General features: G+C 43.4%; 1 protein-coding gene, 1 non-coding gene and 1 pseudogene across 6 annotated transcripts; 1 reads left to right on the forward strand and 2 right to left on the reverse strand.

Annotated features, from left to right (window-relative positions):
* Positions 1-8583: 8583 nt before the first annotated feature.
* Positions 8584-100830, reverse strand: PPFIA1 (PTPRF interacting protein alpha 1). Of its 5 annotated transcripts, XM_045558221.1 has the most exons (29): positions 100611-100824; positions 99049-99312; positions 64917-65018; positions 63153-63317; positions 62170-62244; positions 61701-61802; positions 61258-61479; positions 59551-59697; positions 57073-57207; positions 56059-56133; positions 55598-55681; positions 52586-52717; positions 51156-51218; positions 50066-50145; positions 46796-46931; positions 44457-44680; positions 41651-41882; positions 35979-36130; positions 34625-34797; positions 34192-34285; positions 29431-29512; positions 29124-29324; positions 20043-20218; positions 19859-19956; positions 17603-17778; positions 16770-16838; positions 14456-14621; positions 11693-11763; positions 9969-9997 (listed from the first exon to the last, which is right to left on the reverse strand). In XM_045558221.1, the coding sequence occupies exons 2-28, from the start codon at positions 99310-99312 to the stop codon at positions 11705-11707; spliced, it is 3684 nt and encodes a 1227-aa protein (XP_045414177.1). In that variant the 5' UTR covers positions 100611-100824; the 3' UTR covers positions 9969-9997; positions 11693-11704. The 5 variants fall into 5 exon arrangements, with proteins under 5 accessions (XP_045414178.1, XP_045414180.1, XP_045414177.1 ...); XM_045558222.1 differs by lacking the exon at positions 11693-11763 and having other exon boundaries at positions 8584-9997; XM_045558223.1 differs by lacking the exon at positions 56059-56133 and having other exon boundaries at positions 100611-100830.
* Positions 33397-33503, reverse strand: LOC123643074. Its single transcript, XR_006736647.1, has one exon. It is a non-coding gene; the product is annotated as a U6 spliceosomal RNA (small nuclear RNA).
* A 7703-nt stretch (positions 100831-108533) lies between the features above and the next one.
* Positions 108534-108687, forward strand: LOC123643018 (annotated as a pseudogene).
* The last annotated feature ends 1441 nt before the right edge of the window (positions 108688-110128 follow it).

Below are 110128 nucleotides of genomic sequence, written 5' to 3' on the forward strand. Positions count from 1 at the left end.
AAGACATCATAAAGATTGAATGGTGGTCTGGTGGCTCACGCCTGTAATCCTAGCACTCTGGGAGGCCAAGGCAGGAGGATGACTTGAGCTCGGGAGCTCTAGACCAGCCTGAGCAAGAGGAAGACCCCATCTCTACTAAAAATAGAAAAAATTAGCTAGGCGTGGCGGCATGCACCTGTAGTCCCAGCTGCTTGGGAGGCCAAGGTGGGAGAATCGCTTGAGCCCAGGAGTTTGAGACTGCAGTGAGCTATGATGATGCCACTGCACTTTACCTGGGGTGACAGAGTGAGACTCAGTCTCTAAAAAAAAAAAAAAAGATTGACTGGTAAGGAGATTACTTTGGCTGCTGTGTGGAGAATGGTTGGGAAGAGGACCAGGTAGGAGCCTAATGCAGCCAATTCAGGCAAACTGGTGGTGACAGGTAAAATGGAGAGAAGTGGGTAGAGAACTTTAGAAAGTTAAATTGTCAGATTTGAGGATGGATTACCGGTGGGGGCTGGGAAAGGAAATGTCAGGTGTCAAGGATAATTTTTGTAAAGGTAAAATCATATTTTTACACATACATAAAATGAAAACATGTCAAAGATCTTATTTAACTCAATAAGGAATAAACCAGTAAGGTGTTAGAACTGATTCAAAGGCAAAGTAAAAGGAATGCTAAAATGAATTTGCAAAAACTAGTCCATCCCTGGGGCATTTCACTGCACACGGCTAGTTTGTATTTCTATGGACAAGGATCATTTATGTTGCCCCCTGTTTTCTGGAGGTTAACTTCTACCTCCATAGAGTATGAAACGGGCTAGTCAAAAACAAAGGCCTATGTCCCATACGATAACCTGATCATCAGAGGCCCCGGCATTCTATTGAATAACCAAATTTTTTTGCCCATTCGAAAGTCTGAAATTTTTTCTGACAACAGGATGCCTCCTAGCACCTGGGGAGGTGCTCTCGGACTGGGAAAATGAGGGTGGGTGGGGACCTCAGGAGGAGATGCACTGAGACTGAGGAGAGAGAGTATAGTCCCAGACTGGTGCATTTGAGTGACCTGTGACAATCAAGTGGAGAAACCAACCTGCCAACACTTTGATCCTGACTCCTAGCCTCCAGAACTGTGAAAAAATAAATATTTCGTGTTGTTGTTTGAGCCCCCTAGTCTATGGTACTTTGTTACAGCAGCCTTACTGGATTAACAGGCCTCAACAAAGCTTGTTTCCTGTGCCCACCCCCTTTGCCATGTGACATCGCTCATGTTCCCGTCAAGAGATGCTGTCTGTTTCTCCATCCTCTTGAATCTGGGCTGGCCTTGTGACTTGCTTTGCTCGACAGAATGCACAGAAATGAATTGTGTGAGTTTCGGGGTCCAGCCCTTAAGAGACCTTGCAGCTTCTAATCTTGCATCTTGAACATCGAGGCTATGATGCTCTGGAGCCCAGCCTAGCCATTGGAAGATGAGAAGCCACTAGAAAGAGAGATGAGGCACCCCAGGCAGTGGCCAGTGCCAGCTGCCAAGCATTTGGCTGAGGCCATGTTGGACCTTCCAACCCCACTCAGATGACTGCAGTCACGAGATCCCAGGACAGACCAGCAGAAAAAAATCACCCAGATTGCCAAACCACTGAATCAAGAGAAACAATAAAACATGGTTATTTTTTCCCACTAAGTTTTGGGGTGGATTTTAACACAGCAACAGATAGAAGACATACCAGATGGTGGGGGAGAAAACAGCATAAAAAATAGAAGACAGTAGAAAACATAAGTGCATTCACACATAAGATTGTTGCAATTATCTACTGCTGTAATAAACCACCCCAAAAGTCTGTGGTGGAAAACAACCACAATTGTATCATGCACACAATTTCATGGATCCAGAAATTCAGACAGGGCACATTGGGGATGGCTCATCTCTCCTTCCAATGGGACCTTGGTTCTGACTGATCCAACAGACAGAACCAATCATGTCTTCATGGACTGGCATAGTCCAAGTTGGCTTCTTTACTTACATGTTTGGCATCTAGAATAGGATGGCAGAAACAGCTGGGGACAGCCACCAGCCATATCTTGTTTTCCACAGTCTTTCCTTGTGGCTGGTTGGGCTTCCTTACAGCATGGTGGTCTTGGGGGTAATGGGACTTCCTACTGGGTGGCTTGTTTCTTTCAGAGCAAGAGTTCCACAAAGGCCAGGTGGAAGCTGCCAGGCTTCTTATGACCTAGCTTCAGAGGTCCCTAAACATCCTATCTGCTACATTCTTTTGGTCAAGCAAGTCAGTAAGGCCATCCCAGCTTTAAAGAGTGGGGAATTAGACTCCACCTCTCAATGAGAAGAGTAGCAGAGAATTGTCAGCCTACCTAAATGTGATGTTTTGTCTAAGATGTCATTGCTTGTAAGAATGCACCCTAATTCCACATACCAAAATGTGAAAAAAAAAAAATGGTCATATAGAACTGATGGAACGTAGTGTGTATATGTTGGGTTGTGATATAAAATGTTTCCTCTGTGGGTTGCAGTCCAAGTTTGAGATTGAGCAAAATCATCATTCCAAAGTGAGGGTCAAGAAGTAATCATTTCCAGGCTGGGCGTGGTGGCTCACGCCTGTAATCCTAACACTTTGGGAGGCCGAGGTGGGTGGATTGTTTGAGCTCAGGAGTTCAAAACCAGCCTGAGCAAGAGGGAGACCCCGTCTCTACTAAAAATAGAAAGAAATTATCTGGCCAACTAAAAATATATATAGAAAAAATTAGCCGGGCATGGTGGCGCATGCCTGTAGTCCCAGCTACTTGGGAGGCTGAGGCAGGAGGATCGCTTGAGCCCAGGAGTTTGAGGTTGCCGTGAGCTAGGCTGACCCCACGGCACTCTAGCCCAGGCAACAGAGTGAGACTCTGTCTCAAAAAAAATTAAAGTAAAAAAAAATTAAAAAAAAGAAGTAATCATTTCCAGACATCTAAAGATGGAGAGAGAGTTTATCACATAGAGGGTCTCCCTGAGATAGCTATTCAATTTTTTTTCTTTTAATTTTTTTCCCTCATTTGCATGGGAGTATATTCAATTTTTTTATTATGGAAAATTTCACACAAATGTGAAACTAGAATAATATAATAAACCCTCATGAATCCATCACCCCCCTTCAACAATCATCAAGCCACATGGTCAGTGTTGTTTGATCCACACCCTGAACTATCCCGTCCCCCAAGATTATTTGAAAGCAGATCCCAGACATCACATTATCTCATCTGTGAATATTGGGGATACAGTCTTGCCATGTGCCCTTTTTGTTGTAATCAAAGTACCCCACTTGGCTCAATAATAATATTTGTAGTCTTAATAATGGAAATGGTGAACGTCGATTTAACCAATGTTAATGGGAAAAACCCCAAACTCTGTAAAATGATTGAAAGAAGTTTATTCTGAGCCTAATGTGTGTGACTGGCCCAGAGCACATGGCCTCAAGATGTCCTGAGAAAATGTGCCCGCAGTAGCTGGGTTAGAGATTGGTTTTGTACATTCCTGGGGACGGGAATCACACTTAAGATCCTTTGTCGCCGTGTGGAGGGCATACATACACTGGATTGGCGTGAAAAGGCGGGACATCTGCAAGGGAGGGTGTGGGAAGGCGCTTACAGGTTATAGGTGAGTTTAATGATTCTTTGATTTGTAATTGATTAAAGAAATGAAGCTTTGTCTAATGGCTTGGAGTGTTTCAACTTAACGAAGTCTATTAATCAGACACAAGTCACCCAACATTTACCAAAACTCAAGAGACAGGTCCAGTAAACTGATGGCCTGCAGGTGTGCTTTAGGCTTTGTCTTGCATGGCCTTAGGCCTGTTAATGATTTAGTATCTTATGGTTGCAAAGACTAAATCCAAAAGGGACAGGACAGAACTACGTGTGTGTGACCTCTCTTCTCATGGCTGGCAACTCAGCTTTAAGGTTTTTTTGGGTCCCCTTGGCCAAGAGGGGTCCATTCAGTCAGCTGAGGGGAGCCTAAAATTTTATTTTAGTTCACACCAATAGCCTTGGCTTACCTCTGTTGGGGGATTGGGAGAGGGAAAGGGAGTTGCCAGGTATAGTGGCACGCATCTGTAGTTCCAGCCACTCGGGAGGCTGAGTTGGGAGGATGACTTGAGCCCAGGAGTTCGAGGCTGCAGTGAGCTCTGATCACACCACTGCATTCATTCCAGTCTGGGCGACAGAGTGAGACTGTAACCGGCTCTATGAACAAATTTCAGTGACCTCTATGTATTTTTTATAATCTCCTCCCTTAACTGACTACTTGAAGTTTTTGAGTTGTTTGCCAGAAATGGCAGAATTTTTACAAGACAAAGGAGTTGAGATTCTGAAGGCCTCTGAACAAGATTCCTGATGCCAAGAATTACCACCCCCTAGGACCTGCCCCAGTGCATGTGCCCCTCCTTAAAAAGCCCATGATTTCTGCCGGTCCGCGGTCCGCGAGAGGAGTTTGATACTATTACTCCTGTTCTCCCAACGTCACTCTCATTAAAATTCCTTTCTTCCTTGGCAATCCTCATTCTCTAATAATTGGATCTTCCCCACCCCCACCCCCCAAATAATTGGATCTTTGAGAGGCAAGCAACTAGATGTAGGCTGAAACTCTCTTGCAGTTTTGATAGGTCCTCATCTCAAAAGAACACACAAACACACAAACAAAAAATTCTCATTAACCACAAAGAGAAGCCAAAAGACAAGGCCAAAAATGGATGGATCAGGAGACCACACTGAGCACACTTTACTTAGGAGTATCGACCCAAAAAGTGACTGAGGCAAAAATCTCAATCAATGGAGGTTTACTAAGCCAAAATTGAGGATGCCTCGGCAAAACAAAAACCAGACAGAACTGTCGTTTTTCTCAAGGGGAATTTGGAAGCTTCAACATTTAAAGCCATACAGAAAGAAAAAGGCAGGCGGCCCAGTGCTAAGGCAAGTGGTTACATTCCTTCTTTTCTTTTTCCTTTTTCTATTGTTTTTAAAAAAAGCCTACAGCACCCCGTATTCCCAGGTGGTCTCCCATCCAAGTGCCAACCAGGCCTGAGCCTGCTTAGCTTTAAGGACATCAGACAACATCAGAGCATTTAGGGTGATATGGCCACAGACCCAATGGTCACATCCTTATGAGGCCCAGGACGTCTACCTTTTACATAAGCTAAAGGGAGTATCTGAAGAGAGAAAGGGAGCGAAGGAAGCATTAGTTATGTAGGGGCCACTGGGTAGGTGAAAGAACGTCTGATCCTGTCCTGTCTCCCCTTGTTACCTGGCGACATAAGCAGGTATTCATTATTAGTGTGGAATCCAACAGACTTTAGTTTTAGGTGCCAGACATAGGTACAGTGTGCATGTCCTTGCTTATGGGAGGGCAGCAAGGAGTTTCCTTAATGAACCATCTGTGGGGCCAGCTCTTCACAGGGGCTGGAGGCCTTTACCTTCCCTTTTCCATATGGAGTTGGTGTGGGGGTGGCCCTGAGATTTTGATTTTCTTTTTATAGGTGGAAGGAAGCAAATAGAAGAAACAGCCAGAACAGGGGGGAGGAAAAGAGGAGGGACAAGGAATGCTGGGGGTTTTTTGGTTTTGTTCTTGTTTTACTTTAAATGATGGGCATCGGCCAGGCACGGTGGCTCACGCCTGTAATCCTAGCACTCTGGGAGGCCAAGGCAGGAGGATAGCTTGAGGTCAGGAGTTCGAGACCAGCCTGAGCAAGAGCGAGACCCCGTCTCTACTAAAAAATAGAGAGAAATTATCTGGCCAACTAAAAATATATATAGAAAAAATTAGCCGGGCATGGTGGTGCACGCCTGTAGTCCCAGCTACTCGGGAGGCTGAGGCAGGAAGATGGCTTGAGCCCAGGAGTTTGAGGTTGCTGTGAGCTAGGCTGACCCCACAGCACTCTAGCCCGGACAACGGAGTGAGACTCTGTCTCTAAATAAATAAATAAATAAATAATGGGCATGTAGTACTTGGATTCAAACAAAAAATTACAAACGAAAATAGGGTGTTGGAGAATTGGTGATTAAAACCTCTTCAGCCCTATAGGTTCTATAACACTACAATTCCTAGGTTATATTGCTTTTATTTAATTTTATGAGCGCATTCTAGTCTCCTTGAAGACAAGAACTGTGCAGTATCAGGCAGTGGTGGTTGTCGCCTGCCCTCAGGAGGGGAGAACTGTATCCTGTCTGCTCCTTCTGAAGTTGATTGGCAGGACCTACGTCACATATTCAGAAAGAGTCAAATCACAAGGATTGTTGCCTGAGAGCCCACACGGGAAAAGTTAGCACATTATCTATTATAACGCAGGTCTGTTCGCACTGGTGTTCCCTGGAACCCTGTCTGGGGAAGAGTGTGCGTGCATTACTCACCAGGCAGGGTGTTGACTAGACATGAAGAGATTGTGGAGGTTCGATGTTGTGGGGTGCCGTCTGACGCTGTCTCCCCAAAGGCACCTCTCCATCCCTCCGCTCCCATGCCACAGTGTGATTCGAACTCCTGGGCTGCACCCTAGATGCACAGGATTAGAAATGTTTCTGTCTTATCATGGTCTCTCTAGCTCCTAGAAGTGCCTGGTACAGAGTGTGTACTCAGTAAGTGAATGTTGAATTGCTTTTAACGCAGTAAGGCCTCCCTGCCCCCCCCTACCTTTTCAGCTAGGTGATGTACACTCAAGTTTGAAGATGAACTGTCCCATTTGCATGCCAAGTGGCCTTGTGGCCTTTTTTTTTTTTTTTTTTTTGGAGACAGAGTCTTGCTCTGTCACCTGGGCTAGAGTGCAGTGGCACCAGCCTACCATACAGCAACCTCAAACTCCTCGGCTCCTGAGTAGCTGGGACTACAGGTGCGCGCCACCATGCCTGGCTAATTCTTTCTATTTTTAGTAGAGATGCGGGTCTCACTCTTGCTCAGGCTGGTCTGGAACTCCTGACCTCAAGCTATCCTCCTGCCTTGGCCTCCGAGAGTGCTAGGATTACAGGTGTGAGTCACCACGCCTGGCTGTCCTTGTGACTTAAAACTCTCGTTTTTTTCTCTTTGGTTCCTCTGCCCCCAACCCATGGTGGGACTTCAAATGGGTCTGGAACACTCCTGCTTCCTCCCATACCCAAGCACAGGCCCTTGTTCCCCGGGTGTCACCGCCAGGCTGTTGACAGCTCCCCCCTCTCTACTCATATTGCCCTTCCTGCAATCTTAGGAGTCTGTTCCCACCAGACAGTGGGTGCCTTGGGGACAGTGATCTGCTTGACCCGTGCATCTATCTCCAGGACAGGAGCGTAGTGGGTTCAGTGATGGCCCTCAGAAGATGTGTCTATGGGCTGGGCGAGGTGACGCACACCTATTAATATAATCCTAGCACTTTGGGAGGCTGTGGTGGGAGGATCCTTTGAGCCCAGGAATTCGACGTTGCAGTGAACTATTATCACACCACTGCATTCTGGCCTGGGCTACAGAGACCCTATCTCTATAAAGAGAGAAAAAAACAACTGCAACTTATAATCAGTGATGACTTTTGTTTCATTTTGTTTTTCCAGAAGCTTTTAAGATACTTGAGGGCCTGCCTAGCTTTACTCAGCCAAAAAGAACTATTAGGTAGAAAAGGCAGGGAGGCATTACATTAACATTTCAAATCTCACACTTAACACCACCAACTAGGAAATGCAGAAAATAAGGCTGCCCCCACATTAAAGGGAAGATCAGCAAGCGCAGTTTTAAACAGGAAAGCACAACATGCCTTGGTAGCTCTGCTGAGATAGAAACCAGCTGGAATGCATTGATCCACAAAACAAACGTGTCTTTCAGGAGTTCCTCAGCCAGGGAGAGGCAGAGAGAACAGAAAGTGAAAACCCCAGCGAATGTCAGCAGTGGCATCCAAACACCCCAAGGTGAGGTGGGCTGGGCTGCTGGGCTCTGTGCATCCCCAGGCCCGGTGACAATACCGCCTCTGCGGTGGGAAGGCAGGGGAATGGCTCTCTTTTCCTAGGGCTGGTGGCCACTCACTAGTGCCTGGCTTTCCTGTCTGGGCAATCAACTTCCTGCCCTGTAGTGCTGGGGTGGGGGACTGAACTCATGCTCACCTCCAAGGGTGGGCCCTGCATGACCAGCCAGGCAGCTTGTCCCCTCCCCTCTGCCCTGCTTCCTGATTCCTGGCGGACCTGGGACCCGGCATGGAGAACAAGCAGGAGAGTATAGGCAACATGGAGAAATCGGGCGGAGCTAAGAGACCGTTGCAGGGACATGCACTCATGCTGGCACACAAGCCACCTCCTCGGCTCCTCATGTGCCTAGACAAGGGCTGCCTCAGGCCAGCCTACCCAGGGCCGTGCGTGGGAGCCCCCACACTCCCTTCCTGGGTGAGACCACCCACCCATCTCCAGTGTTCCCCTCAGGTGTGGATGGGACACAGTCTCAGGGCTTCGGAGCAGCGGGCAGGTGGGCGACACCCCGAAACCTACACTTCATCTTCCAGCTTCTTTATCCTATCGATTGATTCTAAAACGTAGTTTCCCTATGGTGACTTCAGTGAGATGAGAGAGCAGCTGCAGCCAGCTGTCAATATCGTTACAGCTTATTCTCAGTATTTTTCATTGGCAGTGGAAAATGCTTCAGTACTTTATTGAAAGAAAGCAATAAATAATACTGTGATAAAAATAGTTCAAAAGTAGACTGTACATACTTTGTTACATGATCAGGAAGTTCACAAAAGATTAATAGAAAAACAGAACAGTAACAATGAATTGTACAAGTAAATTAGAAGCAGAAACCGAATGTAAAAAGACATGCCATCTCTGTCTGTATCAGCTGCATAATAAATAACGCACCGTGCTCTGACACATCGCTTGCTGGCTTTTTAATATGCCGCTTAAAAAGGAAAAGTTACATTTGCTACTTATACAATCCAAAATGGCTATATCATCAAAGTCTAAAAATGTACGACTAGGTTCATTCTTTAAACATGTTTACAAACAAATGTAAAAAGATGATTTACATAAGAAACATAAGGCCTTTATTAGAGTTGCACAACACAGTTCTCAGGATCTCCTGCCTTCATCTGTTATATGCACCGAGACGTCCGTGAGATGAGAGCGCAGAGCTTGGTGATTGGTCCTCGAAGAGTAGGTGTACGGCGCCGTTCCCCCTGCTCCGGGGAGGAAAGCGGGGAAGGAGGCTCGGAGGGCTGGGGCCGGTCCCAGGTTACCTGTCTTTCTTTCCCACTGAGAAAACTTTTCCCAGCTCCCAGCTTCTGTCAGGCACTGAAGACGAGCTGCCCAAGTCCAGAGACTAGGCTAGGAAAGAGTTAACCAGCGCTAAGATTTCATAGTGTTCTGATAATCCTTTTCAGTCCAAATTTTATTAGAAGCTGATATTTAATACCAGATATTTTAAATCTGTTCACGCTGCAGAAAAAAAGCATTTCTTGCTAGAAAAAGTATTAAGGTCAGTCATTAAAATACGACAATAATTGCTTGAAATTAAGTATGCATATTTCCCAATGATTGTTGTAGAGCTAGGCTGCATTTGTAAAGGACAATGCACATTGCTTGTGTCATGATAATTTTATAAACATAGTAAAATCCTTTGTCATGGTTTATCATTAAAAAATTAAACAATGATAATTACAATAAATGCATAATTTACAAAAGCCCTATATTTATTCATAGCATTTATACATACAAGCATTACAGTACATTCTTTTGAAAGACTAAAATTAGGTATAAGAACTTGATTTGAAAGGATATTTATAGCCTGGATATACATGAAAAAGTAAGTAACTATATAAATGAAGAGTCATAAGTTTACATAAATATAAGAAACATTAAATTCTAAAATATTTTCTCTATGGTATTCATGAATTTTTTACTAATTAAAAACTCTGTAATAAAATATCTTAGGGTCCATATAACAATTATTAACAGATTAAAGATTCCACTGAATTCTAAAATGTAGTCTTTGTTGGATTCAAAATGCTGCATAATCATCTGTAGAAGTAGTGTGGGTAAACTGGAAAATAAAAACAAACAAAAAGCCACCCTTAATACAAGCCACACAGAGGAAGACCCGTATGTACCCTCAGGTGCTAGGGCCGGAGCACCCACCCACACTGACTCCCCAACCTATGCTTTTAGCTGCTTTGAGAATCACTAGAGAGAATATTAAGGACTATGCATATCAACGAAAGACTTTCTTGATTGACTTCATTTTGGCATATGTCTAAGTTACCAATTAAAAAAACCAGCCAAATCTCCCAGCTGAGACATTAAAACCAAGTGGAAGCCAGGCGCCATAGCTCACACCTGTAATCCTAGCACTCTGGGAGGCCGTGGTGGGAGGATCGCTTGAGCTCAGGAGTTTGAGACCAGCCTCATCAAGAGTGAGACCCCATCTCTACTAAAAATTGAAAAACTTAGCCGGGCAACTAAAAATAGAAACCAAAAATTAGTCGGGCATGGTGGTACACGCCTGTAGTCCCAGCTACTCGGGAGGCTGAGGCAGTAGGATCGCTTAAGCCGAGGAGTCTGAGGTTGCTGTGAGCTGGGCTGATGTCATGGCACTCACTCTAGCCCAGGCAACAGAGTGAGACTCTGTCAAAAAACAAACAAACAAAAAAAAACCCAAGTGGAGCAGACACAGCTCCATTGCAGAAGCAGTGACAGAAGAGGGCAAAGCCAGTAGCTCCCTGCTGGGGTGAGCAGAGGCTCCCAGGCTGAGGCCCCAAAGCAGCACGACAGGGAACAGGCTGGGCTCTCAGCAACTAGTGCTTGTAATGGCAACACAGGAGTTTGTTTTAAAAATCAATCTCCCAGACCAGGCACCATGGCCCACAGCTGTAATCCCAGCACTTTGGAAGGTGGAGGCAAGGAGGATCACTTGTGAGGCCAAGGGTTTAAAACCAGCCTGGGCAATGTAGTGAGATCCTGTCTCTACAAAAAATAATTTAAAAAAAAAGCCAGGCCTGGTGGTGTGCACCTGTCGTTTCAGCTACTCAGGAGGCTGAGGCAAGAGGATCACTTGAGCCCGGGAATTTGAGGTTACAGTGAGCTAAGATTGTCCACTGTACTCCAGCTTGGGACACAGAGTGAGAAGTCATCTTTAAAACAAAAAACAAACAAACAAAAAAACCAATCTCTCCAAATTGGAAGGCTGTTAAGTGTCACACAATCATATAGCCTCATAAAACTTAATACATGATTAACCACAAAACTTTGGGGCTTGTTTCATTCAAGAATGTGTATTTGTAACAAAGTAAGCTTAGGAACTATATCAGTGTGCATGAAAATGTCAAGGTGGCAGAGATGTCCCCCATGCCCTTGGCTACTGGTGCAGTCCATGAGAGCTGTGTTATGCTCCCCTCTGTCCTGTCCCGCTCTCCTGCCCACCCCCTCATGACATCAACAGACACTTAACACGAGCCAGCATTTTCAAGTGTAAGGAAAGTGTAAGGAAAAAGTGAAAATACAAAAATACATTTTTTCCTTAAAAAACAAGGACACACTAACATCTTTATGGGCAATTGTAACACCAAAATCATCTTAATGGGTGCAGAGAGCTTGCATGTCTACAGTTTTAAAACTCCCCAATGAACTGAAGTTGGCTCACGGGCCAAAGCCAACAGTCCTAGCTTGACACCGTGGCTTCGTGCTTACTGATGGCTGCACCTCTGAACAATCTCCAGGGATTAAGTTGCTCTCTACTCACCAACAGGAGGCTTTAGCAGGAGTAAGTCCTGACTGTAGCAGAATCCAACCTCTGTGTTCCTGATACATTGCCTGTTTTGACAACCACGAGAGGAGGCGTGCAAACACAGCGTGCAGTTAGTCTTAAAACGTCACATGAAGGCACAAGCACAGACACATCTTCACATTACAATAGCACCTACTGAGGGATCTGAGGGGAGTCTGCTAGAGGGGTGGGACAGAGCCAGAGAAAGAGAATCAAAGTGTCACCCAGTGGTGGGCTCCCCCAAATCCCAAGGGGCCCTGGGAGTCACTGGGAGGTAACTCTGAAATAGCAGTGGAGCACCAAATGGTATAAAAACAACTTCAAAATGTACGTCTGCACTAGTGACAACTATTTAGCACTTGTTTTGTTTCTCCTTAACTCTACATTCACAGACCAACCGGGCTTTTCTTTCTGCCCTGAGGACTGTGTCTCTAAGCGTGGCAGCAGGGAAGGGACTGAGTGCTGCTGTAAGGTGTCCCACAGCCCCAGCGAGGGTGGAGGGAGACGGGGTCGCATACGTTGTTGGGTGGCGGCAGAGCAGGTGACAGGCCTGGCTGCAGGCCTGGGGCCTGGCGGGCAGTGGGGTGAGGACAATGACTGATGGAAGAAACCTGAACCCCAGTCTCAGTTTCTACCAGAAATAATACAGACCACTGATTTTTTGCTTCCCGTTCAAGAAACACACTGCATGGCCACAGGTAAGCCTGATTCCCACTCACAAACTGGGCGAGAAACTTTCAAAATCTGTAGCAGATATTTGTTGTTTCCAGTTTTTGTTTTCCCATAGGCACACCAGGAATACTTTTTTTAATCAACATCTTGCTGTGGTTCCAGAAAACACGTAAGACGGCTGGGACTGCCGGTGAATGGATAATCTTTATAGGTCCTTCCAAGAGCCCAGGGCACCTGCTGGAATTTACCTTACATTCCCTTATTTACGAAGCCATTACAGTAATCCATTTTACCTGGTTTGTGCCTTAGTAAAAAGTCTTCTTCTGTATAATACATTCCCTACACTTTTTCATAGGTTTATTTTTAATCTATCCAAACTGTCATACTTAATATTGCTGTTAATTAACAGGGGAAATGTGACTTACAATAACGAAAACTGAAATTGAAGCTACAAGGAAATCAAGGTGCTCATTGGACTGCCCAACAGGCTGGCGGAGAGTAAGCTGAAGGCCAAGTTACCCTTAAAATTCCTAAGGATTATCTGCATGTTCCTTGGAAGAGAAATGCTAATTTTTCAAAAGTTAATAGTTAAAAGACATTCTTAATTTCCCCCCTCAAGTATATTACTAAATTCTGGCAAAAAAAAAATTTACAGCTTTTTATTATAAGTTAAAAATGTTGCCCTGTAATGCATTCTCACCAAGTGTCCAGCTTAACTAAGGTTTTATATAAAGGTATTTTTCTCCTCATTTTTACGTATGTGAGAGAGGGTAAACCTACTATGGGAGAAGCTAACAAAAAAAACCTGTGAAAATCCCATCAGTACAGTTCTTAAACTCGCTCCCTTCCCGAGCCCACCATCCACGGCAGAAGTGAGAATAAACCGTCTCCGTGTAACATGGGGGCTGCCGACACACCTGGACGGCCAACACCGACACAACGCTCGTGACTCCCAGCTCCATGAAGGACTCATTCAATCATCATAACCCCCCCATGAGGAGGATACTACTGTGATGACCATTTCACAGAGGGGGAGACTGAGGCACAGTGCAGGCAGTCTGGTTCTTGATTGTGTGTACTGCCCTTCATTGATGAGTACAAGGCCAGAGCTGAGAGAGCTGTCAGGAAACCATGGTCAACTCTTAACCAGCTACATCCTCAAATCAAAGTGGCTGTCAGCCTGAGCAAGCGCAAGGCCCGGTCAGTCTCTACAAAAAATGCAAAAAATTACATGGGTGGTGGCGGCTCACGGCTGCGGTCCCAGCTACTTGGGAGGCTGAGGCAGGAAGATCGCTTGAGCCCAGGAGATTGAGGTTGCTGTGAGCTATGATGCCACAGCACTCTAGCCTGGGCGACAGAGTAGGACATTGTATCAAAAAAAAAAAAAAAGAAAAAAAGTGGCCGTCAAAGGGAAAAAGTGGCCGTCAAAGGGAAAACCTCAAGCGTCCTACGAGCTAACACCTGTGGTGCCCTCTCGATGGCACATTCCCAAAGGCTGACCTTGTCCCCCTGCTGACTTCCCCCAGGATCACCTCCTTTTCCCCTGTCCTTCTCTAATGGATACAAGGGTGATTATATGAAAAAATAACAGCAGGGAGGGAAGGAACATAGGAAAAGCGGAGCTCAAAGAGGTTGGAAATTGTGTACCTAAAGTTTACTTAGTCATTTTCACAGTGTGGACAGCAGTCCTGAGAGTGAATTACGTGGTCTGGAAGCTACGACTGCTATTTCATGACAGAGCTGTCCAGCGTGGCCTGTCACGCACACGTGTGTGCAAGGGTAGATGTCAATCTCACACCGAGAACACAGACGAATACTTAGCTGTATTAGTTAGAAGAATATGCTAAGATTTAACCAGACAATAATTTTTTAAAAATTCTATTATTATTGTTAAACTTTTAAAAACAAATGTTAGAGTTAAATTTTAAAACATTTATACTGGGGCATGCAATCATACTCAAATGCCTTGTAACGTAGTAAACAGCCATTCTAGGTCATTATTCACGTCCCACACAAGAAGCTGCTCAGGCTCCCAGAAAGTGGCAGTTAGCATGGCTCATCACATACCGTCCATCTGCATCTTCTTTGGCTGCATAGAGGGTGAAGACATAGAAGAAGTAACTCGGAAGTTTGCAGGCAGAGTCTCTGCTGACCCAGCAGCTAAGCCACGAATGTCCTTTGGTCTAAATTTTTTTCTCCATGAAGGTGCTCTCCTAAAGCTTTTATCATCATCCTGGTAAATTAAAGAACAGAAAATAAGATTCATTTAAATATAAAAGACATCAGCTGAGCCCAAGGGGATGTGCCTGTAGTCCCAGCTACTCAGGAGGCTGAGGCAGGAGGACTGCTTGAGACCAGGAGTTTGAGTCCAGCCTGGGCAACATGGTGAGACTCTACATCTTTACAAAAATAAAAAATAAAAATAAAGGACAGAGATGTAAAGTTAACTGTCCTTTAAAATAACTGCTAAAGTCAGGAATGTATTCTTAATCACGTCTTTTTTTTTTTTTTGAGACAAGAGTCTTGCTTTGTTGCCCGTGCTAGAGTGCCGTGGCATCAGCCTAGCTCATAGCAACCTCAAACTCCTGGGCTTAAGCAATCCTCCTGCCTCAGCCTCCCGAGTAGCTGGGACTACAGGCATGTGCCACCATGCCTGGCTAATTTTTTTTCTATATATATTTTTAGATGTCCAGATAATTTCTTTCGATTTTTAGTAGAGACAGGGTCTTGCTCTTGCTCAGGCTGGTCTCGAACTCCTGACCTCAAGCAATCCTCCCGCCTCGGCCTCCCAGAGTGCTAGGATTATAGGCTTGAGCCACCGTGCCCAGCCAATCACATGTCTTCAATCCCTTCTTGATACCATGCAATTTACTGCCCAAACTGGAACTTCATGGAACTTTAGGAGGCATGGTGACACTCCTTCTGGGCCCCAGGGGCATAAATGAGGACACCCTGGGCCACCCAGGGGTGTGTTACGTCTGTCTATCATCACGTTTCACTTCTTATCTTGCAGGAATCACTTTCTTGCTATATAATACATTTTTATTTGTCTTAAAAAGTAGTTTTGAAGCTGTAAACATTTCTGTCTTATGCCAGGACATGGCCAAAAAGTGCTTCATCTTTAGAGATGCCCTCCTACTCTCTTTGTCAAATTCCAGTTTTCTTGAGGTGCACTGAAGACAATAGTAACAGTGTGGAAATAAATGAGTCATGGTTTTGTATAAGGGGAAGTTAACATTCTGTGTCTTTTGTTTTTTGAGACAGAGTCTTGCTCTGTTGCCCAGGCTCACAGCTCACTGCAACCTTAAACTCCTGGGCTCAACTGATCCTCCCACGTCAGGCCTCCTGAGTAGCTGGGACTACAGGCACACATCGCCACATCCAGCTAATTTTTCTGTTTTTTGTAGACATGGGGTCTTGCTGTTGCCCAGGCTGGTCTTGAACTCTTGGCCAGCCTACCAAAGTGCTAAGGCTATAGACGTGAACCACAGTGCCAAGCCAATATTTGGTGTTTTTTAATACTTCTGAAACATTTCCCCATCAAAGTAAAAGGGCTCTGCATTGGAGTAGGACATCCAGTGGTCCCCAAAACACCATTTACAGACTCCATTCTTAACCTGCAACCAATGTTTTATGACATAAAAACCATTTTTGAAGAAGGGTTTGACACAGTGGGAGGCTAAGGTGGGAGGATCGCTTGAGCTCAGGTCAGGAGTTCGAGACCAGCCTGAGCAAGAGTGAGACTCTGTCTCTACTAACAAAAAAAAAAAACAAAAACAACAACAACAACAACAAAAAAAAAAAACAGAAGAATTAGCCAGGTGTGGTGGCATGCACTTATAGTCCCAGCCACTCAGGAGACAGAGGCAGGAGGATCGCTGGAGCCCAGGAGTTTGAGGTTGCTGTGAGCTATGATCACACCACTATACTCTAGCCCAGGGAGACAGTGAGACCCTGTCTCCACCCCCCAAAAAAAACCTAACAACAAGAAAAAACAAACTATTTTTGGGGAGTGTCAAAAATTAAATCACAAAAATGAAAACAAAACTGTCTTATTGATGATATTAGTCTCCCTCTCCCCCCAAGAGAAGGCCTCACTCTGTCACCCAGGCTGGAATGTAGTGGCACAATCACAGCTCACTGAAGCCTCAAATTCCTGGGCTCAAGTGATCCTCCCACCTCAGCCTCCCCAAATGCGCCACTGTACCCAGCCCAATACTTTCTTACCAGCTGATTTGTTAATAACTATGTAAGAGCAAAGCTTAACTTGTAAGGTAAAAGTATCTCCACATTTTGAAGAGATAGCCTAGCTACATGGTTGTCCTGAGTATAATAGATTATATTGAACATAAACGTAAAGAACATTAGGCCAAAAACTTACTTCATCAAACCTTCTGTCAGTCCCCATGACCAAAAGGTTGTTAAACTCTCTTTCCAAGACAGCACGAGCCTGAAATAACAAAACAACCACCAAAACTTTCATTAATTTAACTAGGAGGATGTTAGCTTACATACATACATTTATTTATTTATGAGACAGAGTCTCACTCTGTCACCCAGGCTAGAGTGCCATGGCATCATCCTAGCTCAATGCAACCTCAAACTCTGCGGCTCAAGTGATCCTCCTGCCTCAACCTCCCAAGTAGCTGGGACTACAGGTGTACGCCACCACACTCGGCTAATTTTTTCTATTTTTAGTTACCCAGCTAATTTCTTTCTATTTTTAGTAGAGACAGAGTCTCGCTCTTGCTGAGGCTGGTCTCAAACTCTTGAGCTCAAGTGATCCTCCAGCCTCCCAGAGTGCTAGGATTATAGGCATGAATCACCTCGCTGGGCCTCATAACTGTTTTTTAAACTAACACTTTAAAATAGAAGAAAATTAATAAAACCTCAATGCGGCATATCTAAAATGTTTCTTTCCCTGAGAACTAAATATATGTCACTCTTAAAAGCATATGGACTGGAAGAAAGACTCCCTTGATTTACTGCAAGACTCTCATGCTTGTAACAGAAAGGGAAAGATGAGACACAAAATAATAAAAAAGAATGTTTAATTTTAAAGCATTGTTTTACAGATTAGTTATGAAAAGAGATTACTAGTTGTCTGAGGTTCTTCTGTTTTCTCTCCATTCACGTGGACAACTAAATGGCTACAATCAGGAGAGCCGACTGAACACTGCGGCTGAGTGCAGACGCGGACAGACTCAGTATCACCTGTGTGTTCTGAGTCGGGATCTGTAACAGCAGCGCCAGTGCGTTGAAATCGAAGGTTTCATCTAAGGCCAGAAGCGCACCGTGAACGCCACTCTCTATGAGATTGTTTGCATATTCTTTAAGACCAATAGACAGGATCCAGCGAATCACTCGATCATTGCTCCAAACAAGCACGTCTGAAAAAGAATAAAAACAATTATAAAAGTGGCTTCAGAAAGCCATCTTTATCACACACACCCTATAACGCAGGAGAAAGATCCCTACCGTTGTTCCTAATCCTTTGGCTCCTGACAAAGGGCATGATCCCCACAAGTGCTGGGAGGAACTGCTAAACGGACAACCTTTGCCGCACTTAGACACTGGTGTCCTGGCCCTGCTCCATTCTAATGGAAGCTCTCCCATTAGAACTTGGTCTTCAGTGAACACAAGAGGAATGAAGGTATCATGTACACTGTATTTCTAGAGAACAGAAAACGAGGAGGATCCAGGGATCAGAAACCAAAAGGACCATAAGGACTTTAAAACCTAACATGTATGAACATGTTTTATAGCAGGAGAGCCTCTGCAAATACTTGTTCCCATCATAGGAGTTGGCACCGTAACAATCTAGACACCTTGTTCAATTCAACATACATCACTTATGTCTAATTTTTAACCCTTGTTTATGTTGTGGCATTTTAAAAAGAGAGACCTACAGATATTCTCCAACATATTAGAAACCTCCGGGGAAGATGTTATGCAAATTAATAAATTATTAAATTTGCTCTACTAGATCTAAAAATAGCCACTCTGTAAAAATACATTCAGATGATCACCAATCACTGCCAAAGACAGTTTTTGTTAACTGTAAAAAGATATAAAATGGATACAGAAAACAAATGAAACAGATTGACATATTTCATTTCCAATACCCTTTTCTGGATAAAAGCCCACACTTCCATATATACTGTATAAATGTGAATTTAAGATATTTCTCATGATTCACCATTAACTCTATCATAAGTAAACTACTCTTCAAATGCGCCATCTCCCAACATATTTTCTTCTTCCTTTAGTTTCTTTCTTTCTTTTTTTTTTTTAAGGGACAGGGTCTCTTTCTGTTGCCCAGCGAAGTTCAGTGGAGAGATCAAAGTTTACTGTAACCTCAAACTCCTGGGCTCAAGTGATGATACTCCTGCCTCAGCCTCCTGAGGAGCAGGAGCTAATTTTGTAGCCACTTGTACACCACCACACCTGGCTAATGTTAACATTTTTTATAGGGATGGGGTCCTCCTATGTTGCCCAGACTGGTTTTGAACTCGTGGGCTCAAGTGCTCCTCCTGCCTTGGCCTCCCAGAGTGCTGGGATTGCAGGTGTGAGCCACCATGCCTGGCCCTCTTTAGTTTCTTTCTTAGTAAAAACTGGGGATGAAAACACCATTTACAGGGCTGTGGAAAGGATTAAATAAATCAACCTATGAAAGTGCTTGGAACATTTCCCATCACCTACTCACTATTCAATAAGCCTTGCTTCTCATCATTATTATTGTTATTATTGATCTTCTTGCATTCCAAAAATTCTTGGAGATTTGACTTTGAGCTTCATGTTTAGAGTCTTACTTTAAAAGCAAATTACTATCTTTGGTCACTCAGAGGGGCACTGAAAGGCTCGCCGAGAGAGAGGAGAGAAGCCCATGTCTTCCGGCTGAACGTCCCATATACTCTTAGACCCCCCTGGCCTCTGTTTTCTAACTGAAATGCCTTTTCCTTACCCCACCCCACCAAGAAGCACCTGCTCCTCCTTCAAGGACCAGCTGCCATTCAAACTCTATGCCTCTTTCCCTCCAAGCTGGGAGCAGAACTGCATGGTGCTCTTTTGTGCTCTGGAAGCCCTTGGACGAACCCCCAGAACCACATTTCTCACACTTAAATCAAGTGAGCACACTTTGCTCTGTTGCTATCTAACAGTATAGAACAGCATCTCTGAGCAAAAGAGTACATAGATCGTAACAAAAGAAAAACTCTAAAGTCATAGGAAAAATGCCAGCCCTGAGACATTCAGCCTGCAGACTGATGTAAGGCGTAACAGGCACAAGTTCTCTGGCCACAGAACAGATCTCAAAAGCATTCACTTTCATCTTTCCCTCCTCTGCAATAATGCCAGACTAGTTTTTTCCACTTAAAGCTTTTCCCGATTTTTTTAAAAACAGGAAATCACTGATGCTGCTACCACCCCAGCCAGCAGGAGTATGCTAAATCAATTAAACAATGTACTAGCCTTTTATTTCATTCTGACTTTCTTCTCTTTTTCTTTCCAGTTCTTTTCGGTCATAATTTAACCTTCGCAGGCACATAATTCCACACTGGAAACTGTTTCTAATACAAAAAAAGAGAGATTATTTGAGATGGCAACAGTGAAAAATTTCTTAGTCCGGTAGTAAGAACTATTTGCACAGAGTTACCTGTGGAAACTGTCAACCATTTTCAGCTGCCCGCGCAGGTCCTTCTTTGTCAAGTGGTCCAGCATGCGGGCATCAACAAGGCACTCCATGAAATAGCTGCGGTACTGCGGGAGGCCCAGGCTGGGGAGCCACTCGTTGCCAATCCACTCGTGGTTCATGTCCCCGTATGCAAGTGTCTGGTTTCAATGAGTGAGTAAGATGAGTTACAGGAGTTACAAGAGCAGTTGAAATAATTTTTAAATAGATTTTTTAATCTACTATTAATACAGATATTCTCAAAGGTTAAACTAATGACAACTTTATAATTTCAAAATAATTAGATTTTCTTTTCCCTCCTTTTAAATTTGTTAGCAAAATTTTATACAAAAGGAATCATAACATTAAAAAATCTATGACTCACTTGTGATAAATTTAACTTATTTAACAAACTACCATAAACCTGGAACTGGCTATAAATTTCCTTTCTGAAACGGTTTTTAATATAGTAACAATGATGAATGATCACGACTCATGAACAAGTTTGAAGTTTCAATTCAACTCATTAAAATTATTTCAGGCTGGTTTTGATTAATTAATTATTATTATTTTTTTAGAGACGGGTCTTCATCACCCAGGCTGGAATACAGTGGCATGATCATAGCTCACATAGCAGTTTCAAACTCCTGGGCTCAAGTGATCTTCCTGCCTCAGTCTCCCAAGCAGCTGGGACTACGGGCACGCGCCACCATTCCTGGCTAATTTGAAGTTTTTTATAGAGATAGAGCCTTGCTATGTTGCCCAGAGTGGTCTCCAACTCCTGGGCTCAAGAGATCCTCCCACCTCAGCCTCCCAAAGTGCTAGGATTATGTGAGCCACTGTGGCCAGCTTGGTTTTAATTTTATTTGTAATACTTTGTTTTCCTAAACAAAACATCTGTATATTTCAAAATCAGTAAAAGTGCCTTAAAAATAGTTTTTAAAAAGAGATATAGAAAAAGCAATAACCAATAGTACTGAATGGAGAAATATACAAATCCACAATTATACTTGAAAGAATTCAATACTTGTCTCTCATAGTAACTGTTTGAACAAGGCAAAAAAAAAAAAAAAATTCAGTAAGGATATAGAAAAGACCTAAACAACACTTAACCAATTGGACCTAATTGACATTTTTTAGACTACTATACCAAATAACAGAATATACATTCTTTAAAAGTATATACAAAATATTCTCCAAGACAGACAAATCTCAACATATTTAAAGAGACTGAAATCATACAAAGTATGTTCTCATATCTGAACAGAATTAAATTAGAAGTCAGTAACAGAAAGATGTCTAGAACCCCTACCCCAAATATCTGGAAATTAGCATACTTCTAAATAACTCATGTGTCATGAAATCACTAGGGAATTGGAAAATACTTTTTAATTTAATGGAAATGAAAACATATTCAAGAACTGTGGGAAACAGATAAAGGAGTTCCTTGAGGGAAATTTATAGTATTAAGTGATTATAAATGCAGAAAGATCTCAAATCACTGATCTAAGATTCTACTTTTGAAAACCTGAAATAGAAGAACAAATGAAATCCAAAGCAAGCAGAAAGAAGAAAGTAGGACAGCAGAAATCAATGAAATATAAAAAAGAAAAATAACAGAAAATAAACCTATGGAACTAAAATCTGGTTCTTCATAAGTATCAATAAAATTAACAAACCCCGCCACATTAAAGAAAGAAAAGACATGAATTACCAACATCAAGAATGAAAGAGGAGACATCAGTACAGATCCAACAGACACTGAAAGAATCAGGGAATACTGTGAATAATTTTAAGCAACTTAGACAAAATGGACAAATTTCTTTCTTTCTTTCTTTTTTTTTTGAGACAGAGTCTGGCTCTGTTGCCCAGGCTAGAGTGCTGTGGCATCAGCCTACCTCACAGCAACCTCAAACTCCTGGGCTCAAGTGATCCTCCTGCCTCAGTCTCCCGAGTAGCTGGGACTACGAGCATGTGCCACCATGCCCAGCTAATTTTTTCTATATATTTTTAGTTGGCCCACTAATTTCTTTCTATTTTTAGTAGAGACGGGATCTCGCTCTTGCTCAGGCTGGTCTCGAACTCCTGACCTCGAGCGATCCTCCCCCCTCAGCCTCCCAGAGTGCTAGGAGTACAGGCGTGAGCCACCGTGCCCGGCCTCAAATTTCTTAAAAGATAAACTACCGAAGCAGCCCAGTATGAAGCAGATAACATGGATCTATCAGAATCTGAACTTGTAGTTATAAATCTTCTCTCACACACACAGATATACACAAATCTACCCCACATAGCTTCGCTGGTGAATTCTACCAAATCCCCACAATTTTATATATATATATTTTTTTTTCCTTTAAAAAGAAAGATATATATTTCTTTTCTTTACATATATATTTTATATGTATATATTTTATAGATATATAAAATATATAACCCCACAACTCTACAAAAGCTATTACAAAAAAGTGAATAAGAAATGTCTTAACTCATTCTATGAGGCTGGGATTACCCTGAGTGCAAAACCAAAGATATTATAAGGAAAGAAAATACAGATGCAAAAATACTTAACAAAATTTTGGCAAATCAAACCAACAATATATCGTTATTTTTATTTATTTATATTTTTAGAGAGAGGGTCTTGCTCTGTTGCCCAGGTTGGTATGCAATGGTGCAATCACAGCTCACCACGGCCTTGAACTCCTGAGCTCAAGTGATTCTCCTGCCTCAGCCTTCCGAGTAGCTGGGACTAAAGGCACGTACCACCACACCTGGCAATTTTTTAAATTTTTGTAGAGAGGGTGGGTCTTGCCATGTTGCCCAACTTGGTCCTAAACTCCTGACCTCAAGTGATCCTCTAGCCTCAGCCTCTCAAAGTGTTGGGATTACAGGCATGAGCCACAGAGCCTGGCCCAAATTAGCAATATAGTAAGAGAATAAGACATCAAGACAAGTATAGTTTAGTATTCCAGGAACCTAGGTTGATTCAACATTTGAAAAATCAATGAAATTAACCATATCAAGAGATTGAAAAAGAAAAACCATAATATCATCTCAAAAGATGCAGAAAAAGCACTTGACAAGATTCATCATTCATTTATCGAATGAATACAATGGAAGAAAAGTGCCTCAACCTTATAAAGGGTATCTACAAAAAACGTAAACCCAACATCATACTTAGTAGTAAAATATTGACTGCTTTCCCCCTAAGACAAGAACAAAGTAAGAATGAACACTCTTACCACTTTTATTCAACACTGTACTCAACATTCTAGCCACTGTAATAGGGCAAGAAAAAGAAAGGCACATGAATTGGATAAGTCTAGCAGAATACGTGCAAGATTTGCACAATGAAAAAAACTAAATACATTATATACACACACAGATGCCAGAGAAAGGCCCCTGATGCTCTCCCATGGAGGAAGACTGAGTTGTGTTCACAGGAATCCTGTAGTTGCATTCTGAGATCCCCGGAAATAGCAACTTGCAACTACCACCACTTTTTTTCCTGACGCTATGGCCTCCAATCTCATTTGTTATTTGTTCCAATCAACCTGGAAGTAATGACTCAAATTCTAACAAAGAATGTTGAAATTCTAACAGAAAAAAACGTTTCACTACTTTCTCTAAATAACCACAAATGAGAAATACACTAAATATTTTGGGGCCACTATCAGGATATCTCATAATATCACCATGTTTTTTCATTCTTCCAAACTTTACTCTCATAGGCCTGATATTTATAGCATTAATATCTGGTATTGTTTTCTTGCTTGCTGATTATGTATTCTTAAATGGGTAGAAGTAGCAAAGGAATTGTCTAAATAGAAAACTGCATAAAAGCAGAACCTTGCTTACTTCTGTTCACTCAGTATATACTCTATTCATATGTTTGAAGTGGCCGGCAACGTACACTCCCGGGAGAAGCAGGCTCAATCCCAAGGAGACCCCCCTCTTCTCCTGGGCTGCCTTACCAGCCTTCTGAAGACACACGCAAAGTGATCTCTTGGTCAGAGACCATTTGGGCCAGAGGAGACACCCATCGCACAGCGTTTACTTCCATTGTTAAGATGATCACAAATGCAACCCAGTTTTGTAAACTCCACAAAATGTGAGCTCCATGACGGGAGGGACTGTGGCTGTCCTGCTCATGGGGGGGTTCCTGGCAGCCAGCACTCTCTTACCACTTGCTGAATGAAGGTATACACTGCATATATTTTCACCGTAAACAGCAAAGGTTAAGCTTATTGAATTTATACTTCATGCCTCTGATGCACGCAATTTCACACTAAGGTAGTGACAAAGTTATATTTCTTAGTATAAAATACACTGAAATTTAAGTATTTATGAAATGAACCCTATTTAATTTACTGATGGTTATTATTGCTCCTGTAAAGAGATATCTAACTAGGTTAAATAATTAATAAGGGCCTGGCGCGGTGGCTCACGCCTGTAATCCTAGCACTCTGGGAGGCCGAGGCGGGTGGATTGCTTGAGGTCAGGAGTTCGAGACCAGCCTCAGCAAGAGCAAGACCTCATCTCTACTAAAAAATAGAAAGAAATTATCTGGCCAACTAAAATATATATACAGAAAAAAATTAGCCGGGCATGGTGGTGCATGCCTGTAGTCGCAGCTACTGGGGAGGCTGAAGCAGTAGGATCGCTTAAGCCCAGGAGTTTGAGGTTGCTGTGAGCTAGCCTGACGCCACGGCACTCACTCTAGCCTGGGCAACACAGTGAGACTCTGTCTCAAAAAAAAAAAAAAAAAAAAAATTAATAAGGTTATTTATCTGGAGAAGCAAAGAATGCCTAAATCAAGGGAGGGAAAAACCCATAGACTCATTCATACTATAGCTACTCTCCTTTTTTGTCTAAAAAAAAAAAAAAAAAAGGCAATAGACCTGACTATACTTTAGGAGTACAAATAGAAGGAAACAGTTGTTTCAACTATCACCTTGTAATCAGGAAAATTCTGATTTAAAATGATTTTGATTCTTTTCAGATACATAATGATTCTTCCCAAGTCCTTGAACACCATTAGTGAGAGTCTCCAGAACTGTCCATGCCTCGTAGCCAAGACGTGCCACTGAGACCTACAGCCTGGCACACAGCAATACTGGCGGAACTGCACCTAAGGAGCCACTGTTACTTAGTCAAGCTGTCTGAACGTAAAGGCCACAAAAGGCCACAAAATAATTGGAGCAGAGCTTTTGGTGAGTTTGGGAGTTGAAAATTCAAATGTACATTACTTGAGAAGAGGCTTAATTTCTGAAAATTCCATTAGTAAGAAAATCTTTAAATGGACACAATATTAGGGTAGTATTCAGTAAAATACTGACACAAAGACACAGAGGAAAAGTCACTATGCAATTATTATTATTATTTCTATAAAAGACACAGGGTCTTGCTCTGTCACCCAGGCTGGAATGCAGTGGCCTCATCATAGCTCACTACAGCCTACAACTCCTGGGCCCAAGTGATCCTCCTGCCTCAGCCTCCCAAGCAGCTGGGACTACAGGTACGTGCCACCATGCCTGGCTAATATTTAAATTTTTCGTAGAGTTGAGGCCTCGCTGCGTGTTGCCCAGGCTGATCTTGAACTCCTGGGCTCAAGGGATCCTCCTGCCTTGGCTTCCCAAAGTGCTGGGATTATAGGCGTGAGGCACTGCGTCCAGCCCACTTCACAATTTTGGTGTTTGGAAATTTATTAGAATACAAGTCTCCCATCAGTAGATCTTGCAACTGAAATTACCCCAGCAGGGCATTACGTATATAATCTTAGAAGCTGCCTAAGCCACAGGACTTTGTATAAAAAAGATCATATGTTAAACGAAGTGATCTACGTCAATTAAAAATAACTACCATGGCTCCATACGAGTCATGTTCAAAATTGTCCATGAGACGTACTCTTTAATCCTATGATTTGCCTAATGCTTTCAAATCATTTTTAAATCATTAAATCATTTATTACTCTGAATAAGATGCAAAAAAACATCAAAAAAGCAAATTATACAAGTTTTCATATCCAATTGCTTTTTGCTGCTGTACATGTAGTGAAGAATATATTATAGAAAGACTCCAACCTGAGCCCAGCTTCCCTCCTCATCTTCCTGACGTTACGTGTTAGGAATGCAAAAGAACATAACCATTAGTATTGGTGAGCTTAGTAACACAAGCAAATTCACTCTGTAGGGAAAGTGCAGCTTAAATGAGTGAAAAGTTCAAAATATCAAAGCATCATGCAAAACTCATGCAAAACAAAAAATTTTTCTCATGCAAGGAGCAGACTCTTTCCAAGCCAAAAACATCCATAAAAGGAGAAAGTTAGACAGTCACAACAGGGGAAAAAAATTGAGGTCTTTCCAAAAGTAGAGATGAATTTAATCTATTCTAAAAAGTCTACCCACTTTAAATTCCTTAAAAAAATCTAAAATAAAATATAATACAAATTCCATTTACATATTAAACCAATAACTAAAGGAAATACTTATCTGGAACAACTGAAATGGAAAATAACATTTTTGTTTTCAACAAAAGGGCAAAGAACCCAGGCGGTCTTAAGTGGAAAATGCACCGCGAGGGGTGTAGCCTGCGGCGCGTGACTAACCGTTTGTGGCGTGGCTGCGAGCGTTTCCATCTCTTCGTGTGTTAACCAGACATTTCCTGTGGTCTAAGGTGACCCCAGTGCACCAACCACATCCAGGTCAAGGGAAGCAGTGACAAAGAGGAGAGGGGCACACACATGAGCCACACGTACAGAGAAGGAGCCACGGAGACAAAAGTCGCTCTTCTCACTTTTTCAATTCAGATGCCCGCACAGAAAATGATAGACATGAACACAACCACATTCCCTTTGAAAGAATAAACGCGCCCTGTTATCGCTGTGTCATCAATAACCAGGGAGAATGGCCCACAATTTCCAGAGACTTAGATGCCATGCTTACCCCTGGGGGTACATGAAATATAAGGAGAAGAAAACACATTTCGTTCTTCTGGAAATTCTGAATAATTCTCAAGTAACTACTGATTCAATATATTTAAAACAGCCTTACCCAAAGATTAACAACAAAGAACACAGCATGAAACTCTCGCTTTGGTTCTTTTAAGACTATCTGCAGCAGGCGCTCTACAGTGACAGGGCCCCTCTGCCTGGACAGCCGAAGGCAGGGAAACTGGGAGGTAGGAGCAGGGCAGGGTGAATCACAAGAGTGCCACATGCCAAACAAAAAGGCCCCGCGGAACCATCTGAACCAGACATGACACAGAGGGCCACCCCACTTGTCTGCTATAAGCTCCTGGAAGGAGCAGATTTAATCTTTGCGCCCGACACAGCACAGAGTGAGGCCCATTCTTCATCACTACTGAAGAAGACAGTTCATAAAAACGCTGGAAAAACCACACAGCCCCTTCGTTTCTAGAAAGGCCACTCTAATGTGAAACAGCCGGGGAAGAGATCAGATACTGCTACAAAGCATTCCTGGGGAAAAGAGCTCTCTGAGTAATAGTTAAGAACAAACGCTTATTGTTCATTACCTAATTTTTTTCACTAAGAAAAAAATAAAACAAACAAACAAACCTCAAAACTTTTTATGTAAAGTAACCATAAGCCCTGAATCTGGCCTTGCCCTGCTCCTTGGAGTAATGTCTCCAAGGTTCTTAATATCTTAACAAGAGCTAGTTTTCTCTCCAGAGTAGACTAAAAGCAGAGACTGGGAATCCAGCCCATGTAAAAAGCCTGATTTCAGAAATTAGGAGTTGGCCTGCCCTCACCTCCCAATAACCACTAGTTTTATTAGAATAGTTTTAAACTTTTTCAACCAGGAGAACCCTTTTCAAGGACTTCCCACGTGGAGAAACATTGTACTAGTACAGATAATGCTTGCTGAACATTTGTAGATTTGGGAACTGCTTAAAATCCTGAGCTCCCAGGGTCTACAGCCTCCAAAATGGAAAGCTCCTACAGGCCAAACAGGTCAAATACAGTAAAATACTGGTTACAATGCAACCAAAGGGCTAATTTTTTCCCCCTTTAGTTTTTGGAAAAAAAAATATTGCCCACAAACTGGAATTATGGAAAAGGGAGAATTCTTTAGGGACCAGTTTTGATGGGTGGTGACAACCACCTCTTACTAGTATATCAGCTAGTAACAACCACCTCTTGCTAGCATGTTAGCTAGCATGTCAGCCATCTCTTACTCGTATGTCACCACGTACCAGTGTGCTTAAATGAATGCTACTAAGGTACCTGGAAGAGCCAGTACTCTGCAACAGACAAAAAAATTTTACTCCTTAAGATCCTACTTACACATGAAATGATATTCATGAATTCAAAAATATAACAATAAGTAAACTAAACCAGACACGAAAGAGTAAATACACAACTTCAATTATATACGTAAAGTACAAAACAGACTAGTCCATGGGGTCAGGAGTCATGCATGGCCCCCCAGGGAAGGGAGCAGTGAGGGGGGGGGCCTCTAGGGCCCCAGGCAAATCCCATTTCTCAGTGTGAGTGCTGACTACACAGGGTGCACGGATTTTACACATTCCCTGAAGTGTTACACTTATATGTGCATTTTTCTATATGTACATTTCCATAAAATTTAAAAATATTTGGACTATCATTTGCTCAGCAAATATCTTCATGTACAGTGCAAATGCTAGTCACTCATTCAGCTTGAATCATGAAACAGGAAATGAAATTCAAAAAGTTTAAGTATAAATTATGAACTTAAATGTTAACTGTTTCCTTCCTCAAGATGCCCTTAGACTGATTCGATTTTGATAAACTCCTACCTAAAGTTGTGATAATTACTTTTTCACCTTTAAAAAAAACCTCGTGTTTTTATCTTATGATGGATCCTAACTAATCTTTTACAAAAGTATTTGATAAAGTTCCTTTTGACTATCTAGTTCCCACGGATTAAAAGTTCTAATATGAACCCTAAACTTGTGCACTAGAACTACACTAGATGTGTCCATAAAGACCTGGAGAAGCAATGTAAATGGGAAGGCCACCTTCCCAGAGGTGCTCCCTCTTGCCAAAGAGCAAAGGGACTGCCCTGGCCATACCGTTCTGGACGTGGCGGGGGCCGACGGGCTGGTGAGTGACATGATCTCCTGGATGGCCAGCCGCAGCTTCAGCCTGTGCAGGGGGTTGCTGATGCCGATCTCCCTCTGGATCTCTGTGTCGGACAGCGCCGACATGATGGCTCCGCTCTTCACGTTTGCTCGGCAGGCGGCCACGTACCAGGCCGGCATCCCCACCCAGAGCTGGAGACGGGAATGGCAAGGCCAGAGGTTGTGTTTGGTCTATGGGATGGATCTATAAATTCACATTAAGTAACACACTCGACTGAGTATTAAAAAAAGGACGTACCTCCAGCCAAACGACAACAGTTGGCCCATCCCACTGGGCAAAAGGCAAACCCTGTCTCCGGGCTTCCTCGAGCAATTCATGCCTACAAATAAGAAGATACTCAAAATTAGAGAATCATTATGACATGCACATATAAAAAAGTTAACAGAAGTATTCTCTTTGAGCACTTCCAAAAGTCTAACAGTACAGTCCGCCTTCCCTCTCGATGGTTCTGCAACCACACATTCAACCAACCGAGCATCAAAAATATTAGGGGAAAAAAAACAACAAAAATCAATACAGTATAACAAGCATTTATACAGCGTTTCCATTGTATTAGGTATCATAAGCCAGCTAGAGGTGATTCAAGCACACACAAGGATGTACACAGGTTACGTGTAAGCACTACGCCATGTCACACAGAACACTTGGGCAGCCTCGGATGTTGGTATCCTCGAGAGGTCCTGGAACCCGTCCCCCACAGATACTGCGGGACGACTGTATGTTCTCATCATTTTCCTTTAACCATCTTCAGTTTTAATATTATCAACATCACCTATTTCATACTAGCTTTGTACATACTACAAAGCACACCCGAGTGAGGAAATGCTGCCTGAGCCCCTCTGACTCTATACGATCACCAGCTCCTTACAGAATCAACGTAAAAAACACCAGCAGAGTCTTCATCTTCATATCCAAGGTAACAGAACATTAAAAGGAAAACATAATCACGATTCCCTTTGTAAACAAGGAAGAAAAATATCCAGGAAGAGGAAACCACACCTAAGTCTGAACAAAGGAGCTTATCTCTTGGAGAGTCTTTAAAAATGTTAACATTCAACCAAAAAACCTCAAACAAACAAACAAAACCCCAAAACAGTGCACACTGTAGATTTTTTCCTTTATTTTTTTAAAAAGGGGTCTTGCTACATTGCCCAGGCTGGCCTTGAACTCCCAGTCTCAAGCAATTCTCCCCACCTCAGGCTCCCAAGTAGCTGGGATTAATAGGCGTGCACCACCATGCCTGGCTTAGTGCAGCTTTTTAACATTAAAATTGTTATAATCTAATAAAACAAGCAAGTAATGGATGGCTGTTTCTATTTTACACTCCTGTTTAGCTAGTATTGCTAAATTAAGTCACTGGGCCATCCTATGGTTTAACCCACAGGCTTCCTACCCAGAAGATTTGAAATCCTAACAGCTCTCTTGGTGTACAGAGTAGACCCTGAGCACAAGAACTGACATGTTGACAGTGACCACAGGGAAGCAACCATAGGTAACTCCTGGCCACACATTTCTTTGTGATCAGAAATATTCTAAATGCCTTATTTTTAAATACCCAAGTCATGATTTTACTATATTAACATCTTTAAAAATGATTGTGTCTAATATAGTTACTTGAAAGACAACACTATAAACTTGGTGTTACTATCACCTTATTTCTCAAGTGTTTACCTACAAGGCTTTCAAAGAGAAACTACTTTAAAAAATGAAAAATCTAGGAGAGAAGATGGCATTAGAGCGGAGAGGACAGGTACATTTAGTTTGCATGCATGGATGTCCCCAAGTCATTTTTAAATTCCTAGGTTGCTTTTGGACATTTTTCTATAATAATTTCTGTAGGCCATACCACAGAATCTTTTATTTCTAAAGATTAAATATTAGAGCTTCAATAAATTTCAATAGTAGTAGACTTTTCTTAGGACTGCAAAGTTTACGTACAATTACAGCCCAACTTCCTAAGCAAAATGTTTCACATAAAATTTCAAAAAAGTAGTCCTGTTTCCAGGGGATAATGATTATAATTATCTAAGAGTAATTATACCAGAAAATGCAACAAATGTTTTAATATCACAAGAAGGACAGGTGCAGTGGCTCATACCTATAGGCTCAGTGCTATGGGAGGCTGAGGAAGGAGGATCACTTGAGGTCAGGAGTTTGAGACCAGCCTGGGCAACCTAGTGAGAGCTACTCCAGAGGCTGAGGCAGAAACATTGCTCGAGCGCAGGAGTTTGAGGCCATCCTGGGCAATATAGTAAGACCCCATCTCAAAGGAATAAAAAAGACCAACAACAAAACAACAACAACAAAAAAAGAAAATAAATAATTCTGAGAAATGTATTTGGATTCTTAAATCAATAAATGCGTGAATGTCAACTGTATTCACACAAACTCAAACTTTTCTTATTTCCAAAAGACAGGGTCTGGCTCTGTCACCCAGACTACTGCAGTGGCATAATCATAGCTTACTGTAACTCTGAACTTCTAGGCTCAAGTGATCCTCCTACCTCAGCCTCCCAGGTAGCTAGGACTAGACGTGCACGCCACTATGCCTGGCTATTTTCAAAAATTTTTTTTGTAGAGATGAGGTCTCGCTATGTTGCCCAGGCTAGTCACGAACTCCTGGCCTCAAGTGATCCTCCTGCCCTGGCCACCCAAAGTGCTGGGATCACAAGTGGGAGCCACCCAAAGCCTCAAACATTTTTCCACATTTATAAATATAGCATTTTTCCTAAAATCAATTTTATCTCAGGTTAACGGATAGAAATGAAATTAAACACTATAGGCAGACAAATAACCTTTATACTTTGAAATTTCTCTATTAACTTGCTAGTACATTTCAGAACTTACACACGGATCCCATGCATAAGCATCAAGTACAGAGAAAGACCTACTCTCGGACACTTAGTTTCAGCCATGACAACAGAGTTAAATGTCCAAAGCCAATGTCATGAATTTGAACCTCACAGCTCCACAGAAACCTACCACTAACACACACACACACAAAACTGGCATTAAATTTAATCACATGGTCAGGCAAATAATTCAAAGGTTGTCCTCTTACATCTAAGTGCTCAAACATAGCTCCTAGGAATTTTTCTCTCCGACATGAAATACAAACTTCTGGGGCTGGAGGTGGTAGGACCAAGTTGCACTGCTACATACCTTACTGTTTTTATTATGGTAAGTATGAGGATGTGAAATAAAACACAGCAGCAAAATCTAAGGGACAAAATTTTCCTAGTGTGGTTCCAGGAGGCAAAAGGCCTAGTTTTAGTATTAAGTTTCACATACCAAATGGCAACCACCCAAGTTATTTTAAAACATTTTTACACAGTTCAAAGACAGCAATGTTCAAATCAGATTTTGCTGTTAAGCGTTTTTCACAAATTTCCATTTACAGAGAACCAAAAAACTGAGTGTTCCTATGGTATTGTTAACATAATAGCATTTCACCTGAGATATAATCAACGATTAAGATATTTATTATGGCTTCTGGGAAGAGAACAAAACGAGGTAGATTTACAACAGAAAAATCAACTGCCCCCCCCCCCAGTGGAGAGGGTCTCCACAGCTCTGGTGCCATCCAGGGGCAGCATCTCTGGGCCCTGAGCTCCAGATCCGTGTGGGCACACAGAGCGGCAGGTTCTACAGTCAGGTAGAACTCTTCCTCCCGTCAGGTTCCTACAGAGCCTGTCAAGTCTCCCCTTGTCTCAAGGCCTTGTGCTCCCACCTCATCATCAGTTTTCCATCTTCCCCACTCTCAAGTTCACCTCCGACCTCTTTAGACTACATAAACAGCCCATTTTGTTTCAGAAGTGGGTTTAGTTTTATTTTTCATTTGTCAGTTCACTGGGATATTGTCTCAATCTGTCTAGTGCATCTACTGAATGAACTCTGGTTTTGGATAAGGTCGACCAACACACAGCTCACTCTGCATCAGAGAAGAACCCAGAGATATGTGTGCACCCGAGTCCTTCCCCTGGGGCATCACAGTGCCTGTGCTCCTGTGCTGAACACCGTTCCAGATATTACTTATTTTCAGAGTCAAGACTTAGTTTAGAATTAAAATTTAATAAACTACAAAATCTAGAGACTATTTGAGATAAAAGTACAAAATCTACAGGAAGAGGTAAAATGCAACATAGCCAATGTTTCCAGACAGATCACTAGTATGAATAGCAAATTGTTTTTCTTTTTTTTTTTTTAAATATGGAATGCTTCATGTATTTGTGTGTCATCCTTGAGCAAGGGCCATAATAATCTTTTCTATATTGTTCCAATCTTAGCATATGTGCTGCCGAAGCAAGTACTGAAGAGAAAATTCCTTTTATTTCCCAAATTTTATGTTATCATTATTTTTTGAGAAAAAATCTCACTGTGTCGCCTGGGCTAGAGTGCCGTGGCATCAGCCTAGCTCACAGCAACCTCAAACCTGGGCTCAAGCAATCCTCCTGCCTCAGCCTCCTGAGTAGCTGGGACCACAGGCACGTGCCACCGTACCCAGCCTTGAATAGCAAGTTCTGAATGCTGGCAGGCAACAATCACAGCAGTGGCCACAGCTACAGCTAGTTTACGACTTGTTGGTTCTGTTTAAAGCACATTATGTTTATCATCCCATTTAATTTTAACAAGGCCATACAAGGTATGTATGACTATTACCCTCATTTTACAGATAAGGAAATTGAAGCACAGGAATGCTAAGTCACTTTCCCAAACTCACAAACCTAACCTGAGCAGGCACCAGGACTCAGACTCCAACGCGACCCAGCACCCTCCGCTTTCTACTTCCCAAAGTGGACTGAGGATCCGTGTCTGATTTCCTTCAGAATGTCACAAATGCTCTGTCTTCCAGGAAGTATGGCTTAATAAAGGCTGGAGGTCAATCTTTCAGAAGATAATGTATATACATCGCTAGATATTACACTTAACAGGCATTAGTTAAAAATTAGGCACAACTGAAAACTGGTCAGTGAGATGAAGAAATAATAGAAAGCTTACTTTTTTTGAAGTTTACGATTTTTTTCAGCCTGTCCTCCCAATTTGCTAAGTCCCAAGGCATCTTGAGATGAGTTCTCTGTCTCTGAAACACCAGCTACGAGGAAGCAGAACAACCCCAAAATAAAATCAACTTGGCAAAGTTGTGTCTTTTCATAAATAGGTGGTCGCACATTTGCAGGCACAGTGTTAATTTCCTGGGCTGAGTTTCTGACTAGGGCACCAATACACAAAAATGCTCCGGACAGTGAACTGAGTGGCCAATGAATGAACTGTGCTCTTCAGTTCACGCCTCCGCAGCTTTTGCTCTCTGGAGAACACAGCCTCTACCACCCCAGGAAGGAGCTGCTGGTCAAGCACATGGCGGGCACACAAATGACAGTCCCTTCCTCTCTGCAATCCTGACCCTTAAGATGTTTCCAGGAAACCCACCAACCTTGCTCTAACGCGGCTTTGCCAGCCGGTCCAGGTCGGCCCTTTTCTTTCTTGCCAAACAAGCGACCGATAGAGGACTTGATGCCCTTCTTCTTTGGGGCTTTGTGCAGCGAGTCCTGGCTGCTGTTGCTACTGCTGGGATTGCTCACAGGGCCATCCTGGGAACCTGTGGAGCTTTGAGGAAAGAAAGGGATCCTTACCACAAGGCCTTACCATGACAGAACATTCCACTCACGTGCATTAGGATTCTTCACCTTTTTAACGCTCGTTCCTCAGGCTTCCTAACCAACACTCCCAGTCTCTTCTACACCTTCCTAAAGTGCACTCTGCCCAGCACTGGCGGCTCCCAGGGTGCTAACACAGAGATCTGTTTCTGGGACACTGAGATTCTCCCCTGGGCGCTCCCCTTCAGAGGGGAGCTGGACTCCAAACCAGCAGACTCTGGAGCCCAGTGACCTGAGTCCGGCGCACCCGCAGCTCATGAGAGCTGTGTGCGGGCCGGCTGCAGGAAGAGTAGCAAGAGCAGAGTCCTGGGAATAGAACAGCTGGAGCCCCCAACCCTCTCAGCTGCCCTGAGCTTGACTCCTCAGCTGTGAACCCAGGGCCACGTCAGCTGCCTGCAGGGAACATACATGCCCTCCAAGGCATACTGCCTGGTCCAGAACAGCAACCCAATAAATAGTAGTTTGGGGATGGGTATAGTCACATCTAATGGGTGCAGTGCGCACTGTTTGGGGGAGGGACGTGCTTGAAGCTCTGACTCGGGTGGGGCAAAGGCAATATATGTAACTTAAACATTTGTTCCCCAATAATATGCTGAAATAAAAAAAATTTTTTTAAATAAAAATAAAAAACAAATGGTAGTTTGAAAAAAGATAATATATTAGTAACAAAGTAGTTTATTGGTTTCCTGAGAGGAAGCACTTAACCAATGGGTAAGGACAACGCAGAACTCTCAGCAGCTTACAAATGGCACAGAGGGCACCTGAGAGGCACGACTGCCCTACACAGCAGCACTAACCAGAAACCTGTCACCTGCCTCGCAAACTCCCTATCAAAAATACAAAGAAATTTCTCAAAGTAGTCAATTTGTACAATCTGAAGAAACGAAGTTTTTCTAAACTTTGCTGATACTTAAACTCCTTTCTTTCCAAACTGACTTTGCCCAATGGACTTCACTCTAGTCCCCAGAGCAGTGGTGGGCATTCAAGGTACAGCATTTAAATAAACTCAACTCAATTTAACCGGTAACTGTTTTGTTTTTTTCAAGTAAAGATGAACAGGTTTCTTAAACCTGAAGACAGACAGACAAGCATGTTTCGATGGGGGTTGCCGGGATGGCGCCCACTCCTTACTTCCTCATGTCCCTGATGTCCTCGTGGCTGACTGTGTGCAGTGCTCCTTTCTGCGGCCTATCTAACCGGAGGGACCCCGGGGAGGCAGGGGGGGAGGTTTCACATTTTATCGTTGTCTTGTCATCTCGTACCTCTTCTCTGGAATATGGCAACTGAGGGGTGAAAGAAGTGCAAAGTTAGTTGACAGGGACCATAAAAAAAAAAAAATCACAGAAGCCTTAAATTACAACCACAAACTTATTTGAAAAATCTGTCAGCTATGCTTTCTGCCAGTACAGAAAGTCTCACTGCAGTCTCAGGCCATGTGAAGGACTTCCTTGTTCAAGAGAAGCAGGACCACGCGGCACCGCGCACACAGAGCAGCCAGACTCCTGGCCTACCCCCCACGACTGACAGCCAGGCCCCAGGAAGCACACAGGAGCACCCTTCAGCCTCCTCCACGCCAGGTTCTGCCCTCGGGAGTCCTGGGCACAGGAGGGTAATCACTGAAGGGGATCTAAGATCTAAACGACTGCATCATTATAAAGTTTTGACAGCATTAAACTCACACTTATGCAGATCCTACGACAAATATGTTTATCTCCTGGCTCCAATCAAAAGAAACACTAGAGTAGGCAGAAACTTCTTGGGCAAAACTGTCAGTATCTTTCTGTCTGGGGAGGAGGGGAATAAATATGGAATAGCCCAGCGGTCCCCAACCTTTTTGGCACCAGGGACTGTTTTCATGGAAGACAATTTTTCCACAGGCCAGGGAGGGAGAGTATGGTTTTGGGATGATTCAAGTGCATTACATTCATTGTACACTTTATTTCTATTATTATTACATTGTAATACATAATATAATGAAATCATTATACAACTCACCATAAGTTGGGGGACCCCTGGAATAGCCCATGACCCAAACACACATATGTGCAGCTTCTATTTATTTCTCAATAATGTTTGGACTGAATCCTATAAACGGATGCACTTATATGCAGCTCAAAAACCTTTTGTTAAATATGGTTTACATAAAATAATCCTAGGTTTATCATTAAAAGATGATCTCTTTCCGACTCCATGCTTTCTTTTTATGCACTAGAATGTGAGTACTCCATGTGCTGAGGGATGCAGGATGGTATAATAACAGCAAACAGATTCACCCCTGCAGGGTCTAGGCAGGTCTTGCTTATGCATTGTGTGTTTTGGTTTTGAACAGGACTAGCTCTTGTGAAACATAAAGAGCAAGCATCTGTATAAACAATAAGACTTGAATAGCAAACTTCTGCTTTTTAATTTTATTTTTTAAAAATCTGTGTTTCAGAGATGAAGTACACCATGTTGCCCAGGCTGCAGTACAGAGGCTGTTCACAGACACAGTCATGGTACACTGTAGCCTCAAACTCCTGGGCTCAAGTGATCCTCCCCCATCCTCAGCAAGTGCCACTGTGCCTGGCTTGAACTTCTGCTTTTTAAATGGACTGTGTAAAGTACATCAATTTCATGGGAGCCCAACAGTGGCTCAATGAGAACCAGGTAGGAGGGGCTGAGGTCATTGAGGATGTAATTTTAATTAGCAGTTAAGATGCAGATAAATCCTGTATCCTTTCTCAACTTCCAATTACAATCATAAGATAACACAAGGCTATTATGACTAGATATTGTCAGTATGAAATTTAACAGTTTCAAAATTCAGGTTAAACAATCATTTGTTTATAAAAGCAAAACAAAGAACAGCATAGGCAGCAATACATGTGATCAAGCTGATAATATGACTCACCGTAAACTACCAGAGGTAGATGAGTAAAGCCCAGCCAACCCGGCCAGCAGCTCCCTAAGGAAGTGCTCCCGCACACCCAGCCTCACCTGCGCTCTGCCCTCTGTATTCCAACCGCAAGGGACAGCACTGAGACCCACCAGATTTTTGCCTCTATCTCATGTCAGACGCTACTAGAAAGCAGGGAAGTCATCTTAGTCTACACCAATAATGTTGAGGCAGAGGAGGAGGGTGACAGTCAAATGCGGGCTGTGTCTGGCACCGTGCCTGGCACTCTGCACATACAGCTGGCTTAACCCTCACAACAACCTGAGAACAAGGTTCCTCAAAGCCACCAGCAGCACGCTGAAGCTACCCGTGAACAATACTAGGTTATCAGGCCTGAGTGCAAATCAACACGCTGCTTCCCTCATTGAGAAAACCTTGCTATCAAAAACAAACAAACCCAATTACAAGTCAGTAGAACTAAGGGTGTGCTTTGTGTCTTGCTGTGGCTGATGATCTCACTGCAGACACACACAGGTCTGCGGCCACCTTAAGTGACACCATTCTATTATTATCTTCATTTGTCAGGAGCACAAAGGCATAAACGGGGTGAGTAACAAACCCCAGGTCACAAACTAATCAGTGACTGAACAAGCAGTGTCACTGATCACCCCACTGCTCAGCCCAAGAGAGCAGCTCACACAGCCACAAATCACGTGCTTTTTCAGAGAATTGCTTTTATGTCTCTGGAGGGCTGTCTGGTCACTGCACTATCAGGCAGGTTTTTTGGAAGGGGCCACAGAATTCAGACTAGAGCGTGAAAGTTACAAGGTAGAGGCTTTGGGTCACCATAAACAACAGCCACCAACCAGCACTGCTCCTAATGCACTGCACATCCTCTGAGAACAGGAGGCCTAATCTATAGTTATCTCCCAGGAGAAGTGGCCTCGAACCTCCCTCTGTAGGGACGTTGCCAGGGCGACCAGACTATTAACATCTGGAGAAAAGGCCAGATGGTGACGCGGCCAAGGGTCCAGGTTTTGAAATCAGGCAAATCTGAACTCAAATCCGCACTGCACATTGTGTGAACTCTCTAGGCTTCAGGTTCCACATCTGTAAAATGGGGATAACAGTAACCTATATATCACAGGAATGTGTGTGAGGATTAAATAAGATACAGGTCGAGCATCTCAAATCCAAAAACCCAAAATTTGAAATGGTCCAAAATCTGAAACTTTCTGAGTGCCGACAGGATGCTCAAAGGAAATGCCCACGGGAGGATTTAGCATTTCAGATTTTGGATGCTCAACCAGTAAGTATAATGCAAATTCCAAAATCCAGAACACTTCTTGTCCCCAGCATTTTGAATGTGGGATACTCAACCTCTAACAGACTGGTAAGGCACTCAGCACAGAGCCTGGCATAGATCAAGAGCTTAGTAAATGCTAGCTATAACTGTTATTAAAATTGATTTTCCCCAAATCTAAAATCTATGGCTTTACTTCAATAATTTATTTTTAAAAATACCATGTCTATGATAAGTAAGCATGCAACGATTAGAAGTCAAAAAAAGTGGGAGAATGGCAAACTCTTACATTTGTCCCCATGTTTTATGAAAACCACTAATGAATAACTTCCAAGAGAACGATCACATGTAAAGTGCCGGGTGAGTTTAAACACTTTCTTTAAAATTTCAATTATTTCTTATAATTATATAATGTTACATTTATGTAAAATGATAGATAATCTTTAATATGTTATAGACATACAAAAATATGTTAAATTACTAAATAATTTACCTTTCTACGATGTTTCCTTAAATCACTAGGCTGACAGATGCATGCAAAGAGATGAAGAGAAACCAGATTTACTGCACACTTGAAGTTAAAAATTCAAGGATCAGTACAGGCAAATATATCAAAATGGGAATAACAGGATAGTTACAAGTGCAATAGGATTTAGAGAAAACTTAACTGTATACAGAACATTTTTACACCACAAAATTTACATATAAGTTATTCAAGATTTACTAGAGAAACACTATAAACTATTATTCAGAGAGAGAAAATTCTATTTCAATACATGTAATTTATTGTGGCATTCTGTATAACAAAAGGCCCTAATAATTGTCTATCCTAAGACAAACCTCTCTATAGCTTAGTTTTCTTTAATAAAAAACATGCTATAATTCAAACTATTCTAATTGATGATGAAGTTATTACAATACGTCTATTCTAAAACTGAACAAACCTACTTTTAGTTAATCACCTATTGGACATTAACACAAAATCCTTACCTAGAATTTGATTTACAACTTCTCAAAAAAAAAAATTTATTGCTTAAAGCAAGGTACCCTGCAAAAATATATAAGAATAAAAGCTAGCATACCAGGTACAGTCTTTACATCCTATGATTTATGTAAGATATTGTAATAAAAAAAAACCAGACAGTAGAGTATGTTTAGTAAGTTGATGAGATTTATAGTCTTGAATATAATCATCAAAACCAGAAAGCATATTGTTTGCGTAAAGCTTCCATTAATCCCACACTTAGCAGATTATTTCTTTATGTAGGAAATATTTATGAATTATACAGATCCTACATAAATTGAGTAAAAACAGTCTAAACCACCTATATTGTGCCTGTATCCACATTTATTATACAATGATACACTAGTTATATTTTATCACTATTGAGAAAAAATACATTTTTTAATGATAAAAAACCCAAAGTTTGACTAATAAACTCATAATCTAGCCCAGACTCACACATCATCGGCCACCAAGCTGCAGCCTGGGTACCTGCCTGCTGTGAAGAAGTGTTATAGCGTGGGGTGGCCCTGGGGGCACTGGAGGAACAAACTACAGGCTGCCGGGGACCTGAGGTTTGGATCAGAAATGAATCTGGAGATGGCTCAGATAACAAAACAAAAGGATGACGCAGGAAATCAAAGCCAACGACGGAAGCATAGAGACTGTCAGTCAGCATATGGAATTGCAAAACCAGGAAAAAAATAGACACAACTGTTTTTACAAATGCTCTGGAAAGAAATAAGCATGAAACCACAAATGAAATGGTCAGAGTTCAAAATATTAGCTAATTAGCTATGATGTAAATTATGAAAAAAGTATGTCAAAATACTGCAAGTGGACGGGTCACCACTTCATAAGCCACTAAAATGATTCATTGTTGAGTTAATCATACGCTGGCTAACAACACAACTAAAGATGAAGATGGAGGGTCAAAGAAAAAAACGATAGAAGTGCAGTTAAAACCAGAATGTTGTAAGTACGATTTCACATGAAATATGATTTCCTAGGCAATGCACTCATAAAACCTAGACTACCTACATGAGAAAGTTTTAAACATTCTTCAGATCTGCACACTTTGCCACCAATCACCACAAGGCCATCAAACTTCCAGGTAAAGTGACCCCAGGCTGAGGCCCATCTGCTTCCCGAGGAGACAAAAAGCAGCCTGGCTTCATGTGCAGAACCTGATTAGCTTTTTTTTATTTCCTGGACTGCACACCTGGAACCTTGTTCAGCATCCCTAAAGGACAGATGGTGCTGATCCTCCTGTTCATTTTCCTATATGCTCTGACGTCTGCCTGTGTTTCCTCTGTTAACTCTCTACTCCTAGAAAACAGAACACATTCCCCCTTCTGGCTGCTGTATCCTGCACAGCTGCCTGGGCCAAATGTCACACAAACAAACGGTGGCACACTAGCCTGGTCATCCAAATATTAGAATCAATTTGGCATAGTTGAATAACATAGTTGAAAACACTAGTTAGGTTTTAAAATCTTCAACCTCTTAGAATGACAAACATACTCAATTTTCTGCTGGGCAAAAAGAAGCAAGTTCACAGGGTCCAAGACTTCAAACAGGTGTGTGGGGTGGGGATGCCGCACGGAAAGGGTGACACTTACTAGAGTCATGATGCCCAGTCTGTCCACCTCCCTGGCTGGGCTGTGCGGGATCCTCCTTGGGGTGGAGCGACCGCTGCCTGGGGGGGAGGAGCCAGCAAGCGAGGAGGCAGGATACGGGGGAATGGAGCTCATTGATCTAAAACGACCAAGATTGTCTAAACTTCCACTACCAACTCTACTTTCAATCTCCTCTGCTCGCTGCTCTGTGTTTTCCTTTTCTTCTTGTATCAACCTACAATAAAAACAAAAGCAGTCATTCTTTCTTTATTAGCAAACAGATTAATATGTTTGGATGAAAAAAAATCTGCTTATACTCTGTATTAGTATGAGTAAACTCCAATAAGTTGCTCAAACAATTAACACTTCAGCAAAAATGTTTTGCTTTTAGTCTTTTAAAATACACTACATCTTAGGACAACAAAAAGTAAATCTTCCATTGACCCTGGTTAAGTTGGTTCTGATATTCATGCTTGATTTTACTTATTTACACTAAAATTTTGAAAGGGGCTGAAAGGGGCTGGTTGGCAACTTTTTCTATGGTTGCAACCAAGCAATAAGATACTTAAATTTTACAATCCTCATCTCCCCCATTCTTAGAGCAAAGCTTACCTTTATCTATAGATTTCTCCAACTAGAAATTCAGAATTCTAATACAAAGAATTGATCCACAAAGCCATTTAAGAGTTTCCAAACACTTAACTCTTTTTTTTTTTAGAGACAGGGTCTTGCTCTGTCACACAGGCTGGAGAGCAGTGGCATCATCATAGCTCACTGTAACCTCAAACTCCCTGGCTCAAGCAATCCTCCCGCCTCAGCCTCCCAAGTAGCTAGAACTATAGGAGCACGCCACCACACTCAGCTAATTCTTTAATTTTTTATAGAGACGAGGTCTCACTATGTTGCCCAGGCTGGTCTCGAACTTTTGGGCTCAAGTGATCCTCCCACCTCGGCCTCCCAAACTGCTGGGATTATAGGCATGAGCCACTGTGCCTGGCTCAAATACTTAACTCTTTAGACTAAATGAAAATATCACGTTGATTTTTAAAGTTGAAATTCAAACAAAAGCATCACCTGATGGAATTCTCTACCAGCTTCATCTGAATTTCTGGATTCATGTTAACCATGCTACATTAATTTTGAATTCAAGATTAAGGCTCTTCTATCCTAAAGTGTCGTGGATGACTAAACAGTAATTTTAACATCTGACTATGCCAATAATCATTATTCTAATATTAAAATACAGAAACCTTGTAGCAAACCTTCCAATTAGAGTTCTACTTACATACTCTAAGAAAAGTGGTTTTTTGGTCATTACTAACAGAAGAAAATCTACAAATTAGTGGATAGAACTTACCATTCATACCACCTTAACTTGCTACATAAAGAAAAATCACTTTTATCTAGCAATACATTGTAAAAAATAAAAAATAAAGGTATCTATTTGCCATAACGATAAGGAAAGACTAGTTTTCTGAGCTCTTCACCAGTTTTAATCCTGGCACCTGAAAAGTCAGTGTACAAAGTGAAAAACGTAGGCAGCACATGAATGTGTTACTTTGGAGCCTACAGCTCTCCTTAGTGCTTGTTTTCGCCTTCTCTGCTCCACCTCATGCCCTCTCTGAGCAGGACGGGCAAACTCCCACCTGTGTTAACTTTACGACAAAGTCCCCGCAGCAGCCCTACCCAGATCGCTGTAGGACTCCACGCGTGTGACTGCTCTTCACTTGGGCTCAGGCTGCCTGTGTGGCCGTCAGGCCTGGGGCCACGGGGCAGACCTCAGGGCACCCCCGGTCACACTGCCATGCCCCCAGACCAAGCCAGCACAGGCAGCAGTTACCTAAGGCCTCTTCAGCACTACACTTTAGTTTCTATTCCACAGGTGGCCCACTGTTTTACACATTTCCCATTAAAACTGCTAATGAGTTGCTAAAGGAAGAAACCCTTTAAAATATTGATGAGACTAAAAAGATCCACTCACCGTTTGACCACTCATTGTCCTAAGGTGAACAAATTTTCACCTCATGTTAATTTAACCTAGTGAAAGGCAAGTACAGTGGGAACATACAAACCTGAAAACTTCCACTTTTCTGTGCCAGGCTGGCGCCATGTGACAGACACTGATGACGCAATGCTCTGAAGGGCACGCTACAAGCAGCCCCTGCAGTGCTGCGGGATGCACAGGCAGCAGGTGGTGGCCATGTGCTCCCTTCAGAATTCAGAGTCAAGGGGACACTCAGGCTGGCACGGGGTTCACAGGCAGCTTTCCCTCTTACTTCCTACCATCTGCTTCGCCTCCCCTAGCGAGTGGCACTGCTGCCGGGCACTGGCCTGAGGAAGGAACCTGCTGCTTCTCATCCACAGCACACTTCAGCCAGTCCGTCTCTCCCCAACTCCCCACGGTGCCCGTCTTCCCTCTGCACTGGCTCAGGGAGGTGGGGCCCAGCAGCCCTTCTCCGACCTGTGCCGGCTCCTCTGCCCTTTAGGCGCAGCTCTCAGGAGAGCAGCAGTAGCTGAGTCGGCCCTGCAGCCCCTGTCACAGCTGGGCACTGAGCCCCTGCAGTGCTCTCCAGAGACCAAACACCTCTCACCTCCTACAACATCCGACACAGGGTGCCAGTGCCATGATATGGTGCCCTGGTTACTTGAATTTTATAATGAAGGGTAATCATGGAACTTGCTTAAGTCAGTTTACTACTATGGAACACTTAGAAAATGTCAACAGTATTTGTTTCAGACTCTTCCAAGTGGAACGAGATTCCTCAGAGACAGCATGTTTTATGTGAGTTCTGTGTACGGTCACACATACCTTATCTCTTTGTTGATGGCGTCCAGCTGTTCCTGAAGCATCATGGCTAGCGTCTGTGCGTCAGCCTGCCCGCTGGGTGACAACAGATCAACCGAGCTGAGGAGAGTGTCTCGGTCATCCTCACCATCAGACACATCAACATCACTCTCAAATGCTTGTGCTACATTTGCCAAGACACTAGCTTGTTGGGCACGTTCCCAATCCTGTTCATTAAGAGTTTGTACCTATAAACAAGAAAACCAAATCTTAGCAGACTGAAAGAAACATTAGTTATAGGAACTTTTTTTTTTTTAAGACAAAGATTTCCTCTGTCACCAAGGGTAGAGTGCAGTGGCATCATCATAGCTCGCTGCAACCTCAAACTCCTGGGCTTAAGTGATCCTCCTGCCTCAGCCTCCCAAGTAGCTGGGACTATAAGTGCATGCCACCATGCCTGGCTAATTTTTCTATTTTCAGTAGAGACGGGGTCTTGCTCTTGCTCAGGCTGGTCTCAAACTCCTGACCTCAAGTGATCATCCCACCTCGGCCTCCCAGAGTACTAGGATTACAGATGTGACCCACTGCACCCAGCCAATATTAACATCTTACTGTGTATGTGAGGCATTTCTACATTGCGATTCACAATGGGGAAATGACGGAGTCAGAAATAAAAACTGAAAATCAGCCAGGAAGGGAGAGAGGGAATGAAAAGAAATCTGGGATTCAATAGATCAGGAGGGTAACTCTACTTAACCACTGACTGTACATTTCAAAATAGCCAGAATAATTCAAATGCTCTTAAAATAAAGAAAAATATTTAGGTGACAGAAATCCCAATTACCCTGATTTGACTATGTGAATTATACCAAATTATCACATGTGGCCGAAAATATGTACATCTAATATGTAATCAATTAAAAAATCCGGGCTGAGTGTGTCTGTGAGTGTAGGGTTCTGCTACAGGGTTATCTTACAGCCCCCCCCTCCCCCGGACATCTGACAGTGCTGGCAGCCTGAACAGGGCCAAGGCTGGACTCCAGGTCTCCCCTAAACCTGCAGTCTTCCTCATCACAGGAAGCAGACTCCACCCTGCCAGCTGCTGGGGCCACCCCCGACCCGAGCTGTCTCTGACTGTTCTCTCTCCTGCGCGTCTCCAGTCCCTCAGTGGGTCTGGCTGGCTCCACCTAACGATGTATCCAAACGGCTCCCTCTCTTTCCTCCTCCGGCCCTTGCTCATGTGTCACCCTCAGGTGATGTCTCCCTGGCCACCCCACTTGAAATTCCTATTTCCTGCCTCGCTCTACAACTCAGGGTCCCCAGGGTCCCTTCCCTGCTTATTACCATCTGACACAGTGGATGGCTTAAAGATATGTCCACAAACTCTTTGATACTCCTCCCGTAAGAGGCCGAGGTGATTCTCACCCTGCCACTGAGTGTGAGCAGGACTTAGTGATTCACCTGAATGAACAGAATAAAGTGGAAGTGAGGGTGTGCGCTCTCCAAGACTAGGCTGCCAACGGCTTGTGGGATTTCTCCTTACCCTATCCCTTAGAATGTGAGCTCTAGGGGAAGCCACTGTCGCCCTGGGAGGAAGCAGCCTTGTGGACAGGCCCACATGGTAAGGGATCAAGGACCCCTGCCCACAGCCACGTGAGTGCACCTGGCAGCAGAGGTGCCAGCCGTCGAGCCTTCCTGTGCTGCAACCTCTCAAGACCCTGAGCCAGAGCCACCCTGCTCTGCTGATCTGAAGTCATGGAGCTGTGAACTATGAAATGCTCCTTATTTTAACCACTGAGCTTTGTAGTAATTCATTCCACACCAAGAAAAACTAACACGCACACATTTACTTCATCTGTGTGCTGCCTGCTTGTCCTCACTAGCGAGTGCACTCTGGGGTGTCACGTCTGTGTTTCATACGCTGTTGCAGCACCAGGTCTATAAGGGCACCTGCCCCAAACTAGCTGCCCAATGCGTATGAGTGATCAAATGACACACAAGTGCATCAAATATGTGCTGCTGAAAAGATCCAAGTGGGAAGGTACCTAAACTTCCAAATGTGAAATCTTTTCACTAAATGATGAATGCATGTATTCACGTATTTTAAATTATCACTTCAAATCCATACTAATTTGCATTGTATTTAAGAGTATACTATATTATTTCAGAATTTCTTTTCTTTTCATTTTTTTTTAAGCCCTAACTAAAAATAAATTCTTAGCCAGAAAGAGCCAGAAAAAGGAAATGAGAGGAGGGCAAGAAAGAAAGTGGCCCATCAACGCTTTCCCTGCAGAGCAGTCTCAGAACTGCAGGGTAGAGTAGGGAACTTTTACATCAACAGAGACTCCACACGAAGGCCTTGCCTTGGAAGGCTCTTCCCTCAGGGCTGCCAGACGGCCTTTCTGGGGACGCCGCAACACCGCGCTGGTGCTGTAGGAATCTGCGTGCCCGTCTGCCACAGGGAACCTGAAATCTGGGACGCTGCCCAGATGGGGTCGGCTGAAACATGAAAAACAAGAATGATCGTTATTAGAAGGAAAATTAACTAACTTTCTGACTTCTGGAAAACAGGTTTTCCACAGAGGAAAAACTCTCTGAGGAGGGCACCTCTCCCGCTTGCCCCAGTCGCCCCACGCTGGCTGCTCTGGGCTGGTGTTTAGTCTTCCAGCCCCACCACGTGGAAAGCTTTGCTGTCCAGGAAAACCAGCACAGACTGCCACGGCCACGGAGACGAGACAGGTGGGGTCCAGCTCCCCAGAATGTGGAGAGACCTGGGGTCTCCTCAGACCCCTGCTCTGGGTGCCGGTGTCCAGGCCGGCATGTCTGCTCTACTTCCCACAGCTGACGTCCACACGCCCTGGCCTCCAACCACTCTGCCACTTCTCCGCTTGGACTAAGACCCATGGCGTGAGATCAGCCCAGCACACACGCCCTGGTCTGTGACGCTGTCTACAGTGCTGCCATGAGGTGCCCGAGAGGTATCCACTGCAGAAGCCCCTTTTAGCCAGAGCTGGGGCTTCTCTGAACTGGATCTGGTAGCTCACTTCAGTGTCTGAATCAAAAACAGACTTGTGTGCAATTAGATTAGCAAAAATCAACACCCGTGGCTGAAGAACTGCCTGGAAAGACGAGTGTAGGCTCCAGTCAACGGAGCCGGAGGTGCTGGAGGGAGCCCCTGTCCAGTTCCCATCAGCAAAGGCCCCAGAGAGGAGCCAGGTGGCAGCAGGGGGCAAGTGCTGCCACCACCAGCCACAGGCACGTCACCTGCCACTTCTGTCTGTGATGGACTCATTTTGGCTTACTCTAGGAACTCCTAGTTGTCTGTGAAAGAAGGGTGGCTACCTTCGTTTCCAGAAATCCTTAACAGGCAAAGGTCTTGGGAGACAGAGCCCACCAATCTGATGACAGTAAGTTAAACAGAGGACCCCTCACAATGCCCAACGTGCCAACTCACCTGCCTCTGGTTCACACCCACTCCATGTGTGTGTAAGAAATGGCTCTGGGAACTGTTACATGAGACTGGTTATCTGTGTGTAAGATACCAAAGCCCAGAATTGCCCTTCGCCCCCAGCTTGCCTTTCACTCCCCCTTTCCCTCGTAACTGAGGAAACTGCTCCTTCCTTCTCGGCATCATTTCTAGCTTAACTGCTCTGGATTGTGACACATGCCAGAACTGGACAAAAGCTATGCACACACGATATCGTGCGTGTACTTTTGGGTGGCTCACGCAGCCTCTGAAGCCCGCCAAAGCTTCCTCATCTGGACGCCCTCTCTTGGGCTTACTTTCCTCCAACTCAGCCCCGGCCCACAACCAGCCATTTCCCAGCCGTCCCCTTTCTTTTACATTCCTCACTTCTCTTTCTGGATCAGATCACAAAAATAAGACGACTGATGTCACCGTCAGGGCATGTGGAACAAATGCGTGGGCCAGGGGGCCAGCCCTCGCCTCACTCCTCCCTAGACCCCATGCCACCCCGCACACTCACCTCCTCTCCACCCTCACCGCCTCCTGCTGTGAAACCTCTAGGTCTGCCTCTCTGAAACAAGCTCTGTCCTCCTCACCCAGCCTCTCCTGCCTCCGGCCTTCACAACCACATGGCCACTTCAGACCCACTGCGACTCCAACAGCCCCCCTGCTCCTTGGGGCTTCTAGAGCAGCAGCTCCTCTCTCACCAGCCCTTTGGCTGGCACATGTGGGCAGCCTTCTCCACCTTAAAATGCCCCCCTTCACTTTGCTACCCTCCAGTCGTGGCAATAGCTCTCTCCTTCCCTTCCTTGCCAAAGCCCTTCATTCTGGACAGTGACACGCACTGAGTCTGCTTCCTCTTCATCTACTGCTCACACTATTTTTTAGACATGCATCTTATTGATTCTGTCTCTGCCACACGAATGACACTAGCCTTTCAGCATCGAGGATCTTCATCTCCAAATCCAGCGACTTTTCTCTGGCCTCACCTTCCTCAGCATCTCCCCTGCGAGGATATAAACTCCTCCTGGGGAGTTCACCCTCCACCGGCTTCAGAGACAGTAAGAGTTCCCGACACTGACTCTCTGTAATTCTGTCTTCACTGATTTCCATTCTTGCTTTCCAGGAGTAGGTTCAGTGGGGAAGGGCCACAAGGTACCCTAGACCTTCACAATACCATAGATTTGCAAATGTAGAAATGGGTATATAGGCCCCAGGATTCTCCTAAATCATGTTTCAAGCAGGAGCCTGTTTCCTGTAGACTAATGTCACCAGCTCACCATTTCAATCATGTTTGCTCAAAGTTAACTCTCAATTGATGACCATCTTCTACAAAGAAGCAAAACAATAATTTTAATACCTTAATTAGAATGATTGCCTCTGTAATAATGAGTAGGAAGAAAATCAGAATGCTGGCAGGCCATATGCTGGGCTATTTGCTAGATGCATTACAAGCCAGGTGGTTCACTCCTACATCAGCCAACTCAAAGTCCTATTTCAACGGACTTAAATCAACACATAAATTAAATTTTTTAAAAAAGCCAGGTATGGTGGCATGTGCCTGTAGTCCCAGCTACTAGGGAGGCTGAGGCAGGGGGATTGCTTGAGCCCAGGAGTCTGAGGCCAGCCTGAGCAACATAGTGAGACCCCATTTTTTAAAAAATAAAATCACATGCCATGAGCCTTCAGTGTCTCCTAAAAAATATCAGAGATTCCAAATAGTGTACTAAATCTCTGAATGCCAAAGTGTTTCTCAAACTCCAGCTGCGCAGCCTCTCCCTGAGCAGTCTCACCTGTGGGTGCAGACACCCTCCCATGGATACCAGCCTTGCATCTCTCATTTTGGAGTCTGTCCTCCTGTCCCTGTATCATCAGGGTCATACTCCACTGGGTACCTAAATTAACGTATCCCAATATTGACTGATCATTTCCCACCTTCCAAACCTCCTCCTATGTTTCTGAGTTTTGCCAGTGATGTCTCCCCTAGGGACCAAGCTCTAACCCTTCGAATATTTTACTCTTTCTTCTTGCCTGCTACCAAGCTACAGGCTCCTTGAGGTCAGACCATGAGCTACATCCAGCTATGCTGCCCACATGCCCAAGAGCAGGCCCTTGCAGACACACAACAGGTGCTAAAAACATAGTTGTTAGTTGGTTAACATCATACCCATGATGAAGTGAAGCACCTCTTAGTCTCATCTGGTCTAGTTCAGCCCTCAACGCTTCAATGTTTAGGACAAGCTGATCCTACAAAACAGGAAAAGACTTACATTACAGGCATCTCTTTTAGGTTTTAAAACGATTTGCTTCAAATGTGCTCAGATGTTGAACATAACTGTAACAGCTTAAACCAGCAGTTTAAATACCAAACACTTTAATTCTGAGAAAATTTTCTCTAAAAGTACTGTGGTAAACATCAACCCTGAGACTACCAAATTAACTTTGTAAAGCTTCATGAAGAAAAACCTGTGTCTTAGTCATAGAAAAGTTTAGAGGAGGACAAACACCAAACCATTAACAATTATTAATTTTGCAGAGAGAAACAACTCTTTTGGGGGAGAATGGGAACAACATTCACTTCTTACTGTACGTCTGTATTGTTCTGAATAGTCTCCTACCAAGCATGCATTCGTTCCTATGTCACCTGCACATCTGATCCCACCTCTAGATCTGTGTTGTCCTATACAGCAGCCAGTGGTGGCTACTGAGCCCTTGAAGTGGGCTGGCCCACACTGAGCTGTGCTGTGACTATGAAATGCACAGTGGATTTCACAGACTTAATGAGAAAAAAAGAATGTAAAGTAGCTCATTATTATTTCCTATTAACACATTATGAAATGATAACATTTTGGATATATTGGGTTAAATAAAATTAATTGTACCTATTTCTTATTACTTTTTATAATGTGGCTACTAGAAAATTGAAAATTATATATGTAGTTAACATTATATTTCTCTTGGACAGCACTGTTACGGATGAACAGTTTATACTAATATTTTAGTTTCAAATAAGCCCCAAAAGAACTCAGAATTCTGAACCATACACATTGCCAGACTCAAAATACATCTAAAATACAAAGGCATTCAATGTGCAAATCTAGGAGTGCTGTGAATCTCATGGCAGTGGACTACAAGAGCCAGGCAGAAAGTTTTTCTCAACTTCTGCCAGGCATCTGCAGTAACTGTAATTATAATAAGCTCAGTTCAATTCAGCTCTGAACAGTTTCTAAATGAATTAGAGAAGATTTTTTAAGTACCTTATCATGTTGCGTTTCTTCTAATTGCTTTTTTGCATTTTCAACTTCTCGTAATAGAGAATTCTGAAAAAGACAGATAGTCCTTTAGTGTTTGTTTAAAATGTTGCAATACATAGCCTGGCTACATTCATTTAAAAAACAAAGTGCCACAGAAAGGGAATGGACCAGAGGAGCGCACTGATGAGCCGTGTCACCGTCCCATGGAGTCAAGTGCTGACGGTGTGGCTAGGACCACTTCTAATCATTTCTCTTATTCATATAAAACTTACTCCTTCACCGATCCTATTTTCTAAACATAGGTATGTCAGGTTCATGGTGCAAGTTTATTTTAATCAGTTAAACTGGTTTATACTAACTTCTCGATTTTACGATTCACTGGTCGGTCGCTTAGGAAACCTAAAATTAAGTTTCAAATGTATAATTAAAATCAAAGATAAAATATTCCTACCTTAAGGTTGATCCACTTACCAAGGAGTTAAGTGAGCTCTATGTGTTCTCTAACTCCACAGTGAGTTTTGCATAACATAATGTGTTCCATAATGATTAGTAATCATTAGTCTCTCTCAAATGAGCACAACCTCAACCCTAAGAGCCAATTTCAGGGAATTTCTGAGCCTCCTGTCTAGGAACACTGATGTAGTTAGTACAGGCCGTATCAAATCTGAATCCAACTGCAGCCCATTAGAACTTCTCCGACACAGATTCTAGGACATCCCTTTACTCTGGTGACAGCTAATGCAACTCTGTGATAGGAGCAGTAAGTCAGACCGGGCTTAGACGTTTTCCAAACCAAACCAGAAAGAAAGACGGTGGTGGCTGGAATGTGAGAATGTTTGGTTTCAGCTGATCAAATCTTTCTATTACACCACACCCCTTAGTGTCCTGCTTATAAATGAGACAGAAATTAACTTCCAAAGCAAGAGCAATAAAGGGGAGAGGGATAAGGCCCCCAAAAACAACAACAACAAAAAGGATTCTAGTGTAGGGTTGGCCAACTAGGACCTGCCAGCCAAATCCAGCCAACTGCCTATTTCTGTAAATAAAATTTTATTGTAACAGCCACATCTATTCACTCACATATCGTGTATGCTTACATTTGTGCTAATCATTGGTTAGCACAAAATTATTTAATTACTCATAATTACTAAAAGTCTAAAATATATGGTCCTTTATAGATACCATTTACCTCCTCCTGCCCTAGAGAGTAAGAATGATACACAGTTTTCCACATGTGCAAATGAGTCAAGGGCACAGCAAGCAGGAAGTTATTCAGGGACTTCATAATGGTCTGTACTTATTCCACTCTAAAGAATAATTCCCATTTTCTATCATGGCTGCTAACCACCGTCACGCGTCATTCCTCAGGAGAAGAGGAACAATCTCTTCGTGAAGGGTGGGTGCCTGCAGAGTGACCAGGCTCTCTGCCGTACCTTGTCTTCCAGAGCAGCCATCCTCTCCTTCAGGTGGAGCTGCAGCCGCTCGTTAGATTCTGAAAGAAGCTTGTCGACAGTGTCTGATAAACGTTTATTATGTTCTTCATTCATTTTTTCTCTTTGCCTTGCCTAAAATAGGAGAATCAGAGACTTAGGAACTTCAAGGAAACGTTCGATCATTCTTGTAGAAGCACAAGGACAGAGGGGTGAGCCAAGGGAGACCCACAGGCACTGTCGCCCTGGATGCCCGTCCCTCCGCCATCCTCAGGGGCCTTCAGTGCCATGCTGGGGGGACACACCACCAAAGTCTTGGACAGATCCTTAACTAAAAGGTCCCATTGCTTCTGGTGAACAAAGTACTCCTGGGCCTCAGGAATGTCACCAGTCATTAACCGTCAGATGGACTTAGGGAGCAGATTTACACCTAGGAACCAGCTTGTTAATGTACTAGTAGAGGAATTTCCCCTTGTGTAAATAAAAGCCTGGGTTTGGATTCATGGGGAAAAAATTTAATTTAATTTATTAGATTATTAAGTATGAAATGTTCGATTTTCTTAAGTACTAAGCTTGACAGCTGGTATCTCTGACATTTCACTTTGATCCTTCTTGTGTTATTTTTATTGAGGGTACATCCTCAGTCTTTCAAACACACGGTTTGCCTTGTGATTGCTTTCAAATTTTTTTTAGAGCAATTTTTATGAAATTATGGATAAGTCAAAAATTAGTGTAGTCTTTGAATATGAGTTTCGTCGTGGAACCAAGGCAGGGCAGATAGCTCGAAATGTCAACGAAGTGTTTGGGAAGGATCTGGTCAACGAACACACAGTATATGTTGATGGTTTAAGAAGTTGCATTCTGGTGATTTTAATCTTGAAAATGAGCCATATGGGTGACCAGAGAACAGGTGGATAATGATGAGCTGAAAACTAGTGGAAGCGAATCCATCTCAACCTATGTGTGAATTAGCAGTAACATTTGACGTTACTATTCCAACAATATTGGACCATTTGAAACAAATCAGCAAGGTAAAGAAGCTGGATAGATGGGTACCCACACGAATTAAAAAAGCATCAGAAGAAAAACTGTCTTGAAGCTTGCCTTTCTTTGCAGTCACAACGTAAATGTGAACCATTTCTATGCCATATTGTGATGTGTGACAAAAAAATGGATTCTTTTTGACAACGGGGAGCATTGGGCACAATGGTTGGATAAAGATGAAGTCCTGAAACACATTCCAAAACTGAAGATTCATCAAAAAGCTAATGGTGTCTGTTTGGTGTCCAGAGCTGGTATTATCCACCACAGCTTCATGAAACCTGGTCAGTCGATTACAGCAGATGTCTACTGAAACGAACTGTACAAAATGATGAGAATGCTTACAATTAAACGGCTGAGATTGGTCAACAGAGACAGGCCAATCCTCTTGTAAGACAATATGTGACCGACCACCTGTCGCACAAACAACACTGCTCAAACTACAAAAGCTGGACTTGGAAACTCTGTCATCCACCGTATTTACCAGACCTTGCACCAACTGACTACCACTTCTTCCAGGCTTTAGACCACTTCTTGCAAGGAAAAATACTCAATTCTTAACAAGCTGTGGGAAATACCTTTCTCAATTTCATTGCCACTTGCTCTGCAGGCTTCTCCACTGCTGGCATAAACAAGCTACCGTTAAGATGGCAAAACTGCGCATTCAGTTTCCCCCCTGGTAAGACGTGGGCAGCAGCCTCTCCCCTTTCTCATAAGGTCATTATAAGGATTAAATATGAAGCACTCAGAATATACCTGAGCAACTAACATTATCTGAAAGGGTCCAAAACCTCATGCAAGATAGAGAGTATCTAATAATCCTTCTTTAGAAAATTACACTTATTTTCTGTCAGCATTTGTGTATTTTAAATGCAAATTAGCATAAAGTTTACTTTTAATTGCCTTAGTTATAAACACCCCTATCATAACACTTGTCCTTCCTAATTCCATAAACCAGTTCTGACAGTCATTAAGTATGTAAATGTAATTCTCTGCTTACAGGATGAGAGTGCGTGTCTGTGTGGTGGGGTATCTCTGCACGTGGGGAGGCGAAGGGGGTTGCCTAATATGCAACCCATCCTAGGAGTCAGAATCTTCCTGGAAGCTCTTTTGATTCTCTGCAGTGCATGGCCAAGAAGACAGGTTTCTGCTGAAAACAGTATCTAATGGCCTTAGTGTCATAAAGCTGGCTGACCCAGGGGTGTAAGAGTTTAGATGCTCCACACTTCCTCAATCCACCCACTTGTTAAAGAAAAAGCCACCCCAAAATACCAGGCCTGGCACCAGCTGGATCCAAAACTGTTCTCACTGTATCTGTTTCTTGGATGTTCTACTGACATCTGCCCAACTCTTCCAGGGAAAACTCTCCTAGGGTTCAACTGGCAGGCCCTCCAATGCCATGCTCTCTTAATGCTCTTTTGTTGCAGCTCAATTACAGGGTTCCTCTTGCTCAAAAATAATCACTATTTGGATTATTTTATTTTGGGATAGAGGTCAGGGCTCTGCCCTGGCCTAGCAAGCGTACTAGTTATCTAGGACGATGGGCTTTCCTCTGCGTTTCAAGGGGGGTTCCCAAGTCCAGCAAAACAGGTTTGTTTTAGCAGGAACCATGAGGTCCCACTTGTACCCAGAGCAGTTCCCCTGAGAGGATATTAGATGAACAAGCAGCCTTCCTGGACACGGAGATCCCATCTGCTCCCTACAGTACTACTTATGATCACAGATTTCTTTTGCTGCTACCAATACTGACAAAAAGCTGTTAGTGTGTGAGATACACGTATCAGTGGACAACTTGCAGATGAGGCCACAAAATAAGTGCATAGGACATGACTCAAGCTGCAGGGACAGTGTCTCAGCTGGGGGCAGAGGCAGCAGAGGAGGGAGAAGTGGAAGACAGACCATGACCTCCCCCCCAAGCCACGCCCCCAGAGTACACGGGCTCGGCGCTCCCAGCCTTTCTGGCTGAATACACACCCGCTGCAGTTCTTGATTCTTTTCCTCTAGTTGCGCTTCCATCTGTCGTAACCTTTCTTCAATGTTGCCGTGTCTCTCTTCGGCCTGTCAGCAAAAAGGAAAAAATACCCAAAAAAACCATAAGCTAGCCTGGTACTCACACTTCATTAACAACATGCTGTACACTACTGCAGCAGCAACAAGCATAACATGCTCTGCATGGACTGTTTCCAATCACAGTAAATGGAAAGCATTTGCTACCATCTATCAACATATCCTATGTGGCTTCGCGTGCTCAGCCCTCTGGAGCTGGTGGTTCTGCAGCATGGCTGGTGCTGGCCACTGACTCAGTGCTGTGCCCCCACCCCCATGCCTGGTCTCCACGGATTCGTGACTTTCCCCAACCTCAGATTGCTTCTGGTTAGTCAGCATGGAAAGCAGAAAGCAGCAAGCACAAGTAAGGAGCAATGTACAAATTCTACCTTCCTAAGCTTGGAAGTAAGTTCGAACAGTTTAGCTTCCTTAGCAGCAGAGCTCCCAGAAGACAAAAGGTCAGACTACAAAGCCAACAAGGGACAAGAAAGATAACAGGGGAGAAAAGAAACCGAGACTTTAAAAGCAGATCACGGAGAGGGAGGAAAGGTTCTGTTACAGCTGTTGGCAACACACTTGCTCGAAGGAACAGGTCTGTGGGTCCTGGATACCATCTGACTGGCCCAACGCTCCCCTTCACCAGCCGGATGCCGGGTCATGGTCCAGCACCTTCTCACCATCCCTCCCCAGAGGCTCAGGAAGCTCGAGCCAAGACTGCTGACAGGTGCCAACATGGGCCTCAGCCTGTGCTGCTCCGTGTGCCCGGCGGAAGCCCACCGGCACTGCAGGGCGAAGCCTGCCCTGTGGAGTTGAGGCTACTGGTTTGCTCCCAGAGCTCCCCTGTGGGTCGCCGCATTCGAGTACCTACTACATCATCTGACATGGCCCCTACCTGCTTTCTTCCCACGCGCATGGTGAGAACGAGGGAGGACAGGGACTGTGTCTTGAACACACATACCCAAGAATTGAACAAATGAATCAATGTTACCTAAAAACATATTTTTAAGTAATTTTCAAAACAAAACTACTTCATCTGTTTATTACAAATTTATTTTAATTATCATTTCCTATTTGAGAAAAACTATCCTTCTTTTACATGAAGCTTCTGGCCTATGCTTTCAGATGGTGACTAAAATGACACTAAGAAGCAGTAACTCCTAGATCACGCAGACGGTGGACAAACAGCATACACCTGACAAAAGTGCAGGGAGATTTAGGGGTAACAAAAAGGATCATGTCTGACGCTGAAAAGGCATCCCAATCTCAGAGAAAACAGCGCTAAAAACAAATCCGGCTGCTCCATGGGTTCAGGTGCACTGAGGTAACAGTGTGAGGCACAGGAACAAACCACGATCACAATCACAAACCCGCCATCCAATCCAGAACTAAGCCCAGGACACCACCTTGGAAAGGGCCGCCACCCTCTGGGCCAGCTCCGCCTCCACCTCGGGGAGCGTCTCGGCTTTCCTCAGAGTCTGCTGCAGCTTCTGCTCCGCCAATTCCAGGCGTTCTTGCAACTGGCGGTTTTTATCTTCGGTCTATGAAATGAGAGCAAAGTATCAAAATGTAGCAAATCTAGCCATAACTGTTTCTCACAGATTGAAACAAACCGAAGGCAGACACGGACTAAGTTCATTACAAGGGCATCACTACAGCTCTGGTAGCTGCTTCCAGGTGAGGCTTTTCTCGCTGCCAGGGGTACACACCCACCTTCTAGAGGTTGATTCCAATGAGCAAAACATCTCTTGCCAAAGTATTTGCCTTTCCTAAATATCTTCAAAGAAGCTTTAACAAAAAACCAAAGGCTCCTATACACTAAGGAAAAACTAGTTTTCTGTAGAATCTTGCTCATTCTTTTTTTCTTCCTTTAAGAAAATGAATCTTGCTCTATTGCCCAGGCTGGAGTGCAGTGGCAGGATCATAGCTCACTGTAAACTTGAACTCCTGGGCTTGAGCGATCCTCCTGCCTCAGTCTCCCAAGCAGTTGGGACTAAGGGTGCCCAACACTATGCCCACTTAATTTTTAAATTTTTCATAGAGATGGGGTCTCACTACGTTGCCCAAGCCTGGTCTTGAACTCCTGGCCTCAAGCAATACTCCTACCTCAACCTCCCAAAGTGCTGTGATTATAGGAGTGAGCCACCATGTTTAGCCAGTTTGCTCATTGTTACTGACAAGTTTAAGGTAAGAAGAATTTGATACTAAGCCTTGTTAAAAAATCATCTCAGGAAAGGCAAACCCATACCAAGATTAGAAAAAAGAAAAAAAATAATAATAATCAGACCCATATTTGAAAGTAACATTGCTTACAGCAGACTGCCATGGGCATGTAAAAGAAAATATGGCTTTCATCTCCTTTTTCATATAGACCTTCCCAGAGTATGTCTAATGAAATGTTAGTTATTTTTTAAGTGTATTCTTTTAAAAAAACCCTCTTACTCTAAAAATTTAACAAAAGATTTTAAAACTGGGTGTGATGGTGCACGCCTGTAGTCCCAGTTACTTGGAGGCTGAAGCAAGAGGATCTCTTGAGCCCAGGAGTTTGAGGCCAGCCTCAGCAAAATAGTGAGACCCTGTCACTTAAAATGATAATTTAAAAAAAGACTGGAAAAAAAAAAAATCTACGGCTGAGCATGGTGGCTCACACCTCTAATCCTAGTACTTTGGGAGGTTGTAGAGGATTACTTAAGGAGTTTGAGACCAATCTGGGCAACGTATCAAGACATCATATCTGCAAAAATTAAAAAAAATCAGTTGGGTTTGGTGACACACGTCTGTAGACCTAGCTACTCGAGAGGCTGAGGCAGGCGGATACCTTGAGCCTAGTGGTTGAGGCTGCAGCGAGCTATGATCAGGCCACTGTACTTTAGTCTAGGCAATAGAGTGAGACCCTGTCTCTTATTAAAAAAAAAAAATTCTAAAAACCATCTGTAAGTCCAGGTTCCTGAGAGGTTACACTTTATTTACATGCAGCTTTCCTCTTTTTCTGTGTACAGATAACACATTATGCTTTAAGACCCTCAAAAAATATGGCCAGGCACAGTGGCTCACACCTATAATCCTAGCACTCTGGGAGGCCAAAGCGGGAGAATTGCTTGAGCTTAGGAGTTCAAGACCAGCCTGAGCAAGAGTGAGACCCATCTCTACTAAAAATAGAAAACATTAGCGGGGCATGAGGGTGCAGTGTCTGTAGTCCCAGCCACACTGGAGGCTGAGGCACAAGGATTGCTTGAGCCCAGGAGTTTGAGGTTGTTGTGAGCTATGAGGAGGCCACTGCACTCTAGCCAGGGTGACAGAGCCAGACTGTCTCAAAAAAAAAAAAAAAAAAAAAAAAACCCTCAAAAAATATACCACACTGTACGTACTATTAATATTCTGTAATCAGCACTTCATGAATTACATTAATTATACACAAAAGTGTACCAAACACACTTTATAAAATACCAAACACTTTATTTTCAAGGAGCCTGATTTAGGTTTTCCTCGCTAACTCGATTATCCCAGATTACAGAGAAACAGGAGTGAGTGTGGTTTACCAAACCATAGGAGGTACAAATTCTTATCACAGACTTCATTTCTGACTTTGCCATTGATGGTGTCGTTCCCAGCTACTAGCAACCAGCCCACGCCTTGAAGTTCTTTGCCACTCTCTGCTCCTTTGGTAAAAATGCTAACAAGCAACAGGCTAACTTTCAATGAAAACAAAAGAAAGAACCAAGGAGTGTAGCTCCACAAAATGGTTAAATCAAATCCTATTAATAAACAATCAAAACTTGTAAGTTGGAGTAACCCACACTTCTTGAACATAATACTCTAAAGTTATAAAAATTTTCTTTGACTTAATTAACAAAAGCCAGACAAAGGTACATAAAATCCATTACCTGCCGATGAATAGAATCTTTATTCGCAATTTCATTTTCAAGTTTATCATTGAGGTCGTGCACAGATGTGGCTTCACGCTGTGCAGCGAGGTAGCGTTTTTCAAGAGTAGTGATTCTCTCCTCCATGTCTTCCTTTTGGGCCATGGCCTAAAATAGGTATTTCAGAGGAGAAAAAGGTAGGTAATTAATACATAAAACATTGTGATACTTCAGAGAGAAAAAACTGGACTAAATCCTAAATTTCAAATCAAATATAAAATTAGTGTCCTCAAAATTAAATTGATACAGATGTCAATTTTCTGAAATCTGAATGAAAATGTACCACTACCTCAAATATCATAAATATTCACCTATAAAGTTAACAAAGACTCGTCTGCCTTAATACTAAGCCATTCAGTTTACCAAGCTTATCCTTTTCCACACAGTATTACAAAAGAGTATGTAAAACAGAATATCCCAATATTGCAAGAATTCAAGGAGGTGAAGGTATCTGCCATGAAGATGCAGCCTAGGTCTGCTTTGTGTTATATAAATGGTCTCACACAGGACAGGGATAAAGTAGTAAGACACAAAACTCATTTTCTAGAGTTGGATGAAATCTCATATAATCACAACATACAAGCCGTGTTAACAAATGGAAGCAGAAGTCAAAGTTTAATTTAATTGGATGGAACCACCTACTGTCTGTAGCAAAATTGAAGTTAACCCCACATGTATCAACCCCTAGAGAGTAGGACCACAACATTTTGCTGGTGGAGTACCTCTCTTCCACCGCACAATTCACTGATTTTTAGGTCCTTCATTGTTTACCAAGGGACTGTTAGTGAAGTCTTAATATTAAAAGTGATAGGTCTTAAAAGAATTTCAAAATTCTCTGCATTATTGATCTCTCCCACATAATCTCCTGCTGTAGCCAAATAACATAACCTAATAGGTTACATAATATATGCAAATATCTTTCTTTGTTCAGAATTCTTACATAAAATTCTCACATTAGGCTACCAAACAGAAAGTCAGCCTGTTCTACGTATATTACACAGGCAAGAGGATACAAAGGACAGGTGAGTGAGTGACAGAAGGAGCACCAGAGAAAGCATCAGCCCTCATTTCCTTTATGACTGAATATTAACAGTTTCTCATACAGTTACAAATGCAGACATGTTTGTCAGAAACGAATATACTTCACCAGAGTTTCACACCATGATCCTGACTACTGACATTCACCACTACACACTGTGTGAAGCAGCAGAAGTCAGGAAAGCAGGACACCAAGGACACCCCGACACAGGGCCATGCTCACAGCACAGCCGTTACCAGCACCTGCCAGCATAAGGATGTGTCAGAAGGAAATCTGAACATAATGAAGAACAAACTAAGACGGCCTAGAAGCCATACAGATGAAGACTCTCCACGAGGGCAGTGACTGATCCCATGGCACACGGTGGTGCCCGCTCTCCAGCCACAGCGAGGCACCAGGGCTATTCTCCTCTACCTTTACAGGGACAGGGGGATTTCACCACAAAACTGGGGAGGCAGCCTGTCACAGTCTCCTAGCAATCTTTTTTTGATATCATTTATACAATAATCCAAAGCTTGAAAGTAATTGGGAGAGTAAGGGACAAAAGGAGCCAAAAAAAAATTCAATTACTCAAAACACCCCAAATATTCCATTTAATGACAATATTGCAGGTCTCTATGATCACTTACTTCACGGACATCTCGTTGCAATTTTGTGTTCATTTCTTCAGATTTGATGAGATCTTTTCTAGCAGTGTCAAGATCCTCTTCCAGCTCTGCCACGTGACTGGACAGGGCAGCCAGGCGCTCCTTCATCTGGCTCTGCTCCCTTGACTGCTTGCTTATGGTTTCCTGGAGCTCAAGTACCTTCGCAAGGTCTTCCTCATGGCTTAAAGAACCATCGGAAGATCTCTGCTGGGAAAAAAAAATCCTTAAATAGCCTTGTTTGGCTAGCTGTAAAATACTTCCAGAAACCAGGTAAAATCAAAACTGATTTATACAATCTGTTGCATTATACAACTCTCATGACCTCTCAAGCTTAAGCCAGTGCTTTAGCAACAGCTTTCCAAAACAGCCAACACGCTTACCATGGGCAAATGAAATTAGAATACAGAGAAAGCCTGAAGACTTGCCTTTCCATTCGTACTCGGCGTACTCTCTTGTTCATGGTTTATGTCAACCACTCCATCTGTTAGTGTTTTTTTCTGATTATTCTGTTCTTTAAGAATCATTAGCTAAAATTAAAAAATTGAATATGAGAGTAAAATACTTTACATAAGTGAAATAAGACAGCAAAATTCCTTTTGGAAAAACACTACTATAAACTGCTAAACGCAGTATAAAAATAAAGCATGTGGTAATGTTATCCAACCAATATATAGCCAGATCATTTAAAATGGAATTTATTATCTACCATACAAATGGGTACTTAAGAAATAAAAGTCTAGTTTACTAGTACTTAAAATGACCTGGATAGGTTGGTCTGCAGTCAAAAAGATAAATAACATCTGATATCCACTACTACAGTCCTTATACTTTTTTTAAAATTTAGGGATAAAAATAAAAATCTCTCAATTCACATCACATGTATCTCAAGCTCACCTCTTTGTGTGTGGCACCTAATTCTTCTTCTAACAAACTACATCTTTCAAGTGCTACTCGTAACCGCTCTCTCACCTGAAAACAAAAGGGGTTAAGTTTGCACGCATATGTACATATTTATTTATTTTCCTCTTCTTTTTTTTTGGAGACAGGGTCTCCCTCTGTTGCCCAAGCTAGAGTACAGTGGCTTCATCATAGCTCACTGCGACCTCAGATTCCTGGACTCAAGCGATCCTCTCACCTTGGCCTCCCAAGCAGCTGGGGCTATAGCCACATGCCACCACACCGAGCTTAATTTTTTTCTTAATGTATAGTTATCCTAATATTAGTGTACTATAACATAATAAAAATATCATTACTTTCTTTTTCTTTTTTCTTTTTTTGAGACAAAGTCTTGCTCTGTTGCCCCAGGTAGAGTACAGTGGCATCATCCTAGCTCACTGCAACCTCAAACTTCTCTGCTCAAGCGATCCTCCTGCCTCAGCCTCCAGAGTGGCTGGGACTACAGGCAGACACCACACTGCCTGGCTAATTTTTCTATTTTTAGTAGTGACAGGGTCTCCTTCTTGCTCAGTCTGGTCTCAAACTCCTGAACTCAGGCAATCCTCCCTCCTCAGCTTCCCAGAGTGCTAGGATTACAGGTGTGAGCCACGGCACCCTGCCTGAATATCATTACTTTCTTTCATTGATCTTATTGTCAAGAAAACGTCCTTGTTAATGGCTTTAAATTTTAAATTTGAGAAAAGCTTCCCCCCTAAATAAATGAGATTACCGAATTCTTAGCAATTCAATATACAGAATTAATTAAAGATATTTACGACAATTAGAATTTTTTAATGGTATAGAACCCTTTCATCTTAGAGAGAAAATTTGTTTGCAAGAATCCAAGAAGCTCCAAAAATAAGCGTTCCCCAAACACACATGAAGCCTGCCCAATACCCAGAACGTGCACAAACCAACACTTGCTATGGGGCTGATGGCACCTTTTCATCCAGAGCTTTGTGGTGTTCAAATAATGACTTCAGTGCTTTAAGCACTTCAACTTCGCTGGACACGCCTGCTGGGGACTGAGCTTGTCTCTTTACCACGGTCATCCTGAGGGACCGCTCATGCCTAGAGACGAGGCATTCCAAGTGCTCCAACAGCAGCTGAAACAAAAGGCCAAAGAAAGACATGTTTCAAAAGCACTTTTATTAAGTTATTAAGTATGAAAGGTCCAGTTTTCTTAAGTAAATTTGACAGTTGGTATCTCTGACATTTCACTTTGACATTTCTTGTTTTATTTTTATTATGAAGGTACATCCTCAGTCTTTTAAATACACAATTTGCCTTGTGATTATCTTTCAAATTTTTTTTTAGGGCAATTTTGTGAAACCATGGATAAGTCAAAAATTAGTGTTATTTTTGAACATGAGTTCTGTTGTGAAACCAAGGCAGCGCGGACAGCTGGAAGTATCAACAAAGTGTTTGGGAAGGATGTGGCTAATAAATGCACAGTATGTCAATGGTTTGAGAAGCTCCATTCTGGTGATTTTAATCTTGAATATGAGCCATGTGAGAAACCTGAGACCAAGGTGGATAATGAGGAGCTGAAAGCTGTAGTGGAATCAAATCCATCTCAACCTACGTGTGAATTAGCAGCAAGGTCTGATGTTACTATTCCAACAATATTAGACCATTTGAAATACATTGACAAGGTAAAGAAGTTGGATAGACGAGTTCCACATGAATTAAGAAAAACAGTCTTAAAGTTTTCCTGTCTTTGATGTCACAACATAAAGGCAAACCATTTCTACACTATATTGTTAAGTGTGATGAAAAATGGATTCTTTTTGATAATCATAAGCGTTCAGCACAATGGTTGGACAAAGATGAAGTGCTGAAACACAGTCCAAAACTGAATATTCATCAAAAAATTAAAGGTGTCTGTTTGGTGGTCCAGCGCCAGTATTATCCATTACAGCTTATGAAACCTGGTCAATTGATTACAGCAGGTGTCTACCGCAACCAACTGGACAAAACGATGAGGATGCTTGCAATTAAGCAGCTGAGATTGGTCAACAGAGACAGGCCAATGCTCTTGCAAGACAACGATCGACCACGTGTATCTATAGTTTGAGCACAAACAACACTGCTCAAACTATAGAAGCTGGACTTAGAAACTCTCTGTCATCCACCGTATTCACCAGACCTTGCACCAACTCACTACCACTTCTTCCAGGCTTTGGACCACTTGCAAGGAAAAATATTAAATTCTCAACAAGCTGTGGGAAATGCCTTTCTCAATTTCATTGCCTCTTGCTCTGCAGGCCTCTCCACTGTTGGCATAAGCAAACTACCATTAAGATGGCAAAACTACGTCGATAGTTTAGCCACATACTCTGATTAATTGTACTGCTTCTTGTTTGAGATATAATAAACTTTTGATTCAGAATCGGACATTTCATATTTAGTGACCTAATACTTTCACATTTGAATTTGGGGCTAATAGCTCCTTTACAATCTATGGTAAAACAAGTTTGAATTCCTTCAGTTCAGTAGAAGGTTACAGAAATTCCTCTCAAATGTATTACAATATCATTAATTTTCACCACAAATTAATGCAACTGATCTACGCCAGTTGCTTAGTAAGAAACAGTATGAAATGTGTTTAAAACCACAGTGCGTCTCTTTTCCTTCTAAGACAGCATCACCGATCCCGATACTGACTCGAGGCAAATGGTAAACAGTAAGATCCACCTACTCACCCTGGTGTTGTTCCTTTCTGCTTTCAGTTCAGCAATTTCTTCTTCCCTTTCAAGGAGCTGTTCCCTGCATACATTGAGTTCTTTAGTAAGTGCTGCAAATTCCTAGAAAATAGCAAAATTAATTAAATAAATAAAAAGAGAATCTCTAATGACAGACTTCCACCAAGCCTCTACGGTCTTCACAGAGGCAGCGTCACAGGGTGTAGGGGAGGATCTCTGTGACCCTCCAGAGAACGAGGGGATCAACCGACTGGCCTAAGACCACACCCAGCATCTAATAAATCAGAACCCGAATCAATCTGACTTCCCTCCACCCTGGGCCCGGGCACTCGGATGGCAGGGGACAAAGGGCAATCCAAGTCACCTTCTCAAGGGCCAGAGCAATCCACAATATTTTCCTGAGCAAGGATCCTGACATGAAGTGAATGAAGACATTTTTAAGCGACTCCTAGAACTGCTGAGAAGAGCAAAGGAAAGAAAGCCCAGAATGCCTCCACCCCAGCCCAGCCTCCTTTTCTGTCTGTCCTGAATCTCCTCTGGGGAAGACCACTGGCTTTGGAGAGTCCCCTGGGAAAAAGGCTGATGGTACCCCAAGGCCAATCCTTCAGCCTGAATTAAACTGCTCAAAGTCAGCTGTAAAAAATGGACTCATCACAAATGCTGGTAAGCCTTCTGCAGAGAAGAGGAAAGGTCTAAGACCACTTATTCTTTAGCCAAGCAGAAGAGTTCCTAGAGGACGTGAGTAGGAAGAACAACGCAAGCACCGCCCCCCCCAACTTCCACTGTGCGTCAGTCTCCAACCCCAACATCAAGCACTCTCACGTGGACACCACGGATGAGCTGAGTCAGAAGAAATGAATTCCTGTTCTTCTGCCAGTTTTTCAATGGAACAAAACAGAAGTAAGTAAAATCATCTGCCATGTTTCTTTAGGTTTTAAGTATTTTTTCTTTAAAAGACAAAGGAGGGATAAAGGCTAACCTGACAATCAAGACATTCAAGATATGAAAAGTGGTTAAATTAGGTAATTCTAGAAAATCAGTTTACAAACAGGTGGTATGCTTGAAGTGCATTCATAAATTAATCCTTTGCAACTCAAAGTCAGCTTTACTACAGAAATTACCCCTTCCCTTGGTTTGATTTTACAAGGCTAACCCATGAAAGCCTATTTGAGCCATAACACAGAACTGAAATGCTCATCCATGGGGATGAAAGCAGCAAGCAGTCCTGTTACAGTCAACAACGGAAAAGAGTGATATTAAGCATATTCATTTTTTCTTAAATGCTGTCATTTCCAGGTAAGAAAACTGGAGAGGGATGAGGAAGCATATAAGGTACCGAGATCTTTCAGGAGACTCAGGAGCGCTTTTCAGACCTGGTAAGCTAACGGCCACTTTAATTTACTTAACTTCTCTTCTAAACTACTATTTCTTCTGCGAGAATCCATGACTGTGGGTGACCGACTGCTAGCATGGCAGCACAAGGAGCTCCGCTGACCTGCTCCCCAGGGACACTGGTGAACATGGTAAGAAAAACTATTCAAAGCCTCTGGAAATGTTTCTAAGCGCATACAGCAAATGAAGAAACATCAGAAAAGAAAAATCTATGAAAATTCAGTAAGACAAGGTGAGAATTTGTGGTATTTAAACCAAGACTCCTCCCTGCCTCCCCCTCCCAGGTCAACGCAGAGCCCCCACTCCAGATTGCTGCAGCCTACAATGCAGGGCTCCCCTGTCCCCCAGACCAACAATGCAGGGCCCCCTTATGCCCCAGACCAATAATGCAGGGTCCCCCTGTCTTCCAGACCAACAATGCAGGGTCCCTTGTCCCCAAGACCAACAATGCAGGGCCCCGTTGTCCTCCAGAAGAACAATGTAGGGCCCCCTTGTCCTCCAGACCAATAATGCAGGGCCCCTTTGTCCCCCAGACCAACAATGCAGGGCCCCTTGTCCCCAATACCAACAATGCAGGGACCCTCTCCTCTACCTCTCAGCCAGGCTTTCTTTCTGGGAGGGGCAGGACTTCAGTGGTTCCCACCCTGCCTGAGCTGCCCGGTGCCAATGCTACATCCTGGCTAGTGTAGTTGAGGGTGGGGGCTTCCTACCTCTGCCCAGCCTCCACTCTGGAAGAGGCTCATCCTTGGGTGTGGCAGGCTGAAATTACTGGGGCTCTGACTGTCTGTGCTCTGGCTCTGTGAGGCAGTGGTTCCAGGGCTGGAGTGGCAGCTGAAAGGACCCCCGGCTGCTCTAGTGCTCAACAACTAGAGCAGGCGTGTCACTCACAGAGAAACTTGCCACAGTTCCTATCCCCAGCTCCAGAGCCCTGGTTCAGAGATTTTCCCTGGGAGGAGAAACAGGTAGAACAAGAGATAGCTCTTAATTTCTTCCCAAGGTCACTAACTTCATTTGCAACAATTCTGTGAAGTTCGAACCTAGGGGTGCATTCAGGAACAGTGGAAGTCCTGGTGAAAGGCAACTGGGACGAGATGCGTGGGTTCGATGACGACACAGCCTAGACTGCAGGCTGGCTAGTTCACAGGAGAGAACTGGAGAGTAAGACAGCTGGAAGGAGCCCTCCTGGGGTGGGAACAAATCTCAAACACTGACTTTAGAAACGATGCCTTGGAAGGAGCCACAATTTGACTGAACTGGTTTGTAATTACCCCAGCATTGTTGAAAACAGAGCAATCTGTGGGAGTTCACAGTTGCCTAGTGGTCAGAGAGTGGGAGAGAGCTGCCGCGGCAGGGTGACCGGGCACACCCACAGCTGTACCCCGTTGGGAGCTGAACATGTGGGCGGGGAAAGGGAACACATTTCACTAAACTAATCCAGCCATTCACTGAACTGGTTAAATTGGTAAGTTTTATGTTACGTATATTTTACTGAAATTAAATATATATATTTGGGTGTGTATGAGTGTGTGTGTATACATGTCATACGGTGAGCTTTGGAGACAAGGCTGCTCCTGAGAGCATACAACTGGCTAAAGAACACGAGCAACTCTTCATTTCAGTATTTCAATCCATGCCTGCAAACATAAACAAAATAACCCTAAATAAGAATCACCGAAATGTGTCTTAAAACCTGATATTCAGTCAAGTGTTGACACATCCTTAAAGACCTAACAGGGAGCATTCAGAAGGGGACTTCTTGGCTGGGGAGTGGCGGGGGAGAAGGAGCAGAGAAAGGCAGCTGAGTAGACCAGGTGTCTCAGTCCATTTGCGTGGCTATAAAGGAATACTCGCCTGAGGGTGAGGAATTTATAAAGAAAGGTTTGTTTGGCCCACGGTTTGCAGGCTGTACCAGATGCATGCAGACAGCACCTGCTTCTGCTGAGGCCTCATGCTGCTCCCCCTCGTGGAGATGGGGAGCCAGGGTATCCAGAGATCACACTGGAGAGAGGAAGTGGGAGTGCTGGTACCAGGCTCCTTTAAGCCACCTGCTCTTGCGCTAAGTAACAGAGAGAAAACTCACTCATTACCACGTGGAGGGCACCAAGCCATTCATCAGGGATCCGCCCCCATGACCCAAACACCTCCCATGAGGCCCCACCTCCAACACTGGGGATCACATTTCAGCATGAGATTTGGAGGGGACAAATATCTAACTGTATCACTAGGTCCCCTTTCCACGTTCTCCCTTCAAGTTCATCTTCCTTCCTAAGTTTCAGAGATTTCTTTCATTTATGCCAATATTAATCATATTGAATACCTTGTTTTACATCTCCTTTGGTAATTATCTCTAGTTGATTGTCAGATCACCTAATACCTAATGTTAATGAGATAGTGTCTTCTTATTAACAGGATCTTGTATCGGAAGATTCTTTCTGTTGCAGGTGGAAAAAAACTGGACTCAAACTAGTTTAACTTAAAAGGCAATTATGATTCACATAACCGTGAAGTAAAAGGGCAGAGCCGGCTCCAGAAGTGCCTGAATGAGGGGCCTTGAATTTTTATTACTTTGTCCCCCTTGTACCTGCAATCTGGGTCAATTTTGTAAAGTAACTACCAACTCACTAATTTTGTCTTTGACTGTGTCCAGTCCAGAGTCTATCATCCTAGCCAGTAACTTTTTCCTTCACTAGGTTTCCATTTTTATTTTGGTCATATCATCCTGCTCTTGTTTCACTTCTGTTTTTTGGTGGGGGGAGTAATTTGTTGTCATGTATATTATCTTTTTAAGCATCTTAAAAAGATTGTCCATAAATTTCAGATGGAGCAAATGTACAGCTCAGTGAGGAGTCGACTCTGTGAGGATGTCTTAGTATTAGGTATCTTTAAGTATTATGGAATTTGGGTTTTAGGCTCATCTTTAGGAATTTATGTCGCCAGCACTCTCTTTGTCTAGTTGTCTTAGTCCGTGTGGGCTGCTTTAACAAACTCTCATAGACTACGTGGCTTATAAACAATAGAAATTTATTTCTCACATTTCTTGAGGCTAGAAGATTCTGTCCCGTGAGGGCCCAACTACAGACTTCTCTCTGTGTCCTCACATGGCAGAAGGCACAAGGAGTCTCTCTGGGGTCTCCTTCTAAGCACACTAATCCCCCCCACAAGAGCTCTACCCTCATGCCCTAATCATCTCCCAAGGGCTCCACCTGCTAATACAATGATACTAAGGGTTAGATTTCAGCATGACTAGTGTTCTGTGGCTGTTGTACTCTAAGCCTTCCAAGGCCTCAGTCCAGAACTAGGTTTTCCATGGTGACTGAGGGTTCTGTTGCATGGTTATCTTATAGACAGTGCAGATCCTGTTGGAGACCACTGAAGAGCGTGGCTCATCCCAGGGCTTGCTTTCTCCCCTCCCTAGGACTGCAACATCCTTATAAAGCCCCAATCTGTATAGGGGAGAATGGCCTTAGATAAGGAGACACCTCATCTAACCCCCAGCTTCAGGAAGTATCTAAATCTAGTTCTAATCCCACTGACCACTTTAGTACCTATGACCCTTACCCTGCAGGAACCACGTTTTCTACTAACACTGCCTGCTTAGAGCTTGGAGCTCAGCAGACCAGTAAAATCCAGCTAACTCGTGCTCAGGCTAGGTTCCTAGTCTGTTTCTGTACTGGAGGGTATTTACCTTGTTTGGAGACCTGGCTACGTTTTCTGGTTTGTTTCCCTATTTTCACCGCTACGTTTGGAGGAGAGGTGCACCAAAGCATGAGTTTATACCTCTATCTTGAGTGGATATGACAATCCGCTCAAGAAATAGTGGCACACCTAGCCTATGTCAGCCGCTGGAACAGGGAGGCAAGGCCTGTTCACACCGCAGGGTGCTCTATAGACCAGACAAGCTGGCCACAACCCCTGCAACCTCTGAGGGAGAGCCGAGTGGACGCCATCTGTGATGGGAGGTGAGCATGCTTCTGAGAAGGTCTGCTGAGGGAGACAGCACTTGAGCTGAATCCTGAACAAACTATCTGGTCAGTGAGAGCTGCTTTCACAAAGGCATGAAGGCATCAGGTAAGTGAGAAGGGCTTCAGCAGAGCAGGGGCACAGGCACTGCGTATGGAGGAAGGAGGAGAGGCTAGAGGTGGGCAGCCCCTCACAGACCTCAGCTGGAGTCCGGATTTCACGTTAAAGGCTGCAGGAGTCGTCCTATCTACAGACTTCGAGGGCCCTGAACAGAGAGTGGGCAAAACTGCTAGCGTCTCAGCACTGACAACTGACATTATTATTTTCAGTTAGTAGAAGCTACTTGCCTCAGTCATGTTTTAAAAGAGTATCAAATTTGAAATAAAGAGAAAACTGGAAGTTCATATACTAAAATTAATGAACAAATCATATGTTTTGAACCCCTAGTGATTCAAACTATGCTAATAAGCATCCATCTATCTACCCACCTATTTATCTCACATCGTAATGATGGGAGCAGAGAGACAGCGGGATACTAGGAAACAAAACCATAAACTTTACACTTTTGCATACTCTGATCCGTGGTCTCATCATCTCACTGAACTCTCAAACCTGCTGTGATGGAAATGGCACTGGCTTTTCAATTACTGAGTATTATTTGCAAGCAAGAGATAATAAACATGTTAAAAGTTCCAATATATCTTATTTCTTTTCCCTCTCAGTTTCTCTATAAGAAATATATGCTGACAAAATGTATGCTCATACTTAGCATTAAACAATTAAATAAACATTGAATTTTAAAAACATGGTACAGAACAGTATTTCAATATGACCGCATTTGGGTTAAAAGCAAACACACACTTGTCTCTGTGTGTGTGTACACATATGTACGAGATAAAATATAGAAAGTACACACCAAACTGCTAATGCTGGTTACCCACTATAGTTGGGAAAGGGGGTTGAAAGTGATACAATTTATATATTTATTTTAATTTTTAAGTAGGTATTACTTAGTACTAAAAAAAGTAGTCCTCCTTCAAACAACGTTAAAACTCAAGGACATGACCAGAATAGATTGTCCAAATGTCACATGACTTGTTCAGAAACATCCCTCCAGAGCCTGTCCCTCAGGCCTTAGTTCTGCTTCCTGCACTCTCAGCCGTGGGCCCAGCAGCTGCAGCCTCCACTGCTCCCCTGAACGAGCTCTGGCCAACACACCCACCCACCTCCTGGTTGCTGCCGTCCTCACCCAGCCTTGCCTACCTGCAGACACTGCCTCCTCCCCGCTCTCCTCATGCCCACTGCTCACCCGACGCACCTGCCTAACCCGCTCTCTGCCAGGGCTTCCATCACCCACTCTGGGTGATGTCCCACTGCCCACTTTACATCTCTGCTCGAATTACGTTCCCCACACTGAGCTCATCATCTTCCTCCTGCCCAATCTTCAGCTCCTCCTACGCCCTTGCTCAGCGGACAGCAGCACCCAGTTGTCCCAGTCACATGCTAGGACATCGCAACGCCCCCCTGCTCTCCCACCACAGTAACCAAGTGCTGAGGACTGTTAATTCTACCTCAAAACACCTGTCTTCTGGGACCATCCACTTCTCTACACCCTCACCCTGCCCACTCTTGTCCCGGCTGCTGTGTTTCCTCTGCCCACTATAAAAGCTGTCTAACTCTTCCCTGCCTCCATTCCTTCTTCCCTCCAATCCATTCCCCATACCTTCTAAAACATATCAGGCCTTATGACTTTTCTGCTTAAGATCCTTCTGAAACTCTCCAGGGCCCTTAGGGTCAAGCCCAAACCTCCTCCAATACCTTCTACTACTAATGAGAAGTAATAGCAAACACTAATGCAGCACTCACTCTCTGCCAGACCGCTCCCAGCACTTGACACTGCTCATCCCATTTAATCCTCCCAGTCCTGTGAGGTGACACAGTGAGCTCCCCATGCACAGGAGATGGCAGGGCAGCAGCTCGAGCAGTCAGCTCCACACATTCTGATCCTGCTTCTCTTGTCACTTTGTGCCTCACACTCAGCTCCTCAGTTGCAAGAAGTCTACACCTCGTTCAACAGGTCCTCTGTTCCTCTTTGGGCCCTTCACACCATGGCGGGCCCCCTGCCATGCATCTGTGAATCTGCCATCGCCCCAGACCAGCTCCCACCCACCCTTCCCTTCACAGCTTGGGAGCCGTTTCCTGCAGAGGCCTTCTCAGCCTCCTGCACACACAGACACGTGGACAGGTCCCCTGGATAGGTGCTCACACACCCCCACTGGCATTCCACACTTTCAGTCTCCAGCTCAGCTGTCTTCCCTGCTAGACGACTTCGAACACTGGACGGCAGAAGCCCATGTCTGCAGGTGACTGCTGGGCACACAGGAGGCACCCAGTCAATGTGTGCAGCCTGAATGACAGCAGTGGTACCAAAGAAACACCCACACACAAAACCAGAACGTTGCCTATTATGAAACCCTATGCACCACACGCGCAGGCTCTGGTTTTAGCCAAACATACAGACCCGCAGGTGCTCAGGCAGCACAGGCTCGATGCGAGCTGCGCAGACTGGCTCTGCCGAAACCACCTGGGGAGCTCAGGTGGCCCTCTTGCTCCTGGATCAGCGTTTCCGGGGTGGAACCTGGAAGCATCTATTTCTGTTTGTTTGTTTGTATTTTTTTTTTGAGACAGAGTCTTGCTCTGTTACTCGAGCTAGAGTGCCGTGGCGTCAGGCTAGCTCACAGCAACCTCAAACTCCTGGGCTCAAGCCATCCTCCTGCCTCAGCCTCCTGAGTAGCTGGAACTACAGGCATGCCCCACCATGCCTGGCTAATTTTTACTATATATTTTTAGTTGTCCAGCTAATTTCTTTCTATTTTTAGCAGAGACGGGGGTCTCATTCTTGCTCAGGCTGGTCTTGAACTCCTGACCTTGAGCAATCCTTCCACCTCGGCCTCCCAGAGTGCTAGGATTACTGGCGTGAGCCACCATGCCTGGCCGTATTTTTAAAAGCTATCTTTCTGTGTTTGAAAACAACTGGCCTTTCTGACCTGGAACACGTCACTTAAGTTGAGTTAGTCCTCCTGGTTTATTAATCTACAAAACCTTTGTAACCATACCTTACCTTCGTTCTACCCACACACAACTGTAACCAGCAAAAAAATGAGCAAACTGTCCATGGGCCAGTCCGCTGACCCAGGAGAGTGGCTCCCACAAACCTCCTTCCACAGAACTACCTGTTTGCCCGTCTGCTCCTCAAATGCACATGGCTGACAGGCATGGGACTGACCGGTTGATTTTTGCCATGCTACTAAAAAATACTTTCAAATGTTAACTCAGGTTTGTTTCTTCTTTTCTTGAGACAGAGTCTTGCTCTGTCGGCCAGGCTGGAGTGCAGTGACGTCATCATAGCTCACAGCAACCTTCAACTCCTGGGCTCAAACAATCCTCCTCCCTCAGCCTCCCAAGTAGCTGGGACTACAGGGGTGCACCACCATGCCCAGCTAATTTTTTCTATTTTTAGTAGAGATGGGGTCTCATCCTTGTTCAGGCTGGTCTTGAACTCCTGAGCTCAAGTGAACCTTCCTGCCTCGGCCTTGGCCTTCCAGAGTGCTAGGATCACAGGCATGAGCCACCACCAGGCCCAGCCCATTCAGTTCTCAATAGTAACATTTTTTTACCTGCCCGGCTAGCTCAGTCAGTAGAGGATGAGACTCTCAACAGTAACATTTTCTTCAAGCCAAAAGCATTCTAACACACAAAGTGGAAAATGATCACACACGCACTCATGGTTGTCAGTCCATGGGCAACTTTATAGATTCCTGGTTACCCTGTACCTGCCTTCATCTTTGCTAACAGAATTCTTCCCAGAATGGTCTCCGTGTTCAGCCTCCGCGTACTGGGGGCCCATGGCCTGTTTTCCCCTTTTCACGCTCACAAGCTCTTCTCAGGGATGAACAAACCTGAGCATCCTAAGAGCCTGTGTGACCTTGGCCTCTTGTCTCTCCCAATACTGGGTCCTTGTTACCAACACTTGGCCTCCAGGCCTGGTCCCGTCTCCCGGAACTCATTCAGTTTCTGCTAAAGGATGAGGAGCCCACCACTACTAGGGCAGCTTGAACTTACTCTGTCAAAAACCAAATGCAATTTTCATGTGGAACAGAAAAAAAGGGGGGAAAAAGCCCTCACTGTTTTTTTAAATATATGGATGAACAGGTTAAAAATGCATTGTGCCTCTCTCCTAACTTTTGGCCTAGCAACTAAGGAGGACGCATTCTGTGTGTTTCTAATTTCAAATCTGCAATTCTTTAAGGCCAGACCTGAAAACGGTGATGCAGGCTGTGGTCTGTTCTCCAGCTAAAGTGGCACTGCCAGACAGCAGTAACATAAACACAATTTATAATCCCCCTGGCCCACCAGCTCTGAAATTCTATCATTCTTTTTTTTTTTTTTAGACAGAGTCTTGCTCTGTCACCCTGGCCAGAGTGCCATGGCGTCAGCCTAGCTCACAGCAACCTCAGACTCCTGGGTTCAAGCAATCCTCCTGCCTCAGCCTCCCGAGTAGCTGGGACTACAGGCATGTGCCACCATGCCCGGCTAATTTTTTCTATATATGTTTTTTAGTTGGCCAGATAATTTCTTTTTATTTTTAGTAGAGACGGGGTCTCACTCTTGCTCAGGCTGGTCTCGAACTCCTGAGCTCAAGCAATCCACCCGCCTCGGCCTCCCTGAGTGCTAGGATTACAGGTGTGAGCCACCGCGCCTGGCCTGAAATTGTATCATTCTTGAAAATTTAACTGGTTTTTTTTTTTTTTTTTTGACTCTTGGAAGTTGCATTACTTTATAGCAACTGAAATAGTGATGTGAATATTTTATACCAGTAATTTTAAATTAACATGATTCAAATTCATAAAAAAAAATGACCATACTGATTTATTTAGTCTTAATTTTAAAGTACATAATTCAGTAGTGGTTTTTAGCATACTTACAATGTTATGCTACCATTCCTGCTATCTAATTCAGAACATTTTCGTCACCCCAAATGGAATCCGCACACCTATGAGCAATCATCCCCGATCCTCCCTGCCCTCAGCCCCTGGCAACCACCAATCTGCTCTGTCTCCATGGATCTGCCCATTCTGAACACTTCATATGAATGGAATCATGTACTATGTGGCCTTTTGTGCCTGGCTTCTTTCACTTCACACAGTATATTCAAGGATCATCCATGCTGTAGCATGATGCATCTTCATTCCTTTTTCTTTGGAAGACATTTTCTTTTAGGCAAAACTGTGATTTCACCATGGGAGTGAAGTATAAGTTTTGCTTCATGTATTTTTATCTTTCTGCTAAAGAGCAAACAAAACTGTTTTTGCTTTTATTTATTTATTTTAGCTTCTCATTAACCAAAGCCAAACCAAACTGGTTTGGGTTGTTATTAGCATTTTAGTACTTAAAACACAAATCGTTCCTTAGAATAAGCAAAATAATTTGAAATATTAGCATGCATGTTTCAAAACAACCTGAAGTATTAATGTGAATGTATCTTTCATATATTTCAGAATTCAAATATATAATATTCGTGAAAAATCCACAGGAAAAAAACATTCTAATTAAATTTTTTACCAGGCGCAATGGCTGACACCTGTAATCCTAGCACTTTGGGAGGACGAGGTGGGAGGATCCCTTGAGGCCAGGAGTTCAAGACCAACCTGGGCAACACTGCAAGACCCCTGTCTCTACAAAAAAAAAAAAAAAAAAAAAAAACTAGCTAGGAGAGGTGATGTGCGCCTCGCCTGCAGTCCCACCTACTCGGGAGGCTGAAGCAGGAGGATCACTTGAGCCCAGGAGTTTGAGGCTGCAGTGAGCTATGATCCAGCCACTGCACTGCAGCCTGGGTGACAGAGCTAGACCCCATCTTTAAAACAAAACAAAACAGAAAATTAACTCAGCTTGGGAGGAGGGGGAGAATCAAAGCAATGAAATAATAAATTGAGGGCAGAAACCCTTGATTCAAATAGGCATGACAGCCTTCTGCAGTCACATTTTTTTAAAAAAAATTAGCTTAAAAGAGTTTCAGATAAATTAAAAACACTAGAAAATAAAAAACATAATATGAAGTACATTGACATCCAGTTTATATTTATAGTATTCCTCAAAGTTCCAATAAAGCAAGTATGTGATTTTTGGCATTGTTCACACTTACGGGAGTATAAAATACTTTTCATTTTTAAGCATCTCATTTCATAGATCTATGCAGGTGCCAAGAAATTACTGAATCATGTCTTCAAAGCATGAAATCAGAAAATGCCTGTTTGAACTTGACAGTCTAAAGCCATCAGTAGGACAGTGTATAACCCGTATTTCTACAGGTATGTTTTGGTCCTACAAGCTTTAAAAACAGTGATAGCAGCAAGGATAAGGGTCTTAGGACACATCTTTTTCTTTTTTTACACAAATCTTTATAAAAATTATTTAATTTTTTTGAATTCTTAAAAAAGGTATACATATAAAAGTCTACCTTCTAGCCCCGTTCACTCTTCCACATAGTAGGCGACTGAAGTTAAGTTATGGGTTTCTTGTTTACCCAGAGTTTTTAAAAATGCATTTATAAATAAATATATTCCTTCCCCCTTGTTTTTCTTCAGTTAAGGATGTAACCTGAAGGTGTTTCCCCATCAGTTCAGAACGTCCTCCTCCCTTTCTACAGACGCACAACAGAGTACCACTGAATACAAATGCCATAATTTAACTGTTCGCCTGTTGATGGACATTTATGCTCCTGCTTCCAGTCTTTTGCTATTACAAATAACATGGCAAGGAACAACACTGTACATACATCATTCTGCACATGTGACAAATGTCTTCGTAGGATAAAAATCTTAGAATCTCTGAGTCAAAGGATATCTGTTGTGTATGTGTGTGTGTATATGTATATACGTACCTTTTTTTTTTTTTTTTTTTAGAGACGGGTCTCGCTCTGTCACCCAGTGGCGCGATCACAGCTCACTGTAACCTCAAATTCCTGAGCTCAAGAGATCCTCCCGCCTCAGCCTCCCAAACTACTGGGATTATAGGTGGGAGCCACTATGCCTAGTTCAAATATATATTTGTTATTATGTCATGATATCACACTGCCACCACTCAGGAACCGCTTCACAATTTACAGGTTAGCAATTCTGTCTAAAAACCTTAGGGTTTGTACAAGGTTTCTCTGATTTAGTTCCAATTTTAGTTAGCATTTTTCAGGCTTGTCATTAGTTCACATGAGCACTGCGATTCTGCAAAGAATGCCACAATCAGGCCGGGCGCGGTGGCTCACGCCTGTAATCCTAGCACTCTGGGAGGCCAAGGCGGGTGGATCGCTCGAGGTCAGGAGTTCGAGACCAGCCTGAGCAAGAGCAAGACCCCGTTTCTACTAAAAATAGAAAGAAGTTATATGGATATCTAAATATATATACAGAAAAAAAAAATTAGCCGGGCATGGTGGCACATGCCTGTAGTCCCAGCTACTCGGGAGGCTGAGGCAGAAGGATTGCTTGAGCCCAGGAGTTTGAGGTTGCTGTGAGCTAGGCTGACGCCATGGCACTCTGGCCAGGGTGACAGAGCAAGACTCTGTCTCAAAAAAAAAAAAAAAAAAAAAAAAGAATGCCACAATCAACTCTTTCACATGTGATTAAGCAATCTGCAAAACTATTCCCATGCCGTTAAATTGGAAATGTCCAGACATGTGAGCATTCTGACCCCACTTTCCAAGGTTCTTCGTCAAGCACAAGTGCACAGAAAGGTTCTGCAGACAGGACTGGGTGTGCAGCGCTGGACCAAGCACTACTGGAGAGCAGCAGCCTGATGTGCATAGGGCGCCCAGCCCTGCCCCAGACTGGGGTCTAGCACACAACGCAGTTCTGAAGGATAAAGGAGCGCAAGAACACTGACACAAAGTACCAGCCAGCATCCTCATGGACACGGGACCACAACTGGAAACTCAAGCCTCAGCACGCACAAGACCAGGAGAACTGGGCAGGCTGCTTTCTTTTTAGTCTCTGACATGGTTTAGGAGACATCAGGTCAAAGATGGGGAGCTCTCTAACTAATAAGCAGCTTTCTCAGGATGAATCAAAGGTCTAGGCATAAAAGTATCTGAAAGGTTCTTTATGAGGGGTTTCCTCTTGCAGCTCTATTATGCTTAGTTTACTAAGTTTAGGAATACAAGCTAAAGAACGAGGGTCTACGAGTGTCTACAGCTACATTTACACATTCTGATATTCTGCTGACAGCTGGGGAAGCACAAATGCTCTAGTGTTTAAGGCCATGTAGTTAAGGCTGAATGTAAGAAATATAACTGGACTTGTAAAGGCTTTTGATTCTCATGAAGTTTTCAGAACTGCCTACCAGAAAATGACATAACTGACTGGTGGAAATAGTAAAAAGAAAGGATTTATTGTCAGCCAAGGAAGCATCTCGAGTGCCCCATCTCTCCCAGCTCAAGGCTCTGTTGCTGCAGTGCCCTCTGTCTGTCTGTCCAGCCTCTACCGTCCATCCTCATCCTCTCACAAGAAGCTTCTCAGAGAACCCACTTCCAGCCTCGACACCCACTTTCCTGTGATCTCACAGCCCTTGATGCCTCTCCCACGGCCTCCCTGGGGAAGCATGCCCTTTCCAAGGACCAGTGCGGTTGCCCCCCCAACCCCCATGCTGGTGTGCACCCTCCCACGAAGTCTCTCTTCCCACTGCGGCCCTGCCCCAACCTCCTGCATGCTGAATGCAGCCTCACAACCTGCACTCCACCACCCCACCTCTTCTGGGAAGGTTCTCTGCGCCCCCCAAGGGCGACCTGGCCAGTTCCCTCCCTGCACTACACTGGACACTGTCTGCCTGCACCACACAGCACTGCCAGCACTTCACTGCACTCTCATGAGTCTACTGATCCTTCCTAGGGGAAAGAACTGTCCCCATCACTGTGAAAACCCTAAGCCCTGGCAAACAATCTAGCAAAGTGCAGGTGTTCACACAAGGACGTATGGAATTAACTCAGTAATATACTACCTTTGACAGGTAATATTACTGCACTATAGTCTTCTCAAGCTCTCATGGGTCTGTGTGCTTATATAGTCTTGCAAACCAGTCTGACAAGAGCCCTATGTCATAAACAGTTCTACCCTCTAATTTAACAAGAAGGCACCTCAGAATGAGTCAGAGGTCTAGGTCCAAAACTGTAACTAGAGGTAGTTTATTAGGAATGTTCTCACTGTGGCTCTGTTAAGCTTAGTAAATAGAAATACAAGCTAAGAATGAGTAGCCCTATTAATTCAAATCATTTGCTGAACAAAAAAAAATATTTCTAAGGCACTATGCTAGGTACTCATAGATGTAAACTGCAATAACTCTGTATGTGTTTAATGCTTTATGGTTTTCAAAATACTTTCATATATTTTATCGTATTTAATTCTCAGCAACCCAGTAAGACAAACATAATTACCTCATTTTACAAATTAGAACACAGACCCAGGCAGGTCAGAGAGCTGCAAAGGTCACTCAGTCAATAAGCAGCTTAGGACTCAGAACCCAATGCAGACGTTATCTTCAGGGGAAGATACCATGGTGAGGACCAAAACCTAGTCCAAACAGAGAATGAATTAGCTCAGTCCCAACTGTGCTGGGAGGGGCTGTGGTAAGGGGTTTGTAGGCAGATGCCTCAGAGCAAATGAGTGCCTACTTTGTGTGCAGTACTGTGGTGGATGCTTTATGTTAGTTTTCATTAAATCTGCCTATAATATTGGGAAGTAAATAGTATTCCTATTTTATAGATGGCAAAACAGTCTTAGAGGCAAAATATCTTGGCCAAGATCAAAAATTTGGTGCACAGATGACCCCAGACTTGAAATGGGTATGTAGAGCAGGGGGAGCAGTGAATGGCTGGGCAGAAAACAACAGAACACCATTGCAGCAGTGAGCTAGACAGAAGGGACTGCTGACAGTCAACCAATGACCCTAAATGGAAAGAACATGGGGGCCACATCCCCCAGGTTATCTTTTTGTATTTTCTTTTGCCTCCTCAAGACTGATCTGGATATACACTCAATCCTAACATTTCATGTGTTTATCTTAAAGCTGGTGGCATTTTAAAAAACTAGAATAAAAATGGAAAGAATAAAAAGTAAAACCAGCCACAGGCATCAGCCCCTGACCTCTCTGGGGACTGGGCCAGCCCCTGAATCCCAGCAGGGATGGGAGGGAAAGAGCACCTGTGAGGGATGACCCTGCAGGTTGCACTTTGGCCTTGAGCAAGGGGCCGAGAGGCACCTTGGGAGGAGGGAATTCGTGGGCCAGGGTGCAGGGAGGGGCAGAGTGAACAGACGGTCTGGGTAGAGGGAAACAGGGTGGGGAAGGAGAGTAAAGCCAGAATGGGGAGTCATGAAAGCAAGACTAACCGGGTTTAGAGTTTGTCCCTCGGCACAGATCAGTGCTAAACAAACACTCCCAAAGCCACGGCTGGGCTTAAACTGGTGGCAGTATAAAGTGTGCAGGGTGGACTGGAAAGGGGAGAGAGCACAGGCACAGTCTGGAACGCAGGCACGAGGCGCTCAGGGCCCAGCTTGGACACTAGAACACAAAAGGAGCGCATGTGGGGGGTTAGACTAGAGGAGAGAACTGTGCCGAGTGGCACTGGAGGAGGAGAGGAGAGGAGGGCGACACAGACTAAGGTGTGGATGGGAGGCCCAGGACAGAGAGAGACGGACTTCAAAGGAAAGGCGAGCACAGCTCTGGACATGAGGTGCAGCAGAACACCCCCATGGCTGTGTCTGCGACACTACAAAATTCTGGGCTGAGGTTCCCGTAGAGTCACAGACGTGGTGAAGACAGGCAACTCCACAGAAGGGGACTGCAGAAGGGAGCGAGGTGAGGCTGTCAGTGCATTTCTTAGTCACAGGCACAATGCTGTGTGCAAATGAAAGTCACTGTCCAAGAACAGTATCTTTGGACAGCAAGTGCTCCCTTTCCCTCCATTCTGTCCACAGACGTTTTCCTGATGCGAAAAAAACCCAATGCCCACCAGTGCAGCACAGTAAATACAGAGAGACATGCATAAGAACACAGACAATCATGATAACGTTTTATTCTAAAGCTGCAGCTAACAAAAGGCCTACCCAGAACCTGTTCCTTTAAACAAAGGACAGTGGTAAAATTGTTTAATGAAGAAAGAATGACTGTATCTAGACACTTGCCCTCTTAAACTACTGACAGTTTTTAAACTGATTTGAACTTAGTATTATAAGTGTCAATATCTCTTTATGTAGTATTACTCTAAAACTTGCAATGAGAGAATCTTAGACAGGAACTTTTAACTGAAGCAATACCAACAGTGTTTCGAAGCATAGGAAAACATGCATTCTAAGTCAAGACACCAAATAATCTCTTCATGAGCCCAGCGAAGCCCTCTGAACAGCAACTGATGTTTTCAGGCCAGCACAGTGGGATGCATCGGCCTGGAAGCTTACTATATTAACACTTTCAGGCACAGTCTAGGAAATATCACTTCCTGGCAGCAGCTGGCCCTTTCAATAACAATCATTTATAGTAAAAATATAGTTTGGGGAATATACAGAAGAAAGTATCAGGCATTCAAGAGTTTGCAAAAAGCAACCAGAACATAGCAACAGGAACCTGCTTTCAAACAATCTCTTCTTAATTCATGGTTAAACTTTTTGGGGGAACAAGTATTTCTATGGTTTGCACAAGAAAACAACCTTGGAATGTACATTCTTTCCAATTTAAAAACCTTTATTCTAACCACCCACTACTTTTTCTTACAAGGCCCTTTCCACCAATCAGGTGACTATCAGGCACCCTACTATACACACTCCAGAAAGGCAGCGTTTCTTGCCTGTACAACTCTCTCCTACTCTTTCTCCCTGAGATGGAATAAAGATCAGGCACACGAATAAAAATAAGAAGGGCAGTGATATCGCAGAAAAGCTGATGGAAGGAAGAAAGTTCAAACATATAATTTGGATTTTCACTTAATATGTGTTCTTTTATCTTTCTACAGGGAAGTTGGGGCAGAAAGGAGAGATTCACATGGTGATTGCTCCTGGTAATTCCAACAGGGAAGTGGCATTACTACTTGCCATGTAAATAAATGCTAAATTGCTTTCTTCAGTTTTATAGGTGTAACTGTCAATAATTTTTGTCATACTGTTGCCATCTGTCATACATTCTGGCCAGCCAGCATCTGAGCCCCCTTCCTGTGGCTGGGGGTCCACTCATGAGGAATAGCAAGTGGCCCAGAGGAGCCACTTGCTCTGTTAGCCTCTCCTGCATCTGCGGGTGACACCCTCAGAGTCCAGACTTTGGGAACAAGCAGGGCCGGGCTAAGCTGGTGTCCCAGGTAGTCATTTCATCCAGACAGGGCCAACGGTGTCGCAGCACAGGGTGCAGTTTCCAGGACAGGCAGCTTCACCAGACTGTTTTGCAGCAGGACTGGGCCCCGTGGCCTCCAACCCTGGTTCTCCTGCCTTCTCAGAGACACTGTAACCTAGTCAAAACCCTTACAATAATTTATTTTTCTGCACAGATCACACACGGAGTTTATAACTAAGCCCCTTGACTTGGAATGCTGATTTACTCATTAGCTGTGTTTTCACAACCTAGAATCTCATCTACTCTTCTCAAACAAAAAGCGGGAATGCAAAGGACGAGTGTGAACACATCTTTCAGATAACAGCCCCCACCGTGGACACGCTGGGTGCAAGTAGAGACTGTCACTGTGAACACCACACATTTCCATATCGGTTTGCACCTTCTTTTTCATTTCTCTCTTTTTCTACTGTTCACAATTAACTTTGGGAATCACAAAGAAGCATTCTTCACCATAACCAAACTTCATTACCCCATTCAATAATCACTATCAGAATAACGGCTAACATTTACTGAATGCTCATTAAATATCAGGCACTCTTTTTTCCTTAAAGAAATGAGGTTTTGCTGTCGCTGAGGCTGGAGTGCAGTGGTGTGATCATAGCTCACTGTAACCTTGAACTCCCAGGCTCAATGATCCTCCCACTTCAGTCTCCCAAGTAGCTGGGACTACAGGCTCGTACCACCACGCCTGGATAATTTTTCTATTTTGTTATAGAGACGGATCTTGCTATTTTGCCCAGGCTGGTCTTGAACTTTTGGCCTCAAGCAATCCTCCCACCTTGGCTTCCCAAAGTGCTGGAATTACAACAGTGAGCCAACTGTGCCTGCCCATTAAATACCAGGGCCCTTTTCTGAGGACTTCATGGAAATTAACTCTTATTATCTTCACCATGACCCTGTGAGGCAGGTCTCACAGTGAGCAGCAGAACTAAGGGGACAACCCAGACCCACAGTCCATGCTCTTATGAATGACCTCAAAATCATACTGTATTAACAAGCAATTTCCTCCATAAACACAGAAACAAATGCAATGAAGAAAATTCTTACAATTTCCCTTTTGACTCCTTGCCCTTCTCACAAAACCTTCACTATTACATTCAAGGTAGGAGTTACATTCCCATTCCAAGGCACCGAAATCCTGCTTGCTGTCGAATGTCTAAACGACGCAGACACCCCCTACAGCAGGAAAGCTGGGGCTCATTCCCAGTGTTCCTCCTGCCTGCCTCTACCTCACCTTCTCCAACTACTGGCTCTGGTCTTGTGCAGGTGAATAATGGAATCACTTTTTCACCTTTCTCTACAACTTGCAGAAAAGAACTGCGCAGGAACTACATAAGATTAAAGAATCAGACAGCAAAGCGGGTGTTCACAATCATCTAGCTGTAGGGCTTTCCAACTGCCCTGCACAGGTGGGGTAAAGCAGGAGGCTAGGCGGTCTAAGCAAATGATGCTCCAGGGCAGCCAACCTTCACCTGAGCTGCTCTGCTCACCTACTGAAAACACCTTTCAGAGATCGGCTTCTTTCAAAAGCATTCAACCACAGGGCCCACCCCTTCATTCTACAGAGAAGCAACCGGAGGCTCCAAGAGGTTAACTGATGACCAGAACAGGAAACACCTCTCAGCTCCTGGGCCACGTGCTCCCACGCTCTGCCAACCTGCAGTTCCTGTGTGTCAAAGGCAGGGAACAAGGTGGAGACCCTGCCCACTGCGACACACAAACAACTGCTGACTCATGTGTTATGTTTCAAACCCACTGCTTTTATTTTCCTCTCTGCCATTCCAGTGATTTCTTTAAAGTCATCGTTAAAGCACTGACACAACTGCAGGTTAGCATATTTTAATTTTGCAGCAGGTCAAGAGATGACTGACAGGAAACAAAGCAAAGATGTCACACACTTGCTATGAAGCTAACATACAGCACACTTAAACCTCCTTGTTCTACACTGGGAAAAAGTTTCTGGGGAAAAGCAATGAAGAAAGGGAAAAAACAGAAACTCTAAATACCTTGGATTAATCAAGTAGAAAAGCCAGAAACAGAATTAGATGAGACATGGAAGAACAGTTGACTGTAAAGATTCTGGGCATTAGAGAAACCAACTTAGGACATGAGGAAATCACTTCATTCCACTGTGAGCCTAGTGCGTGCCAGGTGCTATGCTCGGCACTGGGGACAGAACAGCACCAAGCAGCAGGCCACAGGGGAAGGCACTTCGTTTGGACTCAGGCTTCCACCCCAGGCAGGGACAAGAGCCTGTGTAGCTGCCCACACTACTCAAAGGTAGTGCGGGTACGGAAGGGTGGAAGGGGAGCTGCCTGGGAGATAAAGACCGTCTGCTAAAGAACCACAGCATATGCACTCCGACACCGCACCAGGGCTGCCTAAGGGATATTGCTAACCGCAATCCTTTCACGCAGGTAAAGAACTCTGAAGTCAGACTTCCTGGGTTCAATTACAGACTCTACCACTTAATATCTATGGGATTATGAGCAAGTTCCCCAACCTCTCAGTGCCTCAATGTCTTCATCTATAAAATGGGGTACGTAACAGTACCCTGCTTTATAGTACTATAATGAGACTTCAGTGAGATCATTCCTATAGAGGATTAGAAGCAATAAACATTAACTATTATCTCATTTAATCTTTCAAACATCCACATACCCAACCCTGTGATAATACCTAACATATGGTAGACACACAATAAATATTTGCCCAAAAATAACTCCAAATAATTATGATCGCTAATTTGCTGATGAGAAAACTGAAGGCTCAGAGATACCAAGGAACCTGACAGAGGTACCACAGCAGAGATGGCACACACGTCCAGCTGACTCCAAGACCACGCTCTGCAGGGACAGACAGCTTTCTTCGCCATCCTCACCACTCGCCCACTTTGGCCAAGGAACACACATCGGGGGAGAGGGTGGGGTGCCACATGCCTACAGAGACAGACAAGAGGTGTGGTGATGCACACTGCGTATGACCTGCTTCTAAACCATTCATTCCAGTCAGTAGGTCTCCATCAATCACGAAAAGGAATGGAGAAAGGGAAATCAATTGTTTTTTGTAAAATGTCTTCAAACAGCAAGAAGAATGACGGCCTCCCTCTGACGTGAACACACCAGTGTCTGTGGTGGAGGTGAAGAAGCTGAGCCACAACACAGCAAAGTCAGATCCTACACAGAACTTCTTTAAACCTTTATGCATCAACTGCATTTCCCACTCAGTCACAAATGAAGTCCTTTATATTTTAATTTGCATGAAAAGAAATACCACACTGGACTATTCACATTAATCCTCAGACTATTCAAAACAACCTTAGCCTACCACATTTGTCTATTTTAGGGTACATAAGATACTATGATGACCTCACCGGTCATTCACATTTTCCCCCATCAACTATTTTTAAGGTGGAAGGAAGAGACTGCTCTGGCTTTTTTTTTTTTTTGGAGACAGAGTCTCACTCTGTTGCCTGGGCTAGGGTGCTATGGCGTCAGCCTAGCTCACAGGCAACCTCAAACTGCTGGACTCAAGCAATCCTACTGCCTCAACCTCCCAATTAGCTGGGACTACAGGCATGCGCCAAAATGCCCGGCTAATTTTTTCTATATATATTTTTAGTTTTCCGGTTAATTTCTTTCTATTTTTTAGTAGAGATGGGGTCTCGCTCTTGCACAGGCTGGTCTCGAACTCCTGACCTCAAGCGATCCACCCACCTCAGCCTCCCAGAGTGCTAGGATTACAGGCGTGAGCCACCGCGCCAGGCCTGCTCTGGCTTCTTAACATCACCATAAGATTGCAAGAGAGAACAATCACTCAGAAATATTGATTAGTCTCAAGTAAAACTTTAACAACTTTGGCATGCTGCTATTTGAAATCAATTTTTCTGTTAGTACTGGCAAAGGCTTAAAACTACTGCAGGAAGGATAATTAGCCCATTTGCAACGCAGAAAAACTCGGAAATGCAGGATATGCTTCAAGCTTCCAAATTTATTTTCAGAGCAAAATGAAATTTCCTCCTCCGAATGAGAATGAGACTCTGTGAAAGGCAAGAGTATGAACTCCACGGGTGAACCTCCCTGCCAAGAGAACCACAATCCAAAAGTCTGCAGGATGCAGCCAAGTGCTCATTTTTAGCTACAGGGAAAAAAAATCTACAAAGTGGAAACATTTTGTCCACATCTCTAAATTAGCATTAGCAGGCGCCAACAAAGCTCTAGCTACGCTTCATTTCTGAGAGTGAAAGGGGGCACTATCACTAATTGCTCCAGGATAAAAAGCAAAACCCAAGACTGTCCCCTACAACCCGGGACACGTGATCACCCCACCTAGAAGGGCTGGGTGGGGCAGGGCTGGGAGCAAGACTTTTGAGTATACAATTTTTATACAGTTCTGCCTTTTGAACCATGTAAATGTTTTATGTATCTGAAAAATAGTAAACCTAAAAAGAAAAATGCAAACCCTGAAAGCAAGAATTTAAATAGTAACAAATGAACCTAATGGTATATCAAATTGATAATTACTTTATCTGTGTGGTTATATCAAGTTGCTTGAAAATTCATAATCCTAACTGCATATTCTTAAGAGATATTTATTCTAAAGTCCAAAAGAATTGCTAAGAAATCCTAAAACTTCACTCAAAAGGTTGATTTTTAGGGATATCATAGGATAAAGAAAATAATGTTAATATCATTTGAAATCAAGATCAGTATAAGAAAATAAATATAAATGTAAAATAAATTAAGAAAAAACTAGGTTTTAATTTATAAAGTAATATCAATTTGAAGTTCTTCTTTTAATGAACTTTTTTCTAGCTCTGTCCAATGACAGATGTTAACTCCCATGACATCTAGCTCCCAAATACTGATTTCTAAGCATCACTCTCCCACTAAAAGGAACCAGGGCTCTCTAGAGGAATGATTTCAGGTCTGAGGCAGGAAAAGCACAAGTGGGCCTGGGAAAGATTTTTGTGCCAGGAAGTAATGAAGCACTCAAAACTAATGGGGTCTTGGCAAAAGGACAGAGGAGCCATCTGAAGGGGACAGTGTGAACATCCAAGGAACGATGACTGATTGTAATACACTGAATACATACACATCCAAGTGTCTACAGCGATTGAGAAGATAGAAGGGGAACAAAGGAGAATGCTCTTCTTTAGGTAGAAGGGCAGAGAGTTGGAAAAATCACCACTTTGCAACTTTCAACATCACAATTAATTTGGCCAGAGGACACTAACAGAGGCTAAAAGTAGTTGGTGGAAAGTCACTAGGGAACAAGCAATTGCAGAGAAAGCCAGAAGAGGGGTCTGCAATCTCCATCTCAGCCAGGTGGCCCCACTTCATACCACCAAGAATGAGACCACCAGACCCGTGTCCCTCTCGAAGTGACGCTAAAAGCAGGGAAAAGATGGGTAAGGCAGGAATGCAGTAGAGATACTCAACCACAGTGCAATGAGAATTTACTTTACACATATTTGTACTTTTAACTCCTATCATTATTTAACCAATAAAAAGTGCAGATATACAAGTTGTTAGGGTGAACATCATTATGCATGTCTCTTCCAGATAAGAAGCGTTTCCTTAGCAGAAGTCAAACTGCTGTGTCAGAATGTGAGCATTTTTGAGGATCTTTAGACACAGGGCAAAACTGGTTCTCCAAACGATTTGTACCACATTACTCAGTTGTAGCTAGCAAGAGTCAGCAAGCAGAAGACAAGATAAGAGAGGCCTAATCCGAGAGAACAGCATATTTACAAAGAAGCTGTAAGAAAATGAGGAATCTGCACACGGGAACTAACCACAGCTGGGGAGGAACTGGGAGAGGCCAGATCAGGAAAGAAGTGAAGAGACTGGAGTTTGGCTTCAGCCTGAAGGGAGGTGGAGAACTGAAGCATTTTGGGCAAAGGAAAGGCAATCAGACTTGCACTTTAAGATCATGCTGCAGCAAGGCGTTATGAACTGGAGGCAGCTATGGAGCAGCCAGGAGGCCACTAGAGGGTCCACTCTGGCCAGTGGGCCTCAGAGGTAACCTTTAAGGGATGGAGAGGTCTGTTCACAGCACCTGGAGATGCGCAGGGCACGGTTAGTACAGAAAAGAAGGACAGATGTCTCCTTGGTTTCTGGCCTGACGAGGGAGAAAACTGTACCATCCACAGGAGTAGGGACAGATCTGGGGGAAAGATGGTTTGGGCCAATGTTGAATTTAAGGAGCCTAAAGGCCACCCAAATGGAAGTACACCACATGACACGCAGGCAAGGCATCTGTGAGACAGAGCTGTGAGAGTGAAGGAGTACCCTGGGTAGCTGAAACTCCCAGGAAAACCACCTCCCCAAGTTCTGTCCACACAAACACAGACGGAAAACAGAAAGCGTTCCCACATGGCACCATCCGTGCATTTAACTTGCTCAAATCAAACATCACAAGTGCTTTTTCCTCCCATCTCTTTACACAACTAAAAGAAGTATGTAGGCTATATAAACCTTATTACCAATTGAACCCTTATTACAAATACTAGAACAGTGCCTGACACATAACAGGCACTCAATAAAATACTTAATACATTAATGTATACATTATTCACATATATGCAAACATTATGTATGCTGCATTAAGACAATATGTATTTATGTATATAATATTAAAAAGTATATATCATTCTGTGCCTTGTGGGATGGGCCGGGGCAACCGTGCAAGATTCAGTGCAAGACCTTGTCTCAAAAAAAAAAAAAAAAAAAGTAACTATTCTAACCAATGATTTCTATCCTGTGTCCATTCTTGCCTCTACCTCCAACCCACTATCCACATAGTATGATCTTTTAAAAACTCAACCAAATCATGTCACTCTCTCCCACTAAGACTGCAAGGTACTTAAACAAAACAAAAACAAACAACTCTTCAACTCTTCACCTTGCAAGGCTCTGTCTGATCCCACCTCAGCCTACCTGGCCAACCTCACCTTGTTCCACTCTTCCCTCCAAGTCCAGGAACAATGGCCCAGTCCCCAGCCTGGCACCAGCTAAGTCCTTCCTTGCCTTGCCCAGGTAGCCCCACTTCTGAGACAGCTCTCACAGCGGCTCCTCTCAGCCTTCAGATCTTGGCTCAAGAGCGATCCCCTCAGAAAGCCCTGCCTTCCTGGACGACAGTGCAGCCACACTCAACCAAGGTCATGGCTTTCCTTTTAACTATTTCATTCTGTCATTCACAAGCTGCCTTTGTCTCAAGCAAGTGTATTAAGTAAGCCCTCTGAGGGCAGGGATTCTGTCTGCACAGAGCACTAATATTCACACAGGGCTCAATAATGGAAGGGGTGGTTCTATCCCCTTGCCGATGATTAAAGGTACAGAGAAACAGGCCAGGCACAGTGGCTTAGGCCTGTAATCCCAGCACTGTGGGAGGCCAAAGCAGGAGGATCACTTGAAGATAGCCTGCACAACATAGTGAGACTCTGTCTCTATTAATATTATATATTTTTTAAAAAGGTGCAGAGAAACAGAGGAAGGCAAGACAGGGCTGCTTTCAATAAAATGGCAAAGTGTGTGCAAAAGAGAGAAGATATAAATGGTCCAACAGTATTTTGAAAGGATATATTTAACTGTTTCATAAACCAAAAACAATGAAAATAAGCATGGTATTTTAAAAGGGATTTTATCAACTACTACTAAAAAAAGCACATTGCAGGGGATACCATCTAAACTCAAGGAGTAGTCGTTTGTATCTACCCTCGGGGAAGAGTCCTTTAGCTAATTTTGCCTATTTCGGATTCTTAATTTATTTACTAACTTGAGCTTAGCAAGTAATAGATCAAACCTTACTGGTGGTACTTAACAATTAAATTATAGTAAAGTGTTGCAGCCAATTTTGCATTATAGCAGTAATTGAGAAAAGCTTGTGATTTCTTATACCAGAATTTTTCAACCTCCAGCACTTCTGACATTTGGGGCCAGATAGTTCCCACGCAGTGTTTAGGAGCATCCCTGCCCTGGTGGTGACAGCCACAAATGCCTCCAAATGCTGCCGCCAATGTAGGCATCTCTTGTCTCTGCCGCCCTCCCCCAGGCTTCACTCTGGCATCTTTCACCCCACTCCGTCAGGTTTTTCTTTTCTAACGCTCCCTGTCCTTATAGTCCAACATCCTAGTTTGGGCTATTAACACTTCATGCCTACACTGCAGAAACAGCCTCCTGACCAGGCTGTGCATGTGCCTTCTTCCCTTTCCAATCCAGCCAGCACATTTTATACCACTACTGTTTAATTTTGACAAGAAACACAACTGACACAGGCAGATTTATTTTTCACTAAATTTTGATTTGATTTTGAGACATTATTCCTTAAGAATATTCTGAGTTCTCTACCCCTGTCCCAAGGACTAACAGACTGAGAGAGACATAGGCAAACTTTGAGGCCTCATCCACAATTCAACCCGAACATATTCTCTTTTCTAGGTCTTATATGCTAGAGTTCTCCAAGTAAGAGGTCTTTTAAAGACTGTAAAATCACTACACTAGGGTTTAGAATAAAATCTGCACTTGAAAAGGCAGTTGCAACTTTAAAGTAGAGGCCTGGGTGGTGGCTAATGAGGCGGAGGCCGAGGCTAGAGCTCAGGAGTTTGAGACCTGATTGAACAAGAGCAAGACCTCATCTCTACCAAAACCAGAAAAAATTAGTGGGCATGGTGGTTCCTGCTACTCTGGAGGCTGAGGCAGGAGGATCACTTGAGCCCAAGAGTTTGAGATTGCAGTGAGCTATGATCACGTCATTGTACTCTACCCAGGGCAACAGAGAGAAACTCTGTCTCAAAAAACAAAAACAAAAAAATTTTAAAGTGAAATTAGAGGGAAACCTAAAAGCAGTAATTTTTAAAAACAGTCAAAAAGAAAACTCCTGTGTGATCAATTCACAGAATTAACACCATGTAACCTCTCCCACCTTCCTAGTCTTCTTTGCTACTATCAGATCACAAACCCTTCTCATATCAAACAATGATGATCAATATATTTACTATGACTTTTATATGTTGCTACAGATGAAGAGAGCACACCAGGTTTTTTAATCCACTTTCAGTTATAAACATGGGTAGCTTGTAGTACATCAACCCATCAAGAACTAGAAAAGCTGAACACATTTTTAAAGTCTGTTTGCAGGCATCAAAACCATACCTAGGCAACCACAATGGGGAGGCCAAGATTACAAACAAAAAGGAAGCCCACAGAGAGCCCCACTTTTTCCCTCAGGGCATATGATAATTCCGAAGGATTTGGGGCAGTGCAATGATACAGTAGGAAGAAAACACAGCAGAAAATAGTGGCTAACAGAGCTCTGGATGGCCTCACAGGGGCTGGGAAGACAAAGCTGGAGTATAGGCTGGACAGCCAGGAATTCAGGGGCCAAGATCCCAGAGAAAAAGGAGACACAGAAAATGAGCCCAGCACTCTGTAAAACCTGGCCAAGAAGCTGAATTTTCAGTAGTCTCATGGTATTAGGGAGACAAAACTTGGGCTTCGGGACGGGCCAAGGAGGAGGGGTCCTGGGAAACACAGTGGGGTGGCGGTTGGGGGTAAAGGCAGCTTAAACTGAGGTTTACAAGACTGAATCCTAGCATCAGGTCATTCAGTCCCTGACTGAGCTGAGATGATCTGTCCCTACCCTAAGCATGTGTCAAATAATAAAAGGAAACTCACTGAAGCAAGACAGTATCACCTGGCACCTCCAGTTTTTAATACATAATACCTGATACTCAATTAAAAAAATGAAAATGGGCATATCAACAAATAGGACCAAGACAAAAAAGAAAAATAAATAGAAACAGACCAGGACATGACCCATATATTAGAGTTATCGGATGCACACTTCAACTGTTCAAAAATGTACTTGACAAAAGGAAAAATTTCACTGGAGAACCATAATATTAAAAAAAAAATCAAACATTCTAGAACTGAAAAATACAGTAACTGATATTAAGAATTCAAGTTATGGGCTAAATAGCAGATTGAACAATAGCTGAAGAGAGGATCAGTGAAGTGGAAGATAGGTCAGTAAACAAATATCTATACAGATATACAAAGAAAGCCTAGAAAATATAGAAATAAGCATAAAAGATGTACAGGACATGGTAAAAAAGATCTAATGTGCATACAAATGAAGACCCTCAGAGTGGAGGAAAGACAGAACGGGAAATAAGGAATATTTACAGAGAGAATAGTTCAAACTTTTCCAAAACTAATTAGGAATCAATCCACCCATACAATGAAGAACAGCAGTTTTGCTGATGCCTAAGACAAAAAGAATGTGTTAAAAGCAACCAGAGAAAAAAACGTACTGCCTTTTTCAAGAAAAACGAAGCCAGAAAATAATGGATAGGTAGCTATAAAATGGTGAAAGAAAATAACATGGAATTCGATACCCAGCAAAATCATTCTACAAAAGTGAACACAAAATAAAGACTTTTCAGGCAAACAAAAATGACAGTTCATCACCCATAGACATGAACCAAAAATAATATTAAAGAAAGTTCTTCTGGGAAAAGAGAAGTAATCCCGGGCAGAAACATGAAAAAATAATAAGGAATGAAGAGCAACAAAAAGGGTAACAATGAGGATAAATCTAAATTAACATTAGCTGTACAAAACTGATAATGCCAAAAACATACCTAAAATTAAAATGTTTAAAAAAATAACACTATAAAACAATGACACAAAAGGTGGGAGGGAGTTAAGTGCAGTTCAAGTGTCTCAAGAAACAGCAGTGCCTAGAAAGCAGTAAAGGTACTAAATCAGGCTTAAATTTAAAATGCATCTTGGGCAGGCGAGGCGGTGGCTCTCGCCTGTAATCCTAGCACTATGGGAGGCCAAGGTGGGAGGACTGCTTGAACTCAAGAGTTGCAGACCAGCCTGATCAAGAGCAAGACCCTATCTCTACCAAAAACAGAAAAAATTAGCCAGTTATGGTGCCATATGCCTGTAGCCCCAGCTACTCAGGAGGCTGAGGCAGGAGGATCGCTTGAGCCCAGGAGTTTGAGGTTGCAGTGAGCTATGATGACGTCACTGTACTCTACCCAGGGTGACAGAGACTCTGTCTCTAAATAAATAAATAAATAACAAAATAAAATAAAATGTATCCTGTATCTGCTAATGTGGCTACTAGAATCTGAATTACATGATTAGCAAAGCTGACATAATTGACAAATATCAAATACTGCATTCCCACAAATATACATTATTTTTAAGCGCCCAGGAAACACTTAACAATACTAAACATATGCTGGACTATCAGAAAGTCAACACATTTCAAAGGATTGAAATAATGCTGAGTATATTTAGGTATCTAATGGAATGAAGCTAGAAATCAATAAAAAGATAACTCTAGAAAATCCACTCCCAAACATTGGAAAGTTAAGAAATACACTTCCAAAAATTTTTTTGAATAAAGAAAGATACCACAGTGAAAATTAGAAAATTTTTTACATAAATGATAATGAAAATTTGACTTATCAAAACTTGTGGGATGCAACTGAAAGTGTGCTTGGAAGGAAACTTACAGCCTTAAATACATATATTAGAAAAAAAGAAAGGCTAAAATAAATTATCTACTCAAGAAACTAGAAAAAGTTGGTTCTTTGAAAGAACTTTAAAAAATGACAAACTCGGCTGGGTGTGGTGGCTCACGCCTGTAATCCTAGCACTCTGGGAGGCCGAGGCGGGTGGATTGCTCGAGGTCAGGAGTTCGAGACCAGCCTGAGCAAGAGCGAGACGCAGTCTCTAATAAAAATAGAAAGAAATTATCTGGCCAACTAAAAATCTATACAGAAAAAACTAGCCGGGCATAGTGGCGCATGCCTGTAGTCCCAGCTACTCGGGAGGCTGAGGCAGTAGGATCGCTTAAGCCGAGGAGTCTGAGGTTGCTGTGAGCTAGGCTGACGCCACAGCACTCATTCTAGCCTGGGCAACAAAGCAAGACTCTGTCTCAAAAAAAAAAAAAAAAAAATGACAAACTCCTTGTAAGATTGATTAAGAAAACGAGACAAGGCAGGAATTACCAGCACTGAGAATTACTAAAGGCGACATCACTGCACATAAGTACATTACAAGCTATTGTATACTGACAACTTGGAAGATGTGGGACCTAAACAGACACACAAAGAAAGACTAAAACTCTCGTTTCGACTTACAAAATTAATTCTGAAATTTTTCCTTCTCACAAGGAAAATTCTACACCATCTGGTTTTGCCAATTCTTCTAAACATTTAAGAAAGAAAACACCAATTTTACAGGAACTTTACTAGGGAAGAAACAGAAAAACAAAGAACATTTTAAAGACAAGCATAACCTTGATACCAAAGCCTAGCAAGGACAATACAAGGAAGTAAAATTACAAATCAATCTCTCACAAATATAGATGCAATAATCTTAAACAAAATATTAACAAATACAATCCAGTAAAAGAATTCGAGATCAAGTTAGAATTGTTCTAGAATTACAAGTAAAAAAGTTAAATCACCACATAACAGAAAAATCACCTGTCTCAAAAGATGCAGAAAACTCATTTAAGAAATTTAAATTTAATACCCACTCATGATTTTTAAAAATTCTTAGCAAACTAAGAATAGATGAGAATTTTTGCATTTTGATAAAGAATATCTGCAAAAATCCTACAGTAATTATCACACTTAAGGGTGAAATAGTGAAAGCTTTCCCCGATAGTGGGAGCAAGACAAGGATTCTACTGTATTCTACACTGTACTACAGATCTTAGCCAGTGCAATAAGGAAAGAAAAATAAAAATGGTTATAGCACTTGAGAAAAAAGAAACTGTCATTATTTGCAGACATAACTATGCACACAGAGAAAATACAAGTATTATCCCTATAAATAAATTTAGCAAGATGAATATGCAAAAAATCAATTCTATCTCTATAATGTAGTCATAAACAATTATATAACTTATTTTTTAAAAGATACAATTTCTAATGGCATCAAAAATATCAAATACCTGTGAATAAATCTAATGAAAGGTGTATAAGACCTATATGTAGGAAACTAAAAAATATTAAGACAAATTAAATAAGATCTAAATAAACAGAAGGCTATTTCATGATCATGGATTAGAAGGTCAATATTAAAAAGACGTCATTTCTCCCCACACTGGTCTATGGATTAAATGCAATACCAATTAAAATCCCAGCACATTTTTGCAGGCAAGAGTGCCAAATCAACTTGAAAATTTATCTGAAAATGCAAAGGGCCAAAGCTATCTAAGGAAATCTTGAAGACTAAAGGTGGAGGACTTAAATTACCAGATCTCAAGACAGACTATACCTACAGTAATTTAGACTGTGTGCTATCTGTGCAATAATTATAACCAAAAGATCAACAGAGCAGAAGAGAGTCCAGAAACAGACCCATAGATTGACAGTCACTTGACTGAGATGACAATGCGGTGCACTGGGGAAAGGACGGTCCTTTTAATAAAGTACACAGGATTAACTGCATATCCATATACTAAACAACAACAAAAATAGGAATATTGGTCCCTATCTCACACCATAAACGAAATCAATTTCAGACGGAAAATGATTAAAGTTTTTACTAGACAATGTAGGATAACACCTTCATGAACTTGGCCTAGCAGATTTCTTAAACAGGACACAAGCATTAAATATTACTGAAACAATTGATCAATGGGGCTACATTAAAAATTTAAAACTGCTTATCAAAAGATACCACTGAGAGAGTGAAAAGTCAAACACAAGAGCCTAAAAACAATCGACCATAGACATATGTACTCAGAACATACGAAGAACTCCTTAAAATCAATAAGAAACAAAACAGACAACCCGATGGAAAAATGGGCCAAAGACAATCATTTCACAAAAACAACATCCAAATGGCCAATGGAGGCCAGGTATGGTAGCTCACGCCTATAATCCCAGCACTTTGGGAGGCCGAGGCAGGAGCATTGCTTGAAGTCAGGAGTTTGAGACCAGCCTGGGCAACATAGTGAGACCTCATCTCTACAAAAAACAAACACACACAAATGGTCAATGAACACATGCAGTGAAGCTCTACCGCTGTATGTTACTTGTCATCAGGGAGTAGCAAATCAAACCACACTGAGCTAAATACCCATCAGAATTGCTAAAATTAAAAGAATGGACAATACCAAGTGTTGGAGAACATATGAACTGACTTCTCATACACTGTTCGTGGTAGTACAAACTATCACAACCAATATGTACTAAGGCTGAACAAATACACACAGTATCACCCTGCAACACCTCTCCCTTCCATACACCCAACAGAAATTTATATATATCTGCACCAAAAAACAAGCAAGAATATTACAGCCACATTTGTAAAAACTGGAAGCAACCCAAATGTTCATGAAGGGTAGAAAGACTAAATTATGTTACATTTGTACACCGGATTACCAGACAACAGATGAGAATGAGCACAGGTATTTGAGACAACACAGACGAATCTTACAAACATAACGTTGAACGAAAGAACCAAGAAACAAAATATACGTATTATTTTATTTCTCTCACATAAAGCCAAGAATACGCAAAAGTAATCAAAGGTGAAATGTGAAGACCGTGGTTAGCTTTGGGGGACAATTACCGGGAGCAGTTAGGCGGGCGCTTCTAAGAAGTCAGGTAATATTCCACCTCTTGATATGAGTGGTGGTTACGCAAGTGTGTTAACTTTGTGAAAAGTTCACTGAGACATACACTATGATTTGTGCATTTTTCTAATGTACATTAAATTTCTTGACAGTATACTCTGATTTGCCTACATAATGTGCCAGAAGTACAAACGCACTTAATTGACTCATTCACCTACTTGGTCGCACTATTAGCCACCAAAGATGAGCCAGATTCCAGGAAAGGGAAGGGTCCAAAATAAATTTACTTACTGGTTCCCCTGTTTCTGAAATGCTGGGATCAGGTGCTCAGGAGGTGACGTGAACTGTTGGCACCATCACATTATCCACTTGACTAGGCATTTCCAGGCTACTACACTGAGCAGTAGCCAGAAACAAATTACTGAGCAACCATCTCACCAGTGGGTGTGACAACCCCCACTGCTGAGACTAACTGTACAAAATTCCTGTCACTTCCTGGACATGTCCTGTGTGTCCATGCTTTCCAAAAACTACCTTATTAACTCAGCATATGTACCTCAAATTATATTCAAACAAACACAATTTAAAAAAAACCTACTGAAAAGATTTACAAACGCAATAACATTCCAGTAAAACATAAGTTGGCCAATCCTTTTAAACTTTTGTTAATAAAATCTGACCTAAACAAACTTTCTAATTTATAAGGTTCAAATGAAAAAAATTTTAATGATTCTCTAACCCAATGAAAAAGGAACATATAGCATAACATCAAATTATTGTTGCTAAAAAGGAAATCCAAATGTTTGGCTTATCAGTCTTTCAGGAGAACTGACTATAGCCAAGAAATGCATTAAGGCTAGTAATTACTCGGGTACTAATTTATCACTGCAGACCCATCATGAGAGTACAAATGTATGCTTATGTAGGTCTACCTGAAGGCACCATATGGGCACCTATTTTGAATAAGTAAAACGGCGCCTAGACAACTCCTAAGTAACACCTAAGTAAACACCAAAGTAACCTCCTTATCTCCCACTGCTCTGCATCATTCACCTTACACTTTTCTAGTTTTAACATTTTCTCTCTTCATATACCATTAAATCCTCATTCGACTCAATAAGGCTTTGAAACACTGGTCCAAATGTAATATACTTAGAAAAACAACTTCAGTTGTTCTAAGCTTTAAAATTCTAATGTTTAAAATTCTTATCTGCTAAGGAGAAAGTTCCTAAAGAATCTATCTCTAGTCTTCCATTCCCTAAAACAAATTTGACTTATAAAACACAGGTGTTCTGACAAAGGTAAACCGTAAAAAATTTTTTTCTGGGAAATCAATATTATTTGTCTATTAGATTTCATTAGGAAATTGGAAATACATGAGATACAATCCATGGAAAAATACACATTTAACAATAAAAGGCTTACAACACAATCGAAGGCACCATGTAGCTTGTTGCTTCATGGTCCTTTTTCAAAAACTCTGAAGTACTTCCCAAATCTAGGCAGTTCCCCAAAGACAGAAGTCAGAGTACTAAGGTATTTTCACATGACTTTAGAGTACAAGAGTTTGTTCTCCCTAAGAAGTTTAATCCTCAGGAACTTTGTATGTGACTTATAAACACCAGAAGCCATAATTTCACAAATGGTTACACAAAATACTCATCTAAAATATTAACAAAAGATGACACCAATGGAAAACATTTAGTTGGAAAAAAACTGTGGAATTTCAGGTTAAAAGCACCCATACCTGTGGAAGTGCAGTGTTCAGCTGTCTCTGTAGGGAATCTCTTTCATGACCAACCTCATGTAATTTCCCCTGGGTTAGTGCCAATGTTTCTTGAGTCTCTCTCAGCGTGTCCAGAAGACGGTCCCTTTCTTCTAGCATGGAGACCATCAACTGTTCAAAATGTGAATCTGCATCTGGCTGCGAAGGGGAGCCGGATCCATGGCTCCCACTTCCTCCTGGGGGGCCTTCTGCTTCACTGATGGTCGGCATCACCTCGCACATCATCTTGAAATGAAAGACCCAGGCTAGAGTCATTAAGTGCAGCATACAGGTTCTTGTAAATCTGCAACTTTATAGGTATCTGTAGCTAATAAACAAAGTTTGGCAGCCTCATTATTCTCAGATCTGTTACGCTTTCTACATAAATAGGCGGGAAAACGTACACAGGGAAATATTAAGTGTGGGAACATACATGAAGACATTAATACAGACTATAATCAGTGAAGGGATAAAAATCAACAAGACTACCTCTCACATAAAAAGCAAACCCCATGGTACTTTGTTTGCAAAGTTGTACTTTTCAGTTGTTGGAAACAAGTGTGCTTCTGTTACCTAATTTTTCTATTTCCCAGTGGGGGAGACAAAGTCAAAACACATGCCACCCAATCATTTTTCAGGAAAAGCACAGAAGGAGCATAGAGCCAGTAAAACTGACAAGTACAAAATCCATCAGGCATCTTACAGGAATGTGTGCAGTCAGCTCCTGAGAAGGACTGACGGCTCCCTGAATTCTTGGGCTGGATTTGGTGAGCACTAAAAGGAACTGGATTCATTAAGCGCTGGGAGAGGTGTTTTTCAATGGCTGCAATGGTTGGTCAGTCAACCTAACTTACGTAAGTTTACTGCTTAAAAAAAAAAAAAAATCCACAATGGAAATATAGCAGGTCGATACAGCTGGGGACGGCTAGGAAGAAAGGAAAAGTGAAAGGTGAGATTATGAGAGGCTATTAAGTGTCTCAAATATAAAGACGGGGAGAGGGGAAAGGTGGCCGTTCCTGAGGCTTCCGGGCAGCATTCCGGGCCCGGTGGACCCCCAAGAGGGAGATGTCCAAAACAGCGCACCTGACTATGATAATGACCTAGTCTAACCCACTCGCACCGCACTCCTTCCTCTCCCACATCAGGTGCTGCAGAAGCCCCCGGACCCCAGGGTGGTGAGAACCACTGACAACGCGCGCCAGCCCGGCTCGGAGCTTCCCGCGGCCACACGTCTCCGCCCCTCGCGCCAGCGCTGGGGTCACCGGGGCGCTGGGGTCAGGCGAGGAGGCGGCGCGGAGCCCCGGAGTCGGTCCCTCGGGGAGCAAGGGGAGGCGCGGGGTCCCGCCGGGCGCCCGCAGGGCTCTCCCACGCTGGCCCGGCGCCGCGGGCCTCGCCCCCAGCCCCCGCCCGCGCCGAAGCGCACCCTTTCCCCGGGGTGACATTCAATCGGCCGCGGGACCGCCGAGGGAACCGGGACTTGCCGGCGCCGGGGCGCCCTGAGCCCCGCTGCGCCCGGAGCCTGCCTCAGTCTCCCGCTCCCTCACCTTGCTCGCCGGCGGCAGCGGGCGAGGAAGCTCCGCGGCGGCTCGCGGGCGGCTGCTCGCTCCGGGCGAGCTCGAGGGCCGACGAAGGCAGCCCGCAGCCGGCGTCCGCCCGCCGCCCCACGCCGCGGCCCCGGGGCCCGCCGCCCCAGTCACTAAGGCCGGCCCGCGGCCGGACACTGGCAGAGCGGAGGAGCGGGCCCGGCTGCGCGTCGCCGGCGTCAACGTGCCCGACGTCGGGAGCGTCGGCGCGAGCGTCAGCAACGCCCCGGAGGAGGGGCCCGGGGCGGGCGGGGGGCCCGGGGCCCAAGTGCGCAAGCGCTGCCTCCTCAGGAGGGGGCGGGCAAGCGCTCTGGGGCGCTGATTGGCTGAGCGCAGCGTAGCCCTGCCCCGAACCCCGCCCAGGTGCCCATCCGCAGGTGGGAGCGCCGGTTCTCACCCGCGACGGTGTCCTGTTCCTCTGGCGACCCCGAATCTCTTCGCGCGGTCGCGGGGACATCAGGGGCCTCTACTGAGTGTCTGCTGGGCCTCGAGTTCTGAGCCAGACGCTTCCCACACGTCGCGTCTACACAGCCCTCCGAGCGAGAGGGACTTTGATTCGCTCCTTAGGGACGAGCGAGCCGTGGCCAGAGCCGGGGCCAGAGCCCACCGCGTCGCCTCCGGGGCCTCCTCGGAACGGATCCCTTCGGGCGCAGGAGGACGCGGTTTGCACGCACGACCCGCTCACTGAGCGCTGCCTGCCGTACCTGGGAGGCGGAGATGAGCAGCGGCGGAACGCAGGCTTTGCCCCGCCGGGACTGCCGCTCTGCCGGGTGGGCCCGGGCAACTCAGGACCCCGTGCCTGCGCTGTGGGCTGGGAAGATGCTACAGATCTGTCTGCGGGGCTTTTTGAGAAATGGAACGTATGTGAAGAGCAAGCTGTCTGGGGAGGCACTCCGAGAGTCGTGGTCTTTTTTGTCCTTTCTGCAGATATTTTTAAACACCTAGGTGCCAAGTCCTGTGCTAGCTGTTGCAGATACAAAGGTTAATAATCACACCTGTAATAAAGTAGATGGTCTACCCTCTCCCCCCAGGATTTGACTCCTGAAGCACAAACCAACCTGTGAGGACATCATTGCTAGTACCCACTGGCCAGTGGTCTGCTGTTGAGGGGGAGGCAGCCAGAAGCCTCTGAACTAATGAAGTTTGAGGAGAGGCCGCGTGGGGGCAGGGAGTGGTGCAGGCGAACCCTTCCAAGGTGAATTCCTTGATTCCTCATTGTGAGTTCACCAAGAACAAGCACTACCTCTGATTGGCTTTCTTACCTACCAGGGTTGGTACATCTTCCTTCCATTCATTTATTCATTCATTCAGTAAATAGTATTAACTACACAAAAATACGAATTTGCACCTCTGGCTAAGTTTCTTGCTATTTTAAAATTGTGAAGACGATCACTTGGGTCGATGAGGTGTTCTGCAGGGACCATTTGCCCCTCCACACACCAGTAAGTCCTGAGTTTCCCTGATCCTTGGGTCTGTAGTAAATAAGCTTTATGTCATATACTCTTTATCTAAATGCAAACTGTTTTCTTTCAAATTTGGGCTCATACTTTGTATACTTGTTTGTAATCTGCTTTTTTGAAAAAAAATTATGGTAGTGGTAGTTACACTACTCTGTGTTTGTCAAAACTTACAGAACTGTACATTAATATGTAAAGCATGCCCTAGTATTTATAAATGGAAAAATATATTTTAATCTTTACCTGCTTAATTCATCCAACCCATAGTTGCACCATGCTCATAAAGTACCTGTCTCCTAAGAAATCAGCACAATACCAAAATTTAGCTCAATAGGGTAGAATATTGGTTCATTTTGTGAACATTTGTGAAGCATGTATGAGCTAAACATAGCCTAGGTTCTGGGAACACAGAGCTGCTCAAGACATCACTTCTGGAGTTGGGAAGAGAGACTGTTACAATGTCTTTCCAATTAACTCTCCAGCTGGCATCGTGGGGGCTTCACCCAGGACACAACATGTAAGCTGGGTATGGAATGATGCAAAATTTTCCCAGCAGAAAAGGGAGAAGCCCATTTGCTATAGCTCCAGGAGAATGAGAATCCCAGATTTCACTCATTCATTTCATTTCCCCAGATTGCAAAATCAGTAAGAAGAAAATTATAAACAACTTAAACAGAAAAAGAGATTGGTTAAATCATTATACTTCCAAATGACAGAAAACCTGGTGACATTCCCAGTGATACATTAGATAATTATCTAATGACAGGCAAGATTCTATATCCTGATTGTGGTGGTAGTTATGCTATTATTTGTGTTTGTCAAAACTCACTGGACTGTACAATAATATGTAAAGTATAATTAGACAGGTGTGACGACACAAGCCAGCTACTTGGGAGGCTGAGGCAGGAGGATCATTTGAGCCCAGGAGTTTGAGGTTGCAGTGAGCTGTGGTGACGCCAATGCACTCTAGCCTGGGCAACAAAGTGAAACCCTGCCTTAAAAAAATATGTAAAGTATGTCCTAGTTTTCATAAACGGGAAAAAAATTTGTTTCAAAAAGCAAGTTACAAACAAGTTTACACGTTGTGAGCCCAAATTTGAAAAACAGTTTGTGTCTAGATAAAGAATATATCATGTAAAAGTTATCTTGTATATGAAAAGCTGTAGAATGTTATTAAGATAACATTTTAATAAAATGTATTTTATGCGAAATGAAATATTTTTGAAAAGTGAAATTTAAGTCTCAGATTTGTAAAAGAAAAACATATATGTCTACACATGAAAATATTGTTACTGTGTTCAATAAGTTTATCTCTCTCTCTGTTTCCATATTTTTTTTTTCCTGGAAAGAGATATAGCACAATGTTGGCAGTAGTTATCTTTGAGTGGGACTGTGGTTAGAGTTTTCATTTCCTTCTTTGTGCTAGTCTGTATTTTCCAGATACTTTAAGATGGATGTGCATTATTTTTATCATTAGAACCCCTCCCCCCCACACACACATAAATGTTACTTTAATTATACCTGGACAAGAAAGAACCACAGAGAATTGCTTTCAGGAAGCTAAATGACTTTTGGATGTATTAATAGTTGTCCATACCACCCAACTAAACCATTTCCCAGAGATATTTATCTGAAAAGCATGTCTCAGAGTTTGGGTGGCATCCTTAGAAGGTTCCCTCAGGAAAATGATGAAGATGGAAAATGTTTTCACTCCAATTCTTCTGTTAAGACTTGATAAAGAAACTATGTTCATAGGGGTGAGGAGGGAGCAGGGAGTTTCTTACCACAGCCAGGATGCTGTTTTCACAGTGAGGACACCTGCATTCCAGAGAGGTAAGCAGTCCAAGGAAGATTCCCCCCAAGATCAAGGTGTGGCCCAACGTCCATCGCAGGCATCATGTTGTTGATCTACCTAGGACTTGGAGAGCAACCTCATGAGTGCTGCTGCTACGACAGTTCACAGCAAGATCTGAGCTACAGGAGCCCCGCAGGGGGTGGATGGTGGGGGACGAGGCCCTCCCTTTAAGAGGAAGAAACTGAAACCCAGAAATGCAAAAAGGATTTTCCCACAAACACTCAGCTGGTTTGGGGCAGAGCTGGGATTGGAAACTTGAGTGAAGGCAGGACTCTTGATTCCCGGTCCTGTCCCATGTTGTTGTGACCAAAGAGTGGTCTCTTTAAGGAACAACTGAAGAGAAAATATTTCATCAGTGGGTCTGCAATACACCCCAAACAATCCAGTCCCCAGGACAGAAAGCTACCATTTTACTTATTCATCTCATTTCATTCTTAATTTTTAAAAAATTTTTTTAATAGAGACAGGGGTCTCACTCTTGCTCAGGCTGGTCTCGAACTCCTGAGCTCAAGCCATCCTCCGGCCTCAGCCTCCCACGGTGCTGGGATTACAGGCATGAGTCACCTCTCCTGGCCTTATTGCATTCTTAAAATAGTTCCCCACTTGACTGTTCCTGTATTCTTCCCATTTTGCAGATGAGGAAACTGAGGTCCTAGTGGCCATTGACATCGGCCTGAGTGTTCTGGTTTCTACGGCAGTTCTATTTCTTATGGTAAACCAATTAATTAAAATATTAGTCCATTGATGACCCTGTCCAGAGTTTGGTTTGTTTGGGTCAGTCCCAAGAGCATGGACAGTTCTGGGTGAAATGATGATAAGAAAATCACATTTGAAGAGTGTTTTACAAAGAAGCTCTTAGTCATATAACCCCACAAATCTTCACAAGTGTATCCTACGTCCATTCACAAATGAGCACACTAAGACCCAGAGATTAGATAATGCATCGTACACCCTACAGTTTATGATTTGGTAGAAGCAGGGCCCTCACCCCAAAACTCTCCAGCTCCAAAGCTGGTGTTTTTGCTGCTACATCAAAATAGCATCTCCAGGCCCCCAAAGCTGGGGTCAAAACCCTTCATTAGTGACGAGCCACCAAGGTACTGACCCCTGATGCCCACTAAGGGTCTATGGATCTGTCTCCCCAACATCTTGTCTGAAATACTCCCTACTGCCCCCAGCACAATACCAAGTACAGGGAGGACGCTGACTCTTAGGGCATCTCATGGCCTCCTGCATAGGCATAGGGACTTCTGTTCATAATATAATTTATGTGCATAATTGTATTTTAAAAGCAAGTCCTAAGCATTTTGCAACTTCTCTTGACAACTTCATTGTGTTCATCAAAGGGAACCACCTAGTAAAAACATCTGGCTGTTATAGGGAGACAGAAGTAGTCCAACCTCTCAGAGATCTCAGCCAGATTCCCAGCTCTTGTGTTTAGTAAGGTGCTAACCTATACTAAGCCTCAGACTCCTCATCTGTCAGATGGGGATGTTACACCCACACTACCACACTGGGACCTTCATTGAGAGATATGAGAGGTGACCTCGATAGCATCCTCAGCTGGCTTCCTGCCTGGCAGCCGTTCCTCTTTTTGGGGGGTACTTACACAGGAGGTGTAAACAGGGACTCTGGAGCCGGGAAGCCTGGGTCGGATCTTGGCTCTGCGGCTTCGCCATTGCGCACTCCTAGGTAAGCTGCTCGTTTGTAAAGCAAGCATGATAGCACCACCTCATAGGATTGCTGTGGGAGTTAAGTGCGTTGGAAAGTATTTTGTAAGTGATTGTTTTGTTTTTCTTCAGACAAGGTCTCACTCTGTCATCCAGGCTAGAGTGCAGCGGCGTCATCATAGCTCACCACAACCTCAAACTCTTGGTCTCAAGCGATCCTCCTGCCTCAGCCTCCTGAGTAGCTGGTACTACAGGCGTATGTCACCATATCCAGTTCATTTTTCTATTTTTAGTAGAGACAGAGTCTTGCTCTTCCTCAGGCTGATCTCAAACTCCTGGGTCAAGTGATCCTCCTGCCTCAGCCTCCCAAAGTGCTGGGATTACAGACATGAGCCACCACACCGAGCCCCACGGTATCATCACTAGCTGGAAGTCCTCTTAATTTGGGCGGTGCCCATCATCCCAGAGTGAATCAGGATTGGTGCAGCTCTGCTATTAATACCACCTAATTCCCCTTTGCCCTCACAGGCTGGCAGTGGGCCTGGGCCCAGTTCTCTCCAATGACACATAAGGGGGAGTGGGCAGAGTCTCCTGGGATTTCCCTCTCTGATAAAAGACAGAGCAGTAGAATGCCCTGTGACCTCTGCCCTATTCTTTCTCTTTGGGACTCTACCCTTGAGGACTGGGGCTGGGGACCGTGGCAGCCATCGTGAGACCACAAGGAAAGATACTGCCCAGGATATTTCCAGGAATTTCCAGGAGCTTCCTTCCCACCATTTCTCAGGAAATTTGTGTTTTTCTCAATTCTAAATGCAAGAAAAATTAGCCCAAAAGTTAGGAAAAAGTATGATAACCCTCTTTGGAGAATTAAACATGATCAAAACATGGAGAGGCTATTGGTTCAAAGGAATCCACGATGCCAAGTCAAAAGCAGGGGCACGAAACGTGGACGCACAGGGTTGAAAGGAGGGTAAGGTTGATGTTTCTGGACCCAGGATGGGCGTGCGCAGGAGAAAACCAGAAAACCAGCCACCCTCAACCCAGTCAGCCCTGCCTGTGGCTGCGCCACACTGGCAGTGCCTGCAGCGGGCCCTGCCTCTGTCTACGGTGTTATTCCTGCAAATAAAATGAATGTTACTGAGTTTGTGCATGTAGTGTACTTGGTACACATCCCTGAGTGGTGGTCTAAGGACAAGCAAACTGCGTCTGGGGATTCAGTGTAATTCCACCTGGCGCTGTTAACCATGCCGAGAGATCGGGACATTAGCGGCATTGGAATCACACCCCACACACTCGCTGGCCTTTCCCAGTGTCTGAATATTCGCTGTAGGTTACAGTTTTTTATGAAGCAGATGAAATAGTTTCCCCATTAAAAATATAACCCAATGGATGAAGCTCCAAGACATCATGCTGAGTGAAGAAAAGCCAGACACAAAAAGACAAATACTGAATGATCCTGTGTATGGGAGGTCCTTACAGCGTCAAACTCATGGAGACAGAAAGTAGAGTGGTGGGTTCCGCCGTCCGCCGGCATGGGAGGGTTGCGGAGTCAGTGTTTAACGGGGAGAGAGTTCCAGTTTTGCAAGATGAAAGGAATCCTGGAGAGGGATGGTGGTGACGGTTGCACAACAGTGTGAAGGCACTTAATGCTACCGAATTGTGCACTTAAAAATGGTTAAGATGGGAAATTTTATGTTATGTGTATTTTACCACAATAATAATAATTTTTTTAAACCCTATATTCTTCCAAAAGCCCAACTTCCCAAAGCCCAACTCCAATATGCTTTTGGCCACACACCTCAGAAATTTTTCTCCAACTGGAATATTCACTGTGAAACAAAGATCAAGATTATGGGACAGGATGATCAATCTTTTAAATAGTGGATATTTGTAGAACTATCTTAAAATTTTTTAAATTACTTTTTTTGGCATTTATCTTTTACTAATATTCCTTTCTTTCAATATTTTCTATTATCAAATGTTTGTATCAGTTAAGATCATGTTTATATGTTATTAAAATATGCAATATTTCGTAATGTATTGGTTTATAATAAAACATGCACTTACGATTTTTTTTTTTTTTTTTTTTTGAGACAGAGTGTCACTTTGTTGCCCTGGCTAGAGTGAGTGCCGTGGCGTCAGCCTAGCTCACAGCAACCTCAAACTCCTGGGCTTAAGCGATCCTACTGCCTCAGCCTCCTGAGTAGCTGGAACTACAGGCATGCGCCACCATGCCGGGCTAATTTTTTCTATATATATTTTAGTTGGCCAGATAATTTCTTTCTATTTTTAGTAGAGACGGGGTCTTGCTCTTGCTCAGGCTGGTCTCGAACTCCTGACCTCGAGTGATCCCCCCGCCTCGGCCTCCCAGAGTGCTAGGATTACAGGCGTGAGCCACCACGCCCGGCCACGATTTTTTTCTTACTGAAAACCTCTGAACCTGTTTATTACAGCCACCCATTATTATTTAAAAGCATGTAAATACAGTGTTTTGAAAAAATACAGAATAACTTAGGGTTTGGGGAATTCTGATTTCTCATTCCTGAGATTAATATCTGTGGGGAATTTGGAAGCCATGACATTCTGAGGCGAGACCGTGCCACAAGTCTGCACCAACCGGGAACTGCCCCCAGCAGGCTTGTTAAGTGGATAATAAATGTCTGTGTCATGTGAGCACCTTTAGTTGAGTGTCTGATGCTGCAGGCAACATCCTCATTTCTGTCTTCCTGACACTTCTTAAAATTACTTTAACTTTTATAGTTGATATTAACATGACAACTGTTAGATGTTAAGATTTTATACTTTTCATTCATTCAGCAGATGTTGGGAGCCACTTTGTGGCAGCCACGGGGCCGGGTGCTAGGGAACACATCAATAAATGAAAGGTCAGAACGTGTCGTCAAGCTTTGCACAGTGGCAGTATTGTAGCCAGTGAGGTTTATCCGAGGTGCGATTATTGCTAATTGAAAACTTTTCCCAATATCGCCACCCAATACCCTGCCAAGACGACTTGAAATATGGTCGGCATTGGCAATTTTTGAGAGTCTCTACGGTGACTGAATTTAAAAAGAAAAAAAAAAGAACACGTAGTCTAGGCATTGAAATGGGTGAACAAAGAAAAATTTGCATATGGTTTAAAAAGTCACGAGCACTTTGGCCAGTGACAGCCCTTGAACTGGGTGCACAGTAATTGGATCTGCGCTCGGCTCGGCTGGGTCTTCCCGAGGAGGGCGTGGCCCTCCTGCTCCTCCCCATCACACAGGAAAGGAAAAGAGCCTTGCCGGGGTGAAGCCAGGGAGAGGTGGACAGGTGAACTCAGGGTGGATTAAATGATGAATCCGCGTGCCTTTTGGATCTTCACTTGGAGAGTCTGGTGTGTCAATCTTCACTGCTAATGCCAGGTTAATTTGGAATCAAAGCCTTAGCATTTCGCGTGAAAAAAGTGAAAGAGCTGAAAACTTTGCTTGAGATTGGCATGTGTGTCAGTCTGCACGAGCTGCTGTAACAAAGCACCCAGACGGGTGGTTTAAACGGCAGACATTTATTCTCTCACAGTCCTGGAGGCTGGAAGTCCAAGATCAAGATGTCACGGGCTGATTCTGTCTGGGGCTTCTCTTCTTGTCTTGCACGAGCCGTCTTATCCCTGTGTCCTCACATGGTTGTCCCTCTGTGCATGTCTGTGTCCTAATCTCTTCTTATAAAGACCCCGGTCAGGGGTCATTAGGGTAGATTAGGGCCCACTCTAATGACCTCACTTTAACTTAATGACCTCTGTCAAGACCCTGTCTCCAAATACAGTCACATTCTGGGGTACTGGAGGTTAGGACTTCAACATCTGGGTTTGGTGGTGGGGACAACTCAGCCCGCAACAGCCAGCCTCAGCTGTTTCCTCGGCCATCTGTAATGCAGACCAATTGGTGATCCTCCCCCACCTTCACCACTGTCTTCCTGACACCACATTTCCATTTTCAAGGTGTGACAACTCACAAGGCTGAGCTAGAGCCCCCAGGGACTAGACTCAAGGATCACAGGGTACATTTTACCTTATTGAGAGACTTGCTTTAAAAATGAATCTGCGATGCCAGGTGCAGTGGCTCACACCTATAATCCCAGCACTTGGGAGGCAGGAGGATTGCTTAAAGCCAAGAGTTTGAGACCAACCTGGGCAACTTAGTGAGATCCCATCTCAAAAAAACAAAAAAAAGAATCTGAGAACACCCAAGTTGGGAGTAGATTCTTAGGCTAAATCCCTACTTTTAAATGCTATTTTTTACTGTCATGCTTAAGGAATATCTAGAGTCATTTCTTTATGCCACATTCATGGAGTTGTGAGTTGTTAACGACAATTTGCCTTTGTGTGTAGCTGGTGTCAGATTTCTTTATCCTGGCTCTCATCTTTCTCTAGTAGTGTGTTCATGCTGTGTTTATGAAGGAATCTGTGATTTTCTTGTGCTTTATAGATTTTCACACATTTGGTGCATTTCACATGCCACTTCT

This window comes from Lemur catta, chromosome 7 (assembly GCF_020740605.2).
Source record: "Lemur catta isolate mLemCat1 chromosome 7, mLemCat1.pri, whole genome shotgun sequence".
NCBI lineage: Eukaryota > Metazoa > Chordata > Mammalia > Primates > Lemuridae > Lemur > Lemur catta.

Excerpts from the sequence above, each read along its gene's own strand:
- PPFIA1 (XM_045558221.1), bottom strand. The coding sequence starts at position 99,312 with ATGATGTGCGAGGTGATGCCGACCATCAGTGAAGCAGAAGGCCCCCCA. Across the intron at positions 36,131-41,650 it reads GACTGGGCATCATGACTCTA|TTGCCATATTCCAGAGAAGA; the intron begins GTAAGTGTCACC and ends TTCACCCCTCAG. Across the intron at positions 29,325-29,430 it reads CTGTTGTCGTTTGGCTGGAG|CTCTGGGTGGGGATGCCGGC; the intron begins GTACGTCCTTTT and ends TCCCGTCTCCAG.